The sequence below is a fragment of the Sciurus carolinensis genome, chromosome 7 (assembly GCF_902686445.1).
Source record: "Sciurus carolinensis chromosome 7, mSciCar1.2, whole genome shotgun sequence".
NCBI classification, from domain to species: Eukaryota; Metazoa; Chordata; class Mammalia; order Rodentia; family Sciuridae; genus Sciurus; species Sciurus carolinensis.
The window spans coordinates 153,313,773-153,456,711 of NC_062219.1; the positions used below are offsets into that span (position 1 = coordinate 153,313,773).

At 48.6% G+C, this 142,939-nt stretch overlaps 3 protein-coding genes across 4 annotated transcripts; 1 reads left to right on the forward strand and 2 right to left on the reverse strand.

Annotated features, from left to right (window-relative positions):
- The first annotated feature begins 4,635 nt into the window (after positions 1–4,635).
- Positions 4,636–29,265, forward strand: Aldh5a1 (aldehyde dehydrogenase 5 family member A1). The gene is made up of 10 exons (XM_047557630.1): positions 4,636–5,143; positions 9,987–10,070; positions 10,739–10,909; positions 12,259–12,375; positions 14,430–14,573; positions 17,779–17,922; positions 19,454–19,612; positions 22,515–22,684; positions 24,915–24,973; positions 26,160–29,265. Exons 1-10 carry the CDS (start codon positions 4,808–4,810, stop codon positions 26,363–26,365), a joined length of 1,590 nt encoding a protein of 529 aa, XP_047413586.1. The 5' UTR covers positions 4,636–4,807; the 3' UTR covers positions 26,366–29,265.
- Positions 29,266–33,118: 3,853 nt separating this feature from the next.
- On the reverse strand, positions 33,119–86,079 carry Kiaa0319 (KIAA0319 ortholog). Its single transcript, XM_047559294.1, is given in 25 exon segments — positions 33,119–34,124; positions 36,553–36,659; positions 38,632–38,692; positions 39,726–39,847; positions 41,673–41,815; positions 45,245–45,326; positions 45,329–45,402; positions 46,033–46,172; positions 48,054–48,127; positions 48,130–48,204; positions 51,644–51,799; positions 51,802–51,826; positions 54,006–54,034; positions 56,932–56,998; positions 58,287–58,357; positions 58,360–58,490; positions 62,513–62,595; positions 65,125–65,207; positions 65,716–65,832; positions 66,126–66,251; positions 67,547–67,608; positions 67,786–67,816; positions 81,847–82,192; positions 82,194–82,462; positions 86,013–86,079. Coding segments are annotated over 25 exon segments (2,913 nt in total). The 3' UTR covers positions 33,119–33,752.
- Positions 86,080–120,786: 34,707 nt separating this feature from the next.
- Tdp2 (tyrosyl-DNA phosphodiesterase 2) lies at positions 120,787–131,857 on the reverse strand. Of its 2 annotated transcripts, XM_047558253.1 has the most exons (8): positions 131,447–131,855; positions 131,288–131,370; positions 130,805–130,858; positions 129,530–129,703; positions 128,314–128,405; positions 125,907–126,025; positions 123,912–124,082; positions 120,787–121,918 (listed from the first exon to the last, which is right to left on the reverse strand). In XM_047558253.1, exons 1-8 carry the CDS (start codon positions 131,597–131,599, stop codon positions 121,637–121,639), a joined length of 1,128 nt encoding a protein of 375 aa, XP_047414209.1. In that variant the 5' UTR covers positions 131,600–131,855; the 3' UTR covers positions 120,787–121,636. The 2 variants fall into 2 exon arrangements, with proteins under 2 accessions (XP_047414209.1, XP_047414210.1); XM_047558254.1 differs by lacking the exon at positions 130,805–130,858 and having other exon boundaries at positions 131,447–131,857.
- Positions 131,858–142,939: the final 11,082 nt, after the last annotated feature.

Genomic DNA, 142,939 nt, shown 5'->3' on the forward strand with positions numbered 1-142,939 from the left:
TTGACAAACTAAAAAATATTTTCATAAAATAAAGGCTTAAAAAAAAAAGTCAAGTTATGCCTCTTGTGCATTAAAAGCAGGGGAGGAGCTTCTAAAAGAGTGGGAGGGAATGACATTCACTCTACTCACGCTGGGACTAGCGGAATCAAAAGCTGGATGAGCCCAAGGTGGGACTGGAGACGGCGACTTGCAAATCGCTTGCTGCACAATCTCAACTCAGCCAGATGAAAAGGCCCCAGGAAATGAGCACTGTACCCCAGGGGGAGCCGGGCATTGGGCTGATGTTTATAACTACTTTTAGGCCATAAACAGATGTGTGTTGTTTTCCTAATGGAGTGTTTCCTAAATCTAAACCAACATTTTTAAAATGAGAAAATTCACAGACAAAAGTGATTTCTAGCACTCTTGAAAAAGAACCGGCTTCCTGAACTGACACCCGGATGTGCTGGGACAATCCGCAGAGCTGAGAAGACAGCTGGTGTCCTCCGGCCCCCGTCCCCACCCACGGTTGCATGCAGATCCCATGCCCTCTGGACCACAGGGGCCTTTGGAGCACCCCTCTCACGCCTGGCCTCCTGCAGCCTGCGGGTGATGGTGATTACAACGTGGGGCTTTGGTAAACTCAGCACCCAATGGCAGCCAATCATGGTAACAGTAGGCAGCTGCACAGAGTGGCCAGGGAAGGGAGTATTGCTGCCCAGACAGCAAATCTACGCAGACGAGACAGAACCATCCAGAAGGCACCAGAAAAGAAATGGGGTTCAGTTATGAAGAAATACTAATCCCAAACTTCCCATTACATACTATATGTATTTAGGGCTCCCTATGACTGAATTAATACATGCATTAAAGTGGGAGGAGCCACCCAGTCAGCGCAGCGCCATGGTTACAAGTGTGGGTGCTCCAGCCAGGCCGGCGCTCTACCACAGAGCGGTCCCAGCCCTTCTATCAGTCTTTATGTTTTGAGACAAGCTCCCCCTAAGTTACCCAGGCTGGCCTCAAACTCGCCATCCCAGTCTTGATCAGCCTTCCCAGTCGCTGGGAAGTAGCTGGGATTACAGGGCGTGTGCCACCTCACTGGTCTCTAAATTTTTTAAATACATAAATTTAATGTCTATTATAGTTCTCAGATCACAAGCTTTCTGAAGCCAAATTTTATATATACTTGACTAAATGTGTATGTGCATGCGTGTGTGTGTGTGTGTGTGTGTGTGTGTGTGTGTGTGTTGATGCTGAGGACTGCTCTACACACTGAGTTACATCCCAGCCCTTTTTGTTTCTGATTTTGAGACAGGGCCTCACTAAATTGCTGACGCTGGTCTGGAACTTGCAATCCTCCTGCCTCAGCCTCCAGAGTCGCTGGGATTACAGGCCCACATCCCCTTTCCTAAGTCTGGTGACTTTGCTATCCGTAGACAGCACGACTCTGCCACTCAGACACCAGCTGAAGACCAGCAGGCAGTTGCAGGAGGAGGGGCAGTGGACACAGTTTCATCTGGATCCCACTCTGCTGCCTTCTCTTTATCGGGGTGGCCCTGTGCAGGTCACCAAAACTCTCTGAGCCTCCATTTCCTCAGCTTAGATGGAGTTAATGATAGGACCACCTCTGGGTTGTGGAGAAGATCACAGGATTAACTTGTAAAGTGGTTAAACGGAGCCTGAAATCACCTCCCTGTTGATTTTTTTTCTTTCTTTTTTTTTTTTTTTGTTTACTGCAGTGTTGGGGATGGAACCCAGGGCCTCATGCATGCCGGGCAGGTGCTCTACGGCTTAGCTACACCCCAACCCATTTGTTGAATTTTTTTTTTTTAATCAAGAAAAAATATTTCACATGCAGATATTCAGCATAATATGTTTATAAAAATTTAGATATGATTATAAAGAAAAATTGGGCTAATATTTTGAAGTGAAGGTGAATCTCCCTGTGCAGATAAATGGGATATAGTTTTAATGTCCAGAAAGAAACCTTTTGAGACAAAGCAGAAAATCCCAGCTCACTTCTACACTAGTCTAATAAGCTGCTGTCATCACAGGGCCATCGGAGCACCTGGGGAAGAGGCTGGTAGAGGCAGGAAGGAGAAAGGGTGGTGCCCAGCTCAAGGGCAGGCTGAGAAAGAGGAAGGACAAGGTCCCTGCCATCCAGGGATCTTGTGCTATCGGCCCTGGAGGTCACATCCAGTCTGGGGCACCAGGGCCCCCAGAGATAAGCCAGGAGGAAATTTTCCCCATTCTGAATGGGGACTTGTAGGGGACACCAAATAGTGGGGGAGTAGGGGAGGGCCACGTGGGGAATTTCCCAGGCCGTGGGCACTTTGCCTTTGAGGGCTCCTTCCTTTATACATAAATAAATAGGAAAAAACATATTGCATATTTGCATTGGCATAAAGATTAATGTATTAATATTCTACCCAAGTTCATTTTTCCCATTCAGATTTTTAAATTTTTTTTAAAAATTCTAGTTGTAGATGGACACAGTACCTTTATTTTGTTTATTTAGTGTTTTTATGTGCTGCTGGGGATCGAATGCAGGGCCTCACACATGCTAGGCAAGTGCTCTACCACTGAGCAACAACTCCAGCCCCAAAACTTAATTTTTCTCTCCTTTTTTTTTTTGGTACTGGGGATTGAACCCAGGGCCTTGTGCATGTGAGGCAAACATGCTACCAACTGAGCTATCTCCCCAGCCCCTCCTTTGACTTTTAAAAGGAATTAAACATTTGGTGGGCCTCAAAACTCTTAGGGGAAGTAGGTGTCGTACCTATTGTGCCTAATGGTAAAGTCGGTTGGGAAGGGGAGCCAGCTCCGTTTGAAACAGAACCTTGAAAAGATAGGCATAGAGCCAGGTGCGGTGGTGCACACCTGTAATCCCAGCTAGTCAGGAGGCTGAGTAGGAGGCTGGCAAGTGTGACACCAGCCTGAGCAACTGAGACGCTGTCTCAAAAGAAAATTTTATAAAGGGCTAGGGATGCAACGCTGTGGTACAGCAACCCTGGCTTCAATCCCCAGTACCAAAATAAAACAAGCAAGCAAGCCGGCTAATATTGGAATGGGAGACTCAAAATTGACCAATTGACTTCACTCTCTGGGTTTCAGGTGACTGACGTCTGAAAGTGAATGATTTCCCCCAGTGGAAACTGACTGTCCGTAGTGCGCCCTCTGCAGGCAGAACATGCGAACTACCAGCTCCCAGACCCGACTGAGACAGCCGCTGGAGGCTATCCCTACCAGGACCCCACTCCCCAGTTCCTTCAGGGAAATGCAGAGAAATGGTGAGCGCACGCCCACAATTAAACTACGCTGTTATCACTTTTTCCAGATGTGCCCAGCACAAAACTGAGTGGCTCTGACCCAGCACAAAGTCAACAGTTAAAGTATTGTCTCGGCATCTTACAAACAAAAATACAATATCCTAGAAATAGGTGAAGAGTACGCATACTCGGGAGGAGCCAGCAAGACACCGGCAACTCTGTAGTAGGTGAGCGCAGGAGACTTGCTGAGACAAGCGACCATAAAATCAATGCCTAGGGCCGGGCTTCAATTGTACCCACAAATTCTGAGTATAGATTTGTATTTTTACTTTCATCCTCATTAAAGTTTAAGCCTCCTTTCTGCTTCCGGAGTTTTAGGCCCAAATCTAAGTTCTGAAAGGAAGGATACTGCTGTCTAACGATGACTAATATGCTCAATCATTAAAACCTTGGTCTATTCCCTTTTAAAATTATTATTATTTATTTATTTTGGTACTGGGGATTGAATCCAGGGGCTCTTTACCACTGAGCTACATCCCCAGACCTTTTTATTTTTTATTTTGAGACAGGGTCTCACTAAGTTGCTGAGGCTGGCCTTGAATTTGTAATCCTCCTACTTCAGCCTCCTGAGTCCCTGGGATTACAGGCGTGCCACTGGGCCCGGCTGGGTTGATTTCCTTTTGACAAATGGTTCCATTTACTATTTGGTGGCCTAGTTTTAATCTTACTAATGGGTTGACCTAGGGCAGCTAGTATGACTTTAAACACTACTGAATTTAATGGAGCAATTACTAAGCATTACACGCTAGTTCCTAACAAACATGTAGGGTGGGTATTGTTGCATTGGCAAGCAAGAGGACAGGTATTGCTTAATTAACCCAACGTAAGGCAACTCGTTGACGATAGATTCTGATTTTGGATCCATGTCTGTGTCCAAAGTGGATGTTGCTTATCAGGAGCATCCAGCTTCCAGTAAATGGACAGATTCCCTAGACACAACCAGAAAAGCAACCAAGCAAAGGAACGCTGAGCCGCGCTCGGCCCCTCGGAGAACCAGCTCCCCGATCCTACTTGCGCCTGAGCGTCCCGACCGAGAAACCGGATGGTGGCCTGGCAGCTGAGACCGGCACCGGCTCATCTAGGAGCCGAGCCCAGGTCCCAGGGCAGGGGTACCGGACTTAGGGCGCAGGGGGAAGAGGCGGTTCTGCGGCTGCAGCTGAGAACTGAGATCTACATACAAATGAGCACCCGACCCGAGGAGACAGCCGTCCGCGAGAGCATATCGCTGCGGGCCTTTCCCGCTCCGCCCCAACCTTCCGGAGAAGACGCGCAGGGAGCGAAGCCTCGCGGCGATCAGGGCAAGGTCCAGCCTCTGGCGCTGCAGTCAGAGCCAAGAGCACAGAGACGGCGCTGCTCTGAACTCGGCCACCTGCCGCCTGGCGCTCCGCAGCCCGCGCGTCCCCGCCGCCCGCTCGCTCCGCCCGCTTCCCGCGACCCTGCGCTCCCGTGCGCGCGCGCGCTTGCCTGTTCCTGCAACTGTCGCCGCTGCAGCCTGGGCCATGGCGACCTGCTTTCGGCTGCGGAGCTGCGGGGCCTCGGGCCTCGCGCTGGCGCCTCTGGGCTGCCGCCTCCGCCCCCGCGCCGGCTGCTCGGCGCCCGGCCGGGCCCAGCTCCGCAGCTACGCTGGCGGCCCCGCGGGCCTCTCCGCAGCGCTGCTGCGCACCGACAGCTTCGTGGGCGGCCGCTGGCTCCCGGCCGCCGCCGCCTTCCCAGTGTACGACCCGGCCAGCGGCGCCACGCTGGGCATGGTGGCTGACTGCGGGGTGCCGGAGGCCCGCGCCGCTGTACGCGCCGCCCACGAGGCTTTCTGCAGCTGGAGGGGGGTCTCGGTCAAGGTGAGAGCGCGTCGGATGCAGGGAGAGAGCGCCGGCCCCGGGCCGGAGCAGAGGGCCTTGGCACAAAAGCGAAAGCAGCTGCGACATCTCCCTCCTGCCCTCAGTTTCCCGGGGTACACACTACAGAAAACCAGAGCAACAAGAAAGGACACAAACAAGAAATAAGTTTGGAGCATCAGTGCCGGGCGGTAGAGAATGGCCACTGCTCTGAGTCTCAAGGAGCGTGCAGTCCAGTAGGGGGGTGCAGAGCACCGGCGTACAACGCCAGGACCAGTTGCAGTGGAGTGTGGTCCGATGAAGTAGTCCGCTCGCGCTGCCTACAGCACCGCGGACTGGGAGACAGAAACAGCAGAAACTTTCTCACAATTCTGGAGGTTGAAAGTCCAAGGTCAAGGGGTCAGCGGGTTGGTTTCTTCTGAGGCTTTGCTGCCTGGCTTGCATCCTAATGTGACCGCATCCTAATCTATTCTTATAAGAACACCAACCATATTGAACTGGGGCCCACCCAGTAACCTCATCTTAACTGTTATCACCTCTTTAGAGACCTTATCTCCACTTGCAGTCACATTATGATTAGCACTTCAACCTAGCACTTTTAGGAGCAGACCCTTTGGGCCTGTAGCATCAAGGTAGACCTCACCAGGGTATAAGACCTGAAGAACAGAGGAGGTGAGGGAATCTGGAAGAAGCAAGTCAGGAATGTGGCTGCCCTGTTTGCAGAACAGAAGGAGGCACTTTGGCCAGAGAGGACTGAGCAAAGGCGAAGAGACCAGGAAAGAGTCAGAGAGAGCCAGCGGAGGGTACTGGATAGTTGGGGATGCATGGCCCATTCTCAGGACTTGGGGCTTTACTCTGGGTGAGGTGGGGCTATGGCAGGGTTGTAAGCAGAGAGATGATCTGATGTACATTCTGGAAGACACTCTCCCAGTGCTGAGGTACTGAAGGAGGGCAGTGGAGGAAGCAGAGGCCTGTTGGGAGGACGTGCTGGTCCCTTCTGCATTAATAATGACATTCTTGAGGCAGGCTAACTTTATAAAGAAAAGAGGTTTATTAGTTCACAGTGTTGGAGGCTCAAAGTTCAAGATTAGGCGGCCCCCATCAGCTTGGCCTCTGGTGAGGTGCTGATGGCAGATGGCAGTGTCATGGTGGGAGCGACTGATCCCACGTGGGGACGGGAAGGCAGAGCCCCCCGTCTGGCTCTCTCTAAGCCCTCTCCTTTTTAAGAAGTAACTCAAGCTCCCTGGAAATGGCCTTGATCCCTTCCAGGGGCATGCCCCCCCCCCCCCCCCCCCCCCCGTGATCTGGACCTTCATTAGGGCCCACCCTCCAAGGTCACCACGCTGAGGACCCGGCCTCCAGCACATGGCCCACTGGGGGACAAGACACTTGCCAACTAATGGGTGTTGCTGTGGTTTAGGCGGCAGGTGGTGACGGGCCTAGCCAAAGCCAGGGAGTGGTGGCAAGTGGCGCCAACGTGGATGTTTTTGGAAGGTAGAGCCAGCTGTGTTTTCCAACGGCGCGTTCTGGGGTGTGAGGGAGAGGGGAGGCAGAACTGGACCCAGGTCTTCGGGCCGAGTGGGAGGATGGAGGAACCGCCATCTGAGATGGTTCCAGTATGAGATACACATGGCCTGAGAGATCCGTGGGATCGCGGATGAGGATGTGCGCAGGCCATAGGACATATAAGTTGGAGTTGACACTCGAGCCCCGGCTGGAGATGCATGTGTGGAAGTCACACGTGTGTGTGCACTGCGCATGCCCTCAGCTGGTCCCTCGTGTGTGCACTACGCATGCCCTCAGCTGGTCCCTCATGTATGCACTGCGCATGTCCGCGGCTCCTCACATGTGTGTGCACTGCGCATGCCCTCAGCTGGTCCCTCGTGTGTGCACTGCGCATGTCCGCAACTGCTCACACGTGTGTGTACTGCGCATGTGCACGGCTGGCGGTCTCCGCAGGGTGGTGGGTCAGGCCTTAGACCTGCGCCCTCAAGCATTATTTGGGGCCTCACAAGGGCTCTGGTGTCACCCTGTGTTCCATCACTCCACCAATCCACTGTCTGTGCCCCTTGTTAGCTCCATCCACAGGGGCCCGGGACTTCTCAGGGAAATATCTGTCTAGTTAGCAGGGGTTCTCAGAGAACGTGGTGGTTCCCAGAGGCCCGGCTGCGGGAGGTGGGCAGCAGATGCTATAGGGAGAGCTGCTGTGAGCCCCCTCCCTTGCCTCCTAGCCACTGTGGTCTTTCTCCCTGGGTCTGTTCCCCTCCCTGATCCAGGCCCAGTCACCTCCCCCCTTCTTGAACTGATTCTTATTGACGGGCTTGTAAGACAATGCATGGGTTTCCTATGACTGCTCTGACAAATTTCCATAAATTTTAGAAGCTTGACAAAATGCAAAATATTTCTCACAGTTTTGAAAGTTACAGGTCCAAAATGCTCGGCAAGGCTTTGCTGCTCCTGGAGGTTCCCAGGGACAATCCTTTCCCAGGTTTTTCCAGCATCTAGAAGCTGCTGGTGCACCTCGGCCCACGACCTTCATCCCTCCAGCCTGTTTCTCTTGTCACATAGCGCTCCAACATTGACATTGACATTGACCCTCCTGCCTCCCATGATTCTTGTGACCTCAGTGCATCCACCCAGATGGTCCAGGATAATCTCCCCACTTCAGCGTCCTTGATCACATCTGCAAAGTCCCTTTTATCATGTTAGGCAACAGTCACAGGTTCCAGGGACCAGGGCATGGACATCTTTGAAGGTCATTATTATAACTCACCACAGTTAAGCACTGTTCTTGGTGCTTTGCATGTGTTGGATTTAGTCCTCTCAGCGGCCCCTGCAGTAGCCTGTGATTCAGGACATGAAGAGGAGACTGACTGAGAGAAGCCCATAGGCCACCAGTCCTCACCTCCCTGCTAGTCCAGAGGGGAGCTGGAGTTGGGACCCCATTTGCCTGTCCATTGTTCCACCTCTCAGGAGCCCTGAATCTTGTGCATCCACACAGCCCCTCGCCCAGATCGTGCAGATAACCCCCAATTTAGGATGGTTTTAAGTTGGGAATTTTCAATTTCTCACTGGTGTGCAAGTGATATCACCAGTGGACACTGTCCTTGGAATTCTGAAGTGGGATCTTCTCCCAGGTGGCTGCATGCAGTGGGATATTGTCCTTCCTGACTCTGGGCAGCGGCAGTGGGTCACAGCTCCCAGGACAGCCATGGTGCCTCCAGTGCACTGCGTGGCTAAGTGAGGATGCTCCACAGCACTTCCAGCTGATGCTCTTTTCACCTTCCAATGGGTTTATGAGTAGAAAGCACCATTGTAAATTGAGGAGCATGTGTATCAGTTTTCTACAGCTGCTGTAACAAAAGGCTGCCAACTGGGAGCTTGAGCAACAGAGACTCAGGTCTCAGGTCTGGAGGCAGGAAGTATGAAATCAAAGTGTCGGCAGAGCTGTTCCATCCCAAGGCTGTGAGGGAAGGACTGTCCAGGCCTTTCTGCTGGGCCCAGAGGTGGCCCTTTCCTGGTGTCTCTTCACACCTTTCCTGTAGGTGTCCTTCCGTGTTTGTGGCCAGACTTCTTTCTGTAGGGACTCCAATCATATCGGATGGCCTCATTTTACCTTGATTACCTCTCATGAGACCAGCTCTCCAATAAGATCACAATCTGAGGTGTTGGGGGTTAGGACTCCACCACCCCTGTTTGGGGCACAGTTATATGTGGCATGCCAAGGGTTTCGCCCACAGAGGGTGGTTCCTGCCTCCACGGGTTCATATGTTCCGCCTGCAGGTCACTGGCTTTTCTTCTTGTCCTGTCTTCTGAGACTCAGCATGGTGCCTAGTCCCAGCAGTTTGTTTAATTCACTTCTGTGAGCCAGGCCTTGGGATTTTAGTACTCCATCTCTCACCCAGAGTGACCCCTGGTAGCAGGCCTGTGGTCGTCGGATTCCTAACTGGTGCTCCATGGCATGAGGAGACAAGTCGCATGTATTACAGAACAGACACAGCCGGAGAGCTATCAGCGCCTCCTCTCCAGGGGTTGTGTGTCTGTTACCACCGTCTGAATTTTTTCTCTCCTAAGATGGGGGTCGCCCAGACTAGCTGGTCTGAAATACCTGAGCTCCATCGATCCTCCCACCTTGACCTCCCACGTGGCTGGGACACCTGGCCTGCCTGAAGAAAAATAATAATTTTTAAAAGTAGGAAACTATTCCTTCGTGTGGTGAAATTAATCTTGTTTACCATAAACGATACCAGCTATTTCCACAACACTTTTATAGTTTATGACTCAGTGCACATTGGATGCAATTTGATATTGGTCTGTGTTAACACCTATCAAAGAGGGTCAATATATGTCTCCCCAAGTGTGGGGCTCTCCAGAGAAACAGAAGCAACAGGACGTCTATGGAGACGCACGGAAGAGAGTTACCATGAAAATCGACTCACATGATAATGGAGACCCAGGGACCCTGGGGTGAGATTCCAGTCTGAGTCTGAGGGCCAGCAAACCGGGTGCACCAGTGCCCAAGGGCAGATGGTGATGTTCAAGCAGAGCGTCAGTGGCTCTCCTTCCCCTTCTCTTCTGCTCAGGTCCTCAGTGGGTGGCCCCGGTGCCTTGGTGAGGGCCAACTGCCTTTAGTGTCACCAATTCCAATGCTAATCTCTTCTGGATAAAAGGCAATTATATTGAGGCACCCAGAGAATGTTTTTCCAGCTATCTGGGCATCCCATAGCCCAGCGACACTGGCACCTACTACCCACCCCACACTGCCAGTGTTTGAGGAAACAGGCTGACGGCCAGTCCATCCTGCATGCCACACTTCATTACTTCCCTGCCTCCTTATTTGTTTCAGGAGAGGAGTTTCTTACTTCGGAAGTGGTACGATTTAATGATCCAAAACAAGGACGACCTGGCCAAGCTAATCACGGCCGAGAGCGTAAGTTCGGGGTCCTGCCATGGCACCCTGAGAAACTGCCCTGGAGCATTCAGACGCAGGCTTGCAAGAGCCTCTGTCTTCCCCCAGTGCTGCTCTGGGGCTGGAGACTAAGTGATTCCTTGTCTGCTGCCAGAGCCCCGTCCAGACCCTGCCTGGCGGTCATGTCGGTAAAGCGAAATTTATGCATTCTAGTTCACTCTTTGCTGGTCTGCAGAAATCCATGCTGTTCGGAGCTACATGAATACTCCTTTTCCACCATCCCGGGTTTTTCCCAAGCGACTATTTGGTTTTTCATAGGTGGGGTGTATTTCTAAAGGCACGACAGTTCCTCCCTAGCTGTGATGAATGATTTTACACTGGGTTTCAACATCGGAGATCTTGGAAGGAAGACGAAAAGAGAAGGCGCAGTGCTAGGTGTCTCTTCCTAACTTGGAAGCACGTTCAGAACACAGATGCTCGGGTGGCTTAGGGTAGGCGAGGCACTGGGCACACTCTGCCACTGCGGGTGACCCTGCTTTCTAAGACTCACACAGTTAGGAATTTCCCATCGACCCTGCATCTGTTGTCCTGGGCTTCTCTACTTCTCCCGCCCCTTGAGGGAGTTAGAAACACCGCCATGCACTTCTTATCAGGAGGTAATGACCGTGGCCTGCTCTGATCCGACCTAGGGGAAGCCGCTGAAGGAGGCCCAGGCAGAAGTCCTGTACTCTGCCCTCTTCCTGGAGTGGTTTTCAGAGGAAGCACGCCGCATTTACGGGGACATTATCCACACCAGTGCCAAGGGGAAGCGGGCCCTGGTCCTCAAGCAGCCCTTGGGTGTGGCAGCAGTCATCACGCCGGTGAGTGAGTGGCAGGAGGGGCAGCCAGGGGCTGGAGGGACAGACCTGGGGCAGGAGGAGCAGGCCTGGGGAGGAGCGGCAGGCCCAGGGCAGGAGGCTGGGGGCCTGGGAAGCCGTTGTTCTTCCTCCTGCACAGGTGAGCTCGTCCTGGGTGGGTTCCTGTTTCCTTTGTGGGATGTGGAGGTGCTTCGGGTCCTCTATGATAAGGCCTCTGGGGTGGCAGGAGTGGGAGGATGTGTTTGGCAGTGCCCGTGGGGGTGGGACAGCCTGCGGGAGGAGCCGGGCTTTGTGACTCAGCGCGAAGGCTTCCTCCCAGCCTGGCCTAGTGCCTCTGAAGAGATCCAGAATTCATCATTTTGTAAAAGACTTGAGATGGGGGCGGTTTTTAATGTGCCTTCATGTGGAAGACTTTTCTTGTTTAACTTGGGGTTCTCGGTAGCAGAGCATCCGTGCACGTGCCAGCAGGCACAGGGCCTGGCTCTGGAGGGCAGAGGTCAGAAGTAAGGTGCAGCGTCTGCCTGGCCGGCACCGCCTCCCGCCTCCCGCCTCCCTCACCGGGCAGCCCTTCCCACCCCACCCGCTGAGGTCCAGTGGCCTTCCCTCCAGCACCTGCCCCTGGTCTCAAGACCACTGTCTCTCCCTGCTCAGCACAGGTGCAGGTGGGACCCTCTTCCTGCTGGGACTGACCAGGTTTGACCTGAAGGTTACTGTTTACCAGTCATGTGACCGTGGGCAATGACACTGACCTCACTGAGATGCGATAAGGATTTAATTATTGTTTTGAAGTGCTTAGAATAATAACCGGCAGAGAATAAGCACTATACAAGTGTTTGTCAAAGTAAACTGGCTTTATAGATAGGCAGATGCATACCCTCAATACCATAGAGATCTAGATATGTATGTAGATGTCCACAATATTTTCTCCCAAGGACCTCAGGACAAACCCAGGCTACTGCTTATGTTTGTAAATAAAGTTTTATTGGGACACATCATGTCCATTTGTGCACATCTTATCTTCGGTGACTATGCTGATGCAGCTGCAGAACAGAGTAGTTGTGAAAGAAGCTACATCCCACAAAGCCTAAGAGCCTTAATCTCTGACCCTTGACAGGAAACACTGGTCTAGATAGTTTTGTGCCGTGTCAAATTCGAAAATTGTTTCCTGTCTTTATGAGCCTTTGTCTCCTGGGTCCCTCAGTTTGGCAGGGCCAGGTGTTCTGAGGTCACCTGGGCAGCCGGAGAACAGGTTTGCCTGTCGGTTGTGCAAGGAGGTCTGTTGAGTGACTTCCCACCTCTGGATATCCAGGCATTCCTGGCTCTTACTATGCGCTCTGCTCTTCTGATCCCAGTGGAATTTCCCCAGCGCCATGATCACCCGGAAGGTGGGGGCCGCCCTGGCAGCCGGCTGCACCGTGGTAGTGAAGCCTGCCGAGGACACGCCCTTCTCCGCCCTGGCCCTGGCCCAGGTGAGCCTCTGCTGTGCTGAGCCCACAGAGTCCAGAGGGGATTTTATCAGGGGCAGAAAGAAGCAGTTCTGGAGCCTCCTTTACCTGCATCTTCTGCCGTGAGGGGTGTGTTAGTCTACTGGAAGTTAAGTCAGATATTCCTTTTCCAAATAATAATAGTAATAATAGTAATAATAATACATGGGGGATTTTCTTATACCTGCGGACCCTAAAAATGACAGTTATCCATCATTGTCATTAAATGGGCACTAAAATGCAGGCATTTCTCACATTTAGAAACACACACCGGGCGTGCTCCCCCCTTTCGTTGTTGTTATTGGGGATGGACCCCAGGGCTGCTGTACCACTGAGCCACATACCCAACCCTTTTTATTTTTTATTGTGAGATGGGATATCGCTAAGTCCTAGGCTGGCCTTGAACTTGCGGTCCTCCTGCCTCAGCCTCCCTGGTGCGGGGGTCACAGGCGTGCCATGCCTGCAGGCCTGTGTTACTTACGCTCTCCCCCGCACAGGCCAGCCCGCTTTAGCCAGAGCTCATCTTCTGTTTGAAACCCTGAATGTCTTCTCCTGTCACTCAGGGTCGTCCCCTTCCAGCCGCCAGTGCCCTTCTGACTTGTCTGTCACTCATCTGCTTGGCCCACTCTGGCCCCCGCTGCTCCTTGGACTCCCCCAGCCTTGCCCTGACTCTGGCGTTACGCTTGCTTTTTCCCGGCGCGCTCTCCCCTCAGATGCACCCGACTTGCTCCTTCGGGTCCTGGTGCTTTGCGTGTCAAGGAGGATGGCCGAGAAAGGGGATGGAGCCCGTACCCCGCACTCCGCTTCCCCTGCTGTTGTGAGGGTGCCAGTCAAGGACGTGCCCTCTCAAAGATGCTGAGTGGCATCTTGACCATTTCCAGCTGCAAGCACCTGAGGCCTGTAGCTTCCACAAGGGCCCTTCGGCCTGACTTTCCTGCGTGCAGCAAGCTGCGAAGTGACTGTCCTTCCTGCACAAGACTGGAAAGAGCCCTGAGGGCCAGAGGCTGGTTTGGGGCCACAGCAGACCTGAACAGACTCTGCGAAGCAACCCCTCGTCCGGCTGGCCCTCACACCCCACCCCGTGTCTCCTCATCGGAGACCCCGTGACTCCTTCGCAGACGCATCACTCACTGTCTGAGAAGTATCATGCTCTGTCACTGTTTCACATCTCGCCACCTTGCACCTCTGTGCATACAAACGTGCACCAGCCTGTGTGCTTTCCTCCTGTTGATCAGCTCTTGTGTTAACTGGGCTCCCAGATCCAGCCCGAGCTCACTGAGCCGTGGGCGGTAGAGGCCCTCTCCTCTGGGCACCTGTGGGCGGTAGAGGCCTGACCTGGGCACCTGTGTGCAACCGTCTCACTTAACGAGCCACTAGTGCTTCGTCATTAACACTCAGATCTTCTTAGTTTTTACTTCCTGCTCTTCTCCTGTTCGGGGATTCCCTCCAGGTCACCACATGGCATTTGGACATCACGTCTCCTCAGTCCCCTCTGGGCCATGCCAGTCACACTGCCTGCGTCTACTCCGTCAGGCTGTGCCTGTGACCTGCTCCAGCCTCTCCACGGCTTTGCCTGCCGCGTGCAGGGTTGGGGCTCACGGGTGCCCCTTTCCACTCTCCTGCCCTTGGCGCTACAGGTCAACCGAAGATGCTTATCACTCTCTCCTCTGCATTTTCTTTCTTGGGGAAGAAATCCAAGCTTGTAAACAGAAGGTGGCACTGAAATTCCTTCCCTAAGAAGTTTTATTTTAATGATTCTTGACATCGCATTGATGCTGGCATCACCTTAGCATCATAAGAATCTTATTTCAGTTCCAAATATATATAATTTGGGGGGGGTCCAGAGATAGAACCCAGGGCTTCTCTCATCTTAAGCATGTGCTGTACCACTGAATTACACTCTGATCCCCCCAAATATATTGTTTTTCTGTCCCCAAGATCGGTTTGATTTTTCACAGTTCCTTTTAGATTAGACTTCTATTGCTTTCTGGTTTTTTCTGTTTGGTGATTTGCGGCCATGTGTTTCTGTCTCTCTGTAGCTTGCAAACCAGGCGGGGATCCCCCCAGGAGTGTACAACGTGGTCCCTTGCTCAAGGTCCAAGGCCAAGGAGGTGGGAGAAGCACTCTGTACTGACCCGCTGGTGTCCAAGATCTCCTTCACAGGGTCCACGGCCACGGGAAAGGTATGTGATTGGAGCCCAAAGAAAATAAGGTCATCTAGTGTTTTCTCTTTAGTGTAAAACAGCGCTTTATGAGATAAGCCAATCCCAAAAAACCAAAGGCCAAATGTTTTCTCTGATAAGTGGATGCTGATACATAATGGGGGTGGGAGGTGGGTAAGGAAGAATGGAGGAACTTTGCATTGGGCAGAGGGGAGTGAGGGGAGGGGAGGGGGAAGGAAGGTGGGAAAGATGGTGGAATGAGATGGACATCACCCTGTGCACACATATGATTGCAGAAATGGTGTGACTGCCTCATGTACAACCAGAGAAATGGAAAGTTGTGCTCCATTTGTGTACAAGGAATCGAAATGCATTCTGCTGTTGTGAATAAGTAAATAGAGCAAATAAAAATCAAAAACAGTGCTTTGCCCTGAGCACTGTGTTTAGAGGGATCCCAACTCCAGTGCAGTTGGGTCTGAGTGCCCTCTGGGGATGGTTGCATGGTCCCCCCTGTGGGGACACGTGTGGGCTCCTGTTCCAGAGGAGCGAAGGAACTGGGCAGCAAGCTTCCCACCACGTCCCCAGGACGCGCTGCTTGCTCTCCGCTGTGTTCCTTCCAATTCTGCAATGCTCGCTTCTTTCACAGTCTTGAATTGGAGATTCCAGAAACACATGACTAATGGGTGAGAGGGTGTCTTAGAACTGAACAGAGATGTGCGCAGCACAAGGGAGCTTACAGACATGGAAAGGTCCTTTAACAGTTCACTTCTTCCCCTGAATGTTGAAAAGGTCTCTCCTCAAGACACCACCTGTGTTCCTGTGAATACATTTTTATTTTTCCTTTTATGTGTTCGAAAGAGAAAACTGTCAGGGTGGAACCGCAGTTTTTGTGGGTGTTGTTTCCAGATGATGTACTGTTCTGCTGGTCCGTGTGTCCACAAATGTGCATACGCTCATGCCACAAGTACACGTAAGCACACAGCAGATAAACCACCTGACCCTAATCTGAGAGTTTTTATGAAACCGGTCACTTTTAGAAAGCATGAGAAGCAGGTGGGAATGATGCAGGTGCCAGTCAGCTTTGGCACCCCATAAGCTCACACTCAGGGGTGGCATCTTGGAATTCCACCATTCCTATCAAAACAGGAACTTTCAGGTCCATAACTGCCTGTGGACGTGTGTGCAGAGAACGCAGGCATCACATGAGGCGGCTGGAGGGCCCAGGAGGAGGGGTTGCAAACCTCTGCCATCACGCCACAGAGCCCGGAGCTGCGCGGCCACACCCGCCCTCTGCTGCTTCTCTGCAGCTCCCTCAGCAACACCACCGCCTGGCCCGGCTCCTGGACACCTCCAGTCATGTTCCTGCCAAGCCCGGCTCTGCTTCTGTTTTCCCAGGAAGCGATCTGCCTCTAGCGACTCAGAGGGAAAAGTGACAATGTGGCCAAAGAATGGTCAGGGCTGGAGGTTGCCCAGTGGTCCAGCACGTGATCTGCAGTCCAATGTCTCCTCCAAAGTGAGCTCGCAGACCACCAGCACTGGCTCCTGGTCCTCAGGCGCAGTCCACTCTCCGCTGAGGCCCAGGGCGACCTCTGCTGGACGAGCCTGTGCCGCTCTCACCCCTTCTCAGGCGGCCGCCCTCCCGCCCCGCTGAGTGGCCGCCCACCGCACAGGCCTCTGCCCCACGGAGAATGAACCACGAGCAGCCATTTGAGGGAAGCACAACTCCAGGCTGGCCGGTGACCCAGGCAGGGAAGGTGAGCTGGACTGGTCACATCCCTCCCGAGGAGGTCGGCGCTGGGAACCGGGGCCACAGGACTCAGCAGGAGGGGACGGGAGTTCATACAGTCCTCCAGCGCCAGCCAGAGCAGGCCACCGCCGCAGCTCTGGGGAAGCACAGCAGAGTGGGGGGAAGAGGCCGTCAGAGGACACGGAGCAAGTGCAGGTGGCGGGACAGGTACCAGGGGACAGGGCCTGTGCCAGGGCTGGTGCAGGTGACTCGGTGGCCCGACGGTGACCCAGCAGTGAGGATCTTTATCGCAGATTCAGGAAACGTCCGTGGCCCGGCAGAGAGCATTGCTTAAAAATTCCAAGTGGAGGTAGTGGAGCTGCGTCCCCGAAGGTCTGCTCAGTCCTTGAACTCTGCTCCTGTGTTGGATGCTAACTCTCCCGTGGGACGTCTGATGGCTAGAGCGGCACAGAGCAGACCCAGGGCAGGCGCGGCTGTCCAGCCGCGCTCCTCTACCCCGGACCCTGTCACAGACCCGGGGCCTCAGCCTGCACGTCACCTGGCCCGTGCTCAGGGCAGCCTGGGCCCGGGAACCCCGTCCTTGAATCCTCTGGAGCGGTTTTCCTTCTCAGTCTTGACTGGATTGAGACCTATGTCTCGTCATAAAGAATTTAAACATCCCGAGCAGCTTTCCCAGACCCTAAAACCTGTTACTGGGTATTAGTCTACTGGTTTGTATCCACCAAAAGCCTGACCCTCATGCATTGAGCTGACAGTTCTCCAAATCCGTCCTGAGGGATCAATCACGGTGTTCATTAGTAGCAAGGAATTGGAAATAACCCGGATGTCCAGCAGATGGAGGCGTATAAATGCATTGCAGAACAACCATGCAGTGGAATACCAGGCAGCTATTTAAAGGAACATTCCAGAACATTCCAGAACAGGCCTGCTGGCATGAGAAGATTTGCATGGGAAGATATTCCATTAAAGCAGCAAGGTGCACAGGGTTGTGAACAAGTTAAGAAGTTCCTTAGGTTCATGGGGAGATAAAGCAGGTTGGAAAACTATGATTTTTTTTTTAACCACATTTCTTTCTGTTGTTAAAAAAGTACGTGTGCGTGAGTCTGAATATGGAATACATGCCTTGGACTGTTACCAGTGGTAGTCCATAAGCGGCGGCGTTCCTGTGTTGGGGTTCATGAGATGCAGTCTTCTGAGTGGGTAGCACAGCTGTGCGGTTCAGACATCGAGAGGTTAGCACTGGGCCTCGGGAGCCTCGCGCTCACCCCATAAGTCATCACTTTTGCTGCTTCTCGTCCCCAGTACTCTTCATCGAGCCAAGCAAATATGAATGTGCACTCTTGTTTCTCCCTCTCCTTGTGGAGGTGGTCTTTCCAGACACCGCGTGTGCCTTGTTTTCTTCCTGCTTGGGTGGCTTCGTGGACAAAGGCTGAGCACCTGGTAACTGACTGGCGCTCACTGCCTTCCCCGTGCCTGCAGATCCTGTTGCATTATGCAGCGAACTCTGTGAAGAGGGTCTCCATGGAGCTGGGCGGCCTCGCCCCCTTCATCGTCTTCGACAGTGCCAATGTGGACCAGGCTGTGGAAGGGGCCCTGGCATCAAAATTCAGGAACGCTGGGCAGGTGAGTCCTGTGGAGGTGTCAGGGCTTGGAGTGTAGATGGCCCGTCCTGCAAAGATCCTGCCACCTCTGCTGCCTTGCCTGCTCCTAATCCCTTCCCGTTCGATTATTCAGTCAACATTTAGGAGGCGCCTTCCTTTCACTAGGGACTGTGCCAGCTGTAGACGTCCAAAGAGAAGGGAGGGAGGCTCCAGCTTCAGCAGCTGCCTGGACTGCACGTGGTTCTCCATTCTCTGTCCTGCCCTTTAACTCTGGTTGCTTCATAGATTTCTGTCCAGTGAGGGATCTTCTTCACTTAACTGATGCAACCATGTCAGATATGAAACAGCCTTCAAGAGCCAAGGTCTGAGGCCCAAAGTCCCTTTTTTTTTTTTTTTAAACTGGAAATTGAACCCAGTGGTGCTTAACCATTGAGCCACATCCCCATTCTTTTTTTTGAGATGGTGTCTCCAAATAAGTTGTTGAGACTGGCCCTGAACTTGTGATCCTCCTGCCTCAGCCTCCCAAGTTGCTGGGATTCTAGGAATGTACCAGTGGCACTCAGTTAGTCCCTCAGTCGTAAAGGAAAGAAGATAGAAAAGTGTTCAGGACAAATCCTGGGGGAAATCACAGTCCTGCAGTCTCCAAAGACCTGAGATGGGGGCATCAGGAGCAGCAGGTACAGGGCACAGGGGCCCGGCATGGCACCTGGTGTGTCTTGGGAGAGTGGAGGCTGAGCCGCGTCTGCACAGGAAACCCTGCGGTCAGAGCTGGCAGGGACCTCTCAAGTGCCGATACAGATCTCGCATTTTCTGGATGAGAGGCTAAAACTGTAAAAAGACTAGGTGACTGAAGGGTGGCAGAGCCTCTGGTCCTGTCCTGCTTCCTGCTTCTACCCCCACGGCTGCCAGGACTCTGGCTTCTTAAGAAATACTCTTAAGCATTTGGCCTTAAAAGTACCATCAATAGACCAGGTGTAATGGTGCACATCTATAATCCCAGTGGCTCAGGAGGCTAAGGCAAGAGGATCACAAGTTCAAGGCCAGCCTTGACTACTTAGTGAGACCCTGCTTCAAAAAATAAAAAGGGCTGGAGATGTGGCACAGTTGGTAGGGTACCCCTGAGTTCAACTGCTAGTATTTAACATAAATAAATTATATATATACATATACGTGTGTGTATACATATGTCACCAATAAGCAATTTTAAATATTTTTACAGAAGTAGAATAAATATACCAGAAAGGTTGTATCATGAAAAATGAAATTGTTGCTATTCCATATTAAATAGCTTCCGCCCTCATCTGGCCTTGAGCTCAGTTTCCCCTTCACACTTCACATGACGTGAACGCTCGATGCTTTCAGAATCAGGCCTCTTTCCTTTTGCACACACAGACAGCCGTGTGCCCGACCTTCAGAGCTGGACTGTGCGCGGTCTGGGCAGGGAGGCGGGCCCCTGGGAAGGGTCTTCATGGTCAGGCAGCTGCAGCCCTCTTTTCTGGGTTGGATGGACCACTGTCACGCTGACCCTGGGTTTGTTTTCGTCTTCTGTCTAGACCTGCGTTTGCTCCAACCGGTTCTTGGTGCAGAGGGGCATCCACGACGCCTTCGTAAGCAAGTTTGCTGAGGCGATGAAGAACAGCCTGCGTGTGGGCAACGGGTTTGAGGAGGGCACCACTCAGGGCCCGCTGATCAATGAGAAAGCAGTAGAGAAGGTGAGCTCCTCTTCCCATCTGCGGGAGTAAAGTCTGATTCCAAAATCGAAAGCCCAGCCCAGCAAGACACCTTCGTAAGGTTCCCAGAGAGGCTGTTTCAGGAACAGTGGGGAATTCTGAACATCCTGCCAGTTCCCATGGTGGGCGCATCCTCTGTCCAACTTCTCCAGCTCCCACTGGCGGGTCCTGTGAGGTCCACCAGGGTCCTCCCTGAGCTTCCAGCCACAGTAGGGTCAGCTTCCTGGATGATGAAATGCCCTTCCAGAAGCATCCTTGAGAAAGGCCCAGCAGGGATCTAGAACCACAGAGGCATGTTCGAGACCTAGAGACGGTGGAGCGAAACTACTTTTAGGAAGGATTTGTTGGAAAAAATCACAACCTAGGCAACCGCCTAGGGGAGCTTTCTCTCTATTCTCCTGCTTCAAAAAGTTGCATTTGGGAGTGAACAGGGAAGTCTGTTAGACTAGGAAACATCCAGTATGTTCCCCAGGTAAGTCTCTGCTACTCGAAAGGCAGACACTGGCAGCTAAGTGTGTGGGGAGAAGGCAGGAAGGGAGGCCGGGGACCCCAGGTGCAGGCCCTGCCCACCTGGGACTGGACTGAGGAACCAAGGTGAGGCATAGCCCGACGGCTGGTCCCTGCCTCCTGAGCACAACCCCAGCCTGGACAGCCAGGGGCAGCCACGTAGCAGGCCTGCCCACCGCCTTCCCTAGGGCGCCTGGAGGTCACGGCACTCTGGCGAGGGTCTGGTCACTGCCCTGGGTTGCTCTAGCCAGGGAGAATGCACCGCTTTCCGCCAGGTACCTACCACCTGCATCTCAGAGGTGACTTTGGATCCTGGGACAAACAGGGTTATTGCTTGTCTGGAGAAGACGATTTATCCTAGTTCAAATCCCCAAACTGGTAATTCTCAGCCCTTGCTGTGCCTTTAACGACCGTAGCTCCTTGGCCCCACCTGGGTACTGACGGCTGATTTGGCTACAGTAGGGCCTGGCATTGGTGTTTTGCTTGGTTTTGGTGGTGCTGGGATGGAACCCCAGGACTTGAACATGCTGGAAAGTGTGCTACCACTGAGCTAGACCCGAGCCTAGCACTGTGTGTGTGTGTTTCTAATCAGTTACACATGGCAGTAGAATGCATTTTGACACACTGTACATAAATGGAGTATGACTTCTCATTCTTCTGGTTGTGCATCATGTAGTTACACAAGTCATATAATCATATGTGCACATAGGGTAATAATGTCCAGTTCATTTACTATCATTCCTACCCCTATGGCCTCTTCCCTCCCTTCTCTCCCCTCTGTCTAACCAAAGTACCTCTATTCTCTCCACCCCTCATTGTGAGTTAGCATCTGCATATCAGAAAAAACATTCAGCCTTTAGTTCTTTGGGATTGGCTTATTTTGCTTAGCATGATATTCTCTAACTCCATCCATTTACCAGCATAGGCCATAATTTCATTCTCCTTTAAGGCTGAGTAATATTTCATTGTGTATATGTACCACAGTTTCTTTCTCCATTCATCTGCTCAAAGGCACCTTGTTGGTTCCATAGTTTAGCTATTGTGAGTTAAGCTGCTATAAACATTGATGTGGCTGCGTCACTGTGGTGTGTTGATTTTAAGTCCTTTGAGTATAAACTGAGGAGTGGGATAACCGGGTCAAATGGTGGTTCCATTCCAAGTTTTCTTAGGACTCTCCATACTGCTTTCCAGAGTGGCTGCACAATTTGCAGCCAGCAGCCAGCACTGGTGTTTTGAAGTGCCCCAGACGGTGCTGATCTCAGCCCTGGGGAGCCATCGAGGGAGTGTTTTAAGTGCCACTAGTGCCCACGATGGTATTGTGCACCGGGACTTCGGGGGACCACTGTTGGGGGATTTCTGGCTGAGTGGAAAGAAGCTCGGTAAACAGCACCTTGTTCACAAACAGTCTGTGAAGCTGGAATGTAGCTCTGGGACAGAGCACTTGCCTGGCGTGCAGGAGGCCCTGGGTCCCACCACCAGCGCCACAAAAAATAAGCAAAGATAAATGAAAACAATCTGCCTGGTCGGCTTTAATGTACATACCACGACCGAGTGGAATCCAAGGAAAAGACGCTTCAAATAACATTTGGTATGACGGGGAAAGAGCGGGAAAGGGGGTGGGCTCGGTTGAGAAGGTTAAATAGAATTGTTCTAGAAACCCAAACCCTGGGGGCAAGCCACCCAGGCCAACGGGGACGCCGTGCGGGCGCTGCAGGGGGCGCGTCCACCGAGGGCCAGTGCGGGCGCCAGCATGCGCCCAGGCCTGTGTCCATCGCCTCTGAAACCCGTGGAAACCTGAGCCGAAAGTGGAAGGACGCCAGGCAGCAGAGGCCGTGAAGACCCTCTGCAGACGAGGCTCACGCAGAGCAGGTGGGCAGCGCAGGCGCCTGGGGAAACCGAGCGAGCTGGGCGCGGCCTTTCTGGAACTGGCGTGCGGAGCGGAGGCCGCGGCTGGCGGGGAGGCCATGACGCCTCCCAAGGTCGTCCCACACCTGCGCTCCGCCGGCCAGGCCTCTGCATCTCCGAGGAATCCCGTGGTCTACTTGAGTGGCAGTGGCCACGCTTGAGGACGTGCGGGAACAAACCAGGGCGCTGTCCAGGAGGGACAGCGCGGACCCCCGAAACAGGGCTGCCCCGAGTGCAGCGAAAGCGGATCCCGGGGGCGGCTGGGCGGCAGGCGGAGGAGGAGCCGCAGAGCCCTGAACAGGTGGCAGGACCGAGCCGCGGGCCAGGCAGGGCAGGGTGAAGGTGCACGCTGCGGGCACGCGGACGGTCCCTCGGAAACGGTCCCTGTCCTCCGGCTTAAACGTCCTAAGAGGCGGCGTCACTCGGAAGGTGTCCCTCACCAGCCTTCCCCAGCCTCCTTTCCTCCTCACAGGTAGAGAAGCACGTGAGCGACGCGGTTTCCAAGGGGGCCACCGTTGTGATGGGCGGGAAGCGACACCAGTATGGGAGGAACTTCTTCGAGCCCACGCTGCTCAGCAACGTCACCCAGGACATGCTCTGCTCTCACCAGGAGACCTTTGGGCCTCTGGCACCAGTTATCAAGTAAGACCTAGCCGCAGGAAGCCGGCAGAAGGCAAAGGAAAACAGCCTGGGCGAGGTGGCTGCGCCCTTCTGAGGGCCGGTGGAGGGAGGGCGGCTGGGGAGGCAGAGGTCTGTGCTCAGCAGACCCAAGGGCAGGCTTCCTCCATTTTTGAATTTAGAAAACAGAATTTACCTACTTCTTGCTGAACTTCCTCCTCCTCCTCCTCCTCCTCCTCTTCCTTGGTGGTGGTGGTCCTGGGGACTTAATCAGGGGTACTTTATTCCTAAGCTATATCCCAGCCCTTTTTGTTTTTTATTTTGAGACAGGGTCTAACTAAGATGCTCAGGTCCTCACTAAATTGCTGAGGCTGGCCTAGAACTCGTGATCCTCCTGCCTCAGCCTCCTGAGCCACAGGGTTTACAGAGTGCACCACCACACCTGGCCTTCCTCCTCTTCTTAATGTCTTCCCGGGGCTCTTCCATGGCAATCTGTAGGGAACGAACCGGCTGTGCCCTTCTGTGATCTTCCATCTCATGCTCACACGTAAATAGTGATTTGCCTGGATTAAATTCTAGATTCAACACTGAACATGGCACTCCATGCCTACTGACCTCCAGAGCTATGGCTGAGAGATCCCATGTCTGCCTCTCCCTCCTCTGAAAGGGATCCATTCACCTTTTTCCTTGGGGACCTCTCGGATTTCTCTTGGCCGCTGATGCTCTTACTGTAATGACTGGTTTGGGACCTGGTGGGTTTTTTCAGGCTGAGGTTCTAAGGCCTTTCTATGGTATCTCAGGGTCTGTTTGGTCCTGGGAACTTCTTGGTCGCTGTCGTCCTGTCCCAGGTGTCTGCTGGAGAAGCCTCCCCTCAGCACTTCACTCTTCTCTCCATTCCTGCTCAGCCCTGCTGCCTCCCCTGGCTGCTCCCTCCCTCTGCTGCTGTTAGTTCAAGGACACCCTGGCTCTTCCCCAATTAGCCTTTCTCACTTCCTCCATCTCTCCAGTCGGTTCTTCCCGCACAGGTTCCTCCTGGTGCGCTGCTCTCTCTTACCTTGCTGGAGACACTGCCCTTTTCTGACGGTTTGGCTCTCTTCTGCCTCCTCTGGTGTAGGTCAGGCTGTGTGTTATCTTCTGGAGTCTTAATGTCTTGGGTGTTTCAGGACTTTCCGGTGAGCTCATCGGTAGCCCCTGGCTTGGGCTTGAGGTCAAAGCTTAGACCTCAGTTTGTGCTCAGGCCAAGGGAGGGAGGGGACATCCCTACTAAAACCCCTCCTCAACACACCTACCTGCCCCAGGTGTCCCCCCAGGATACTTTGTAGTTGTCTATAATAGACTAAGGGAAAGAGCCTCTGCCTCAGCCTCTGCCTGTTCTGCATTGGCTAGTGTGCCAGCTGGGCTTGGCCAGATGTCTTATCACCTCTCTGCCAGCCTGTTACCACCTTGCTTGTGAAGTGTCCCCATATTCCGCTATCCGAGAAAAGGCACACTTCTTTGTCTTAATGACAATCTTTTCCCCAGAATGTGAACTGGACGTTTTCTCACCAAGTCGGAAGGACGTGTTAGCTAGAAATGCAGGCTGTGCTGCGCCACCCCCTGCCCCCTGCCCGCACCCCCAAGTTAGCTCCTCTGAGCCAGCTCCGCCTAGCCGCCAGCCCTGCAGAGACAGCTGCCAGTCCCCTGCTGACAGACCTCTAGAATTAGAAATCGGATGCTTAGAAATTTGTGTCCCCGTTACAGTTCTGGAATGGCAGAAAAACACCACTCAGATCTCATTCCTGAAATAAAGGATATGCTGGAAGAGACCACAGAGGGCTTTGGCCAGCTCGTTTCAGAGAGGAAGGACCTCGGGCACAGCACCATGGCGAGCCCTGTGGTAGCACAGCAGAGCCGTCTCAGACCCTGGCCTTGGCCTCTGAACGGGCCTTTCTGCTGCCGCGGACTTGCCCCACAGCTGTGGCGGTCACCTCCTCAGGGCACCCAGGCAGGAATCCTCCTCTTCTGCGATGCTGTCGGGTGGCGTCCCTGCTTGCTGTCTATGTCCTTGTTCTCCTAGAAGAGACGAGGCCAGGTTCCATTAGAGGACGCTAGCCCTGAACGCCGCAGGGTCTCAGAGGTCGCTGCCGTTCATTGCGTACTCTGCTCCGGGGTCTCTCTGCTGAAGTCTGATTCGCCTCTTGCCATGATCTGGGAAGGAAATCAGCTTTCCTTATTCCTGTACCGAGTTTGCTCATGACCGACTTCCCTCTGGCAGGTTTGATACGGAGGAGGAGGCGATCGCCATCGCTAACGCCACTGAGGTTGGGCTGGCAGGTAGGTGTCGTCCCTGTTCAGCTGTGGTCCCGCCGTGGGCGCCGGCCCATGCCAGGCTTTGCCTTCAGACGCTTCCCTGGGCCTTGAGAGTGAGACTTCGGCAGGGTGCACTCTGTCGCTCTCCCGGAGGCACGGGCGGACTTGTGGGAGCCCCTGTCTTTGCTTTGTCCCAGTGGCACATTTGGGGGCGTTCCGGTGGGAGCTGGGGGAGCAGTGAAGAAGGAAGAGTGCAGGCGTTTCTGGGGGGAGAGTCACGCACCTCCGAGGTCTCACGTTCCCAGAGGCGTGATGCCCAGAAGCCCCAGGTTCAGCTTGCCTCACTCCTAACAGCCTGGGTGACCAGGCAGCCCTTCCCGGGGGCAGCCGCAGAGTGTGGAGGGAGGAAAGAGTGGGAGCGTCTGCCGCTGGGCCTCGTGAATGGCTGCCACTCCCAGTCTGGGGGTGGCCAGGTGGCCACGGCGTGTCCCCTGTAACCGGGTTGGCACCCACAGTGAGTGCAGTGCCTCGGAAGACGCAGAGGCCTGTGGGTGAGCGGTGGTGCTGGGAAGCCACCTCCGGGCGGGAGGGCTGCCCCCACAGGAGGAGGAACAGCACTCCGGAGGGTCCCGCCCCTGCTGCACACCCGGCTCAGCGTCCATCCGATAACGGAGCTTCGGAGCTTGGCTGCCCTGGGCTTCCCCTGGTGGGAGGGTGGGGGAAGCCACGCCCTGAACTGGGCAGTTTGGAGGAGGGAGAGCCTGGGCAGAGGGGGCCGGGAGTCCAGGCGCAGGTGAGAAAGGGTGCGGAGCGTAGGGCGGAGTCTGGAGACGCGGCTCCGGATGCTGGAGAGAGAGGCTGACGCCCACCGGGGAGTTCAGCCTGTTGCACAAGTGTCCCGGAGGGAGGGGGAGGTTTGGGAGGAAATGCCACGTGGTCGTCTCGCTGGTGTGCGGGACGGACTGAGGAGTAGAGTGGGAGCCGCGGGTGAGGTGAGGGGCCGGGCAGGAGAGTGGGCGCCCGGCCAGCCTGCAGCAGAAGCAGAAGGTGACCTCCCCGTCTCAGGATGAGGAAGGGTGCAGGACCCCCTCGGGGCTTCACTGGGGAGTGGGGAGGACTCCGGGCACACAGTCCCCCGTGGGCCTCAACCTCTGTGGCGTCTGTGATGGACATTCGCGTGTCCTGTGTGTGTCCTTTCTTCCCGCCACAGGCTACTTCTACTCCCAGGACCCTGCCCAGATCTGGAGGGTGGCAGAGCAACTGGAGGTGGGCATGGTTGGCGTGAACGAAGGGCTGATCTCCTCGGTGGAGTGCCCTTTCGGTGGGGTGAAGCAGTCTGGCCTGGGGCGAGAAGGCTCCAAGTACGGCATTGACGAGTACCTGGAAGTCAAGTACGTGTGCTACGGAGGCCTGTAGGAGCCTCGTGCCTGGAGAACAGTAAAGGACGCTTGCCGCACACGCGGGGACATGCCATCCATTGACTGAGTGACCAGGCCATTAGTTAGGACTTTTTACACATTCAGCCATCTGTGATCTTTAAATAGATGCAAACCCTACCCCTGCCGCTACCTAACAAGGGACCAACACAGCCACCTGCCTGGGGCTGCAGACTCCAGGGAGCCAGCACTGGCTGCAGAGTGAAGCACAGGACCCCACGTGACCCTCTGCCTCGGGGCCAGGCCAGTGAGACAGGCCCGCCCTTCAGGTCACCCTGCCTGGTCGCGGGCACGCCCAGCTCCCACCAGGCTACCAGGCCTCATTCGGCCCAGAGCACTTGCTCAGAGCCCCGAGTAGGACTGGCAGGTGGGTCAGACCCGGCACCCCGTCCCTGGCCAGCCGGGCCCTGCAGGCACTGTTAACAGCCGTTGGCAGCGGCACTAAGCGGCCTGCTCGCCAGGTGAAGGAGCGCTCTGTCTCCAGGTCCTCAATTAAATGGGAGCCCTCCTTGTCCCACCCAAGCTTCATGTTGCTCCTCTAGGAAATGAGCCCCTGCGGGACGCAGGATCAGGGGGCAGCCGTACAGTGGGGCCTCCCAATCTCCACCTGCTCCTGAGCCGGGAGCACACCTAAGTGTGTCCAGGTACGCCTGGCTCAGGTCACCGCCAGCCTGGGCAAAAGTGACTTGCAAGACAGGGAGCGTGCAGGGTAGGAACAGGAGCCACCTGTGAGCGCAGCACTGCCCCTGCGCTGGGCCCAGAGAGGCCTGCCACCTGCCCACCCGAGCCCAGCCTTTTCGTCCTGGTGAAGTTCGCTCTTTCACTTCCAGAGGGCAAAAGCGCCTTCACCACCGTAATCTGGAAGGGACGGAAGGTGCCAGTCCACAGAGAGGAGGAGGTCGAGGCCTCCTTTTACCTGGTAACAACACTTACAGACCGCGTCCCCCCCAGTCCCCCGTGACGGGTCGGTGCTCAGCCTGAAAGGAACACAGGCAGTTCCAGCTCCTCCCTCCCCTCTGTGCACGGAGGCCCCTCGGCTCACGCTGGGCAGTAGCGGGGAGACAGGAGGAAAGCCGTGCTGGAGGTAGCTGCTCGGGGCTCCCCAGCTCACCACACTGAGCCACGGCAGCTGCTGCTGAACGGCAGATGCACAACGGCCGTGCACGTGGGACGCCTGCAGTCCTGCCACTGCTGTGCATCTGGCTGGGACAATACCTGCCCTGTGCCCAACCCCAAAGGAGAATCAGAAATCGGCCTTCCCGACACTGCCCAGGCCTGTCAGGAGGCCCGCTCAGCACGTTGACAGCTGATTTCTGCTCCTCGTTTGTGAGCGTTCAGGTGGGTTCGTAGAATGTCCTCATTGCTTAAGATTCGTGTGCCTCCATCCTCTTTCTATTAAGAAAACAAATGCCCTGGCATTGACTTTTAGAAGTAGAATACCGAAGCAGAAATGTCCAGAGAAGCACCTTAGAATACACTTTTGACTCTGTAAGAAAGGGGGTTCCCTGGCCAGTGACAAATTTTTGAGTTTTCTTGCATATTTGGCCCACTAGATACATAAGTCAAGGGCCAGAGACCCATTGTAATCTCCATGATCAGTTCTGTAGTGAGCCGTGACTTAGGGGCAGAGCTCAGACCGACATGCTTAAGGCCCTGGGTTCAACGCCCAGCACCACCCAAAGAAAAAAATAACTTGGAAAAGAAATAACTTACTGTTCAGTAAAATGGTTCTGGGTTCTGGGGTAAAAGAGAAGTGTGGGCTTTATGGTTTTGTTTGTTTTGAGATGGGTTCTCACTCTGTTGCCCAGGCTAGCCTCAAACTGCAGGGCTCAAGTGAACCTCCAGCCTCAGCCTCCCAAGTAGCTTGGACCACAGGCTGGTGCCATCATGCCTATCTAAAAGCTATTTTAAGTGAATGCTTTGTTATTTTCAATAAGGTGGCCACATGTGGTATTTGGGAGATATATACACGTATAAGCATGAAATTGAAAAGGACCATCAGACCAGGGGTGGGAAAACCACGGCCCATTCTCAGATCTGACCCACCTGCTGCTTTTGTGCAGCCGTGAACTAAGAAGGTGTTTGTGCTTTCAAAAGACTGGGGAGAAAACCCACCAGCGGTGTCTCATGAGACTTGAAAACTCATGGAATTCGGATTTGAGTCCATCAGTAAAATCAGACAGAGCCCGGCCGCGCCCGTGGGTCTGTGATGTGCGCTGTGACTGCTGTGCTGAGGCAGGATGACCTGCAAAGCCTGGAACAGTTGCCGCCTAGCTCCTCTGAGGAGGGCCGCCAGCCCCAGCCAGCCCAGGCCGCCGAGCCTGCCTTCCTGAATTTTGGCGCCGTTTCAGCCTGGCAGTTTCTCCTGTGCAGAACGTGCTCTCCAGAGTCCTCAGCAGGAACTTGCCAGCAGTTATGTCCTCACTCCCATGACAACAGGAGTCTCACTGCTCGACTCACCTCCCCCGGCTGTGCAGGGCTGCTCTGTGAAGAGCAGGTCTGCGTCTGTGTCTTTGTCCTTAGAGAGGACTGTGAAAGTAAAGATCAGAAGCACAATGTCCACCATCCTATTTTACTGTGAACCGACACGTGAACTTGAATTTGAGCCGCGCGATTTTTCCCTCTAACGGCTAGGTGGCAGCCTTCTGATGGCCTGTGTGCAGCTAGTTCCAGCAGCACTTCACTTGAATAATACTCATGCTGTGATTGTTTCATGCTGTACTCTGTGGGCTGAAACTTGGAAGTATTAGTGGGAAATATGTAAACACTGTGGTTTTTAAACATGTGCACATAACTTATTTTTCTAGTTTTTGACGTATGTCTCACTCTCTGGTCAGGAAACTTGCGTGTGTGTAACTAATAAATGCTGAATGAACATGGCTTCCTTCTTCTGTGCTAAGGGATCTGGTTGTTCATTCTGTTCTTTACTTAGCAGGCCGTCGTTTGAGTTTTTACTGGACAGTATCAGATCAGCTGGGAGCCAGGACCGCACCTGAAGGAGGGCTCCCCCGGCTCTGTGCTCAGGGTGTGTTTGCTGACCTGGACTGAGAATCCCCCTGAGAAGGGGTGCACCCAGCTGCTTGGATTCCCCAGCCTGTCTTCCATACACTCCATTACTAAACACTTTGTCAAGGGTTGTTTCTGTTGTATGTTCAGAAAAGCATTAGGACCCCGAGGTGTCCAGATATAACACGGTGTGTAACAGTAACGACGGTCTTGGTCCATTTTCTGTTCTGGTTACACAGTAACACAGATGGGACAAACTGCAGAGTTCATCTGACTCACAGTCTGGTCCAAGGTCAAGGCTGCATTTGGCAATGACCTTGCATGCAGAGTTCCTGCAGCACAGGGATCACGTGGCAGGAGCCCTACCCAAGCTGGCTTTTATGGCAGACGCGCTCTAACTCGTCAGTCACATGAGCGGGCAGCGCACCCTCGGGCAGAGCCCTGGCCACCACTCTGGGCATGCAGGGCCGCCTCGCCCGTCCTCACAGTCTTCCCTATGTGCACGTGCACCTGCGTCTCTGCTGGTCCTCATCTCCCCCTGCGACACAGCGAGACTGGAGTGGGGCCCACCCGATGGCCGGGCTCTGACCTAACTGCCTGCCCAGGGCCTCGTGGAGCCCTGGGGGAGCTGGGAGGAAGCGCAGTCAGCCATGGCTCGGGCAGCCTGCTGCAGCACCCCTCAGTCCCGGGGACGGAAAGCCTGTCGATCCGCTTCCCATTGCAGAGGCAAAATACCGGAGAAAACCGGCAGGGAGGAAGGACTCGCTGTGGCTCACAGTTCAGAGGCTTCCCTCCGTCCACGGCCTGGGCCTGGGATGAGGCAGCTGTCCTGGCAGAAGTGCATGGTGGACGGAAGCTGTTCACCCACAGCAGCCAGGAGCTGAGAGAGGGGAAGGGGCTGCGTCCCAACACCCCCCTCAAGGCCTGCGACGTCCTCCCACCGGGCCCTGCCTCCTGAGGTCTGGCCACCTTGGGAGAGTGCCACAGGCTGGGCACCAAGCCTTCAGCACACGGGCTCCGGGGGACACACAGGGTCCAAACCATAGCAGAAGGTCATCGTGGTTGAGACTATGACCATTGGTTCATTTGCTTTCAGAAAGCAGTTTGGTCCCTAGGGAACTGTGCAGACCTCTGAGCAGGACCAACGGTGACCTCGGAGCCCTCTGCCCACCTGAGGTGGCCCAGCTTCGACTTCGACAATTATTTACTTCGCCAAAATTCCTCCCACTGGAGTTGACCTGGAAATGAGGGGCCTGCCTGAGGGGGTGGAAACTGGGCGCACAGTTGCTCTACCTGTGAGAAACTGGAACAGTCAGGCTCACCTGTAGTGATCTCTCAGGGAGGGTGGGATTGCAACGTCCACGAGGAAACTTCCGGGAGTCAGGACGTACCTGCTCGTTGACTGACGGTGGTGATGGATCCACAGGTGTGCACGTACGGCAAAGCCTGTCAAGTGGCAGGCCCTAAGGGTGCGTAGGTTGCTGCACATGCGTGAGACTCAACATGTCGTATTTAAAAGGCTGGCTTCGTTACTGATCCAAGCTCGATTAGGCGTGCAGCTCAGCTCCAGCGGCCTGATCTCACCACCACCCCACCGCACTGCCAGCCTTCGCCAGCAGGGGGCAGACGGCCATCCATGGCCACCTGTTCTGCCAAGATGGCTTACCTTGCCTGCAGCACGGAGCGGCAAGGTTCATGCCAGCAGATGCCAGCGGATGCCAGTGGGTTTGTTCCAACAAGGGTCTAAGGACACATCCAGCTTCATACAGTTTGCATGACGCAAAGTATTTTTTTCCAACTGTTTGAAAACACAAAGCCCATGCCCTTGGGCTCACAGGACATGCAGAAACAAGCTGCCTATCCAGTTTGCCGCCTGCCCTCTACACGGAAGCCCGAACGAAGCCTGAGGAAAACACATTTCCCCAAAAAATAAGCATTGCAGAAGACAGATACTTTTATTCAGATTAGCAATACCTTTAATAGTGTTACATTAGAAGGAATATTTTGTTAATACAAGGGGAGATAATACATTTTAAAAAGCAGAACAAAGACTTAAAACCATCCACCACAGCTCGATCGCATATGGAAGTGGGGCTCTTGCCCTGCCCAGCCACCAGGAGGCATGCGCATGTGCGGTGACAACCTGTCTGACTCTGCATGTTCTGTGCTAATAAACACACTCAGCCTCTGACTGCTGCGGGGTTGAATCCTCTTTCATGGATCTCGGTGGGGATTCTTTGTCTTCCTGTGTTGTTTTGCAGTGCTGGGGATTGAACCCAGGGTCCTGTGCTTGCTAGCCTGCGCTCTCCACTGAGCTACACCCCCCACCCTTCTCCTTATTGAATCCAATCTCGTCATCCTGGGAGCCCTGCAGATGCTTCTCCCCGCTCGCCCACAGCTGAATGCTCTGCCTCCGTAGACCCTCCACCATAAGTGGCCCAAGACAGTGCAGGTGGTCGTTCCACTTCACGCTCTGGTCCTCTGATGAGTGGGTGACAAGGAGACCTGCCTTCTGGTCACTACTGTGGTGTTTGCTTCTGGTTCCCCATCAAACCAAGAGGAAGGATCTGAGATGCCAGGCTGAGATGGCCGGGGACAGGAGGGCCCAAGCAGCACATTGCAGGCCTCGAGAGAGCGTTGGCCGTAATCCGGCGGGAGAGCTCAGTGGGCCATCTCTCTTAGTCTTTTGCCCTTGGACCTGTCAACAGGGCTTCCTATCAGTCCCAGGAGGAGGACTTTCAGAAAGTCCAAAAGGTTCCCAGAATTTGCCCTGCAAGACAGGAGTTTTCAGAGGAGTGGAAAGTGGGCCTTTGTGGTCAGTTCCCAGACCCACTGCTTTTGACTATGACCTTGGACCAGACACGGAAACGAACCTTTCTGGCCTTCAAAGGGCTATCTGGACATGAGAATAGCACTATCTCCTTTTCCGGGTTGACGGTAGGGGTCTTGTGCGCCAGAAATTTCCAAATTGTGCATAAAGCTATCGTGACCCCGGTCACTGGGTAGGGCAGGTCTCGGTTCATGAGGCTAGATACTGCTGGGAAAAGCACCCCGTCTGCCTTCTAACACGACAGATTGTATTGAACCTGCTAGCTATACAGAAAGTATAAACAAAAGAAATTATACACCAAGAAATTACATTCTGTACATTTTAGTTCTACTGTTCCAGGTAAGCGTGACTCAGGAGTCCTCCCTGACCCATGATTTTGCTTTCTGACATGTTACCTGTGGTCAACTGCAGTCTGAAAATATTGACGAAAATTTTCAGAAATAAGCGATTCGCACGTTCTGTGTGCTGTTTGAGTAGCAGTGATGGAGTGGCACTCTGTGGCACTCCAGCCAGCCTGGAAGCAAGTCGCCCTGGTCCACTCTGTCCACGCCAGAAGCCTGCCCACTAGTCACTGAGCATGGCCAGCACAGCCATCCAGTTGCCACAGATCATTGCATGTTCAAGTGACACCTAGTATAACTTAGCAGTGGCCCCAGAGCACAGGAAGAGTGAGACTGGCAATCTGTGTACGTCAAATAGGACTGCAAAATGCTTTCTTCAAGCAAAAAGGTGAATGTTCTCGACTTTGAAGGGAAAACAAAACCACATGCTGAGACCACCGAGAGCTATGGCAAGGACAGGTGTGTCCACAAAGCTGTGAAGAAGGGAAGAGAAACTTGTGCAGTTTTGCTGTTCCCCCCCAAACTGCAAAGCAATGGCCGCAGCATGTAAGTGCTCAGTCACGGTGGGAAAGGCCTCGGCTGTGGGTGCGCCTGTACAGGACAGAGCGGGACATGTGGGTTGGGCACTGTCTGTGGCTTCGAGCACCCCACATGCCCCACCTGACAGCTGGGCAGAGGCGTCCCCGCCTGCTCTGGGGGCTGCCCTGTGGGAGGAGAAGGCTGTTTAAATAGGGTTGACATGTCCAGTTGTTGTGGAAAGTGCCGCAGTGACCCAAAGCACCGGCACCACGCCGTCTCCATCGAGACGGACTGAATTTCAGGACTTTGGATGACCAGCCAGGGTGGTGACTGCCGTCTTGGCATGGCCTACGGGCATGCTCAGCACTGTTCAGAACTGGCAGTCCCACCATGGTTGACGTGAGCAGGTAAGACAGGCCTCAGGGTCGCTGCTTTTCCTTAGAGAAAGAAAGGGCGATGCTAAATGCCGCCTTCTTGGTCCCCCCGCCCTATCCACTGCTTTAGAACACAGTTCCTCCCCAGCCCCGTGCCTCTGCCATCCACAGAATGTTCTCTGAGGTTCTCTAGACACACAGGTGCTGAGCTCTGTCTTGACATGAGCGATATCACCGTGCCAGCTTTGAAACGTGGAACTCCTGCCAGAACATAGCTCAGGGGTTTTACCTGGGCTGTTAACCAGCTTCCCAGTCGGAGGAGCGGCATTTCAGTTCGCTTTGCCTCACGGTCCCAAGAAACTGGTCTTTTACTGCATGAAACAGCCAGTCCGCTGGAGAGGGCGTCGTGTGCAGGGCAAGGCGGGCTCTCTGCTCCATCCCACTGGTGGTCCTGCAGACAGGGGTCCTGTGGGCTCCGTCCATCTCACGGCTGCTCCACCATCTGTCCTTCAAGCAGTAACTGCAGGAAGCCCCATTCCTGACGGAGCCGTTCATGGAAACTCTGGGAAGCCCTCTCTCCATCCTTGGCCGGCTGAAGATGGTGTCCTGCTCACTGTCAAGCTCAGACTCGGACACCGTCAGGCTGCAGTTGTGCTCTGTGCTCCGGGGCTTGGTGCCGAGGGGGGAGCAGCAGAGCCTCAGGGAGGCAGCACTCTGCCCTGGGAGGGGCTCCCTTCTTCTCCTCCAGCTCCGGGATTCTGGTCACATGAGGAGCATGGACTGCCCCTGAACCTTCAGCAGAGCTAGCGGCTTAGGTTCCCAGTGAGCAGCAGCAGGGACTCGCTGTCACACCTGAGTTTGAGTCCAGCTTTGTCCTTCCCATGTGTGGCCCTGGGCAAGGTGCCCAACCCTGGGGGCCTTCCTCTCCTCCCGTTGGTTGGGTTCACAGTGAAGAGTAAGTGAGATAGTGACCATGAGGCCCTCGGCCCAGTGTTCCGCAGAGAGCACTCAATAAATGAGGCTCTTATGACTCTGCTGTTTAGTTCAAAAGATTTGCATCGTAGGGTTAACATAAGAGCAGTACAGGAATGGGACGTGAACCCTGCTTTCAGAGAACCAGCAGACATAGACAGAGGAGTCGTCGGCTGCATCAGGCAAGAAGTAAGACCTACCTGAACGCGGAGGAAGTAGCCCCGCTGTGGCCGGGACTGCTTCCAGGGTGCTCCACCTAGCACGGGAGTGCAGGGAAGGGAAGGCTCTGGACCGGAAGAGAGGGTAGGGGTGTGGACTGTGGGAAGCATCCAGAAAGACTCAGAGAAGACCAGACTGCTGCAAATGATTCCCGCGGGAAATAGTGAGTGAGAGGCCAGGACCTCCCGGAGAAGCCCTGAATCCTGGCAAGGCCTGAAGTGTGGGCTCTATCCCACAAGCAGAGGGATTCGTGACCACGATGCGGCTTGAAGACAGTAATACGACTGCGGTGTGCAAGACTGAAGGAGGGGCCCGGGAGCGGACCGCAGAACAGAGGTTGCTGGGATCTCAGTGCTGTGCCCCTCAAAATGCTCTGACCCCCAAGGAGAAGGCACTGAGAGGCGGGGCCTTCAGGAGGTGACAGAAGGTGACAGTCCCAATAGAGGAGGCGGTGGAGAGCCCTGCCCCTTCCTGCCCACGGGCCAGGCTGCAGGGAGAAGGTGCCATCCAGGAGGAGCTGGCCTCCTGCAGCGAGTCTGCTGCAGACTCCAGACCCAAGAGGAACTGTGGTCTGTAAGCCACCCCGTCTATGGGTGAGAAAGACCAGGGCAGGGCCAGGGCAGTGCAGAGGACTAGGGCCCCACTGCCAGACTTCCCTGGTCTCCGTTTCCTCTCCTCCAGAATGGGGCTGATCATAGTGCACACCTCAGACAACTTGGTGGATGAGAATTAAGCAGGTCGGGGCACTGCAAGCTCCTAGCATGGTCTCACTATGGTTACCGTGCAGCTCAGAGGTGCCATCACGAGGGTATGATGGAGGTGAGCAGGCGGCAGGAGACAGGCAAGACAGGTGGCTGGAGCTGGGGACCTGGTGGAGCTCCAACAACTGAGTCCTGCCTGGGCAAGAAGGGCTTCTAGGAGGGCGGGAATGCCAGGAGCGGGCGAGCGCGGGGGGGGGTGGGGGTGGGAGGTGGGCAAACAGCAGGAGGGAGGCGGGCGAACAGCAGGGGGAGGTGGGTGAGCACCAGGGGGAGGCGGGCGAGCTGATGCAGCCAGAGGACCTTGAGCTCTCGGGTGCAGTCCCTCGAAACACCTCTGACATCGGCTATGTCGTGCACATGGTAGGCACTCAATAAGTGCACACTCTTCTGTACCTGCACTGAAGCTTTTGCTGCCACAACCTCTAACTACAGTCCACACCAGGCAGTCCTGGCCTCTGTCCACAGGGTTACCTGGGGACTGTGCCTCGGGCAGCCGCTCAGTGCTGAGTGGGCAGTGTTTGGAGTATGACCGTGAGTAAGAATGGATTTAGCTGTAACGCTGACATCAAGGCAGACGCACAGAGCACTGCGGAGCAGCCCCAGCGGCCAGAGAGCTGGTGAAGTGTGCCTCAGTTAACACTTGAGATCCGAAGCCAACGGGAGCAGGCTGTCAGACTCCCCCTCCAGCCCGAGCTACTGCAGCTGCTGGGAAACGCTGGGTCTTAAAGTCCGGAGGGCCCTGTGCTGCATTTCTGGTCTGGCAGGCCTAGGGGGACCAGCAGTCAGACGTGAGCTGGGCACCGCACGGCCTGTCCTGCCACCCTGCATCCACCGAGCAGAGCCAGCACGGGGGCACCGCTGCCAAAGGAGCTTGGCCCTGGGGTCATCTGGCAGAGCTCAGTTGATGACAGGCACCTCACGTCCCTCACCCATCAGTGCCTGCAGCTCTTTGCCAAGACGTCACTACTTCTAAGACCAAGGGTTCCAGTTAGCAGGTGCCCAGGATGGAGGCAGCGGCCTTCATCCGGGTTCACGTCTCACTCCTCCTTCCTAATTCAAGCGCTGACTCAGCTTATTTCTCCCCTAGACCCAGTTTCATTCCCTGGCAAACACCTGGAGGAGACCGTATAGAGGCCCCGGGAAACCTTGGGGGTCGTCTTACCATATTTGGGCCTCAGCTCCATTCTCTTCTGTTCGTCCATGTTGTCCGGGACGGTGTACTTGGTTTTTTTCCTTTTTAGTCCTTTTTCATCTGAAAGGAACAATGAAGAGCTCAACTCGGATTGGTCACTGGGACCCAGGGTCTAAGCACGTGGAAGACCCTGAAGGAAGTGTTTTGCCGTCTGTGTGCGAAGGTTGACATTATAGCTCCTACGAGACCCCTGCAAGGCCGTCCAGAGTCCCAGAGTCTGACAGGGCTTCAGCACGGGTTGCAGAAGCAGCTTACAGAAAGCAACTGGCAGAACACACCGAGGGTGGAAAGAGCCACACCACTGCTGCTCCCCACGGGCCTCAGCGAGTCCTTGGCTGAGGGGCGGAGCCCCGAGAGCAGCCCAAAACCTGGGTGTCCAGGGAGCTTTTCCCTAAGAAGCCTGCTGAGTGGTTTTCCCCCAAAGCATTATCACCCTGGAATGTCAATGATGCAAGAATCAAACTAGCAATCAGAGAAGGAAAAACAGCAGAAGTGATAATACAGTAAGTTCCAGAATGATTTAGCAACAACCCAGACTTTCATTTTTTTATCACAGCACGTGAAAACTAGGCTGGCCCTATGGACCTCATCCCTCGCTGCAGAATAGGATTTGAAAACACATCAAGACCATGCTAAGGTAGGTAAAGACAAAGAGTAGCATGAGGTGAATAAGAGACAGGCCTCTCACCCTCAGGTTAGAACCTTTTAGCTTTGGCTTTGAAAATTCCCCAAGACCTCTGTGCCTCCATGTTCTCACCTATAAAATGGGGCAAGAACAGTCCCTTTCCCCTCTGGCTGCTGGGAGCACCACACAGTGTGACCCGGATGGAGCCCTCAGCCAGGGGTCACAGGGGCACAGCCTGGTGAGTGTGCTCAGTCATCAGGAGCACCACCGGCCCCCTGTGCTTGATATGCAGGACCCAAAGCTGCAGGATACTAAGGCCACACACAGCAGGAACCCCGTCCCAGGTGGTGCCGGGAAAACCTGATCAACCTAAGCTGCTTCCTGGTGCTTGTGCCCGGCTCTCCTCCACCAGCCTACCACGGGAACATGGGCACAATTAAAACTTAAGTAGAAGCGACTTCCGAAGAGTAACTGTTCGTTTTAGTACACCTACTTTTCTATGTGTGTGGTGCTGGGAATTGAACCCAGGGCCTGGTGCATGCAGGGCAAGTGCTCTACCAACTGAGCTACATCCCCAGTCCTGCATCTACTTTTTATTATGGAGTACATTTTCAGAGACTCATAGAAAGATAGACCCATGCTCGTGCCCGAGGACGAGGTAACCACTCCCCCACACTCTCCTCACAGAGGGCTGAGTGTGGGGCTCAAGAAGACTCAGACAACAAGGCGGCACTTGGGCTTCTCGGCACCCCATGGAGAGAAAAAAGAAAAAGAAACACGAAGTTCTTTTTGGTGGTATTGTTGCCTCACAATAATAGATTAAAGGAGATTCAGGCCTAACGTGGTGGCACACACCCATAATCCTAGCAACTCGGGAGGCTGAGACAGGAGGATGGCAAGTTCAAAGCCAGCCTCAGCAACTTAGCAAGGCCCTAAGCAACTTAGCAAGATCCTGTCTCAAAACAAAAAATAAACAGGGGTGGGGATGTGGTTCAGTGGTAAAGCACCCCTGGGTTCAATCTCTAATACCTAAAAATAAATAAAAGGGATTCAGACAGATCAGTTTGTTGTTTCATGCAATTAAAAACCAAAGTCTTCTTCAAGAAGTTTGTACTTTCCTCCACGGAGGCCACTGAGGTTCTGCTCTGGAGAGGTGACGGGACACTAGTGAGGATAACACTGGATTTCTGACCTCCTGGAAAGCCAGAGCCGCAGGAGGCCCAGGATCAACCCGTTTCTGCAGGCACCTGCACCTTGGCCTTGTTCTTGGACCAGCTTGTCTTCATAAAAGTGACAGTCGGACAGTTCAGCAGCTTCAGAAGCCCAGCAAGCCACGTCAGGGCAAGACATGGCATCCTGGGAGGCACTCTGGGTCCAGGTGAGCAAGCGGAAGCACGTACCTGCGTCACAACTCCCGCCAGCACCAGGAGAGCACGAGCCAGCCCTGGCACGTAGAATACACTCCACCCTGGAAAACGAGAGCTGGAGTAGGCGTGGGCGCGTGCTCTTGGCCAAACAGCCCTGTTGTGGTGACTCACTGAGATTCCTGAGGCAGCGCGCGTAGCAAGCGGATCACCATCAGTCCACAACCCAAAACTGCCCTGTGCCCACCGCTTGATTCAGGGCCTCCTGGCGCCCACAGTTCATGCCGCCTGGAGAGCTGAATGACCCAAAACGACCAACATCAACCATTGAGTAGCATAACGCCCCTCGTACGTACAGGCATGGCACCTCCGCCTAGTCCTTCGAGCCCCCAGATCACAACCCTCCCCAGAACGTGTTCTGGCTTGGTGTTAATAATGTGAAGTGCCGCAGCACAAAGACACTTCTCAGCCCAGCCTCCGTTCCTCCTGTGCCCTGGCAGAAATCCAGCATAAAGAGCTCTGCACAGCAATTCAGGACCAGAGAAGCTGAGGGAGCAGAAGCACGGGCTTGGCAGAGCTCTCATGGTAAATGTCACAGGTTCTCGGAATTGTGGCTGACCCTGGCTGTTCTAGACGCTTGTGCATATGAGCAGGAACATGATCTGGCCGCCAGCTCTTACCGTTCTTTCTGCCACTCATTCCCACCCGGATCCTCAAGACCACAAATCTACTCCTAGAAGAAGACATGTTCAGACACAGTTCTCTCCCGAGAGGAGACGGAGGGGAGCAGCCTGGCCTGCCGAGGCCCTGGCTCTGACTGTTGGTGCCTGCCTGGGAGGACAGGCCACAAGAGTGGGCTGAGTTTCTACACTGCTCCGACTCAGGCAGATCCCTGCCAGGGGACCTGTCACCAGGTCACCCTGAGCCAGATCCATGGCTGGTATACCCTGGAAATGTGGCCTGTGGCCACAGCAGCCCTTCCCAGAGCTGCCAGTCAGGGGTAAGCTGGCTCTGACGCAGAGAACTCCTCTTGGGGATGTTTAGGCCTAAGCCCAGAGGTGGCCATGGGGAGGAGCTCTGGGACAGGAGGACATGGCCTGCACTCGTGGGTATGGCCTTCTCGGCACCAGGACTCACCACAGTTGCTCTCCCATCCCGGACGTAGTGCTGGATCAGGTTCTCCATCCATGGCTGGGAGCAGATGCAGTGCTTGGTGATGGGGTCACAGTGGCCATAGCCAGAACACTCCAGAAGGCAGCCTGCAAGGGGCAGGGGAGCTGAGTGCCACAAGGAAGGGGGCCTGCTTCCCTACTCTGTACCCCAGCAGCGTAGGCCGTGGCCACATGTGTGTTATTGCATGAGGACCTGCTGTGGCATGGACATGGCCCCAGGGTTAGTCTCTCCCAGCCAACCACCTCAGCAGGAAGCCAAGGGCAGAGCAAAGAGCCACTCCATTCAAAAACGCCTCCAAAAGGCAAGCTCGCGGCCACTCTGGCCCAAGACCTCGAGCTCCCAGGATGCCTCCAGTGACAATAACTGGGAAAGTACACAGAGACTCGTCTGTATGGTCACATCATTAAGAGTGAAGCTCAAAGTCCATGAATGGAGGGCTGGTGTGTGGCTGCAGGCCACGTCCAGGAGGAGCTCCACACAGCCACCAGCACCTTGTGAGGGGACACTGAAAGGAGTGAGAGAGTGGTCGTATATGAAGTTAAAAGAAGCACCGTAAAAGCAGAAGTGAAGGCCTGGGGACGTGGCTCAGTGGTAGGGAGCTTGCCTGGCATTGGGGAGGCCCAGGTTCAAGGTCTGGCACTCAAACACACGCCCACACAGAACCAGACCTGGAAGGTTCAAGGTCCAGCACTCAAACACACGCCCACACAGAACCAGACTCCAAAGGTTCAACGTCCAGCACTCAAACACACGCCCACACAGAACCAGACTTGGAAGGTTCAAGGACCAGCACTCAAACACACGCCCACACAGAACCAGACTCTGAAGGTTCAAGGACCAGCACTCAAACACACGCCCACACAGAACCAGACTCCGAAGGTTCAATGTCCACTCAAACACACACCCACACAGAACCAGACTCCAAAGGTTCAATGTCCAGCACTCAAACACGCACCCACACAGAACCAGACTCCGAAGGTTCAAGGTCCAGCACTCAAACACGAGCCCACACAGAACCAGACTCTGAAGGTTCAAGGTCCAGCACTCAAACACGCGCCCACACAGAACCAGACTCCGAAGGTTCAAGGTTCAGCACTCAAACACGTGCCCACACAGAACCAGACTTGGAAGCATCCTGACAATTACATGTTCACAGAGATGGAGCAGCTGGAAAGAATACAGCCAAAGGCTACTGAAAGTCATCTTTGAGCGTGGGAACTCTAGACTCGATGATCTGGAGGGTTATCCCTTCTTTGTGCCTTTCTGGATAGTCTACATTTCCCATGGTTATAAATATTACTTTTGTGGCCAGAAAAAAAAAAAAAAGCTATTTTAAAAAATCAAGTTACTCTATATTATAATGGAGAAAGTCAATTTTAGGTTTATTGGAATATTTGTTGGAAATAAATTTTACTGCCCAAATATTACCATGTCTCTTGTGAGCCTTGCTGAAAATGACCACTTCAAAGTGATGCTTACTCATATTGCTCATGAGAAGAGGACAGGGACCATGGACTAGGAATCAGTGCAGTGCCCTGGAGGGGTGGCAAGCAAGGCACCCAGAGCAGAAGTCCACCCGGAAGGCACGTGCGGGCTTGTGGAGGGCGGGCACAGCACACACCTGCATCCCGATGCCTGGGAGATGGAAGCAGGGAGGTGGATTGAGCCCAGGAGTTTAAGACCAGCCAGGGCAACAGAGATCCTGGAGAGAGAGAGAGGGAGGGAGAGAGACACCCTGCCTGTGCTTGCTCTCCATTGCCCCCTAAGACGGGTCGTTGGAAAAGTGTGCTGCAGGAAACCCACCGGAGAAGTCAGTGCCAACAAGCCCTGGAGGTCCACGTCCCTCCCCCTCTGTGCCTGCGAGACGCACCCACCACTGTGACTTTTGGAATGTTCCTGAATGGGGCGAACCAGCTGTGTCGACCCTCAAGACCTTGAAAAGCAAGCAGCTGGGCTTCTCCTGTGACAGCTGCCTGCGCAGAGCTCGGGTCACGTCGGCAGCTCCAAGGACCTTGGGGGGAGGCCAGCTCTGCACATAGAACATGAGCAGCGCGCTGCAGAGGACTGGCCCCCGTCGCAGGGTAGGCAGGGCCAATGCACATGCCAGCCGGCTCCCGCCTGTGCTGCCAGGAGCTGGGCGGCCGCAGCTCTGGGCTGGGGAGGGAGGCCGGCCTGCCCGCGGGCCCTGGAACTGCTCCTCTTCACAAACAGGCCCTCTGATCTCACAGCACAGCGGCCTCAGAGGAGCAGCAGGGGCCTGCGAGTGAAGGGCCGGCCCTCCTCCCCCGCTTCTGCCTGTGTGCTGGGATCGAGCCCGGGGCCAGGCACATGCCAAGCACACGCTCTACCCCTGAGCTGTACCCCGGCCCGCTTTTTACCTTTTTTATCGAGATATGATTTACAAACCATAAAATCCAAGGCTCTGCAGTAAAAATCGCAATGGCCGTTAGTGCTTTCCCAGGATGGCACAGCCATCACCACTGTCTAAATCCAGAACAGTCCCGCGACCCCGGGGGTAACCCAGACCATGAGCAGCCATTTCCCATCCCTGCTCCCCACAGTCTCTGCAACCACCGATCCGCTCTTCTCTCCAGGGACTGGACGACTCTGGACCCTTGGTGTAAACGGAGTCACGCCGCGGTACAATCCTCTGCGCCTGGCTCCGTTAGCTTAGCAGAATGTCCCGCAGTCCACCGCACTGCGGCACCTGTCGTGTGGGTATCTCACTGCTTCTCTCCGTTCCTCGGCTGGTGGACATTCAGGCTGTTCCACCTGGCTATCGTGACAGGGGCTGTGGACAGCCACACAGGTCTGGCTCCTCTTGGTCAGCACCTCTGAGTGCAATCATGGCTGCTTAGTAGCTCTGTGCTGGGCATTCTTAGGACTGGCCAGACTCTTCCACAGTGCTGGGCCTTTCCACACCCGACCAGCGACTGCAGTGTCCAGGGTGCCCAGGTCCTGCCCAGCACTGCCCTGGTCGGTCTGGGACTGAGCCTTCCCAGCGGGTGCTGAGTGGTGTCTCCCTGTGGTTCTGATTTGCACTTCCTTTTCACCTGCTAATGGGCACTTGCACATCTTTGGAGAAAGAACTGTTCAGATCTGGGTTGGTTTTCTAGGGATGCTGTAAAAAAAAAATGAAAAAGTAACACAGATTTGTCCACATCTCTTGTCCTCTCCATCCCACAGTGTCCCTGTGTGTCCACATGTCCTGTCCTCTCTGTCCCATGGTGTCCCTGTGTCCACATGTCCTGTCCTCTCTGTCCCATGGTGTCCCTGTGTCCACATGCCCTGTCCTCTCTGTCCCATGGTGTCCCTCTGTGTCCACGTCTCCTGTCCTCTCCGTCTATGGTGTCCCTGTTGCCTGTGTCTCTTATCATCTGCCTCCCGTGGTGTCCCTGTGTGTCCCTCTGTGTCCATGTCTCCTGTCCTCTCCGTCTATGGCGTCCCTGTTGTCTGTGTCTCTTATCATCTGCCTCCCATGGTGTCCCTATGTGTCCATGCTCCCTCTCTTCTTACAAGGACACCAGGCTCAGGGACAAGAGGCACCCTGCCTGGCATGACTTAATCCTTACTACATACTTTTGAACAACTCCATCTCCAACTACGGCCACCTTCCAGGTACGAGGGTCAGCACTTGGCTAACCCGTGTTCATGTGGGGGCACCGGGCTCAGAGCCTGCTGCCGTTACTGCAGCTTCGCCCTCTGTGTGCCTGTGATCTTTCGTACACTGGCCCTAGTGGTAGGAGCCGCCAAGTGTCCCCGGACGAGGCCCCTGGTCTGGCATATCTTTTGACACAGGCTTGGGTTCAGCTTGACAGTACCTTGTCGTGAGTTTGTGCTTCTGCCCTTGGGATGGAGGTTAGTCCACATTTTCTTTCTGTGTGGTGTCTTTTTCTTACTTAGGCATCAGGGTAGAGCTGGCCTCGCAGCATGAGTTGGGAAATGTTCCCCAGCTTCTATTTTGGGGGAAATCTTGTGAAGTGCTGTGCTAACCATTTCAGCACTTTGCAGGGTTCGCTGGGAAAACCGTTTGGGGACTTTTGTTCCTTTTCCATGTTACACGTGGGTCAGAGCATCTCTGTTTAGTCCTTCCCACTCCATAAAGTTGCCCCCCCTTCATTCCTGACTTCAATAATTTGAGCCTTCTCTGGATTTTTCTTGGTTTTCCTTTATCAATTTCGTTCACCTGTCAAGGGAACAACTTTTGGTTTTGTTGATTTCCAAGCAAGTCTTTGATTCAGTATTTGGTCTTTTAAAAGTAAGAGAAGTGGATGCTGTGTTTTAGAAAGAGTTCTGTAAAAAATAACTAGAGGGCTGGGCATGATACCCCATGCCTGTAATCCCAGCGATGGGGAAGGCTACAGCAGGAGGATCCCAAATTCAAGGCCCACCTCATCAATTTAGCAAGGCCCTAAGCAAATCGTAATGCGATCCAGTCTCAAAATAAAATATTTTTTAAAAAGTGGAGGTGCTGAGGATGTGGCTTACTGGTAAAGTGTCCCTGGATTAAATTCCCAATGCCAAACATACATACAAGCATACATAAACACACATGCATGCATGCATACACGCATGCACACACACACATACATGCATACACATTCACACGCATGCACATATACCAATACACATACATATGCACATATACACATGCATGCACACATACATATGCATGCATACATACAAATACACATACATACAAATACACATACATATACCCATACATACATATACACACCAGCATACGTATAGACATACATGTAAACACATACATACACATATACATCCATACACACATATACACATACATACATGCATACACACATATACACATACATACACCCATACATACATATACTCACACACATACATACATGCACACACACATACACAAACACATACACATGCATACATATACACACGTGTGCGCATACATACACCTGTACATGCACATGCATATGTACAGAGACATGTATACACATATACGTACATGTATTCATATGTACACATATACACATGCATGCATACACACTCACACACATAACTGGAGGGCGGGGGAGGAGCTCAGGGTAGAGCCTGGCCTAGCCCTTAAGTCCTGCGACGATTCGCAGCTCGGCAACATCACCCCGACACCAACAGTGGTAACAATCAGGATGTGCCTCACTGGGCAATGAGTAAATATCAGGCCTGTGGAAAACTAGCCCCAGGGCAGAGCTGGTGGAACTTCCGTGGTTTTCATTCCCATGTTCTTCCTCTCTCCTCCACCGCGTTGGTTAAGCGTTTAAAAACAAGTCCCGGCGTAGCACAAAGGCCAGCGGCGCTGCTCACTGAGAAGCCCGGGCGCCACAGCTCGGGGCGCTGCGCAGGGTAAGCCTGGCCTGGCTGGCCTCGCCCCGCCGGCCCCAGCCTGCCCTCGGGAAAGGCCGGTGCCCTCTGGCATCCCCGGCTCCTGCACTCGGATATCCTCACCCACCAACAGGTACCTGAGGTCCAAGTGCGCCTGGATCCGCTGGACCTTGAGGTCCGAGTCCAGCACGTCCAGTAGCCCCGCCAGCCGCCTCACAGGGCGTCCTTCTGCTGCTCTGCCAGCTGCCTGACCCCAGCCTGCAGGACCAGCTCCACCAGGCCGCCCGTCTCGGGTCTGGAGCAGAAGACCCGGCCGGTTTCCACCTGGAGGGGGCAGGCGTGGCCTGCGTGCGCGTCCAGCGGACCCTGCGGGGTTTCCACATCTGGCTCCTAGGACAGATTCTTTCAAACACCACAGAGGCCGCTATCAGGAGTACTTTTTCCGTTTTCTCCCAGTTCGTTCTCCAATATATTCCCCCACCCCAACCAAGGTAACCAAGCATACCTAATGAGCCTCTGGGCTAATTTGAAATGTCAGCACCCCCACCCCCCACACTTGACCAGACCGAAAGAGAATTTTCACCCCCTGTGCCCTGAGCATGGTCCACCCGCAGTGGGGATCGGTGTGGCCACCTTGCTGAACTCTCCCCGACCGGGGCATCCCAGTATTGGTCACTGTGTCCACTACACTTTTAAGTCTTTGTTTCTTGACAGGAAAACAAAACTGAAAAGGTCTCACTGTCAGATCCAGTTCTCCTCAACAAGTTATGGGGCTGGATGGTGTGAGACTCTCGGGTGCAGGAAAACCCTCCAGGTGGCCCCAGGAGCTGACTCCAGTCACAGCAGGCCCCGCTCGCCCTGCACTGTTAAGAGTCCCGGTGCTGACTGGGGCCCAGGCCTGGGCAGCTCTGCAGTCAGGGAGCACACCTGGCTGCACCTCCAAGTGGCCGTGTCCATGTCCGAGGCCCCCTGGCTGTCCGTGACTCTCACGTGGGAAGCGTAGACAGCCTCCACCAGATTCGCCAGCTGCAGGGCCACACTGTGGTCAGAGCCCTCGATGACATCCTGGGAAGTAACACAGGACCGCTGTCAACCTGGGGTCCCAGTCTCTGGTCCCAAACTTCAGCACCCACGTTTGCTACACACTGACCAGGGAGCTGAGGCGGAGGAGGAGGTGAGCTGGGCTGGGGGTGCTCCTAGCCCTCCTCCCACTCAGCTGGAGCACCAACACTGTGCGGGCAGCCTTTCCAAGGCAAGTTGACCAAGCGCTCTCCAGGAATTAGCAAGCCATCAATTCTGTCCAAGGGAGGGAAAGACCTAAACTAGGCAAGGACCCCAGGGCGGGGCCTGGGTTCTGTGGGCCTCGTTGTAAATGTTGAGAGCAGGGTGGTATCTGTGCTGCTAACTGTCTCAAGGACAAACAGGACTGCTGGGCCCCTGTGCTTACCAAGGTTGTTAAGAGATATTTGTCCGAGGAAGGTGCGGTTGCCTGGAGACCTTATCCGTCAAGGACGGGAGCGGGGCTTAGCCCCGACTCATCTCCTGCAGAGTTCACCCCTTCCCTCCTCCCTTCTTCCACTAGGACCGTTCAGTTCTGGCGGGACCCAATGAGAATCAAATAGATTGGCCCGACCCAACCAGAGAGGACTAATGTTTAGCTGTTCAAATGTTAACCAATTAAAAGAACACTGTAAAACTGCTTGCCTTTCATTATAAAAACCCTGCTAACGAGGGTTCGGGACCTCTCTTAGCGTCACTGGTTAAGGACGCAGAGGACCAGGTTTGAATTTGCTAATAAATGACTCTTTGCTGCTTGCATTGATCGTGGTCTCTGGTGGTCCTTGTGGGGTCTCGAGCCTTTGGGCACAACAGTAAACATGCGTGCTCTATCATGCTCTCATCTCGCTTCCCTCACGTGCATCACGTGCTCCTCAGACCAAGAGCCTGGCAGAAGCATCACTGCTCTGTGGGCCTCAGGGCTCCAGAGAAGTGGAGGAGACTTTCCCAGACTCCCGGCTCTGAACTTGCTGAAGGGAAAGGATGCAAAAGAAGGTAGAGGCTCCCAGGAGAGGACGAGAGACCGGCGAGACCCACCACCAGCTGGGCAGAGGGCAGTTCAGAGGGGCTGGGGACATGAGGAGCACTCAGCCCCTCCCTGTGGCCAGGCCTTCGGTACCCCTTGAGGGCTTGCAGGTCACTCGCCCGGGAAGGGCTGGCAGGATGAGGCTGGGTAGGCAGACCTGGCCAAGTCACTTCCTGCCTCTGCATTCCACTCTCTGCCCTGTGGGGGGTCAGCAACCCCTGACTTTTGGCATGTCTGATGTGACATGAGGAAGAGGAAAGAATCTACTTGGACAAAAGAGAGATTCCCTCGAGAGACCGGCTTCAAAGTCCCGCCAGGCTCTGCTCTGCTACCAGCCAGAGTGTGGTCAGGGAAAGTCAGAATGGACTTCAGCTTTAGTTTTATCTAACAGCAGCTGTGCCCTCCAGACCCTGGAACATCCGAATTTAGAATAAGCCCCTTACGGGGGAGCCGAGGTCAGGATATGAACGCTGCTGCAGACTGAATGTGGCCCTCCAAACCTCACCTGCGGAAGCCCTAACCACCAGCGTGACCGTGCCCAAGGACAGGCCCTGTACGGAGGTGATCAGGGTGGTGGGTCCTGGGCTGGCCCTGTTTAGATGTGATCAGTGTCCTTCTAAGAAGAGATCCGGGGCTGGCGCCTCCCCTCCTCCCTGAGGACACAGGGAGAAGGCGGCCATGCACCGGCCAGCCAGCGGCCTCAGCAGAACTGAACTGGCAGGCGCCTCAGTCTCGTCTTCCCACGCTCCAGAGCGCTAGGAAATGGAGTCCCGTTGGCCGAGCCGCCAGGCCCTTGGCGTGCGGCTGCAGCAGCCCTAGTGACTGTCACAGACACGTCACAAGCCAGCACACAAGGTACTCGCTCCAGCGGCTGGACTCCGGCCATCCTGCACCCACAGATAGGACACGATGCCTTGGTCGTCGGGAGACCTTGAACATCCACAGTAATGGAATTATTGGGAAGCACAAGAACATGTCTGCCACCAGCCCCGGCTCTGGGAGGACTATGACTTTCTATGTCAAATACAGCAAAAAATAAGCAAAGATGTCGACTTAAAATGCTGGTGATAGAAGAAAGCATGTCATAAAATACCCACAACTGTTCCCTCTAGGGGAGATGCAGATTTTTAAATACCTAAAGACATTATTGTCTGCCCCAAACACCTGTAAGACAACATACAGACTTTCTTACAGCTCCGTGCTTAGCTGGTTAAGATTCGGGGTGAACAATCAACAAATGGGCTAAGGATATGAACAGACGCTTCACAGAAGAAGATCTACAAGCAATCAACAAACATATGAAAAAATATTCACCATCTTTAGTTATAAGAGAAATGCAAATCAAAACCACCCTAAGATTCCATCTCACCCCAATTAGAATGGCGATTATCAAGAATACAAGCAACAAAAGGTGTTGGCGAGGATGTGGGGAAAAAGGTACACTCATACATTGCTGGTGGGGCTGCAAATTAGTGCAGCCACTCTGGAAAGCAGTGTGGAGATTCCTTAGAAAACTTGAAATGGACCCACCATTTGACCCAGCTATCCCACTCCTCGGCCTATACCCAAAGGACTTAAAATCAGCATACTACAGAGATACAGCCACATCAATGTTCATAGCTGCTCAATTCACAATAGCCAGATTGTGGAACCAACCTAGATGTCCTTCAATGGATGAATGGATAAAGAAACTATGGTATATATATACAATGGAATATTACTCAGCTATAAAGAATAATAAAATTATGGCATTTGCAGGCAAATGGATGAAATTGGAGAATATCATGCTAAGTGAGATAAGCCAATCTCAAAAAACCAAAGGACAAATGATCTCGCTGATAAATGGATGATGACACATAATGGGGGGTGGGAGGGGGGCAAGAAAGGAAGAAGGAGGGACTGTATAGAGGAAAAGGAGGGGTGGGAGGGGTGGGGGGGGAGGAAAAAATAACAGAATGAATTAAACCTCATTACCCTATGTAAATGTATGATTACACAAATGGTATGCTGTTACTCCACGTACAAACAGAAACAACATGTATCCCATTTGTTTACAATAAAAATAAATTAAAATAAAAAAAAAGATTTGGGGTGAAAAAGGTAAGGCAGTGGCAGCACGGACACTGAGGGCTTTTCTGATATATATAACAGCCTGTCATCGCCCTCCTTAAACAAGAGAAACATACACCTGTAGCCCCAGCGGCTCGGGAGGCTGAGGCAGGAGGATCTTGAGTTCTAAGCCAGTCTCAGCAAAAGTGAGGCCCTAAGCAACTCAGTGAGACCCGGTCTCTAAATTAAATATAAAATAGGCTGTCCGTGACTCCTATCACGGATGTGGGGATGTGGCTCTGTGGTCAAGTGCCCCTGAGCTCAATCCGCAGCACCTCTCCCCCCCAAAAAAGGGAAACATTGATCTTACTTATGTTCAGGGCCCAGAAAGTGAAAATATTTTGATTTAAAACACACGCTAGGGCTGGAGTATAGGTCCGTGGTAGAGCTCTTGCCTACTATATGCAAGGCACTGTCAAGAAATAAAAATGAAAGCAAAATAAATACACTCTGAGTCATTTTTTACTGGTCCACACCATCTGGCTGCAGAAATATTTGGATTTTTTAGTATGGCCAAACTGGTATGAGATGATCGGCCCCTGGCTCCTTTGACTGGGTGTCAGATATAAACGAGACAACGTAAGAGCCGCTTCTGACCTAACGCCCCAGGAAGGAGGGCCCCGGGCACCCGCAGGTGCCATCAGGAGGGTCACACTAAGACCCCGCCCCGTCTGGAGAGGAGGCTGCTGCGGGGCAAGTCCAGCGAGCTCGGGGGGCTTCTGAGTCTCCTGACCAACAGGCAGAAACAGAAAGCAGGTGAAGAAGGCCCAGTGTGGACCCAAGGGGGACATTGCCCATGGTCTCCAGAGGTTCCCATCCTGAGGGAAGCCCGGAGCCTGGAGCAGAGACCACTGGTCCACGCCCGGGCCTCCCGCCGCCATGGCTGAGGGGGTCGGTGGTAGAGTGCTTGAAAAGAGAGTCTCACATGAAGGAAGCTCATGCCAGGCCAGATGTGGCTCAGAGGTGGACACTTGCCCTGCAGGCACAAGGCCCGGGTTCAATCCCCAGCACCGCCAAAAGACCCTGTGAAAAGGGGAAGGTGCTGAGGAACAGAAACAGAGGGGCACGCTGAGCCCCGCGGCCGTGACACGACCCCGCGCAGGTCGCTGCTGGCCCGGCCGGCGTCCTCTTGGTCCGTGCTCTTGAACTCCAGCTTTGTGCCCCCGGCCCCGCCCAGGCACCTGGCTGTCAGCAGCTCAGAACGTCCACATCTGAACCTGATCCCCAGAGCTGCCGCTGCTGGCGTGAGTGCTCCCGTCGTCCTGCACGCCCTGCGTGGCAGGTGCCACCCTCCCCCAGGAGGCCGCCCTCCACCCTCGGCTGCTCTGCGTCTCCTCCCTTCTGGGCCTCAGAGAGCCCCTCGCCTCCTGCCCAGACGATGCCGGTGCCCCTGCTCTCCCCCTTCCCAGCGACTCCTCCTCTTCTTTTCTCTCCTTTCTTGACGGTGCTGGGATGGAGCCCAAGGCCGCGTGCGCAGGCTCCACCGCTGAGCCGCACCCCCGTCCTGTCATCTTCCTAGAAATCCCCCTCTTACCGTTGAAGATGACCTGCTGCTACGTTTTGCTTTCACATACTCCAATCAGAACAAATAAACTACAAATGGATCAATGAAGCGAGACCGGCAAAATAGTGCTGGCCGAGAAGGTGGGCACGGCACGTGACGATCTTTAGGACGGGTCTACTTCTGTGTGTGGCTAGAAATATCTACAAGAAAAAGGTTGTTTTTAATCCACCTCCATCTCACTTTGCTGATAAAACTGCTTCGGCCTCACCTACCTGCCCAACTCCTAGGCACGACAGGAGGCAGGTGCCCCTGCGTGGCCGAGCCTTTGCCTCGGGCTCGGGCGGCTGTCCCCACGGCCCGGCTCTCTGGCCCTTCCCGTTCCACAGGTGTGTCTTTCCCTCCCGCCATGCTCTCTCCCTCCTCTGTGCTCAGACGCGTCATGATCGTCCATGGTAATCTATCCAGCCAACCAACATTGGAGACCTGCCATGAGTCTAGCCCTGCTTTATAGAGGGTAAGGAGATACCTGAAGCCAAGGACCTTGAGCAGCTCCTGGCCACGGGGGAGACAGACAAGGAGGAAAGTGCCCACAGCAGTACTCAGGGTCTGAACCCCAAATACCAGTGAGAACCAAGAGCATCCAGCTCCTGAGCTCCAAGAGAAAGCAGAGGGTAGCAGCACTTCAGGCCCCGGTCCTCGGACCCCAGGGTCTCCAAAGGAGAGTGGAGCTGTTACAAGACACATTCCAGGAAAAGGAAACGTGCTCCCCTGCACAGGGCTTAGGAAGAGCTGTGTGGCCCCCCGGGGCTCCGCCAGGAAGGAGGGAGTGAGCACCTCTACCAGGTGGGGCCCAGGGCCCTGCGGGACGCGAAGGCAGGCCCCGGTCACTGACAGTCAGGGTGGAGGTGCTGCTCAGCCCCTGCTGGTCTGTCACTGTTAGGCAGAAGAGATGGGCACCCACCTGTAGCCCGGTGATGGTGGCCACAGGCCTGTCACGTTCTCCATCTCCACAGCACTGGGGCTCTGTAAAACAAGACCATGGAGAGCACAGGGAGGGCGGGGGCTGACAGGCCAGCCTGCGGCCGTGCCCCCAGCGCCACCTCTTCAGCGGTAACGCACACACCTGGAGAATCCTAGAGTGACCCGGGTCCCTGGCACTTTCCAGTGCAGCCTAATGATCAGAAGTCAAAGCCTATTTCCGATGGTCAGCGGCACTCCTGGAAGAGGATACCTGTTCTTGGCTTTTTATTTTAAATGCAGCCAGTGAAATGATCTAGGCTAGGAAATGGAACCTTAGAAACTACCCCTTTCTGTTCATAATAAAACTTGGTCAGAATCCTTGCCCGTGTTTTTGGAGTGCATGGAAGAGGGACGAGCCTGAGGAGGGGTCTCCGATGAGAGGAATCCTGCTGCAGTTAGGATGCAGGTGTGGTCCTCAGAAGCCCTAGCTCCTTCTCTTCCTGCCTTGGCTACCTGAGCCCACGTGATCTTAGCAGTCTTTATGAGTCCTAGGTTTTTAGCTTCAAAATGTGAATGATTTTGACCCAGCTATCCCACTCCTTGGCCTATACCCAAAGGACTTACAATCAGCATACTACAGAGATACAGCCACATCAATGTTCATAGCTGCTCAATTCACAATAGCCAGATTGTGGAACCAACTGAGATGCCCCTCAGTGGATGAATGGATAAAGAAACTGTGGTATATATATAAAATGGAATATTACTCAGCCATAAAGAATGATAAAATTATGGCATTTGCAGGCAAATGGATGAAATTGGAGAATATCATGCTAAGTGAGCTAAGCCAATCTCAAAAAACCAAAGGACAAATGATCTCGCTGATAAGTGGATGATGACACATAATGGGGGGTGGGAGGGGGGCAAGAATGGAGGAAGGAAGCACTGTATAGAGGGAAAAGAGGGGTGGGAGGGGTGGGGAGTAGGAAAAAATAACAGAATGAATCAAAAACTAGTACCCTACGTAAATGTATGATTACAAAAGCAGTATGCCTCTATTTCATGTATAGAGAAACAAGATGTATCCCATTTGTTTACAATAAAAATGAATAAAAAATGTGAGTAAGGGGCTGGGGAGATAGCTCAGTTGGTAGAGTGCTTGCCTTGTAAGCACAAGGCCCTGGGTTCGATCCCCAGCACCCAAAAAAAAAAAAAAAAAAAATTAAAAAAAAATGTGAGTAATACTCATATCTGGCCTCTTAAAAGTTCATGTAGACTTCTGTGAGGTCAGCATGTGAAGGTCAGGAAATACTGGGTCGTACTGAACTCTGCCCTTCCCTTGTGTCCAGTCCCCGCAGGGCGGTGGGTGCAGACAGGCCTCCCACAGGCCTCCCGGAGCGTCTTCCATGGGGAAACTCACCTGATACCAGGACAGCCCTGTCCCCTGCCCTGGGCCCCGCCTCCTGCACGGCCAGTCTCCGTCCATCTCCTCTGTCTGCCCTTGGTATTCTGTTTGTCCAAAGATGCCCAGTGATTTCTAGAAGGCCGCCCGGGTGCTGACGGCTCAGGTGGGTCGTCTGGTGCTGCTCCTCCGGGAGGGCCTCTCTTTCAGGAGGCCGTGCCCCTGGGAGTGGCGGCTTGGCGCCCACCAAGCTACTCCAGCAGTAGAGGACGATGCTGCGGTCACCGCACTCCCGCCAGGCGGCACTGTGAGCCTGTCAGGGCCAGCCACGCCACGGGAGGCCTGTCGTCTCCTAGGATCGCTGACAGGGTGAGAAGGCCCGGCCCTTTGCCTCAAGTCTGCCATCCTCTGCTTTATTTTTTAAATATTCATCTGACGCATGAAAACGTACAGCCGGACATGTCAACGGGGTACCACAGAAGACTCCAATCAGACAGAGCTCCACGGCCACCAATTCCCCGGGTGAGACCCTCTGCAGACGCCGCTCCCCACGGTGCCCTTCCTGTGGGCTCCTGCAGGGCCCTGTCGTCTCCTGCTAAAGCCCCGGTCATGTCGTACCAAGGTCCAGAGGCACAATCAAGACAAGATTCAGAACCTCAGAAGAAAACCGGTTCCCTGTGCAGCGTCAGCACCCACAGTCCGACCTCCTGACAGCGGCCAGCTTTGGAGACGCGCCCACCCAGCTGGACACAGCCCAAGCCCAGAAGCCTAGTTACCATTTCTGCTTCCATCCCGAGGCCAGATCTCGATTCCATCTCCCCTCCCCGGCTGGACAGTCACGGCGACCACAGCAGTGGACTGCTCCCGAGGAACCTGCCACGGCCAGCGGGAAGGCGTGTCTCCCTCCTGCAGAGATGAGTGAAGGCACGGTCCGTGCCCCTCAGCAACAGCAACGGGAAAACGAGAACCAAGAGAAGGACGGGTTAAGAAGCACAGTAAACCGCGTGACACGCACACGCATGACTCACCTAACACAGAGACGCTGCTCGAAAACACAGGACACATGAGCCCAGGAGAATGTAACGTGCAGCCCACCGGGTTAGGAGCTCTGGGGGAGCGCGGAGGAGACCAGCCCAAGATGGCAGCGTCCACCGAGATGCACGGCCCACACCGTTCGTCTGCCCAGAGAAATGAGGGAGGCGGGCCCCAGGGGTGACCGAGCACGGGGCGACAGCAAAACAGGGCCCCAGGGGTGACCGAGCACAGGGCGACAGCAGAACGGGGACCCAGGGGTGACCGAGCACGGGGCGACAGCAGAACGGGGACCCAGGGGTGACCGAGCACGGGGCGACAGCAAAAGGGGGCCCCAGGGGTGACTGAGCACGGGGCGACAGCAAAACAGGGCCCCAGGGGTGACCGAGCACGGGGTGACAGCAAAACAGGCCCCAGGGGTGACCGAGCACGGGGCGACAGCAAAACAGGGACCCAGGGGTGACTGAGCACGGGGCGACAGCAGAACGGGGACCCAGGGGTGACCGAGCACGGGGCGACAGCAAAAGGGGGCCCCAGGGGTGACTGAGCATGGGGTGACAGCAAAACAGGCCCCAGGGGTGACCGAGCACGGGGCGACAGCAAAACAGGGCCCCAGGGGTGACCGAGCACGGGGCGACAGCAAAACAGGGCCCCGGGGGTGACCAAGTACGGGGTGACAGCAAAAGGGGGCCCCAGGGGTGACCGAGCATGAGGCGACAGCAAAACAGGGAAGCAGTCCCGGTGCCCATCAAGAGTGGCGTGGCCTTGGCCGCCGCGTGCACCATGGACTGCGAGTTTAGAAGCTGCTCAGGGCTGTCCAGGGCTCAGTGGTAGAGCAGGCTGAGCCTGTGTGGGGCCCTGGGTTCCATCCCTGCCAACGGGTAAGAGAACAGAAGACGTTGAAAGGAATGAGCAAGCTTTATAAATTTCAAAATGAAAAACGTAAAGACATATTGAGCAAAAAAAGACACGGCATACGCTGTGATAGTAATCGCTACACAAACAAACACACACACAGACACATAGAGAAGATTCTGGAAGTGCACACGCTAAACTGATTGAAGGAATGGCCTCCAGTAGGGGACCCGGAGGAGGGTGGGAGTCGTGTATATTTTCACCTTATCAGAGTTTATTGGAATCGGTTTTTATTTTTAACTACAAGAAGCAATTCGCATATTACTTTTGCAATCAAAAATAAATCTTAACGTTAAGGAAAAAAACTAAAACACACAAACCGAAGCAACAGGGTTTTCCTGGAGGCACGCTCTCAGTGGCACTCGAGGCCTCCAGGGGACCGTCCCTTCTAGCGGAGCACGTGCGTAGCATGTGCGTGCTGCTGTGCTCTCGCTGGCAATAGTGCCAGCTATCCTGACATCTGCAGTTCGTGGCATCAGAAAAGGACTTTAATTTTAATCCCATGGCAGTTTAATTCTACAGATCCCAGAATTGCCTAAATATAAATGCATCTGCCTGTGTTTCTTAAGGTTTCAGTGGAAAAATGATAAAGAAAGTCAATACAAAATCAATTCTGTTTTCGCAAGGGGAACTTCTGAAATGCGAAATGCACTCCTAAGGATTTTAAAAGAAAATGCTTTCTCCACTTCCCCCTCCCCAGTGGTAGGGATCAAACCCAGGGCCTAGCACGTGCCAAGGCTCCGCTCTGCCTCTGGGCTCCCCCACAGTCCTTCACGTTGACTAAACAGGCAAAGCACATTTCTCTGAAAATTTCAACAAAAAAAACATGAGTTCTAGTACTTGCCTCAGAGTCTGTACGGTCAGAGGGGTGCTCGTGCACATGGGGACTGAGCAGCCCGCGGGCCTGCCCAGCGCCCCCAGAGCATCTACGAAGGAAACTGCACAGCCCACTCCTCCCCCAACCCACCACACAGCCCCAGGGCTGCCGGGCCTGGTTTTCAGGCCAATGTAAGAGGGGTTCACAGAACTGGCCTTTCTGATGGCCCCGGGGGTACAGGGCATAGTGCCTTTGGACGTCCTAATCACCATATGGCAATAACACGCTTACTGTGGATAGTCTCAGGGCAAGGAGAGAGGGGTGTGCAGCCCCTGGGCTGGTATGGGAGCAGGGCTCGCTCTGGGCCTCAGCCCTCGGGAATGTCCTCCCACTACGTGGCCAGTGTGCAGGGATGAGTTCTGAGGGGTTAGCTCTGGCACATAAGGCTCAATACTTACGTAAAAGAAAATTCGGAAGAATTTTTTAACCAAGTAAATACAAATAGCAAAAGAGCCCACACTTCCTTTGTTTTTGTTTTTGTTTTCTTCAGCCAGTACTGGGGATTGAACCCAGGGCCCGTGCATGCTGCCAGGTGTCTGGCCCCTCTTCCTGTTTCTGCCACAGTTCTTGACACAACAGAAGCAAACGTGGCACCTGCTTCAACCCGAGGTGGAGCCCGACCCCAGCACAAGGCTCCCGAGGACCTGGAGGAGGCAGCCCCTTCCAGCTCCCTGGCCCCAGCCCTTCCTTCCTTGGCCAGGTCATGCACAGCACATTCCAGAAACACCAGAAGGTGAAGCAGGTGAGTTTCAACGGGACGTCTGCTTCATCTTCAATGCTAATGGGAAATTCATCCAGGGCTGCAAGATGGAGTTGGAAGAAGAAAAGGAAGTGGGCAAAGTAAAACACATTTTTGAAATCAAACTTTCAAAAACAAGACAATCTTAAAACTTCCAAGGTGATTAGCTACAAAAAAAAACAAATGACTTTGGTCACCACAAAAAGAATTCCTAGCTTGGATCTGGAATGTCAACCACAGGCCCTTGTCCAAAGCCTTGGTCCCCTGGAGCTAGGACAGGAGGCACCTTAAGAAGGGGCGCGGGCGGCAGGTCTGCAGGTCATGGGGACGTGCTCCAGGGGAAGGTGAGCCCTACCTCTTTCTCTTCCCCCCCAACTGCTGTGAAGCAAGTGGTGTTGGACCCACCATGATGGGCAGCCCCCTCCTGGGCCCAAGAGCTGCAGAGCGGGCAACCATGAACTCCAGCCTCTGCACCTGTGAGCCCAGCAAACTGTCTCAGAGATTGATCGTCTCAGCTCTTTGGTAGACAGACAGCTGGTAACACTGATAAGCACACAGCTCACACACCCGCACACGGGAGTGCCAAGGCCCAGTTATCACATCTAAGACACACTTAAAAGATTCGAGCAAATGAAAAGACAGATACAAAGGAGCTCTCACGGAAGCTCTGAAAAGAAACCAGTGGCTGGGTGGGGTGGCACACCCTGGTAATCCAGCAACTCAGGAGGCTGAGGCAGGAGGAACACAAATTCAAGGCCAGCCTCAGCACTTCAGTTAGACCCTCAGTAACTCAGCGAGACCCTGCCTTGAAATTAAAAATTTAAAGAGGGCCAGGATTTGGGTTATCCGGTAAAGCACCCCAGTTCAATCCCCAGTACCAAATAATTCAATAAATAAAATTAAAAGGGCTAGAGATGTGACTCAGTGGTTAAGTGCCCCTGGGTTCAATCCTTGGTACCAAAACAAAACAAAAGAAACCAGTGGATAGATTCAAGATAGATTGGGATCTCTATAAACAGGAGAAACAAAAAATAAATAATTTTCTGATGATGAGGTTTAGGTTAGATTATTTCTAAGGTCTTCCCCAATATCAAAATATTTCTCTAGTAAATTTTGAGTCAGACTTTCTCCAAATTAACCTTAAGTTCTAGTCATCAGCACAGGACGGCTTCGTCGAGGGGAAAGATGTGCACCTGGAAGGTTTGGGAGTGTAGGTGCTCTGCCAACCGTGCAGTGGACTAACAGACAGACTTACAGAGACAGACTTCCTGGATCTCACTGTCCCTGCCCCAAACCACATCAACTGATAGGAACAAAAACGGACAGCAGGTTGAGTAAGATGACTGATGGGTAGGTAGGTAGGTAGGTATAGAGGTCGCTTAGATGACAGGGACGGACAGACGAGAGATGACAGGGACAGGTGCCGTAGACAGGCTAGGTGGACGAGGGATAGACGGTATAGATGATAGCAATAGACAAGAGAGGAGGAGCCAGTTAACAGATGGGTGACTCAGACAGACAGACAACTGCAGGGCGGGGAACTCCCCTGCACGGCCACCTCTGTGCCCCCACTGCTGGGGTCCAGGGACCACTCACAGAGGACGATCTGGCCATCGTCACTGCTCTGGTGACGGAGTTTCGGGGCTCGGTAATGGTCTGGTTTAGGCCTGCATTGGCCACAGGTGGGTGATCTGCAGCCCTGCTGATGACCAAGGTGGCCGTGGTGGGGTCGGTGGCTCCCTCCAAGTCCGTGACGGTCAACCTAGAGACAGGAGAGGGGGCTGTGATCCTGCAAGAGCCCGGCAAGCCTCGAGGCGAGTGGACGCTGTGGCCTGCTCGGGTGGCCCTCTCCAGGACCGCTCAGAACAGGCAAATGACTCTGGGTGTTCCTGCCTGCGCTCGTTGCTGGTGACTTATTTCTATTTATCTTCTCATGCTAAAGTTTACGGATTTCCGCTCGGCCTCCGGGATGCTGGGTGGGGAGACCCTCAGCCAGAGGGCTGCTCTCCAACAGCTGAGCCTGAGAACGGCCCGGGGAAGTTCTGCTTCAGGCCGGAACCCTGGGGACTGTGACTCGCCGGTGGATTCTCAGCCGGGAAGCCCTTTCCTTTCCCCGTCCTTTTCTGGAGGACCCAGGGTGAAGACGTGTTCAGGACGCTCTGCAGGGTAATGTTGGGATTCAATACAGTGATGCTCAACCCGCGGAAAGAAACCGGCGCTGACACTCCTGCTCTGGTTCCAACAGCGGAGATGAGAACGGTGACGTCACAGACGGGCCGCTCCGTCCTCGGGGCCACGGTGGCAGCTGAGCCAGTGGTAAGTGCTCCGTGGCGTGAGCAGGAATGTGGGGCGAAGGCCAGAAGCAGCTTCAGGGGAGACGCACCCGGCGGTGCATCCTGAGCCCCCTTCACGCCACCCGCCCGCTCCCCCCACCCAGGTCCAAACCCCCATTTCCTTAGGTATAAGTTTCACACCTATAAATAATTAAAGTGATAGAGAAATATTTCAATAATGACTCTTTTGAAGCTCTTTAGGCTTTTATGTCAGAAAGTTTCCTCAAGTCCACATTAGCAAAATCCTCCCAAAGCAGACAATAATCTATATAATGTTTCAAACACCTCTAGACACACACAAGCCTGACCCAGAAATTTCACCCCTATCCAAACAGTTAGCCGTAAAGATGTTCACTCAAACATGGAACAACGGGGCTGGCTTGATAAACTACTTGATAAGCCACAATGCAGCACCCCAGCAGCCGGCAGGTAGAGAAGCTGGATATTCATGGTATCCGTGATCCGTGATGAGGCCCAAACCAGACCCGCCCAGGAGGACGTCTGCTGGAGGAGAGATGTGCACTGCGGACGGCAAGGGACAGATGGACAGCAAGGGACAGATGGACAGCAAACGGTACCCACAAGTGTTGGCCCAGGTGGGGAAAAACAAAGTCACCCCAAACCACAATCAAGATACAATTCATCCCAGACAGGTAAAAACTTGAACATGAAAGATTCAAACTGCTAAGCTGTTAGAAGGAAACAGAGGCAGCTTGCAGAACACCCGTATGTTTTGATCCAGGTAAGGAGACGACACTGTTATTTGTGAATAGAAAAGAGACTTTGAACTCAAATGCCCAGCCAGGAGGCGGTCCACCTCAGGCAGGGGAGCACAGGCGTATCTGCCGCAGGCACGTGGACTCCATCAGTCCCGTCCTCTGTGTCCTTGTGTCTGGCTTATTTCCCTTGGCATAATGTTCTTGACGTCTATCTATGTTGTACCATCTAGCAAATTTCATTCCTGGGTTTTGTGTTTGTTCGTTTGTGTCTTTTAATTATTTATTTATTTATTGGTACTAGGTATTGAACCCAGGGGCACTTTTCCACTGAGCCACATCCCCAGTCCTTTTAATTTTATTTGGAGACAGGGTCTCACTGAGTTGCATAGGCCTCTCTAAATTGCTGAGGCTGCTTTGAACTCATGATCCTCCTGCCTCAGCCTCCCAAACTGCCGGGATTACAGGCATGCGCCACTGTGCCAGGCTCATTCCCGTTTCTTACATTTCATCCCCTTCGAAAGCTAAATATCGCTGTCGCATGTGTATATTCCATATTTTGCTTGTCGGTTCATCTGTTGATGGACAGCCATGCCCTCACTGCCTTCCGGCTGTTGTGGAAAACACTGTTATGGACACTGGTGCAAGGTCCCTGCTGGACTCCTGCTGTCAGATCCTTGGGTGCGGAGCTGCTGGGTCATGTGTGATCCTGTTTCAGTTTCAGAGGGGCTGCCAGTGTCCTCAGCGGCTGCCAGCCGGCGTGCTCACACTGCCCTGGAGCCTTCCGATCCTCCACATGGCCCGGTGCTCACTACTGCCTCGCTTCTCTTTTTCTTTTTCTTCTCTTCTCTTCCTTTCCTCCTTCCTACCGTTCCTTCCTTCCTTCTTCCTTTTTAGCAATCCAAATGTGAAATGGGATAGATCATTTCTAAGCTGATGTTTCAAATGAACTAAAACAGAAACTATTACAACTAAGTGCAAACATAGAAGACTCCGGATCACCAGAGTCAAAGATAAAACCCGGCAGGTTCTTGAGGACCCCAAACCAAGGCAGACCTCATAGCTGCAGAGACGTGGGTGTGGCGGCACTTAGCGGAAAGCTCAGTAGTAGCAGAAGGGAGACCTAATGCAGCGACCTGAGATTCTGCTCCACTCAAGAAAAGAAGAGCTGAGTGAGCAAAAGGTCAATAGGATCCAAGGAATAACAAGGAGCAGAGTCGCCGGGTTAGAAGGGAACGGGCCACACGTGCTGTTAAGAGTGTGGAGACGGGACTCCAGGGCACAGCAGGAGAGGATGGCGGGGACAGAGCCGCGTGGGGAAGCATAACCTCCACATGCGCCCGCCTTCCACTCGCCAGATTTGTCTCCCCAAAATGCAAACCCGTGTCCTCACAGAGACTCACACACAAATGCTCATGGCGGCCTTGTGTGCAACTGTTCTAAGCCACAGAGAACCCAACTTTCAGGGTTGCAGTGCGGTGCCCTGCATCCCAACTATGAGGGAGGCTGAGGCAGGAGGATGGCTTGAGCCCTAGGGTTCAAGATCAGCCTGGGCAACATAGTGATTCCCCCTCAAAAAAGACCCCAAATGTCCACTGTAGATGAAGGAATAAAAGAAATAATGTCATATCTATTGGGGCTCAGAAGATAATACCCAAAATATGTGGCTTTTTTTTTTTTTTTTTTTTTTTTGGCATGCTAAGCAATTTAATGGAAAGGGAAAGACTTTCTCTGGAATTCCCTGCCTTTGCACTGAGGCTGGACCTACCGCTAGGAACGCACCTGCCTGCCCTCCCCACTGTGATAGCCCATTGTCCACAGCAGAAAAGAAGGCTGAGGAGTGAGCCCAGACGGATGGCCTTCCACTGAGAGAGTCCCCACATCACTCATTCCCCTAAGAATCGCCCAGGAGCCTCAAGTTGTCCAGTTCCCTTCGGGAAAGGGGGCCAGTGCTTGACCAGTGTTGATGGGCAATGTCACCTCCTCCCTGCCCCAATCTCCGTCCCCTGCACATTAGCGCTCCCACGCCTCTCCTCCTGTCTAATCTGTCAGTCGATCACAGCGCACCTCGGGAAGGTGCTCCTTCCTCCTGCACCACACTCTCAGATGGAGCTCAACAAGGAACAACGGGGGTCAACCTCAGTGCAGTGAAGAGCTGCTACGGTGCCCTCCATGGACACAAAGACGCAGAAAGTGCCAGACGGCCAACGGGGGCAGGAGGCAGGCCAGTGGCTGGCCAGGGGCAAGAGGGAGCTTCGGGGACGACAGGAAGGCTCACTGTCTCAATGGGGTGGTGGCTTCACAGGTGTACACATGTGCCAAGATTCACCACGTGTCATGGTTTGAACACATGCAGTTCACTTTACTTCAGTGACACCCTAGAAAGTTGGGGAAAGGAAAGATTGGAATCGCCATACAACTAACAGACGACCTATAACTTGACCTCCCTTTGAAAATGCAAACTTTGTTTTTTGTAACTTAACAGAGCAAAAAAAGGGCTCTGTTTTAGTCCCACACAGTTGCTGGCAACCAGACCAAATGCTTCCAGGGAAGAGGCGCAGTCATGGGATCGGGGAAAATCAGCCTGCCGTGCGCCAACCAGAACACCAAGAAAACCAATCCACCTCACCTCTTGACCAGAAGAAGACACGAAGCGTTTTCAGGCTTCGATTTAAGGAAGCAGTCAAGACATAAGTACCGAAAGGCAATGAACAGAGAAAGTGGGACTCACTTGCCTGAAAGTGTAGTTGCCGGGAGCAAGGCGAGCCGAGCGCAGGACCGGGTGGCGGCCACGCGCTCCCGGGGCGCCCGCTGACCTCTTTCAGCGTTAGCTCACTATCTCAGTATCATCTGTGCTCCCTGAAAGGTCAGAACGGAAACTAGAACGAGACCCAGGAAGAGTAGAACATGAACTACGTGATGTGTGTAATCCCAACTTTGAATATATATTTTTAGTTGTCGGTGGACACAATGCCTTTATTTTATTTTTCTGTGGGGTTGAGGATCGACCCAGAGCCTCACACGTGCTAGGCGAGCGCACTACCACTGAGCCCCAACCCCAGCCTGTGATCCCAAATTCAAACTCATTTTGCAGGAGACTTGCGTGGAGCTCCATGGCACATACCACATATCAGAAAGGACCATCTCCCACTCCCTAAATCACCACCAGTTTTCCTGCTGGGTTTGGCAGATCTGAGCGAGGATGTTCCCACCAGGTTGGATATTTAAGAAGCACAGTGACAGTGCTGCTTTTTGAGAAGACAGGCGTGAACGGAGGCAGCACATGCAGAGGCACTTCCGCTGGCCTGGGCTGCAGCAGGGAACTCCCACCCACGATTCCAGCAGGATCCGAACCCTCGGACTCTCGTCTGTAATTTATAAAACAGCCCTTACCGACCCCGCGTGAGGAGTTCCCGCGTGGAACACAGCAAGATGTTTCATGTAGAATCACAGAAAGTGAGGCCTGGAAGGGGGCCCGCTTCGTCAAGTTCACTAAGTCACAGGTTCCCGTGGCAGAGGGATTCCAAGTCCTTGTAACTAAGCCGCTGAATCCGAGGAACCAAGATGTGAGGCGTCTTCTCAGGTGAACACTCCCGCAGCAAACGTGCCTCGTCTTCATTTGCTAAGGGGAAACCTGGACAGGCCCCTCGGAACAGACGAGGGTCGCGTGGGTGTGACCTCTGCACCCCTGCAGGCCAGCAGGAGGGAGCGGCCAGGACGGCTCTCCACGGGAGGTGCACTAGCTCTGTGATCAATGCCACGAAATGCAGTCACCGAGCACTGATGTTGCGGAAGCAAGGGGACACGCTCGCCACGCTCTTCTTATTTGCATGGTCACCTGAGGCACCCTGGGCCCCATGAGCTCCACCAGAGGAGAGGAGCCCTGGTCACATCAGCCAGGGACGCTCTCGCTCACGCTACGCAGAGTGATTTCTAGCTGCTCCTGACATATGTCACAGGCGTCCACAGAAGCCTCTTGAGAGGCTGCGTTAGTTCCAGATCAAACAGAGGGGCCCTGAGAACCTCCTTACAGACCCAGGCCACAGCCAAAGGGCACGTGAGCTCAAGACAGGGATGCGGTGAGGGGAGAGCTGAGGGGTTTTAACAGAAGGTAGAGGAAATTGAAAATGTCCGGGCCACATCTTTGAGGCACTAAAACCAAGACAACCCACAGAGCAGCCGACTGTCCCCACATACCTACCTGTGCTGGCTAAGTCCCCAGGCCTGCTGCAGGGACATCAGATCCTGGGGAGTGCATCAGAGGACACAGGGACACACAGCACTGCCATTGCCCTTGATGAGCACTGCTGCCTCAGGTTGACTCTTCAGAGCCTCTGAGCCCAGGCTGTGCCCGGGACCACCCAACACGGCAGCTTTTCAGACAGATCTGAAACGCCCTGCCAAGAGGGTGTCCACCCTGTGGGCCTCGACATGAAGATGCTTGTGAAGTTTTAGAATTCTCCACGAACGTCAGGAGCCTGTCTGCAAGCTCACGTTGTTGTCTGTAAGCCCAGGTCCAGCAGACAGGGAATGATCACGTGGGGTCAGTCCCACGGCAGAGAAGGAACACAGATCAGAGCTTCGGCTGCTGTGAGTGGCTGGGTCTTGGACCTCTGAATGATGGTGCCCAGCGCCACCACCAAGTTCCCGGTATGAAAACAACCAGCAGAATGTGCAGCACGCGAGCTGCTGGCCCCGGGAAAGAGGACCACCTGTCTGTATTTCACATGAAAGTGGGAATGGACACAAAGCCCATGGCAGACGTTTCCCCTGACTGGGACCACGTACAGGTGACTGAACATGTTCAGGTGGCTCCAGAGAATATGTCTGAAATACCCCTGCAGCCAAGTCCAAGCTGCGTCCAGAGGGCAGGAGGGAACAGGAAGAAGGATGGAGCTCCAGACAGAGGAGGCTCAGGGCCATCCAGGAGGAGCAGGAGGAGGGATGGAGCTCCAGACAGAGGAGGCTCAGGGCCATCCAGGAGGAGCAGGAGGAGGGATGGAGCTACAGACAGAGGAGGCTCAGGGTCATCCAGGAGGAGCAGGAGGAGGGATGGAGCTCCAGACAGAGGAGGCTCAGGGCCATCCAGGAGGAGCAGGAGGAGGGATGGAGCTCCAGACAGAGAAGGCTCAGGGTCAACTTGTCACTTCTCAAGAAATGAGTGTACTGTTCAGCGAGTCCTGCCCGCAGTGAGCGTCACACAGATGTTGAGAAACCACCAACCCTTAATCCTTGCATGCTTTTAGTCCTGGAGCTGAAGGTAACAATTGAAAATGTCCGGGCCACATCTTCCAGGCACTGAAACCAAGACAACCCACAGAGCAGCCGACTGTCCCCACACACCTACCTGACTCACAGTGACAGTGAGGATGCCCTGTCCAGAGGCCTCACCAGAAAGGGCCACCTTGAAGGGCACAGTCCTGCTGACAGCTGCAACACAAAGTCACACAGGACAGGGGGGGGTCCCCTAGAAAGGCTGGAGTATCCCTGGGGTTCAGAGGGGGCTCAGGAGGAAGCCGTTCCGAGACTGCCCTCTGTTTGAGGCCGGCCCTCTGGAGCACTGAAGTCCACCCGGATGGTCCTTTCGCTTAGTACAGGCCTTACAGAGGTCCTCGTTTAGAGATGCCCCGTCGCGGGCAGCAGCGCTCAGAGGCATGGAAGTTATGTGCTTTTTGCTTTTTATTTCTATTTCCCCAGAGCTGGGGATGGAACCCAGCCACGGCTCCAGTAAACCAGACGCCCGGCCTGGACCACAGGTGGTGTGGAGCACGCCGAGGCCTGGAGCTCAGAGACAGGGTGGCAGGGCGTGGCCACCTCAGCTGCGCGGTCTTGGGAGGTGGAGACAACACCGTCCCTGGGAAGCCAGGCCTCTCCCAGCAAGGCCAGTCTGTCCCCTGACAGGCCGGGAAGAAGACAGCTTCCTCCCGTGGGGACTTACCTCTCAGAGCAACATCTGACAGGTAACGCGACTTGAGGGCTGGAATGGAGTGACTGGCAGCTCTGAGGATGCACCTGCCTGAGAGCTCAGAGGAGTGGAGGCCTTCACACTCGCAGCCTGCAGGAGTGGGCCGCGGGCTTTGACCCTGCCACGGAGGGCGCGGGCCCACCTGTCCCCTGAGCAGATAGGCCAGGTGACTCCAGGGAAGAAAAGTTGTGTGAAGGCCTTTGCTTAACCACCGGCCCGGTCTGCCTCCGTGGCTGAAGCTTTGCATCCGTCTTCTGAATTTGTTCTGGTCGTTTCTGGATGGCCCTGAACCCCCGGAGGCCCGAACTGCAGGCCTGCACCCTGCACCCAGCTTCCTCCACGGACCTGACTCTTAGGAGTGTTCTGGGGTCAACAGCTAAGACGTGCCACCTGGTCCCCTGGCGTGCTGTGCTTGGGAGAGGAGAAGAGTCGCCTGTGCCCTTGCTTGATTTCACCCTGGTAGTCTGCTGGGTGGCTTAGTAGGCTCCATTCACACTTGTAGGTTGTTTCTGGGAGAAAATTGGAAATACAAGCAATTAAGGGATTGGGGCAGTCACTTCATAACCTGGGTTGAGGGGAAGGAGACAGCCGCCAGCCCAGCAGTGTGGACCACCTCACACCCTGACCCCCTTACCCCTCTTCACCTTCCATCCCAACAAAGAGGAGCAACGCTTCTCTCTCTCTCTCTCTCTCTCTCTCTCTCTCTCTTTCTCTCTTCTTTTTCTTTCTTTTTTTTTTTTTTGTACCAGGGATTGAACTCAGAGGTGCTCAACCACTGAGCCACATCCCCAGCCCTTTTTAATATTTTATTTAGAAACAGGGTCTCCCTGAGTTGCTTAGAGCCTGGTTAAGTTGCTGAGGCTGCCTTTGAACTTGCCATCCTCCTGCCTCAGCCTCCTGAGCCGCTGGGATTACAGGTGTGTGCCACGGTTCCTCGTAGTTTATCTTTCTAATGGAAAATATTTTTTATAAAAACATAACTTACAGAAAGTTTAGAAAATAGAAAACAAAGAACCACAAGAATCAAACAAACAAAATACCCTCCCCGTCTCACAGTTAGCCTTTGAAGCCTTTGCTTCCAGGGTGCTACATCTGATTTTCAGAGGCTAATCCACTGTACTTTTTCTGTCTGTAAGGCTTATACAAGGATATAAAGATGAATCAAACACCTCTAGGTTAAGCTAAAGCCATGTCCTACCTTCAGATATAGTAAAGTACTGGGTCCCTCCTCTCGGGATTAAAATGCAAACGTCAGGAAGTATCTGCTCTGCTCATGAAATTTCAACCCACATGTGATGGGGGAGAATGAACTGAAGGAACTCAATGAGAAATGACCAGCGTCCTTAAGAATGAGTTCCCTCAGGGAAAAGTACATCTGGCCAGCCGTGGGGACAGGTCAAGTGCCCACCGACTGCAGAGCTCTGGACACTGCGGAAAGCACTCTGGCCCTTCTTTGAGCAGCTGGCAGGAGGTGTCTGCAGACCAGCCTTTGGGCAGGGGGTCTCCCAGGCCTGTGGGTCCCCTCTGCTCAAGCCCTGCTACCTGAGCACCTGCTCGCACAGCATTCTGCTCTGCATGGCGGAATCGGGGTTCTCCATCCTGAGCTGCACCAGGTGTGATCGCCCAAACTCCTACTCCATTAAAAACTGTGTGAACAGATTTCCTTGCTCTGATCCTCAGAGCCTAGCCTTCCCTCAGAGCCCTCCTCGGTGATGTCGCCCAGAGCGGCGAAAACAGCTACGAAGACCTGCTCTGGCACCCACCCTGCCCTTCCCGGGAGGGCTCAGAGGAAAGTCCGACTCACCTGCAGGCGGCGCCGGCACCACGGAGGCCATCGACTCCGCCTGGCCACCCCAAGTTCTTCCCCTGAGAGGTAACCAGGAGCCGGGCATGCCCTCCCTCCACTACCCCACAACAGTTTGATTTCAGATTCCATAAAACAAAATAACATGGTTTTGTGATGGTTCTTCATAACGTCATCGAAGTTGCTTTTTCCCTCTGGTTAGTGACTGAGCGGAGCCCTTGCTGTGCTGCGGGACAGACCGTGAATCCAGAGCCATCTGCGTGAGCCGCACTGGGAGGAGGAGGAGGCTGAAGGCGAGTGAGTCTGGAGACTGCTCAGGCTGCGGATGGGTGTCTCCCTCCCGCCCCAGCCTTCCTGGGCTCCTGGCTGGGTCAAATGGTGGTTCCATTCCAAGTTTTCTAAGGAGTCTCCACACTGCTTTCCAGAGTGGCTGCACTAATTTGCAGCCCCACCAGCAATGTACGAGTGTACCTTTCTCCCCACATCCTCACCAACACCTGTTGTTGCTTGTATTCTTGATAATCGCCATTCTAATTGGGGTAAGATGGAATCTTAGGGTGGTTGATTTGCATTGCTCTTATTACTAGAGATGTTGAACATTTTTCCATATGTTTGTTGATTGCTTGTAGATCTTCTGTGAAGTGTCTATTCATTTCCTTAGCCCATTTGTCGATTGGATTATTTGCATTCTTGTGTAGAGTTTTTTGAGTTCTTTATAGATTCTGGAGATTAGTGCTCTATCTGAAGTATGAGTGGCAAAGATTTTCTCCCACTCTGTAGGCTCTTTCTTCGCATTGCTGATAGTTTCCTTTGCTGAGAGAAAGCTTTTTAGTTTGAATCTATCCCAGTTATTGATTCTTGCTTTTATTTCTTGTGCTATGGGAGTCCTGTTGAGGAAGTCTGGTCCTAAGCCGACATGTTGAAGCTCTGGACCTACTTTTTCTTCTATAAGATGCACGGTCTCTGGTCCGACTCCGAGGTCCTTAATCCATTTTGAGTTTAGTTTCGTGCATGGTGAGAGATATGGGTTTAGTTTCATTCTGTTGCATATGGATTTCCAATTCTCCCAGCACCATTTGTTGAAGAGGCTATCTTTTCTCCATTGCATATTTTTGGCCCCTTTGTCTAGTATGAGAAAATTGCATTTATTTGGGTTTGTGTCCCTGTCCTCTATTCTGAACCATTGATCCACCTTTCTATTTTGGTACCAATACCATGCCGTTTTTGTTACTATTGCTTTGTAGTAGAGTTGAAGATCTGGTATTGCGATACCCCCTGCTTCACTCTTTCTACTGAGGATTGCTTTAGCTATTCTGGGTTTTTTATTCTTCCAGATGAATTTCATAATTTCTTGCTCTATTTCTGTAAGGTACATCATTGGGATTTTAATTGGAATTGCATTGAATCTGTATAGCACTTTTCGTAGTATGGCCATTTTGACAATATTAATTCTTCCTATCCAAGAACATGGGAGATCTTTCCATCTTCTAAGGTTTTCTTGAATTTCTTTCTTTAGTGTTCTGTAGTTCTCACTGTAGAGGTCTTTCACCTCTTTTGTGAGATTGATTCCCAAGTATTTTATTTTTTTCGATGCTATTGTGAATGGGGTAGTTTTCCTAATTTCTCTTTCTGAAGATTCATCACTTATGTATAAAAATGCCTTAGATTTATGTGCATTGATCTTATATCCCGCTACTTTACTGAATTCACTTATGAGATCTAAAAGTTTTCTGGTGGAATTTCCTGGTTCCTCTAAGTATATAATCATATCATCAGCAAGTAGGGATAGTTTGATTTCTTCTTTTCCTATTCGTATCCCTTTAATTTCTTTGGTCTGTCTAATTGCTCTGGCTAGAGTTTCAAGGACGATATTGAAAAGAAGTGGTGAAAGAGGGCATCCCTGCCTTGTTCCAGTTTTAAGGTGGAATGCTTTCAGTTTTTCACCATTTAGAATGATATTAGCCATGGGCTTAGCATAGATGGCCTTTACAATGTTAAGGAATGTTCCCACTATCCCTATTTTTTCTAGTGTTTTGAGCATGAAGGGGTGCTGTATTTTATCAAATGCTTTTTCTACATCTATCGAAATAATCATGTGATTCTTGACTTTAAGTCTATTGATATGGTGAATTACATTTATTGATTTCCTGATGTTGAACCAACCTTGCATCCCTGGGATGAAACCCACTTGATCATGCTGCACTAGCTTTTTAATATGTTTTTGTATGCGATTTGCTAAAATTTTATTGAGAATTTTTGCATCGATGTTCATTAAGGATATTGGTCTGAAATTTTCTTTCCTTGATGTGTCTCTGTCTGGTTTAGGTATCAGGGTGATATTGGCTTCATAGAACGAGTTTGGGAGGGTTCCCTCCTCTTCTATTTTATGGAATACTTTGAGAAGTATTGGAATGAGCTCTTCTTTAAAGGTTTTGTAGAACTCGGCTGAAAACCCATCTGGTCCTGGACTTTTCTTTGTTGGTAGGCTTTTGATGACTTCTTCTATTTCATTACTTGAAATTGGTCTATTTAAATTGTGTATGTCCTCCTCGTTCAGTTTAGGCAATTCATATGTCTCTAGAAACCTGTTGATGTCTTCGAAATTTTCTATTTTGTTGGAGTATAGATTTTCAAAATAGCTTCTAATTATGTTTTGTATTTCAGTCATGTCTGTTGTGATATTTCCTTGTTCATTCCGAATTGTAGTGATTTGGGTTTTCTCTTGTCTTCTCTTGGTTAGTGTGGCTAAAGGTTTATCAATTTTGTTTATTTTTTCGAAGAACCAACTATTTATTTTGTCAATTTTTTGTATTGTTTCTTTTGTTTCAATTTCGTTGATTTCAGCTCTGAGTTTAACTATTTCCTGTCTTCTACTACTTTTGGTGTTGGTCTGTTCTTTTTCTAGGGCTTTGAGCTTTAGTGTTAGATTGTTTATTTGTTGAGTTTTACTTCTTTTATTAAATGCGCTCCATGAAATAAATTTTCCTCTAAGTACTGCTTTCATAGTGTCCCAGAGATTTTGATATGATGTTTCTTTGTTCTCGTTTACCTCTAAGAATTTTTAATTTCCTTCCTAATATCTTCTGTTATCCATTCATCATATAATAGCATATTGTTTAATCTCCAGGTGTTGGAGTAGTTTCTGTTTTTTACTCTTTCATTTATTTCTAACTTCAATCCATTATGATCTGATAGAATACAAGGTAGTGTCTCCATCTTCTTGTATTTGCTAACATTAGCTTTGTGGCATAATATATGGTCTATTTTAGAGAAGGATCCATGTGCTGCTGAGAAGAAAGTGTATTCGCTCTTGTTTGGATGGTATATTCTATAAATGTCTGTTAAGTCTAAATTATTGATTGTGTTATTGAGATCTATGGTTTCTTTGTTCAGTTTTTGTTTGAAAGATCTGTCCAGTGGTGAGAGAGGCGTGTTAAAATCACCTAGTATTATTGTGTTATGGTCTATTTGGTTTCTAAAATTGAGAAGGGTTTGTTTGACATACATGGATGAACCACTGTTTGGGACATAGATGTTTATGATTGTTATATCTTGCTGATTTATGCTTCCCTTAAGCAGTATGAAATGTCCTTCTTTATCCCTTCTGACTAACTTTGGCTTGAAGTCCACATTATCTGAAATGAGGATGGATACTCCAGCTTTTTTTGCTGAGTCCATGTGCATGGTATGTTTTTCCCCATCCTTTCACCTTTAGTCTATGGGTATCTCTTTCTATGAGGTGAGTGTCTTGCAGGCAACATATTGTTGGATCTTTCTTTTTACTCCAATCTGCCAGTCTATGTCTTTTGATTGATGAATTCAGGCCATTAGCATTCAGGGTTATTATTGAGATATGATTTGTATTCCCAGTCATTTGGTTCATTTTTAAAATTTTATTTATTTATTTATTTTTTTGACACAACTTGGTTCCTCCTTTATTTGACAGTTCCTTTAGGATAATTCCTCCCTTTGCTGATTTGCTTCTTTGTGTTTTATCTCTTCCTCATGGAATATTTTGCTGAGAATGTTCTGTAATGCTGGCTTTCTTTTTGTAAATTCTTTTAGCTTTTGTTTATCATGGAATGATTTTATTTCATCATCAAATTTGAAGGTAAGTTTTGCTGGGTATAAGATTCTTGGTTGGCATCCATTTTCTTTCAGAGCTTGAAAAATGTTGTTCCAGGCCCTTCTAGCTTTTAGGGTCTGGATTGAAAAATCTGCTGATATCCGTATTGGTTTCCCCCTGAATGTAATTTGGTTCTTTTCTCTCACAGCCTTTACAATTCTGTCTTTATTTTGTATGTTCGGTATTTTCATTATAATGTGCCTTGGTGTGGGTCTGTTGTAATTTTGTGTATTTGGAGTCCTATAAGCCTCTTGAACTTGATTTTCCATTTCATTCTTCAGATTTGGGAAATTTCTGATAGTATTTCATTGAATAGATTGTTCATTCCTTTGGTTTGTTTCTCTAAGCCTTCCTCAATCCCAATAATTCTCAAATTTGGCCTTTTCATGATATCCCATAGTTCTTGGAGATTCTGTTCATAATTTCTTACCATCTTCTCTGTTTGTTCAACTTTGTTTTCAAGGTTAAATATTTTGTCTTCAATATCTGAGGTTCTGTCTTCCAGGTGTTCTATCCTATTGGTTGTGCTTTCTATGGAGTTCTTAATTTGGTTTATTGTTTCCTTCATTTCAAGGATTTCTGTTTGGTTTTTTTTCAATATCTCTAACTCTTTATTGAAATGATCTTTTGCTTCCTGTATTTGCTCTTTAACTGTCAATTGGTGCGATCATTTAATGCCTGCATTTGCTCTTTCATCTCATCATTCAATGCCTGCATTTGCTCTTTCATCTCATCATTCAATGCCTGCATTTGCTCTTTCATCTCATCATTTGCTTCCCTGATCATTTTAATTATGTACATTCTGAACTCCCTTTCTGTCATTTCTTCTGCCATGCTGTCGTTGGATTTTATTGATGTAACATCTAGATTTGTTTGGGGCATTTTCTTCCCTTGTTTTCTCATATTGTTCAGGAATCAGTGAGTCATTAAGATATTGCAGATTTCCTCTATTGACTTATAATGTCCCTGAAGATTGCTAGTATATCCCCTCTTATCCTTCAGTAGCCTGCAGTCTTGGAGGAAGTTGATAATGTGGTGCTCCACAAGGAAGCTGCCTCTCTAGGGATGGTGACCCTCAGGTGGGGTATATTCCCTGATAGTGGGCAGAGGTGCCTCCACTTGTTGACCAATGGTCATCCAAAGGGGAACTAGGCTGCGGGCTGAGGCATGGCCTGTTTGTTCCTGTATCTCTGGTTTTACCGACCTTGTGGGAAAACCTCACCCGGCGGGGAAGACTCACCTGGTGGGGAGGTCTCGCTGGTCAGTTCCCTTCCTAGACGTTCCCCTCAATCTACAACTACCGCCTGGGCTGGGCTGTCTTCCTCTGCAATGTTCCCAGGTGCCTGGACGTACCTCCTGGGCCTGGGAGCCTCACCCTTCACAGACGAGTCTCCTTAGGCTGCCTCTCCTCAGAGAATCTGCCCGCACTCCTGGAAACTTCGCTCCACCCCTAGGTGTGTCTCTATGCGGCTCTTCCAGCAAGAAAGCGGTCCTGGGACCCTCCTCTGCACCTAATCGCCTGGCTATGCGGCCCCTCCTCTGAGCCACCACCTGGAGCCCCGTACAATAGCTCCGAGACCCAGAGACCCGCCACATACCTCCTCCTCCGGACAGCGGCCCGGTTTCCGCGCAGTCACTAGGAGTTCAAGCAACTCACTTCGCGTCTCCTCCTCCTGCCAACCGCCTGTAACCCTAGGCAGTCACTCCGAGTCCAAGTGACCCACCTGTTCCTCCTCCTCCTCGGGGTAGCCCCCCGGGTGTTCAGGAGCGGTCGCTTTGAGTCCAAACAACTCACCACTCGCCTCCTCCTCTGGCAACCGCCTGTGGCTCTGATGCAGTCACTCCTAGACCAAGCAACCCGCTGCGCTTCTCCTCTTCCTTCGGGCAGCCCCCCGGTGTTCGGAAGCGGTCGTTCTGAGTCCAAACAACTCGCCACGCAGCTCCTCCTCTGGCAACCACCTGTAGCTCTGATGCAGTCACTCCTAGACCAAGCAACCCGCTGCGCTTCTCCTCTTCCTCCCAGCAACTCCCCGTGTTCAGAAGCGATTACTCTGAGTCTAAACAGCTCACCACGCAGCTCCTCCTCAGGCAGCCGCCCGGAGCCCCAGTGGTTGCTCCGAGTCCAAGCGCTGTGCTGAGCCACCTCCTCTACGATGATCCCAGTTGTCCGTGTTTACCGCTCCAGCGGGGGGAGGGGCGTCTCACTGAGCAACTCTACTTCACAAAGTTCCCTGCGTTCTGGGGCTACCGCCCCATCCGGGACGCCTCCCCAATGGGAGAGACTCACCCGGCGGCTTTGAGTTGGTCCCAAGTCTCTCACTATCTCCTCTTTTGAATCCTTTGTCCTGGAGCAATGTGAAATGCAGCCGCCCTCTAGTCTGCCATCTTGAAATCCCCGTAATCCACGTTTTCATGTGTCAAAATGTGATGTGGAGGAAAACAGTGAAAATAAAATCTGAGCACTCTCTAGAGGTCTCAGCCACTGAGACGCTGGAGGGACCAGTGGCCCATGCAGGCCCCTGCTGGCCCTCACCCCAGGCCCCGGGGGCCCCGAGCCACCCGAGGTCTGGAGCACCCTCAGTTCCTCCCTCCCGTCACTCTCACCGTCCAGCTCCTTGCTCCCCAGACGGGGAGACCGAGCCCAGAGAGTAGAACAGGCTGCACTGGGCCCCATGGACAATTAGCCAGTGCTCCACTGGGTCACCAGGTCTAATTGAATATATTTATTTCTATATACCAGATTGCTCCAAAGGCTTTGGAAGAATCACTTAGTCCTCCTAACCTTACATGGTAGTGCGATGCCACAGGTCTCTGAAGGCCTCTGAATAAAGATCCTGCAGACAGCCCGGCCTTGGCCCAGCGTCACTGTGACCGTGCAGACATGGAAGGTCGCAGGTGGGCTACAGTCATCCTGTGTTGTAGGCCCTTTAGAAATACAGGTGTTTACTTCCGACCTTTGTGTCCAACCAAACATTCTCCTGACTAATAAACTAATAAACTTCTCAGAATGGTTTTACAGACCTCTAGCCTCCACCAACGCTAAACTACTCCTAGATAATATCTGGAACCTGTAAGAAAGACTGTAACAAGGACTTCCAGGCTGCTTTTGCTAGCCCTGACTCTCTTTGGGCCTGCAGATGTGTGCAGATGCCTGATGGGTCACTCAAAGCAGGATGAAAACTCAGCATCTCTCCTTCCATTTTAGGGAGAGGAATACTGGGATGGAACCCAGAGCACCCTAGCTGTGAGCCACATCCCCAGCCCTTTTTATGTTTGATTTAGACAGGATCTTTCTGAATTACAGAGCCTGGTCTTGAACTTGGAACCCTCCTGTCTCAGCCTTCCAAGTAGCTGGGATTACAGGTGGGTGCCCATGCCTGGATCTTAACCCACTTTGAATCTGTCCCTTTTGCTTTGAATCCTTCTCTCCTACAGTCACCTTGGATTCCACAACAACAGGTCAAATGAATAAACATCTTCCACTGATCAGGCAACAACCACCCTCTCCCCACCAACCCTGGGATAAGGATCAACCAGAACAGTTTTGTAACAGGGGTCACTTTATGCTTTGAGTTAACCCTTGCTGCTCTGCCACTGTGACTTAATTTTAAAATGGACGTGTTTCTTTCTCTTCCTCTCTTCCAGCTCCTTCCTAATCTCTTCCCCTCCCTAATCTCAGGGGTAACAGGATTACCTTTCCCATGCTAGGCAGATTTATCTGTCCCTGAGCACACACCCACCATAGGAAGTAATCCAGACTTTGGAGATGGCACCAGAAGATGTCAGAAATGACTATCTCCCAAATTAACACGTGAATTACAACTCCAAAGAGAACACATGAAATGCAGCCTTTGAGTTACCTCTTTAAAAGCCCCCTGTTCCCCAGCTGGGCAGAGTCACAGCCTCTGGGACAGGAGCCCCCTGTGCTTCTCCTTGCCTGCAAAGCAATAAAATTCCTCTCTCCTTTTTCTCAAAACCCTGTGCTCATTACTGAATTGGCACTGGGGACAAGGACCGAGCTCTCGGCTGGAGAGCGGCTGCCTCATGCTCCCGTCAGTGTTTGCTGCACATGTGGATTCATGATTTTCTTTGCACTTTGGCTATGAAAGCTAACCTCTCCCATGGAGGAGCATGTCATTCAGGGCGAGCCAAGTCTGTGCTCCTGGGTCATGGCCACTAATATTGGACTCAAAATAAACTGTTTTCTTATTTCCGGAGGGCAGAGTTGTCCTTTTCTGTGGACAGGACTATTAGAGCCCATGGATCCTATAAGCCAGCGTGCTTTTCCACACTCCGTGGCTTCTCTTCCACCGTTATCCTTTGCTTGACTGAAGTTCAGGTTCAAAGTAAATAAAAAAGGTAAAGAGGTGTCAAGAAACAAATATCAAAGTTGCGTAGCTGGCTCAGGGCACTGAAATGGAGTCAGGCGGGCCTTGCTAGTCAGATCTAACACACGCCTGCCTTGAACCTTGGCGGGGCCGCAGCCCCTGTGTCCGCGTCCGTGCCGTCCACCTCTGAAACATGAGCACTGCTGACCCTGGACCAGAGCCCGCCCTCCCCGCTACCAGAGACTGAGACCACACCACCACTTTCTTACAGGACTGCTTGCCTTCTGCCAGCACCAACCAATTCCTGACCAGCCCTGACGTAATGACCAGGCCCCTCTTGTGGTTTAAAACTTGAAATACAGCCTCCATCTTAAAACCCTGGAACACATCCTCAAGACCGCGTGGATCTGCATTTTCTCAGGTTGCAATCCTAATTAGCCCCATATAAATGTAGTCTTCTTTGTTCTCGACTAGGTTGATTTTATTCTTGCTCAACAGACCATAATCCTCAAAATCCATCAGAAAAGCTCAGGAAACACCACACTTAGTCTTCCATGTTCTGAAACTTCTTTATTAGACAATCTAATAAAAGCTTTTTCTGAGGCCTCTGCAACACCTGGCCCATGATTGCTTCCTCCTTTCTGGGATGGAGGAAGAACGTGCCACCCCAAACATGACGGCAGGAGACTCATTGACACTGTTTTGTCTTTTGTAAGACCAGAGTTCAGGGACTCCAAAATGGCAGAGGCTGGGCACCAGAAGGGTGCCACGGGAGGACGGGAGAGGAATCGCCTCCCTCTACATTAAGTCCATCACCATGACAACTCCCGCCACAGGTTCAGTATTTTAAAATGACCAAGTGGGTAAGGTGGGCAGTGTTGCTGCCCACAGCAACAATCCCGGGGGAATTTATCAGAGGCGGACTGGGAATGAACTACTTTTGCTTGCTTGCTTGGTCGCTAGTTTATAGAGGAAGAGAGGCTTGTTTAGAGGAAGAGAGGCTTGCTTGCTTTTAGAGAGGCTACGCTTTCAGAGACCTGCTGCTTCTTAGAGGTGCGTCCTAGAGGTGCGGCCTGCGTACTGCATCCTTCATTCTGCGATCTCTCTTCCAGGTAAAGAGAATGTCTTATATATATTAAGGCAGCCAATCAGCTTAGGATTAAGTAGCACGATTGGAGCACGCGCCATGGTACTAATCAAGAAAAAATGAGGAACATCTGTTGACCACCAGCGCAGAAGAGACATTAACCAATCAGGCAAAAGGTCATGAGAGATCACGCCGTGTTAACGCTAATTATGCACTGCCTCTTGGCCCAACGCCAGTCACCATCTTAGGGCTACTTAAACATGTCTCTACAGGGCAGTATTCTAATTAGGTTTCCAAAAGTAACCAAATGGGATCGTTTCCTAATCAGGTATCATAAGGTAACCGAGGGGCGCAGACAGTAAGGTCTTGGATCAGGTCAGCACAGGGAAGAGGGCCTCGCAGCCCAGTATACAGAACCCTAATTTCCAGGGTCAGGGCCTCGAGTGCCTCTCTGCTATGCAGCGCTACTTCCACCTCCATGGTCAGCAGACCTGTGCTTGGCCGGCTACTTGTGTATGTCTAGCTCAATTCTTTGTTCGAGATGCCAAGGATCTGATCCCCAACTGGACACCCTGAAATAACATTTTGGCATAAGGATTACTTTGAGCTGATTCCCTTGAGAAACAGCACACCCAGGAGAAGCTCTGGAACAGTAGACATGACCCTTGTGTAAGGGGCCATTTTTATCTACATAGGAAATTTCTGTCTATAAGGGTGCCTCCCTTTCCAACCAGGAGCAGGCTGGCCTAACCACAAGGCTCCTGTCCAGGAAACACCACACTTAGTCTTCCATGTTCTGAAACTTCTTTATTAGACAATCTAATAAAGGCTTTTTCTGAGGCCTCTGCAACACCTGGCCCATGATTGCTTCCTCCTTTCTGGGACTATGGAGGAAGAATGTGCCACCCCAAAGGGTGTCTCCCTTTCCACGGAGAGCCTCAGTGTACACAGTGAGCCTAACCCTGTCACTGCTTTTCCGTCACCTTCCGCCATTACCCCCCACCTCATTTCTTTGTTTTAGATGCTACCTATGTAGGCCACGCCATCACCTGAAGTTACTCATTTGCCTGGGTCTCTTCCTCCTATAAAGTCATTCCTTGGAGCATCCACAGGGCATTGGTCCCAGGACCTCATGGATACCAAAATCTGAGGTTGCACCAATCCTCAGAGTAAATGGCAAGTGATTTGCATACAACCCATGCACCTCCTTCTAGATTACTTATAATGCCTATTACAATGTAAATGCTATAAAAAAGGTGTTACATTCATGTAATAATAAGGAACAAAGTCTGTGCTACAAAGGTGATTTCTTTCCAAATATTTTCAATCATGGTTGGTTGAATCTGCAGGGGCAGAACCTGAAGATATGGAGGACTGACTGGGTATGAGATAAATGTATCAATAAACTTCTATTTGTTCTTTTGTTATTTGTTTTTGGTTCTGGATTCCCAGCTTCGGACTTGGAAGTGGGGGACGCTCTCTGCCCTGGAGAACTTGCTTCCCTTGCCTCCCTCATCCAGAGCTTTCCATTTCCTACCTCTCTGGCCCTCCTGCAGTGATGTCCAGTCTCTGCTCCGCTGGCCCCGCACTCTCCCTGGATGACCTCACAGCCCCATGTCTGCACAGTCACTCCACAGACTCCTCCCCACCCCGGCCCCACAGTTGTCCAATCTAAGTTCCATGTGTTCCCATTTAGAGTCCTTTATAAAACCCTTGATAAAACCCTTCATCCTGACATCCAGTCACTCATCAGATCTAGATCCTTCTCTGCATGCCTGCAACCCACTCCCTACGGATCTTCTCACCTCTGGTTAATTTGGGGAGTACTGGGGATGGAACCAAGGGGTGTTTATCACTAGGTCACCCTGTCATCCTTTTCTTTCTTTTTTTAATACAGGGTCTCACTAAGTTGTCAAGGCTGGCCTTGAACTTGCAATCCCTCATTCTCCTGAGTCTCTGGGATTACAGGTGTGTGTCCCCAACCATAGTATATTCTTAATATGAATCAGTCGTTTTGTTTTCCTGCTTAAAACCACTCAGGTATTCTTTATGCCTGTCCAATAAGCGCCAATTTCATAGCACAGAATACACCGTGTTCCAAAGTCTGGCCTTGCCTGCCAGCCTGGGCTCGTCTCCTGCCGTTCCTTTTCCACTCACATGGTTGGCTCGAGACACACGCACCTCTCTGCTGTTCGTCCACGATGTCACATCAGCTCTTGTCCTTCCTTTTTTCTTGCACAGCAATGAATGAGATGGTGGACGGTGGTGTTGAGAGGCCTTAGCGGCTGCCTCAGACTAAAAGTCCCTCTGGCCTTGTTTCCACTCCCAGTGGAGGGACGGGCTTTCTGCAAAGTCCTCTTTTCTACCTGATTGGGTCGGCCAAACTGGAACACAACTGCATGTCTTCTTAGAACCAAAATCTCATGAACCAGATGTGATTAAACTCATACCACAGGAAGAAGACTTGAGAAGGACAGATGAGGGACCCTTGTCCCAGGTTCCACCCATCTCTATTAGCAGAGGTGACTGAGGTTAAGGACCTTCCTTTGATTCTGCCCTGTTATGGTATCAGAGAAGCTAACTTCCCCTGAAGAATAAACAAGATCCTGTTTTCCATAAGATTGCCCAACCATCCCAAGGAGCATCTGCAGAGACCCAAATCTGACCTAGAGTAAGCAAGCAAGGGAAAGTCCCCGTGTAAGACCTCATACATATTACTTGCATCTCATGAATCCAGTGTCAAGCCGGGAATAAGCATTTGGCACATGCGCAGTATGCATAACGGGCAAGGCACAGCAGTCTGTCAATCACTCCTTGCTTAGCATAAGCCACTCCTGGCAAAGCGCCCGCCAAAGGTGGAAAACCCAGAAGTGCTTGTAAGCCCAGACCCCCTCTGATTCTGCACAGACCCCTTTGTCCTGTTCCTACTGTGCTCCCCCAGTGCGTGCTCCCCCAGTAAACGCTCTTAAGGCTTCTCTTTGTCTTGGTGAATTCTTCTCACTGCCCACACACTGGCCATCACCCAAAATCGCATCACAGGACTAAAACTCAAACATCGCATCTGGAGCCCACATTTCCATGCCCTGTTCCCATGAAAAGGGCACTGAAGCCTCAGTCATTTGGCCTTTATTTCAGTCTCATATTTTGTGTATGACTTCTGTTTCTCCATGTTAATAAGTTTTTTTGTTCTTTTTCCTGTTAATCTATTGTAGGCTTCATTTCATAGACCAGCACTATTGAGACTTGCGGGGGAAAGTCCAAACTCCCTGCAGTGGAAGTGCTGAGCTCGGTCCCTGGCTCCTGCAAGCGCTCAGGAAGTTCCACCATCACTACTGACCCTACAAGTGCTGCTCTCTTGACTTGAACAACAGACCAAACCCTGTTGTGCACTCGATCCCAGAGCGACCTCCTCCAGAAAGACTGCTCCGGCAGCCTCTCCGCGGGGACATATTATATCGAGCCCAACTACACACCCGGCCGCCTCCTCTTTTGCACTACAGGGCCCCGGGGGAGATCACAGTGTCCATCCGCCTCCTCTCCTGGACTGCCGGGCCCCGGGGGAGAGATCACAGTGTCCATCCGCCTCCTCCCCTGCACTGCAGGGCCCCGGGGGAGATCAGTGTCCATCCGCCTCCTCTCCTGGACTGCCGGGCCCCGGGGGAGAGATCACAGTGTCCGTCCGCCTCCTCTCCTGGACTGCAGGGCCCCGGGGGAGATCAGTGTCCATCCGCCTCCTCCCCTGCACTGCAGGGCCCCGGGGGAGATCAGTGTCCATCCGCCTCCTCTCCTGCACTGCAGGGCCCCGGGGGAGAGATCACAGTGTCCGTCCGCCTCCTCCCCTGCACTGCAGGGCCCCGGGGGAGATCAGTGTCCATCCGCCTCCTCTCCTGGACTGCAGGACCCCGGGGGAGAGATCACAGTGTCCGTCCGCCTCCTCCCCTGCACTGCAGGGCCCTGGGGGAGAGATCACAGTGTCCATCCGCCTCCTCTTTTGCACTACAGGGCCCCGGGGGAGATCACAGTGTCCATCCGCCTCCTCCCCTGCACTGCAGGGCCCCGGGGGAGATCAGTGTCCATCCGCCTCCTCTCCTGCACTGCAGGGCCCCGGGGGAGAGATCACAGTGTCCACCCGCCTCCTCTCCTGGACTGCAGGGCCCCGGGGGAGATCAGTGTCCATCCGCCTCCTCTCCTGGACTGCAGGGCCCCGGGGGAGATCACAGTGTCCACCCGCCTCCTCTCCTGCACTGCAGGGCCCCGGGGGAGATCACAGTGTCTTGCTGGCCCTTTACTGCCAGTACACGGCAGGTAGTCAACGCCCAGCCTGACGAAAGGGGTAAACTTTGAAACGGTACTGCTGGACTCTAGGGCGTGTGTTCCCTCAGTGCTTTCCTCATAATTTTAGAAGTTACCTGTCCTGGGAGCAGCGGGAGGTGGCTCAGAAGGCGTGGGCCCAGGGGCACAGCAGCCACGGGGAGGGTTGGGATAGGGTGACTGCGGGAACCCAGCTCTTCTCCGGGCGGGTGGGCCCAACTCGGGCTGGCGGGAGGGTTCTGGGGGGGCACTGGAACCCACGAGATCATTAACAATATAGCCATGAGAACAGTGAGCCCTTCAAGCGGCACACGCCACCAGCGTTCTTTTCCATCTCTTCTGGAAGCACCGCGAAGGCACGAGGGCCTGTTCTCTGAACAGCTGGGAGACGGCACCTCTCCTGGCCCCGCAGCCGCCGCGGGCGAGAAGCCCGTGCCTGGCCCCGCACCTCGCCCGGAGGCGGCAGCGTGGCGGCCTCGCTGCTGTCGGGGCTGCGCCCGGGGCGCTCGGGTCGCTCGGGTCGCTCTCCGCAGCCTCTGGGCTGTGGCCATCGACGCCGGGCTGCAGGCTCCAGGTCGTGGGCGCAGCGCTCTCGCCCGGGCCCTGCTTGGGGCCGGACTGCAGGAGGCTGGGCTCCGGCTCCCTGGGTCCTCGGAGGGCGCGGCCATCCCTGCCTCGCCCGGGTCTTGGCCGGGAAGGGGCAAGTACTCCCTGGCGTCCTCAGGCGGGTTCCCCCAGGGCCCCGAGGCGGCAGCCCTGCTGGGCATCCTCTCCCCGTAGTCCAGAGGCCGGGCCTCCGTGCGGGCCTCCGTGCGGGCCTGAGCAGAGCACGAGGTACAACCTGCCAGGGCCCATCTTCTGGGGCGCACAGCTCTCCTCCTGCGGGCAGCTCACCAGGAAGCAGCGACCCTCAAGCCACCAGGCCAGGTCGCAGCTGGACAGGTTGCAGCACGCGGCCATGCAGGCCCCTGCCAAGAAGGCGAAGGCGTGAGGCACTGGCACGATTCTGATGGTTTCCAGGTGGGCGAGAAGGACGGCGGCCAGTCGGGCCTCCCCTGGCTGCACTGCTGACAGGCGCCATCTCAAAGAAGCAGTCTGCAGTGAGGAAGGGCCCTGCAGGGATGCCTCTCTAGGACTCTTCAGCCCTGCCAGTCTGGAGCCAATGAACTATCCCCACCTGCTGTAGAAAGACCTTTGTCACAGTCCCCGCTTCAGGCTGGCTACCGTCCACCCGGATCATCTTCCGCGCACCCACCATCCACCCCGCCTTCCATCGTCCATCCACACTCTCCACCTGTCCACACACCATAGTCTGCCATGGCTTCATGACTCACAGCTGTTCACTTAACAGACATGGTCTTCTCCATGTGCATATCGTTTTACATCATTCACAGTGCTTAACTCCTCACATAAAATTAAGTTACCCAGGTTTACTTCTGGGAACAGCATCACACCTTTGGGGTTTTGGTTGCTGTTGGTAATTAAGTTTTCCTTTTTTTTTAATCTCACAGGTTCTTCTGATGACAGATAAGTCGACAGAGAAATATCCAAGATTAAGAAAAGGTTGTTCTCAGTACCTATCTAGAACCAAGTAGTCCTAACCAGACTCTAAATAATGAACCAGGACTGTTTTCAGGCACTAACTACAGCAGGCTACGTCTCTACTGAAGTGTGGTCTACTATTGAAGCCAGAATTAAGGACAGGTAGTTAGTGTGGAAATAGGGGATCGGGCCAGTTCGAGGAAATGAAGCCATGAAGCCATCTGCCTCTGGAAGTTGGAGACTGCCCCTGGAAGAATGGAATGTCAAGGATCTCCGGAGCCCATTGATTACCAAATTTACCTGCCTTTATCAAGGACTGCAAGCATGGAGCTGCTAATTAATGTCCCCTGGACCCTTATCTGCCTGAATCACTTTGGCCCTCCCCCTGCTGTGGCTTCTCACTTAATGCAAAACCAGGCCTAGTCATGTAGGCAGGAAGGAGAGATAAGGGGGGAGAGAACTGGAGAACAAAAGAGACTTTAACCTATAAAAGATATAGGGTGTGCTCACTTCTGGGGACTTTAGAACATCAGCCATGATCCCCTTCTTCCTGCCCGGAGAAGTCTGTATTATTACCTTTTAATAAAACCTGCTTGATATGCTTGCCTTGGTTGCTTCTCTAGTGCTCAATCTTCAACATTAGAAGGAGCAGAACTCGTCACTGGTAAACGGCGGTATCACTATGACTCATTCCCACCAACTCCATGGTCAGACCAGCTTTTAGGATCTTCTATAGTAAGGTGTCATCTCCTGAAGTTTAAGGGCAAAATCACTGTTATATTCTTGTTTGTTTGGTATTTTACAAAAGAATCAGTCCATGACAGATTGGACACAAAAACAAACTGGCCTTCACCACATATAATTTCAAAAGCACTGTATTAAAATTTTGCTGCAGAACTTAAAATAACAAGGGATTTCTCTGCTAGTTAGTGCTCATCACTGATAATTCTTTTAATAAGTGGTTTTTTTTTTTTCATATGAGGGAATGTTAGAGGTTGTTCTAACTGGAAATATGTGAAAATGGCTGTACATAGCCTAGGAGTCATTTTTATGTTTCCCTGTATATACCTTAAATTTTAAAATAACACAAAGCCAAACATTGACTCTATGAAAATACTATTTAGTCCCATTTGTTTATTTATTGGCCTTGGAGATGGAACCCAGAGCTGTACCACTGAGCTACACCCCCATCCCTGTTTAGTTCAATTTATAAGAATTAGATATCCTAGACATGCATCTTTTACAGTGAATAAGATAGCAGCACATTAAACTGAAGTCGCATTTTCTCAAATGCAATTCTATTATTTAAAAATCATCCAAATAGTTTTTTCCTTTCATTTTCTAGAGAAGAGTTTCATCTGAGATAGTGAGAAAGTAGTAATATACTCCAGCTGAACATAACAAAATAGCATCTCTCATCAAGATCAAAGATGATGAGGGTTGTAGAATATATAGAGAGAATCTCCCACTCCCACTCCACTCTCAAAAACACTGTTTGTTTTTGCAGTGCTGGGGATCGAACCCAAGGCCTTGTGCTTACAAGGCAAGCACGCTACCGACTGAGCTATCTCCCCAGCCCAAAAACACTGTGTTTTTGCATCTCCGACTGGCGGTTAAGTGAAGACCCAAGCCAGACATTTATTTCACACGTGAATGCCATGATATGCTTTCATCCCCTTGAAAAACAGTTGGGTCATCTCCTTTGGACAAAACGAATCAGAGAAAGATCATGTTCATTTCTGGCCTTGGCCCCCAGAAAGCTCAAGAGTCAACTTTTAAAATTGTCATAGGAACCACTGCGTAGGGCAAGGCTGTGATGTTATAAGGGGCGAGGAGACCCTCCCGTGGAGGAAGTCTTCAGCTCAATCTTAGCCATTTCCCTTGGGCTGGAGGGGGCCTGGGCAAACCTCTGGGGCAGACCATTCCTGTTCTGCAAAACCTAGGCCGAGACATTAGGGCTAAATAAGGTGGCTAAAGGAAGGTGGCTCCCGACAACCAAATCCTTCTTTTGTCCAGGTTCCATATCACCTCACCATCTCTACCGTGCACTCTAGAAAGTTCTTAAATAACTGCCAAACTCCTGGAACCAAGGAACTGTCAATATGTATATGTTTTGAAATCCTGATCCCATCCATGAACATTGTAGACGCTTGACTGTGGACAAATCAACAGCCTTTAACAAAGGCGAATTGCAAATAACATTATTGGGGCTCAACCAGCTTAGGAATTGAATCTGTGAACCAATGGAAAGCACCTCGAAAGAAACGGATGTCTAACCATCGACGATATCATCTGGCATATTGGCGACAGTGTTCAGAGCACACTGAGCATGAGGTAAAGGCCATTTTGTCCTGCATACTAGCCTGACAAGGAGGGGATGAGGGTGTGAACCCAAGAGCACGCTGGGCAGAACTTCCTGAACTGGTCCTGGCGTCATCTAAAGAGGTGCTTCCCAAAACTTGGGTGCTTCTGAACCGTGGCCAGGAGCTAGCTGGAGACTCAGATCCCTGGACCATGCCCTAGGAGTCTGGACTGAGAGTGCGCTCCAAGGACGAGGTCTCTCAGCCTCTCCTCACCAGGCCTCACTCCCTTTGACGAACTCTGTAATGAACAGTTTTTCCAGTGTATGTCCACCCTCAACCCCCGTGCCGTCTCCCTGGCTCGGCTGGAGTCATCCATTATAAGCAAGTTAAGTATAATAAGAAAATAAAGATCTATGAGAAAATAGAGTCGGATGCTTTCAGAAATATATATGATGCAAGTCCTGTAATTATGCAAATACAATTTTTTCCTAAGATATATGAAATGTGATTTTATTTTCCCATCAAATAGTCATAAGAATCGAAAATTTAAATCCTGGTTTCTAGAAAACCAGGGATGTTGGCTGGTAGAATGTGTGCCTGGCATGCCCAAGAGAAAGAAATTCCTTCAGAAAACCACTCACACACGAGATCTGCCTTTTATGCAAAGGACAAATCTCCTGAAAGCAAACACAGCACCCTGGTGTTGGCTGGACCTGAGTCAGTTCAGCCAAGGCTCCGGTCTGACAAGCTCCCAGCCCTGGTTTCCTACCTGCCAGGGTCACCAGCAGGGTCACCAGCAGCAGCAGTGAAGTCAGGGCAGCTGCAGGGGATGCCATTCTGCCGCTCGCAGTGGGTGACGGTGGCCTTCAGAGACAGTTAGTTCTCCTACGGCCAGAGTTGGCCTCTAGGTCTTCAAAGGGAAAACAGAAAGAGACAGGAAGGAAGAACAGAGTGGGTAAGTGTGAAAGCATGCACAATCACTCCTCCCTTGTCACGTCAGTGGGAAAGCTGTCTTGTCCACCTCACGGTCACCTTCCAGGCAGACCTCCATTCGGAGAAGTTGGTTCAAAGAGCAAGTACCATTCCGAGAAGAGGCAAAGAGGGCATGCTAGCTTGTCTGGAAGGGCTGTGGAAATAAGCAGAGCTGCCAAGTGCAAGGAGCAAAGCAAAGGACTCGCAGCAAAGGACTCGACCACCATCACCGGTGCTTGGCACAGACTCAAAGGCAGGCAGAGAGTGGAGGCCATATAGCCCATATCGTAGAGTGCCTGCCTCTCATGCTGGAGGCCCGGGTTCGAGTCCCCAGCACTCTGTGATTGTGGAAATTACAAACAAAGGCAGGCAGAGGAGCGGGAAAGCTCTGCGGTGGGAAAGAGGAACAGCTTCAGGTGTGCGCTGCCTGGCAGCTGCTGCTGTCACACGCAGAGCGAGATTCAGCTACTCAGAAGCGTGGCCTCCTCGGTGCCGGGCAGGGAACATAGGTGGCTTTCTCAGGTTGGTCCTAAATTGGAAGAGGATATAAAACTCAGGGAAGCTGTGAGTCACTGGTGGAGTCCTGAGCTGCCAGCATTACTAGAGATCGCCATCTTGCTGATAGGAGGCCAGTGGCAGCTTGTTGGGCTGATCGCTGCAGGTCGTGGCTTAAAGTCCCACTTTATATATGGTCTGGCGTTATCCCCTTGGACATCCAGTATCTCAAAGCCCAAACCTGTGAGATGACGGCACTGCTGTATTTCCTCGGTTCTAGCAGAAAACACTTTCTCACTTTGCTACCTCTGACCTCGGGATGTCTTGCTATTGCTGTCGGGCTGTGACTGTGTGTGAACCCCAACCACGCAGAACTGCTGTCTGAGGCGTACAAGAACGTCCCCAAAACAACACGAAGGGACTGGAGATGTTGCTCGGTACAAGTTCTTAGCGAGTTCACCAGCCCGGGTTCCGTTCCCAGCCGCAGCAACAACGGAGGCAGAGTACTCCTAAACAACGCCGTGTCCTCCCAAGGCCCTGCTGCCACACAAGCAGCGCCGTGTGGACCGCCACAGAAACGGAGGTGGGACAGAAGAAATGAGGGATGGGCAGGAAGGACAAAGTGCAAAAAAGGCAGGAAACACAGTTTCAATGTGAAGTTCTGCCTGCCTTCCCAGCCTGTCCCCAAGTCAGTTCTTCCCAGGCCTGTCCCTCTCTGTAAACCTTAGAGTCAGTGGAAATTCACCCACTTACACAAATCACCTTGTGCACAGGTAATAAAGATTAAGCAAAGGGAGGATTTTTAAAGAAAACCGTCATCTAGGGTACTTCCAGTGTCACCTGCACTGACTGGTGCCTAGGAAGGCTTGCGTGAGAAAGGAGGGCCTCCAAGGAATGCGAGAGCAGAGAAAACGCAGTCGGCGTGGCTGGCCACGACCCTTATCTCCAGCCTCCTGGGGGAGGATTTGGACGCATGACCCTGCCCGCAAAGCAGAGGAGCGATCTCGCGGAACCAACCAGGCAGCCCCCGCGGTGGGCGAGGAGAGGCCCTCTGTGAGTCCCGCCTGCCGCTGCCCAGGACTGAGTGATAAAATGTCCACACCACTCCACTGAGTCCTGCAGGTGCTTCTTTGGGATGGGCAGACCGTATGCTGGGCCAGTCGCAGCCCTGGGGATGAACACGTACCGATCAGATAAGGAGCCTGAGAACAGAGGAGCGCCATCAGCCTCTGTGACCACCAGACCGAGGCCAGCCCCAGGCACCTTCATACCCTGGGCCCTGTCCAGTGTCCTTTAAAAGAAGAACCTGAGACTCCCAAGCGTCTGTCACTCTGGACAGGCCCAGACTCTCCCTCGAAGGTGTATTTCTGTTTTCCTAAATGAATCTCTGTCTCCGAGGCATTCCTAGATTCATTTCCCTGACACTTGTTCAGAACTACACTCGTTATGATTTGAGGTCCCCCCTGTGGAACTCCTTGGACTTCCTCCAGTGACAAAATCAGTAAATGAATTGACAAGCTGTTTGGCAGAAATTAAGAATGTGTGTGTGTGTGTATATACACACACACACACACATAAATATATATATATATATATATATATATATATTTTTTTTTTTTTTTCTATGAAGTGGAGTCTGGGCACATTTTCCAGGTGGACCTCAAACTCCTGAGCTCAAGCAATCCTCCTGCGTGCACCTCCTTAGCAGCCAGGACCACAGGTGCGTACCACTGTGCCTACCTGGGAATACATACGGTACATTCTGGGGATTGAACCAGGGGTGCCGTGCTTCACCGCTGAGTTAGAGCCTCAGTCCTTTTCAATTTTTGAGACAGGGTTGCTAAGTCACTGAGACTGGCCTTGAACTTGCCATCCTTCCGTCTCAGCCCCCAAGTTGCTGGGATTAAGACGTGTGCCTATACCCAGCTAGGAATATTTTAATTTATGTCATTTATATCTCCTTTTCACATGTGCACAAAAATGATTTATGATAAAAACGTTTCTAAATATACCCTCCTATAATCTCTTGATATATGTAAATATCCTAAAGAAAAAGATAGCAGTGTGTCCTGGTCGGACAGTGTCTTTTTTTTTCCTTAAGCTATTTCTTCTCCTTCACCTTCTTTTTTGGGGTAGAAGGTGTGAACCCAGGGTGCTTGGCCACTGTCGACACCCCAGCCTTTCATTTCCGTTTTGAGGTGGGTCTGGCTAAGCACCAGATGCCGCGCTCTTTCCGCCTGGCTCTGTTCTCAGCGAGATCTCCACCGCCCATATGATAACTATCTCCAGTGAAGGGATCTTCCCAGTGCAGGGGGTCCGGAGTGCATTCCCTGGACTGCTAGGGACTCCGGGTCCTTGCTAGGCTCTCAGAATGAAAGGCACAAGCTCCCGAGATCTAGAGAGAAGTTTCCAGATGCGTCGTCTGGACCCTGCTGTGAGGTGCAGGGTGGTGCTGATGTAAACCAGGTTCTGGTTCTGGCTCACCGGGTCTCACCCCACTCACCCTCCAGCCCCCTCCAGCCCCAGGTGTGCACCGTCAGAGGACAAGTCTCCTTGCCCGATTCCAGAAACACCACGTACACTTGAGAACTCTGAGGTGCACTGCTGGAGGAAAAGCGGTGGGCGGAGAGTCGGGAGGAGCCGGGAGCAGGGAGGCGCCAGGCCTGGCCAGGTGCTCACCACTCCCGCTTGCGCAGCCTCTGGAAGAGGGTGTTCAGAGCTGCTGCAGCTTGCTTCTGAGTTTTCACAAGAAGCAAAGCAGAGCATGTCCCCCTGGGGACAGTCTGGCCACTGACCACAGGGAGTGCAGCTGCCCAACTAGGGCCACTGCTGCCCAGGGCCTGAGGAACAGAGGGGTTCTGTGGGGCTTTGCTTCCGGAGCTGAGCCAGGCAAGAGGAAGGGGAGAGCCTAGGTGACCTCAGGTCTGCTGGGGAGGTGGTCCCACACTGCTCTGTGAGGGCGGCTCCAAGAAGGTAAAGCAAGAGCGTGAACAGTGAGGTTCATGCCTGAAGACCCCCCGGAAGAGCTGCCGGCAGCACAGCTGGCCACCAACAGCCTCCCTTCCTTCCAGAGAGATGGGAAGGGGACAGAAGGGGAGCTCAGCCATTACCCACTCCTAACCAAGACAGGGAGCCCCAGCTGGGCTGCAGATCAGACCCACACGCTGAGCAGGCGCTCCCCCCGCCCCCGCCCCCGAGCTGCACGCCAGCCCAGGAACTCCGCAGCCCAAGGAGGCACACAGCATGGCAAACGGACTCTGGCCGCATCTCCAGTGCCACAGCCTGTGAGGGACGCCCTGGGCCGGCGACCAGCTCCAGGACCACCCTGCACCTGCAGAGCAGCCTGCTCCGCCACCTCCTGCAAGCTTCCAGGCTCAGCAGCGGAAGCACTTCCACTCGGGACCAGATCCGAGGCTCCTTTACTTGGTGCACCAGCTCAAGCCAACATGGCTGTGGACTTGCTCTTAGCAGAGGGCACGGGACTACCTGCTGCGGACAGTCCCTTCACCAGGCTGGCAGCTCCTAATTAAGTATTCCCAAGCAGCCAGCAGACAGGAATTTAAACGTCCCAACACAGAGGAGTGAGGTGACGGGTGAGCCCGTTACCCTGATCCCGTCGTTACACATTGTATCCATTTATCAAAATGTCATACCCTATCCCATGAATATGCACAATTGTTATGTGTGGTTTAAATATAAAAACATACATTTTTAAAAAGCTCTTTATTTGTAAACTAATAGTTTACAAATTTTGCTTTTTTTTCCCCCAGTGGCACTGGGGATGGAACCAGGGCCTCCTGCAGGCTAAGCAAGCGCTCTACCCCTGAGCAGCACCCTCGGCCCCAGTTCTGCGTCTTAGATACATAGTTAGTACCTACGAGTAAATCAGACTTGGACGCAGGTCATCTGGCGTGGTCTGCTCATGACCTCTCTCCCTGAAGTGGGAGTCCTGTCATTATTCCCTTTGACCCTAGACGCCAAGTCTGGAGCTTGCCCCTAGCACCCGACCCTCCGAGGGCTCTGGAGACTCTGCCAGCAAAGCCACCTCACACCTGACCTAGAAGGCCTCCCTGCTCATGCCCCCGGGCCTGTTCTCAGAGAGCAGCTCTCCCGCTCCTCGCCCCGCCCATCACCCTGTAGTTCTTTGTCTTCCATAAAAGAGAAAAAATTTCAAAGAAATCACGTAGAAAGCCTGCCTTGCTTTTTGATAATTTCGATCAAAGGTTAATCTGAATCGGTGGTAAACAGGGCTTCCAGGATCAGTCTAGCTCCGAGGGTCCCTGTCCCTGCCCCTGTGTGCCTTCTGCAGAGTCCACCACGCGAAGGAAAGGAGCGAGGGAAATGCCGAGGGGAGACTCGGGAGGTTAGGGAATACGTTTTACTTTTCTTTTCCTCTCTCCATCTTATCTGAATTTTCTAGTTTTCTTATAAACCAAATGCATTTTTTCCTTTGTATATTAAAATATGATTTTCTTACTTAGGGAGGGTTTAGATATTCTCACAAGATCATTCTGACAGAACAGTTTTTTCAAAAAATTACTAAGCCTCGGGGGTATAGCTCAGTGAGATGTGTGAGGCCTAGGTTCAATTTTGGCACCAAATTTTTTTAAATAAAAATAATAATAAATTTTTAAAACTGCCAAAAGATATGTGAAGCAGAACTTTCTGGCTGATCTGCTCCTAACCTCACGCCCTCTGAGCTCCCTGCCTGGCACTGCCCCTGGGCCACTAAGGCAGCCCCATCCCAAACTCCTTCCCTTCCTTTGGGCGGGGGTGGGACCTCACTGACTCAGAGCTGCGGTGGGGCTCAGGGGTGGGGTCAGAGGATGAAAGAGAGGCAGCAGGAGGGGGTGCACCCAGAGGTGGGGTCAGAGATGCCCCCAGCACAGAGAGGGGAGGAAGGGTCTCCCGGGGCAGGATGCGGAAAGAGGCTCCAGGACGAGGCGAGGCGACTCCCCAGTGATGACATGCAATGATTTGGGGCACTAGGGTACCCAGCTGAAAGGCTGTTTCCCGACCTCCACCCCTCCCTGCAACTCAGAGTGACTCTCATTTACGCTCCAGGCAAAGAGATTCCGAAGGATGCTGGCAGGATTCCTGAGAAAAGCTTTTTGCTCTTCTTTTATTTCATTCATCCTGCCTCTGAGAACAGGATGCAAGGGCTAGCGCCCAGTGGCCATCTTGGACTATGCAGAGCCCGTGAGAATGAAGCCTGGGACCTGGGACTCCGCACCGGGGACTGCCCACCAGCCCGACTGCCCACCCATGCATTTGCTTAAGGTTGCAATGTACTGTATCTCATTTAAATCACAGTTCGTCTTGAACTTTCTAAGGTGCCCGGCCTTTTTAGCTAAGGGACACGACAGGGGCCTCACCTGTATTGCCAGGGTGTGCACAGGCTGCTCCTGCAGACGTCCCTGTTCCGATTCACACCAGGGCTCGAGTCCCTGCGGGTCTCTCTGTTGTTTTTTTTGCTTTTTAGTCTGTGGGTTGTAAACTTCTTGGGGTCAAGTAAGGTCACAGCAGACACATACTGGGGGTAACAGTTGCTTTACGGAAGTTTTGAACACTTTAAGCCCAAACTTGGTGACATCCTGCTGAATTTTTTTAAAGTAGCCATTTATAAGATAGAAAGCGTGTGCCTCCTTAATTATTATCGGTGAGTGGGTATTTTCTCTCCTACTAAATTGCAGACCTCCTGAGGAAAGGGATCAACTAAAAGACATGGTGATGTATTTTCACTTCTAGTTTATATTTTTTCATCTATTAATATGAGAAATTTTAGTTTTTTTTAAATAAAGTTAATATTTAATCCAAGTATGCATTTTTTTTTATTTTGATACTAGGAATTTAACCAGGGCAATTTGCTCTAAGCTGCATCCCAGCTCTTTTTAAGTTTCTATTTTGGGACAGGGTCTCCCTAAAGTGCTTAGGACCTCACCAAGTTGGTGACACCGGCCTTGAACTTTTGATCTTTCTATTTTGGCCTCCAAACCGCTGGGATTACAGGTTGGAATTACAGGTGTAAGCCACCATGCCTGGCCCAAGTATGCATTTTAAATAAAAATGTTTCTTTGGAACTGCAAATTGGTGCAACCAATATGGAGATTCCTACGAAAGCTTGGAAAGGAACCATCATTTGACCCAGCTATACTACTCCTCAGTTTACACCCAAAGCACTTAAAATCAGCATACTACAGTGATGCAGCCACATCAATGTTTATAGCAGCTTAATTCACAATAGCTAAACTATGGAACCAACCTAGATGCCCTTCAGCAGATGAATGGATAAAGAAAATGTGGTATATATACACAATGGAATATTATTCAACCTTAAAGAATGAAATGATGGCATCTGCCAGTAAATGGGTGGAGCTGGAGAATATCATGCTAAGTGAAATAAGCCAATCCCAAAAAACTAAAGGCCGGATGTTTTCTCTGATATGTGGATGCTAATTCACAATAAGGAGAGGGATGGCTAGGGAAGAACAGAGTTACTTTAGATTAGGTAGAGGGAGTGAAGGGAAGGGAGGGATATGAAGGTAAGGATAGTAGAGTGAATTATTACCCTATGTGTATATAGGACTACACAACCAGTGTGATTCTACATCATGTACTACCAGGAGAATGAGAAATTATATTCCATTTCATTTAGTATGATCTGTCAGAGTTCATTCTACTGTCATGTATAACTAATTAGAACAAATTTTTTAAAAAAGATAAATGTAAAAAAAAAGAAAAAATTAATGTTCAATAAATCATGGTTATTTAATGCTGTTTGCATCTGACAGTTTTAATTTAGCATTATATTGTGAATATTTCCCCATGCCACCAACTAGTCTTTTAAAATAAGGTTGGCAAATTATAAACTGCCACATAGCAATAAACCACACAAATGTGCCTTTAAAAAAACCATTTTTTAAAAATACAAAAGATTTCAAAATTGTGGCGTGCAAATTTGACTTTGCAATCCCCAACTATACCTAAACACCCATTTTAAATCTTGAGGAGCAAACAATTTTATGAGGGGCTGGGTTTGTGGCTCAATGGTAGAGCACTCGCCTAGCATGCGTGAGGCCCTGGGTTCAATCCTCAGCACCATATATATATATATATATATATATATATATATATATATATATATATATAAAACAGACTAGATTGTATCCAGTTTCTCTTAAATTCTTCCAGTTGGAAGGCCGGGTGAGGTGGTATACAACTGTAATTCCAGTGGCTCCGGAGGCTGCGGCAGGAGGATTGAATTCAAAGCCAGCCCCAGGTAGGAATGGGAAAGACAGTGGGAGTGAATCGGGCGTCACTTTTCCGTGTTCATATGTGAACACACTACTAGTGTGACTCCACACCTTGTTCAACCACAGGAATGGGAAGTCGTACTGTGTGTACGCATGGTATGTCAAAATGCATCCTACTGCCATGTATGACTAAAAGAACAAATTAAAAACAAAACAAAAGCCAGCCTCAGCAACTGAGCGAGGCCCTAAGCGATTCAGCGAGACCTGTCTTTAAATAAAATACAAAAAGGGGCTGGGATGTGGCTCAGTGGTCAGGTGCCCCTGGGTTCAATTCCTGGTTCAAAAAAACAAAAGGAAACAAACAAATAAACAACCAGTTGGAAACTATAATGGGAGAAAACAGCAGGAGAAAGGGAACACAGAGGGCACAGCAGAATGTTACAAGAGTAACAGGCAAGACTGGAGATGCAAGAGTGAGTTCAATGAGGGTCTGCATATCTACACGGAGGCGGCTTTAAAATGCTTCTGAGAAGCATAAAGAAACCTAAATGGAGAAAACTGTGAACAAATAGGTTCAAAATCAGAAAAATGCCAGTTTTTTTCTGAATTAACCTATAAATTTCTACATTTGCAGTAAAAATGAGGTTGGCAAATTTGTATTTGGGGGAAAAGGAGACAAGGCAACTGATTTTAAAGTTCACAAGGGAAAATGAATAGAAAGGAAGGGCAAGAAATATTTGAAGGGGAAGAGGATTGAGGGGAAATAGAACTACCCCCCACACTCTTACAGGGTGCTGGGAGAAGCCAGGTGCAGGGCGCACACCTGTAATTCCAGCAGCTCAGAGGCTGAGGCAGGAGGATCAAGAGTTCAAGCCAGCCTCAGCAACTCAGGGAGGCCTTAAGCAACTCAGCGAGAACCTGTGTCTAAATAAAATACAAAATAGGGCTGGGATGTGGTTCAATGGTCGAGCGTCCCCAGGTTCAATCCCTGGCACCCAAAACAACAACAGCAGCAAAGGCACCGTGAGAAAACGAGGGGCTGATTTTTGGGTGGGTGGGACAGTTCTCCCTGCCACCCTGCAGCCATCAGGAAGCAGATGCAGAAGAGCCACATCGACCCCCATGCACGCCAGGTGCAGAAATCAACTCGATATGGAGCCAAGAGCCAGGTGCAGGTAACTGAAGCCAGAAGAAGAAAATGTGTGTACATCCTCACGATCTTGCACTGGGTACAGGTCCCCGTGCCCACAGGGGTGCAGCCCAGCACCCTGCAGATAGCAAACCCATGGACACGCAAGTCCTTTATGTGAAATGGTGTAGTGTTTGCATATAACACACACACATCTGCCCACACACTTCGCCTCTACATTACTGATGAGACCTAATACGAGGGAGACGCAGGCTATAGTCATATATATGCTGAATTATTTAGGGAACAGTGACCAGAAAAGAACTCTGCACAGTTCAGTGCAGCTGCAATCCTTTTTTTCTCACATATTTTCAATATTTTTGGTTGAATCTGCAGATGTGGAATCTGAGCATATGGAGGGTCCACCACACTCACCACTTATGGAAAAAGAAATGGAGTGGAAAACATGTAAGTATGAATTTTCTTGAAAATGCATAAAATATCTCAGAATACACACAAAACCATTAACCTCTCTCATGACAAGGAGAGAGAGAGAGAGAGAGCTCAGAGAAGAGGCCTAAAGAGAGAGTCTTTTATACCTTGTGACTAATGTGAATGTCTTTAAGAGTTCTAAGATAAATAAATGGACTATTCCAGCCATTACATTTGGTTGCAGGAGGCTTAGAACTTCCTGTGCTAAGAGCTTTGAGTAGATAACACCAGAGATCATGGGAAGGGCGGGGGTTACTGCAGGAAGGGAACCCTCTGTACTGAACAGTGGGGCTGGGGGATGAACAGGGTGGGCTGATTTACCAGATAAAGCACAGGATTCCCCATTACATGTGAATGCCAGACAATAACGAAGATGCTTTCTAGTATGCACTATTGGGGACATTCACAGTGTGTATCTGGCCTGGCAACCCGGGTACAGGGAAACTTCCGCGCTACAGCTACTGTGGAATCACAGCAGGGCGTGTCTCCCAGAAGTTCTGCAGGCACACCCTGCATCCCCAGAGACTGAAGAAATACGTTCAGTGGAGCCATGAGCGACTTGTTCACAACAGAACAATTGGGCCTGCAATCACTCAGGCGAAAGAAGGGGCTGAGGTGAAGAAAGACCTAGAAAACAAACCACTCAGGAAAAAAGGCTCTTTGATGTTCATATTTTTGAGTGGATAATTTTTATTTCAAAGAGATGGTACTGCCATGCTGTTCGGACATGAAATATGTTTCAGAGCCAGCTAACGGCTGTCATTGCAGCTGGAACTGTGTATAAAAAAAACTCTGTACATGACGGGCGGGAGCCAGCAGGGCCGGAACCTGAAGAGCGTCTTGACGCTGCCTTGTTCCTGGGAAGGTCTGCTCAGCTCCTCTGTGGAGAGGGGAAGGATACATTACTCACAGTCTTCTCTTCCCACTGCACTGCCATTGAGCTCATTTTGTTCCCCTAGTACTGGGGAATAGAATCCAGGGGAGCTTTACTACTGAGCTATAACCTGGCCCTTTTTATTCATTTTGAGACAGGGTCTCACTATATTGCCTAGGTTGGCCTCAAATATATGATCCTCCTGGCTAAGCCTCCTGAGTTGCTGGGGTGATAGGTGTGCATCAGTTTATTTTGAGTATTTTGAGTTCTTTAAAAACTAAATCAATTCACATTATACATCTGTTTTGCCTTAATTATTTTTTATTTGCATGCATAGTAAATGTCATATGTACATGTAGCATTATGAAAAATACTGAAAGATTGGGTTGTGGTTGCTCATGTGTAAAACGATGCAAGAAAGTTTAGAGGTGAAAGGATTGGGTTAGGAGAGCCTTACCTAACAGCGTCTAATCCACTGCTAGTGATTAACTGGTAACTAGGCAGGTGGCGTGTGGCTGGAAGAGATGGTGGATGGGCTGCCCTGAGGGCGTCTGTTTTGTCAGGGGAGGGCAGTGCTGGCTCTTGCTCGCCCCCCACCCTCTCTCCTTGCTGGCACTGTGTACTGAGCTGCTTTCCTCCTCCACACCCCTCCACCATGCAGTTCTGCCTCACCCAGGGCCCAGAGCGATGGAGCCAGCTGCTGTGGACTGAGACCTCTAGAATCGCGTGCCAAATAAACTTCCCCTCTTCTGCAGTTGGCCTTGTCAGGTCTTTTGGTCACAGCAGTGAAAAAGCTGACTAAAACAGATTGGAAACAACCCAGACAGGAGACTGAGCCTACAAATGACAATGACGTTAGGTTGATGCATGTACACATTGGTCTCCGAAATCTTTGGAAATTAAGTGAAAAAGGCAAGTGATGTTGGTGACCAAGGAGAAGTAAAGCTCTGGTCCTGCTCAACATGCCTCTGGCCCTCTGTGCCACTGAGAAGGTGTGGTGGACCTGAGGACCTGGTGGCCCAAGCACCGGCTGCTGGGAGCAGGGCAGAGGCCAGCGGTGCACTGCCCCAGAGAGGCCCAGCCCACTGGTGTGTAGCACCATGGCAGTCAGGACAGAGCCAATGAGGAGAGACTAGCCTCCAGGGCTAACCAATAGCATCGGCACCTCCAAAACCTGATCAGCATAAGCTTGGACCAATAGCATTGGTGCCTCCAAAATCTGATTAGCATAAGCTTGGACCAATAGCATTGGTGCCTCCAAAATCTGATTAGCATAAGCTTGGACCAATAGCACTGATGCCTTTCCAAGACCTGATTAGCATAAATTTGGACTGATAGTGTAAACACAAGGACTGTATAAACCCCTAAACTAGCACACTCTAACTACAACTTGCTGTCAGTTTTGGGAGTTGTGTTTTTCTTTGCACTTTAATAAATTGTACTTTTACACCCACTATTTCTTCTGTGGATCTTGTTCTTTGAATCCCAGAGATGAGAACCCAGCAGAAGTTGGTGGTGAGCTGCTTCAACATGGGAGGACACAGCCACCAAGAGCTGCCATGCACTGCTGGGTAGTAATGGAGACAACCTGGCTTTGTGGGCCTCACCCACCGTGACCCCCTGAGCTGACCAGCAGGCCTGCCCCTGCCGGGATAAGCTAACACTAAAAGGGGCTTTCTCTCAGCCGCAGAGGCCTGCGGATTACACAGACTCCACCCGCCAGCAGAAGTGGAGAATCAAGATTGATTTCAAACTCTGATTTCAAAGGCATGCCCCCTTAGTGAGGAAGAGAGTGAGATGTTTATTTTCACATAACCCATTTGCTTATATTTGAAAAACCAAATTCATTGAAGAATACAAAAGTAAGAGAAATGGAGACAAGGTCACGGGGGGCCCCTGGCTGGGTGGGAGACAAGCAGGGGTCCCTTCCTGTGTTTGTGTGCACGCTGGACAATGTGGTGCTAACTCCTGGTGGTGTTAAGCTAGTTGCTTAAGAGCACACAGGGCTGGGAATCAGAAACTCGGGGTTTGCCTGAGGACTAGCCAACGGCTCCAGCTCCTCCTTCGTCCGTGCCTCCAGTTTTTAAGGCGTGGCATCTAGGCCACGTTTTCCTTGGACTTTCCATTTCACACATCTCCTTTCCGTGGTGCTTTGTGTTATGGCTTGGATCCTTAAAGTCCCCTGAGAATCTCACGTGCCAGGCGACGCGGGAAGGTCCAGACGTGAACAGCCTGGGCAGAGAGCTGCGACCTGTCGGGGTCGTCGATTGGATGGCTGAGTCCAGATGGACCCCTGGAGGGCCGGCTGGAGCAGGCAGGTCACTAGGGCGCGGCCTTGGGCTAATACCTGCCCCTGTCCTTCCTGGCTGCCAGGAGCTGAGCAGCCTTCCCCCGCCACACCTCTCACCGCTACTGCCAGCAGTGAAGTTGGCTGGCGGTGGGCTAGTCTGTGAGCCCAAATACCGTCCTGGGCTGCCTCGCCTTCTGCTCACAGTAGACGCAGGCAGACGCAGGCGCCTGGGCTCGGAAAGCATGGCCGCTGGCGCTTCTCCTATAGGCTCGAGGGGCATCAGGCGTCTAAGCCAGGAGGCAGGTCAGTCTGAGGACGCGGGGTCCCAGGGAGAGATTTTTTCCAGATTCTGTCACAGAAGACATTTTTTGTGGGCGTCATTTTTGTGCCTTTTGAATTGTCGCTCAGAGGCGAGTGTCGACGACACGCACTGGCACGAAAGGTGAGGGCGTGAGGAGGGCCCAGCGGACCTGGAGGGTTCCCGGGCCTGGAGCGGTTCCGAGACGTGGCGCAGCCAGAGGCCGCAGGTGGAGCACCGTGATGCTCTGCGGAGCACCCTGACGCTCTGCGGGAGAACCGTGATGCTCTGCTGGAGCACCCTGACGCTCTGCGGAGCACCGTAACACTTCGCGGAGCACCGTGACGCTGTGCGGGAGCACTCTCACGCTCTGCGGAGCACCGTGACGGTCTGTGGGAGCACCCTGACGCTGTGCGGGAGCACCCTGATGCTCTGCGGATGGATCCATGGATGGTTTCTTACTGTGTAGGATTCCTAGCAGGATTATTTATGACGGTGTATTGTTTTAAAACTCGAAAGTGCAACGCAGACTTGTAAGATGACTTGTATTTTCCACAGGGTTCACTGTACAATAACCAGTAAATGTTCTTTACTAATGAACTACACATAATCATACATGTTCCCTCAGAATCTTTCTTGTAACTAATACATTTCTTGTTTGGTTCCTTGTCTGGTTTTCTGTATATCTATCACTAGTCTTTCCTAAATATGATGACAAAACTATAAAATCCTTCTCATTAAACTCATTATAAAGAAATAATAGTGCCGAATTAAATTTAATAATAATGCTAAGTTAAAAAGGACCTTAAAATTTTGAGGATAGTAAAGGGCTGATCCAGTAAAGATATTTAAACAAAGCAAAACTAGACTGGGGGTCTAGCTCAGTAGTAGAGCGCTTGCCTCTTATGCACAAGACCCTGACTTTGATAACCAGCACACCACAGAAGAAATATAAAAATAATTTCAAGTGTGGTGGTGCACACCCATGATCCTAGGTACTCAGGAGGCTAAGGCAGGAGGATACAAGTTTGAGGCCAGCCTTGAAATTAATGAGACTCTTTCTCAAATAAAACAAAAAGGGACAGAATGTACACCAGTTCTATAGTACCGCTGAGTTCAATCCCTAGTACGGTAAGAAAATAACAATGAGCACAATTTAAAAATATCTATGTATGTATTACCATTATTTTATTAAAAAGTTGATTATCTTAATACCATATATGCCTGAAGGATATAATCTTATAATAATGGACAACTGTCTCAATTCACTAATTTTTCTAAATTTGTTGAACTTAGCCTTGTTAATAACTAATAAATTTATGCAATGAGTAAATATTTTGGTGTACCCCACAGCCATGAGATCCTTTGATTATGCGACTGATCTAGTAGCAGAACCCTTGACGTGCCACAAGGTCCATGATACAGGACTACCTGGAAAACAAAGATTATAAACTGAAGACACAGTAATATCTGTGAGTGGGAAACGTCCAGATTTCTGTATTAAAATAGTGACATGGCAAAACCTTGAGATTGCTGGGGAAACATAATGAACGATAAGGCGACTCCCTAAAGGCCAGAAACAGAGGGAGCTGGTCGCAGGTGGAGAGCTGGCAGAGGGAGCAGCCTCCAGAGTCGCACGGAACCGAGGCTCGGAGGACGGCAGTCAGGTGGGGAGCTGCTGTGGCGTGTCCCCGGGGCCAGGACCTTCACAGGCAGAACTGTGAGGAAGTGCAGGCTCCGAGAACGTCTGGCCACCAGGCTCGGTGTGGAGGGAAGTCCCGAGAGCTGGCAACTGCCACCGGCTTGCTTCATCTGGGGCGGCCAACTCCCCCAAGGGGAGAATGAACCTCCAAGGGTCCTGAGTTGTGAGGCCACAGGGACCTACATCCCTCCTCTACTTAGAAATTCCCTCCTTGACCCAGAAAGAACTGGACTAACCTCAAGTTTCAAATGAAATCACAAGACACTCAGGCACATGCGGAAAGGCAAGAAAAGAAGACAGGACAATTAGGTCCCAGGGCCTTTCGGATTTGGGGATTCTGGCACACAACAATGAAATAGAGAGCTGGACATGTTCAAGAAAGAAGCGAAGTTGTGAAGTACAAGACTTCTAAAAGAAAAAAGGAAAGATTCTAGCAGATTTGAAAAATAACTAAGTAAAACTGAAAATCAAAAAAACAAAGTTCTGCTCGCAAAGCTCCATGGATGGGTTAAACAGCGGACTAGACACACTGAAGAGAGAATTCATGAATTTAGAGGGTCACACTGAGCCAAGGCGTGGAAGAGAAGAGGGAGGGAGTCCCAGCAGGGCTGAGAGAAGAGAGCTGCAGGCCACAGGAGGCCAGCATGGCCACTAAGGGGCAGGTGGCTTTCCCCTGGGATGGGACAACTAGTGGTCATGAGAACAGGGCTGCATTGTCCAAAATGGAGAATAATGCCAGAGACACTCAAGCAGAGCTGCTGGCAGCACAGTGTACGTGCCTCTCAAGTTCAGGGGAGACCGGGCTGGAGACACAAACAGGGACAGTTGGTGTTCAAAGCCCCGAGACAGGTCAGTACCACCAAGAGAACGAGGCACGATGGAGAGGGGAGAAGGGATACCTGGGGTGGGAGACTGATGTGCTCGAGGCAGGACTGGTTCATCGTGGACACGTGCTGTGAACGACACTTTTCTGTGTGTCTGACTTGGCACCGACTGAAGGAAGAGAAGAAACCCATTTCCCAGACACAGGAAGCTCAGGACTTTGGGAGGCAGCGATGGAGAAGGCCAAGCCCTAAGCCAATGAATGCAGTCTCTAGAAGACAAAAAACTATGAGCGGGCATATTGAAAAATGCAAGGTGCAAACATTAAGGTGAAGCACTAAACGAAAAACAGACCGCAAGCTGAAGCCAGACAACTTCTCTCAAGAGAGAGAGGTACCTGCCTAAGGCCCCAGAAATAAAGAGGAGCCAGCGGAGGAGGACGCACAACTCTGCCCAGCAATGCAGACTCTGGTCTAACCCACCCGCCCCTAGAGCAGAGGTCTCCTTCCAGTGACCACGGGGATCCGGGCGCACGCCTTTAGGACTTCTGCCAAAGCACTTGTCAAGCTGTGCACGGTCACGCCAGCTCTTTCGCCCGTCGAGAGCGAAAAACCTGGCAGCTTTTAGCCCCATGATTCTCTGCTTTGACTTTCTCCACCGAAAGCTGGAGGAGGAAAGAGGTGGGCCTACTCGTGCCAGCCAACTCGGAGGACCGCTGGGACTTCACTGGCAGCAGACGATGCTTTACAATTAGAGGAAATAACTCCCGATTAGGAGCTGGAGCAGGACTCGGGGAACCATGGTCCACACTGCTTTTAAACACGGAAGGGCATTCTTGTGGAGTGGGGAGCAAGCAGGTGCTGGGAGCCCTAAAGGGAGGGCCGTGAAGCCGCGGGGAGAAAATCCAGGCAGGGACGGGGTCCAGGGCCTGCTCTCTAAGCTGGCAGGCAGGATGACCGGGCGGCGGTGCTGGCGCCGATTCCTCGGGGCTTCCTCATCCAACCCGACAGGCTCCGCGGAGCAGCACTGGATCAGCGCGGCAGGGCGGGCAGGGCTGGCCAGCGCTCAGAAGCCCCGAGCCTGCACGGGGGACAGGTACGGGCCCCAGGGCTCCCCCTGCCACTGGAGGTGGGTTCTGAGGCGACAGGGGTCTCTTCAATCCGGCTCTGAAGCTGCCCTCGGGGTGGCAGCGGGACAGGAAGGAACGGGCGGGAAGCCTTGTTCTCAACCCTGAGCGGCCTCGAATATTAAGGTTCCCAATGCCAGGCTAACGGAACAGGAGTGGGTCTGAACTCCACAGAACGCTTCCAAACCCTTAATAGAATGCACTTGAAAAATGAACAGAGCAAGACATGCAAGGACGTTTGCGAAATAAAAGTCCGTGGGAGATTCAGATGCTTGTTATAAAACAAAAATCAACTAACATAAAAGCAGGGTGCTGGGGGTGCAGCTCAGTGGGGGAGTTTGCCCAGCATCAGTGAGGCGGTGGGCTTGCCTCCCCAGCACCACGAATACATGAATACATAATGCAAAATGCCTCCAAGGGACTTGCGGTGGGAATACTATTTAAACGCCTTCATGACAAGTTTAGGTTACCAGTCAGGAAAATTTACTTCAACATTCAAAAGTCGAGCAAAATAATGTGAATAGTAAAGAAAAGAAGAGAAATACAATATTAGTCGTAAATGCAGGGACAAAATCAATTTGGATCTCTTAGGGAATTAGATAATAGAGACAAGATAAATAAACACAAAAATAGCCAAGTTCCAAAGAAATGAAAAATATGGTTCTCCAAAACCCACATATTTAATACGTACGGGTTGTGAGTCAACTCTGTGCCAAATGAAATGAACCCACCGTGAAAATACCAGGCTGTACGGGGCCTTCTCCTGGTCAGCAAACCCGCACCGCCCTCCTTCCCCTCCACACACTCCACCTGAGCCAGGCCCCCACTACCCCTCAGGTCTCAAGCTGCAGCCCCTTCCCCGTCATGAACTCTGTACCAGAGAACAGTCAGACCCCAGGAGGGTGGCACCAGATGTACAGGGAGCCGAGCCTGGCTGGGCACACGCAATCCCAGCTACTCTGCAAGCCCAGGCGGGAGGATGGGAAGTTCAAGGCCAGCCTGAGCCACTCAATGAACTGAGGGAGACCCTGCCTCTAAGTGGAAGATAAAAAGGGCTGGTGGTGTAGCTCAGTGGTAGAGCATGCTCAATCCCCAGCACAAGGAAGGAAGGAAGAAAAAAGATGCACAAGTAGTACTGCCAGAACCACAGAAAGAAAAAGCACCCCAGAGAACATTAAAATGTACGTTTTACTGCAGTTCAAGGTGCAGACACTTGAAAATGGTCAGGGGACAGTAAATAGCTGGTGTGCTGATGTCTGTCCACCTCGTCCCCACTCCCCTGCTGACCTCTGGTACGTGGCAAAAGGGTTTTGTAGATATGATTAAAGTGACTGATCAGCTGGATGAAGACAGGAGACTCAACAGTTCTGACCTATCAGATGCGCAGAGACTTGTCTCACCTGGCGAGTGAGAGAGAGGGTAATTGTCAGGAAAGAAACGCACTCAGCTGAGTGGGAACCTGGGAGCTGCCTAAGGGGCTGAGCGCAGCCCTGCTCCAGGCATAGGCTGGTCAGACACAGGAGCATTTGGCACCTAGAATTTGGATATTTGGTAGATTTAAGATGGGGTAGAAGATACTGATTAAACAAGATATTTTAGTTTCCTGGTAAGTATATACTAAAAAAGATGATAAAGATGACTTATATGGAAAATAAGTTATCTTAATTTACTCTGGAAAAATTTTGAAGAGACCATGCAAGTTGACAGGATAGAGCAGCTATACATCCTATACTTTATCTTACTGATGGAAGCAAAAATATGGTAAGGTATGCTGATATAATCACGATCCTGAAACAACAGGATCATTTTCCTAGAAGGGGGAGCCTGTTCTGTACTAAAAACATACTCTAAACTCTAATGCTTAAAATCTGTGATGGCACCGGTGGTGGTGGCACATGCCTGTGGCTTAGGAGGCTGAGACAGGAGGACTGCAAGTTCAAAGCCAGCCTCAGTAAAAGCGAGGTGCTAAGCAACTCAGTGAGACCCTGTCTCTAAAAAAATACAAAATAGGGCTGGGGACGTGGCTCAGTGGTTGAGTGCCCCTGAGTTCAATCCTTAGTACCTCCCCCCCAAAATAATTGTGGTGGCAACACTGGAATTCATTTATCCCTCATACTCAGTATTCTCGCATTTTATACTGTAGAATTACCACAATTTTGAAAATTTATTTTGAAATCTGAGATACCCTCTTATTCTAGCTACACTACTGAAATTAAATAGATGTTTACTGGAATTCCTTGCTCTTTTGAACTTAAGGAATGTCCACTGAGTTCAAATTACTGAAACTTTTGTGAGAATCCAAGATGGTGGACTAGAGAGATGCTGTGTTCCTTGTCGCTCCATAACTCAGGATTCAAGCAGAGGAAAATCTGTTTCTCTGTGAGGCAGTCTTTGCTACTCATCGATCCCCTGCTGTTTACCCCATTTGTCCACTGTGATCACCAGCCATCTACAAGCACATTGCCTACTTTTTGAGTGCAGATTGCTCACTGACTGCTGCCTATCATCGCCAGTTGCCCATTTGCCTGCCCCATCACCTGCCTTTCACCTACCCATCTCCCACTGCCTGCGGTCCACCTGCCCATGGTCCATTGTTAGCCTACAGACTACCCACAGATCACCAGCAGATCGCCTGCTGCCCATTGTTGTCTGGAAGTCCATTGTCACAAGACAAGCAGGTTTGACTGCACGTGACTGCCGCCATTTGGGGACAACAGCCAGGACCTGCAGATGAAGTATTAGAAGCTTTCCGGGACACTAAAAGACTACAGAGCAGAATCTGTGCTGCCTCAGCTCCATACCACTAGATGAGAAGACACACAAACAATATGAATAACAAGGAAACCAAGTGCCTCAAACAAACAGAGATGCTCCAACAATAGACTCCAAAGACAACACAGTAGAACTGTCAGAGATGGCGTTTCGAAGGCATATAGTTAGACTGACCTTCAAAATAAAGGATGGCATTGGAGAGAAAGTACAGAAAGTGAAAGATCACTTCAATAAGAGACAGATTCTAAAAAGGAATCAATAAATCCTCGGAATGAAGGAAACAATAAAAATTAAAAATTCAATGGAAAATATCACCAACAGACTGGACCACAGGGAAGACAGAACCTCAGGAAATGAAGACAAATTATATACTCTTGAAAATAAAGTTGACTGCACAGAGAAGATAGTAAGAAACCATGAACAGAACTTCTAAGAAATAGGGGATAACATGAAAAGATCAAATTTAAGATTTACTGGAATAGACAAAGGTGTAGAGATAAAAAACAAAGGAATGCACAACCTTTTCAATGACATAATATCAGAAAACTTCCCAAATCTAAAGAACGAAATAGAAAATCAACTACAAGAAGCTAACAGGACCGCAAATGTACAAAATTATAGCAGACCCACACCGAGGCACATTATAATGAGAATGACTAACATACAGAATAAGGATAGAATTTTAAAGGCTGCGAGAGAAAAAAAAAACAAAAAAACAAATTACACACAGGGGGAACCAATTTGGATCTCAGCTGATTTCTCAACCCAGACCTTCAAAGCCAAGAGGTCCTGGAATAACATAGATCAAGATCTGAAAGAAAATGGATGCCAACCAAGAATTTTATATCCAGAGAAATTAAGCTTCAGATTTGAAGATGAAATAAAAACCTTCCATGATAAACAAAACTTAAAAGAATTCACAACTAGAAGGCTGCACTACAGAACATTAGAGCAAAATATTCCATGAGGAGGAAATGAACAAAAAACAATGAAAACCAGCAAAGGGAGAAACAAAACTAAAGGAAAAGTCAATCAAAGGAGAAATTAAGTCAAGTTAAAAACCAAAATGGCTGGGAACACAAATCATATCTCAGTAATAACCCTGAATGTTAATGGCCTAAACTCATCAATCAAAAGACACAGTCTGGCAGATTGAATTAAAAAAAAAAAAAATCCAACAATATGCTGCCTTCAAGAGACTCAGCTCTTAGGAAAAGACATCCACAGACTAAAGGTGAAAGGTTGGAAAAGATCATATCACTCACATGGACTGTGTAAATAAGCGGGGGGTTTCCAGCCTCATATCAGATAAAGTAGACTTCAAACCAAAGTTAGTCAGAAGGGATAAAGAAGGACATTTCATACTGCTTAAGGGAATCATACACCAACAAGACATAACAATCATAAATATATATGCCACAAACCCTTCTCAATTTCAAGAATCAAACAGACCACAACACAGTAATACTGGGTGACTTTAACACACCTCTTTCACCACTGGACAGATCTTCAAAACAAAAGCTAAACAAGGAAACTATAGAATAAATGATTAAATCGATGATTTAGACTTAACAGACATATATAGAGTATTTCATCCATTATCAAATGAATATACTTTCTTCTCAGCAGCACATGGATCCTTCTCTAAAATAGACCATATGTTATGCCACAAAGCAACTCTCAGCAAATACAAAAATATAGAAATCCTACCCTGCATTCTATCAGATCATAATGGAATGAAGCTAGAAATCAATGATAAAATAAATAACAGAAGCTACTGCAACACCTGGAGACTTAATAGCATGCTACTGAACGATGAATGGATAAAAGAAGAATTCAGGGAGGAAATAAAAAAATACTTAAAGGTAAATGAGAACACCAATACAACATACCAAAATCTCTGGGACACTATGAAGGTAGTGCTAAGAGGAAAGTTCATTGCATCAAGCTCATACATTAAAAGAATAAAAAGTCAATGAATAAACAACCTAACACTACATCTCAAAATCGTAAAAAAAGAAGAACAAATAGACACCAAAAGCAGCAGAAGACAGGAAATAATTAAAATCAGAGCTGAAATCAATGAAATTGAAACAAAAGAAACAATTCAAAAAATTGACAAAACAAAAAGCTGGTTCTAAGAAAAAATAAATAGAATTGATAAACCCTTAGCCACACTAATAAAGAGAAAGAGAAAACTCAAATGACTAAAATCCAAGCTGAAAAATGAAATATCACAAAGGATACTACTGAAATACAGAAGATAATTAGAAACTATTTTGAAAATTTATACTCAAATAAAATAGAAAAACTTGAAGACATCATCAAATTTCTAGAGACATATGATCTACTCAAACTGATGCAGAAGGAAATACACAATTTAAACCGATCAATTACAAGCAATGAAATAGAAGAAAATGGTCATACTACCCAAAGCGTTATACAGATTTAATGCAATTCCTATTAAAATCCCAATGACATTTTTTCATAGAACTAGAAAAGCCTGGGACCAGATGGAGTCTCAGCTGAGTTCTATAAGACTTTCAAAAAATTAACACCAATACTCCTGAAATTATTCCATGAAATATAAAAGGAGGGAAACCTTCCAAACTCATTCTCTGAGGCTAGTATCACCCTTATACCAAAACCAAAGACACATCAAGGAAAGAAAACTTCAGACCAATAACCCTCATGAACATAGACAAAAATTCTCAATAAAATTCTGGCAAATTGCATACAAAAACATATTTAAAAAGATAGTGCACCATGATCATGTGGGGTTCATTCCACAGCACAGTAATACTGGGTGACCCTAACATATCTCTCTCACCACTGGATAGATCTTCTAAACAAAAACTAAACAAAGAAACTATAGAATTAAAAAATATAATCAAAGATTTAGACTTAATGAATGTACTTCATCCATCATCGAGCAAATACACTTTCTTCTCAGCAGCACATGGATCCTTCTCTAAAATAGACCATATGTTATGCCAATCTTGCATACCAAAGCAAGGTTGGTTCAACATATGGAAATCAATAAACATAATACATCACATCAATCGACTCAAAAAAAAAGAATCATATGATTATCTCAATAGATGCAGAGAAAGGAATTGACAAAATACAGCACCTCTTTAGGTACAAAACACTAGAAAAACTGGGGCTAGTAGGAACATACCTCAATGTTGTAAAGGCTATCTATGCTAAGCCTATGGCCAACATCATTCTAAATGGAGAAAAACTGAAAGCATTCCCCCTAAAAACGGAATAAGGCAGGGATGCCCTCTTTGACCACTTCTAATCAATTTCATCCTTGAAACCCTCACCAGAGCAATTAGGAGAAAGAAATTAAGGGGATACGAACAGGAAAAGAAGATCTCAAACTATTTGCGGATGATATGATTCTATGTTTAGAAGATCAAAAAAATTCCACCAGAAAAATTCCACCAGAAGGATATAAAATCAATACCCATAAATCAAATGCATTTCTATATATAAGCAACAAATCCACTGCAACAGAAATTAGGAAAACTACCCCATTCACAATAGCCTCAACAAAAATAAAATACTTGGGAATCGATCTAACAAAAGAGGTGAAAGACCTCTTCAATGAAAACTACAGAACACTAAAGAAAGAAATTGAAGAAGACTTTAGAAGATGGAAAGATGTCCCACACTCTTGGATAGGCAGAATTAATATTGTCAAAATGGTCATACTACCAAAAGCATTATACAGATTTAATGCAATTCCTATTAAAATCACAATAACATTTTTCATAGAACTAGAAAAAGCAATCATGAAATTCATTTGGAAAAATAACAGACCTGGAATAGCCACAGCAATTCTTAGCAGGAAGTGTGAAATAGGAGGCATCATAATACTAGACCTTAAACTACATTACAGAGCAATAGTAACAAAAACAGCATGGTATTGGCACCAAAATAGACATGTAGATGAATGGTACAAAATAGAAGACACAGAGACAAACCCACAAAAATACAGTTATCTCATACTAGATAAAGGTGCCAAAAACATACATTGGAGAAAAGATAGCCTATTCAACAAATGGTGCTGGGAAAACTGGAAATCCATATGTAAAAAAAAAAAAAAAATTAAATTAAACCTCTATCTCTCACCCTGCACAAAAATCAACTCAAAGTGCATCAAAGACTTAGGCACTAAAACAGAGACCCTGCACCTAATAGAAGAAAAAGTAGGTCCAAATCTTCATCATGTCAGCTTAGGACCTGACGTCCTTAACAAGACTCCTAACGTGCAAGAAGTAAAATTAAGAATCAATAAATGAGATGAATTCAAACTAAAAAGCTTCTTCTCAGCAAAGGAAACAATCAAAAATGTTAAGAGAGAGCCTACAGACTGGGAGAAAATCTTTACTACACGCACCTCAGATAGAGCACTAATCTCCAAGATATATAAAGAACTCAAAAAAATTAACACCAAAGAAACAAATAACCCAATCAATAAATGGGCTAAGGAACTGAACAGACACTTTACAGAAGAGATACAACTGGATCAACAAACATATGAAAAAATGTTCATGATCTCTTGTAATTAGAGAAATGCAAATCAAAACCAATTTAAGATTTCATCTCACTCCAGTCAGAATGGCAACTATTAAGAATACAAACAATAATAATAGTAATAAGGATGTGGGGAAAAAGGTACTCTCATACATTGTTGGTAGGCCTGCAGATTAGTGAACCACTTTGGAAAGCAGTATGGAGATTCCTACGGAAACGTAGAATGAAACCACCATTTGACCCAGCTATCCCACTCCTCAGTTTATAACCAAGGACTTAAAATCAGCATATTACATTGACAAGCAACATCAATGTTTATAGCAGCTCAATTCACAATAGCTGAACTATGGAGCCAGCCTAGGTGCCCTTCAACAGATGTATGGATAAAGAAAATGTGGTACATAAACACAATGGAATATTACTCAGCTTTAAAGAAGAATGAAATTATACATTAGAAGGTAAATGAATGGAACTGGGGAGTATCGTGCTATGTGAAATAAGCCAATTCCAAAAAATCAAAGGCCAAATGTTTTCTCTGATAAGTGGATGCTGATCCATAGTGGGGGGTGGGTAGGGAAGAATGAAGGAACTTTAGATTGTACAGAGAGGAGTGAGGGGAGGGATTAAATGGGTGGGGAGAGGGAGGCCGGTAGATGGTAAGACAGACATTATTACCCTATACACACGTATGAAAAGAATTTTTAAAAAATAATATCACTATCAAAAAGTTAATGAAAATAAATAATAAAGTTTTTAAAAAAGAAGTACAGAAACTTTCCTACAGGAAAAATAGCTCTGCAGTATTATCTGAAAAAAAAAAAAAAAAAAAAACAGAACTAAAACTCCAATATCCGACCTCTGTTGTCTAAAGCCTTACTCTGAAACTCACTTACTGTTAAGAGACTATAAGATAATACAAAACCAGACATTATTTTGGCTCAACCAAAATCATTGCTTAATAGAAATAAAAGAGAAAATAATTTCTCATCATTAAGTCTACAGATTTAAAAAAATAAACAGAATAATAATCTACCCATTATTCCAGGTAGGCAAGCTAAGCAAAACTCTTTCTTTGGAGTATTAAATATGGTTACCTGGATGTCAAATTGCCACGCCTTTATGAAAGTCATGATTGTTAAAAAGATGTTAGGAGGGAAGTTATATAATTATTCAATTCTTATAGGAATTCCACTGAGTAGATCTTGTTATTTTCTCTGCTTATACAGGTTGTGGAATTCCGATATATATATATATAGATCTGTGTATGTGTGACACATGAATGTGTGTGAGTGTATCTGAATTGTATTTGTCATCCTGAAGGAGGTTAAGTCCCTGCCTCTGCATTTTACATGACAAAGGTGCGATGAGTCAGTCTATCAGCTGTTGTTCTAAAATGTCTTCATATATATTTACATTTCTTTTTTTCAATTTATAGGGGAATTGGCTTTCTCTATGACTCTGAAGTCTATAACTGAATTGATAACTCTTCCTCATTTGCAATAAAAATAAGGTAAAATCATAAGCATAAAACAAAATTTTACATTTGGCCTAACTTCGGTAGTATCCATGACTTTAAATAAATTGAAGCATGTGGACAGTAAGCATGCTTTCCAGAAATAAACAGACACTGACAGTAACTTCAAAAAATTCATGTTTTCTTCTGGGTTGTCTACAATTTCTTTTATTATTATTATTATTATCAAAATCATCACCCCAAAAGCACAAGAAATAAAACCAAGTATCAGTGGGATGCCATAAAACTAAAACACTTCTGCACAGCAAAGGAAATAATCAAGAGCGTGACGAGAGAGCCAACAGAATGGGGGAGAACCTTGGCCAGCTACTCCTCCCATAGGGGATGAATATCCAGAATGGACAAGGTCTCAAAAAACTTAACACCAAAAAACAACTAAATGAATAAATAACCCAATCATAAGTGGGCAAAAGAACTAAGTAGAAACTTCACAAAATAATAAACACAAATGGCCAACAAATACATGAAAAATATGCTCAACATTTCTAGCAACTAGGGAAATTGAAATCAAAAGTACACTAAGAGTTCAACTTATTCTAGTCAGGATGGCAATGATCGAGAAAAAAGTGAGTCTCTCGTTGGGCAGCCCTCCTCTGCTACATCCCTGGGGCCTGGAACTACCGCCCTGTCCTGGGATCCTCGCCCTGTGCCAAAGCCTCTTGCTGGGCGGCCCCTCCTCTACAATGCTCCCGGTTGTCCGGGTTCACAGCTCCAGCGGGGGAGTCTCCCTGGGTAACTCTACTTCACAAAGTTCCCTGCCTTCTGGGACTACTGCCCCATCCGGGGAGCCTCGCCCAGTGGGAGAGACTCACCCGGCAGCTCTGAGTTGGTCCCAAGTCTCTCAATACCTCCTATGCTTGAATCCTGAGTCCTGGAGCAATATGAAATGCAGTCACCTGCTGGTCCGCCATCTTGAAAACCCCATATTATTATTCATTTTGGCTGAATAATATTCCATTTGTATGTATACTGGACAGACGCTTTACAGAAGAAGACATACAGGCAATTAAAAAATATATGACAAACAGAAACAACATGTATCTCATTTGTTTACAATAAAAATAAATTTAAAAAATATGAAAAAGTATTCAACATCTCTAGTAGTCTGAGAAATGCAAATTAAAACAACTCTAAAGATTTCATCTTACTCCAATTAGAATGTCTATTATCAAGAACACAAACAGGGACTGGGGAGAAAGCCCAGTTGGTAGGGTGCTTGCCTTGTAAGCACAAGGCCCTGGGTTCGATCCCCAGCACCCCCCCCCCCAAAAAAAAAAAACAACACAAACAATAATAGATGTTGGTGTGGATGTGGGGAAAAAGGCACACTTTTACATTGTTGGTGGAGTTGCAAATTGGTGCAGCCAGTCTGGAAAGCAGTGTGGAGAATCCTCCCACTGGTCGAGGCTCCCCAGATGGGGCAGTAGTCCCAGAACACAGGGAACTTTGTGGAGTAGAGTTGCCCAGCGAGACTCCCCCAATGGAGCTGTGAACCCAGAAAACCGGGAGCATTGTAGAGGAGCGGCCTCTCAGCGAGAGGCTTCGGAGCAGAGCGAGGGTCCCAGGACTGGGTGGTAGTTCTGGACCCCTGGGAACTTCACAGAGGAGGGCTGCCCAGCAAGGGACTCACTCACCAGTGAGGCTCCCTGGCCCAGGAGGTAGGTCCCGGACCCCTGGGAACCTTGCAGAGGAGGGCTGCCCAGCCCAGGTGTTAGTTTTGAACCGAAGGGAACTTCTCGGAGGAGAGCTGCCTAGTGAAACTTCCCCCCGGGGTGAGTCTTCCCCGCTGGGCGAGGCTTTCCCACCAGGGCAGTAGAACCAGAGACACAGGCCCAGACCATCCATGCCCCAGCCCGCAGGCTAGTCCCTCTTTTGGTTGACGATCAGTCAACAAGTGCAGGCGCCTCTGCCCACTAGCAGGGAATATACCCCACCTGAAGGCCACCACCCTAGAGGGGCAGCTTCCTAGTGGAGCACTGCATTATCAAGTTCCTCCAGGACTTCAGGCTACTGAAGGCTAGGAGGTGAGTTACTGGAAATCTACAGGGACACTGTAAGTCAATAGAGGAAATCTGCACTATCTCAGAGTTTCACTACTAGAGGGGTAGATACCTGACCAATATGAGAAAAGAAGGGAAGAAAATGTGCCAAACAAACCTAGATGCTACATCAATAAAATCCAATGACAGCATGGCAGAGGAAATGTCAGAAAGGGAGTTCAGAATGTACATAATTAAAATACTCAGAGAAGCAAATGATGAGATGAAAGAGCAAATGCAGGCTTTGAATGATCGTACCAATCAACAGTTAAAAGAGCAAATGTGGGAAGCAAAAGATCATGTCAATAAAGAGTTAGAGATACTGAAAAAAAAAAACAAACAAATCCTTGAAATGAAGGAAACAATAAACCAAATTAAAAACTCCATAGAAAGCATAACCAATAGGATAGAATACCTGGAAGACAGAACCTCAGACATTAAAGACAAAATATTTAATCTTGAAAATAAAGTTGACCAAACAGAGAAGATGGTAAGAAATCATGAACAGAATCTACAAGAATTATGGTATATCATGAAAAGGCCAAATTTAAGAATTATTGGGATTGAGGAAGGCTTAGAGGAACAAACCAAAGGAATGAACAATCTATTCAATGAAATAATATCAGAAAATTTCCCAAATCTGAAGAATAAAATGGAAAATCAAGTATAAGAGGCTTACAGGACTCCAAATATACAAAATTACAACAGACCCACACCAAGGCACATTATAATGAAAATACCTAACACACAAAATAAAGACAGAATGTTAAAGGCTGTGAGAGGAAAGAATCAAATTACATTCAGGGGGAAACCAATATGGATATCAGCAGATTTTTCAATCCAGACCCTAAAAGCTAGAAGGGCCTGGAACAACATTTTTCAAGCTCTGAAAGAAAATGGATGCCAACCAAGAATCTTATACCCAGCAAAACTTACCTTCAGATTTGACGACAAAATAAAATCCTTCCGTGATAAACAAAAGGTAAAAGAATTTACAAAGAGAAAGCCTGCACTTCAGAACATTCTGAATATTCCATGAAGAAGAGATGAAAACAACGATGTAAATCAACAAAGGGAGGAACTACCCTAAAGGAATAATGAAATAAAGGAGAAACCAAGTCGTGTCCAAAACAAAAATGAGCCAAATTACCGGGAATACAAATCATATTTCAATAATAACCCTGAATGTTAATGGCCTGAACTCATCAATCAAAAGACATAGACTGGCAGATTTGATTAAAACGAAAGATCCAACAGTTTGCTGCCTGCAAGAGACTCATCTCATAGAAAGAGACACCCCCAGACTAAAGGTGAAAGGAAGGGAAAAAAACATACCATGCACATGGACTCAGCAAAAGAGCTGGAGTATCCATCCTCATATCAGATAATGTGGACTTCAAGCCAAAGTTAGTCAGAAGGGATAAAGAAGGACATTTCATACTGCTTAAGGGAATCATACTCCAACAAGACATAACAATCATAAATATCTATGCCCCAAACAGTGGCTCATCCATGTACATCAAACAAATCCTTCTCAATTGCAGAAACCAAATAGACCACAACACAATAATACTAAGTGACTTTAACACACCTCTCTCCCCACTGGACAGATCTTCCAAACAAAAATTGAACAAAGAAACCATAGATCTCAATAGACTAAATGGACATTTGTAGAATATACCATCCAACAAAGAGTGAATACACTTTCTTCTCAGCAGCACATGAATCCTTTTCTAAAATAGACCATATTTTATGCCACAAAGCTACTGTTAGCAAATACAAGAAGACAGAGATACTACCTTGTATTCTATCAGATCATAATGGATTGAAATTAGAAATATATGACAGAATAAAAAAACAGCAAGTACTCCAACACCTGGAGATTAAATAATATGCTATTGAATCATGAATGGATAATAGAAGACATTGGGGGGAAATAAAAAAATTCTTAGAGGTAAACGAGAACAAAGATACATCAAAATCTCTGGGACACTATGAAATCAGTTCTTAGAGGAAAATTTAGATCATGGAACGCATTCAATAAAAGAAGAAAAAAATCAACAAATAAACGACCTAACACTACAGCTCAAAGTCCTAGAGAAAGAAGAACAGAGCAACACCAAAAGTAGTAGAAGACAGGAAATAGTTAAAAATCTGAGCTGAAATCAATGAAATTGAAACAAAAGAAATAATTGAAAAAACTGACAAAATAAAAGTTGGTTCTTTGAAAAAATGAACAAAATTGATAAACCCTTAGCCACACTAACAAAGAGAAGGAGAGAAAACTCAAATTACAAAAATTCGGAATGAACAAGGAAACATCATGACAGACACGAGTGAAATACAAAACATAATTAGAAGCTATTTTGAAAATCTATACTCCAACAAAACAGAAAATCTCGAAGACATCTAGAGACATATGAATTACCTAAACTGAACCAGGAGGACATACACAATTTAAGTAGATCAATTTCAAGTAATGAAATAGAAGAAGTCATCAAAAGCCTACCAACAAAGAAAAGTCCAGGACCAGATGGGATCTCAGCTGAGTTCTACAAAACCTTTTTTTGTTTTTTTTTTCGGTGCTGGGGATTTGAACTCAGGGCCGTGTGCTTGCAATGCAAGCACTCTACCAACTGAGCTATATCCCCAGCCCTTCTACAAAACCTTTAAAGAGTTCATTCCAATACTCCTCAAAGTATTCCATGAAATAGAAGAGGAGGGAATCCTTCCAAACTCATTCTGTGAAGCCAATATCACCCTGATACCTAAGCCACATAGACACATCGAGGAAAGGAAATTTCAGACCAATATTCTTAATGAATATCGACACAAAAATTCTCAACAAAATGTTAGCAAATTATAAACAAAAATATATTAAAAAGATAGTGCACCACGATCAAGTGGGTTTCATCCCAGGGATGCAAGGTTGGTTCAACATCCAGAAATCAATAAATATAATTCACCATATCAAAAGACTTAAAGTCAAGAATCACATGATTATTTCAATAGATGCAGAAAAAGCATTTGATAAAATACAGCTCATGCTCAAAACACTAGAAAAAATAGGGACAGTAGGAACATTCCTTAACATTGTAAAGGCCATCTGTGCTAAGCCCATGGCCAATATTATTCTAAACGGTGAAAAACTGAAAGTATTCCCCCTAAAAACTGGAACAAGGTAGGGATGCCCTCTTTCACCACTTCTATTCAACATTGTCCTTGAAACTCTAGCCAGAGCAATTAGACAGACCAAAGAAATTAAAGGGATACGAATAGGAAAAGAACTCAAACTATTCCTATTTGCTGATGACATCATTATCTAGTTAGAGGAACCGGGAAATTCCACCAGAAAACTTTTAGAACTATAAGTCAATTCAGTAAAGTAGCAGGATGTAAGATCAATGCTCATAAATCTAATGCATTTTTATTCATAAGTGATGAATCTTCAGAAAGAGAAGTTAGGAAAACTACCCCATTCACAATAGCCTTGAAAAAAATAAAATACTTGGGAATCAATCTCACAAAAGAGGTGAAAGACCTCTACAGTGAGAACTACAGAACACTAAAGAAAGAAATTAAAGAAAATCTTAGAAGATGGAAAGATCTCCCATGTTCTTGGATAGGAAGAATTAATATTGTCAAAATGGCCATACTACCAAAAGTGCTATACAGATTCAATGCAATTTCAATTAAAATCCCAATGACGTACCTCACAGAAATAGAGCATGCAATCATGAAACTCATCTGGAAGAATAAGAAACCCAGAATAGCTAAAGCAATCCTTAGCAGGAAGAGTGAAGCAGGGGGTATCACAATACCAGAACTTCAACTATACTACAAAGCTATAGTAACAAAACAGCATGGTATTGGCACCAAAATAGACAGGTAGATCAATGGTACAGAATAGAGGACACGGACACAAACCCAAATAAATACAATTTTCTCATTCTAGACAAAGGAGCCAAAAATATGCAATGGAGAAAAGACAGCCTGTTCAACAAATGGTGCTGGGAAAACTGGAAATCCATATGCAGCAGAATGAAACTAAACCCCTATCTCTCACCCTGCACAAAAATCAACTCACAATGGATCAAGGACCCTGAAATCAGACCAGAGACCCTGCATTTTATAGAGGAAAAAGTAGGTCCAAATCTTCACCTTGTTGGCTTAGGATCAGACTTCCTTAACAGGACTCCCATAGCACAAGAAATAAAAGCAAGAATCAATAACTGGGATAGATTTAAATTAAACAGCTTTCTCTCAGCAAAGGAAACTATCAGCAATGTGAAGAGAGCCTACAGAGTGGGAGAAAATCTCTGCCACTCATATTTCAGATAGAGCACTAATTTCCAGAATATATAAAGAACTCAAAAAACTACACCAAGAATACAAACAAACCAATCAACAAATGGGCTAAGGAAATGAACAGACACTTCACAGAAGAAGATGTACAAGCAATCAACAGATATATGAAAAAATGTTCAATATCTCTAGTAGTAAGAGAAATGCAAATCAAAACTACACTAAGATTCCATCTTACCCCAATTAGAATGGTGATTATCAAGAATACAAAGCAACAATAGGTGTTGGTGAGGATATGGGGAAAAAGGTACACTCATACATTGCTGGTGGGACTGCAAATTAGTGCAGCCACTCTGGAAAGCAGTGTGGAGATTTCTTAGAAAACTTGGAATGGAATCACCATTTGACCCAACTATCCCACTCCTTGGCCTATACCTAAAGGACTTAAAATCAGCATACTACAGTGATGCAGCCACATCAATGTTCATAGCTGCCCAATTCACAATAGCCAGATTGTGGAACCAACCTAGATGCTCCTCAACTGATGAATGGATAAAGAAACTGTGGTATATGTATATACAATGGATTGTTACTCAGCCATAAATAATAATAAAATTACGGCATTTGCAGGCAAATGGATGGAGTTGGATATCATGCTAAGTGAGATAAACCAATCTCAAAAAGTCAAAGGACAAATGATCTCGCTGATAAGCAGATGATGATACATAATGGGGGGTGGGAGGGAGGCAAGAATGGAGGAAGAAGGGACTGTATTGAGGGAAAAGAGGGATGGGAGGGGTGGGGGAGAAGGAAAAAAATAACAGAATGAATCAAACACCATTACCCTATGTAAATGTATGATTACACAAATGGTATGCCTCTACTTCATGTACAAACAGAAACAAGATGTACCCCAGTAGTTTACAATAAAAATACATTAAAAAAAAAGATGCCATATTTCCCTCAATGGCAGTTGATACAGCTATGCACTTGTTAAAAAAATAATAATTCTGCTGTTACAAATAAAAAAAAAAGAATAATAATATTATGGCATTTGCAAATAAATGGATGGAATTGCAGAATATCATGCTAAGTGAAATAAGCCAATCCCAAAAAACCAAAGGCCAAATGTTTACCCTGATAAGTGGAGAATGATATAATGGGGGTGGGAGCGTGGGGAGTGAGAGAAGAATGGAGGAACTTTAGATTATGTAGAAGGAAATGAGAGGGAGGAGGGTATAAGAGATGGTGGAATGAGACAGACATCATCACCCTATGTACATGTATGATTACACAAATGGTATGAATCCACATCATGTACAACCATAGAAACGAAATGATGTACCCCATTTGTGTATAATGAATCAAAATGCAGTCTGTAAAAATAAAAAAATAAATAACTTAAAAAAATAATTGAAGAGATGGAACAGTTTATTACTTTGTTACACATTGTATACATGAACCGATTTACCATTAGGTATTGTTGCCGCCCGCCTGCAGCAACAACCCCACAGTAATTTATCTGAGGTGGACTGGAACTGAACTACTTCTATTATCTTTATCTGGGCTACTTCCTTGCTTATTAGTTTATAGAGGAAAAGAGGCTTTGCTTACTTTTAGTTTTAGAGGAAGAGAGGCTTTGAGAGGAAGAGAGACTTTGCTTAATTTTAGAGGTGCTACTTCTTAAAGGTCTGCTGCTTCTTCTTAGAGGTGCGTCCTGCATCCTGCATCCTAAAGGTGCGTGCTATCAGAGGTGCTTCTTTTTTTTTTTTTTTTTTTTTTTTTTTTTTTTTGTAGTGCTGGGGATTGAACCCAGGGTCTTACGCTTGCAAGGCAAGCACTCTACCAACTGAGCTATATCCCCAGCCCTCAGAGGTGCTTCTTAGTGGTGCGTCCTGTGACCTGCAACCTTCATTCTGTGATCTAGAGTTGTCTGCTTGGTCCTGCCAATCCTTCATTCTGAAATCTCCTCCCAGGTGAAGAGAATGTCTTATATACACTAAGGCAGCCAATCAGCTTAGGATTGAGTAGCACGGTTGGAGCATGCGCCAGGTACCAATTAAGGATAAGGAACATCTGTTGACCACTAGGGCAGAGGAGACATTAACTAATCAGGCAAAAGTAGATCACGCCGTGTTAACACTAATTATGCGCCACCTCTTGGCTCAACGCCAGTCACCATCCTAGGGCTCTCTGCAAGGTATCCCATAAAGATATACTGTCTCACTTAAAAAATTTAAAAACGTGATTTGTTTTTTCCTATTTACCTCACAACTTTTTAAATTTGTTCATTATGAGCAGTGAACCGGTATTTCATGTGGATGCCGTGTGTTATATAAAGGAAATGATACTTGCATGGTTTTAAAACAATCTGATCAGTCTTTAATATGCCACACTAAATTTCTTACTTTTCTATTTAGACATTTGCCCATTTAAAAAAAATGTTGTAATGTGATATTGGGATTTTTCTAATTTTGCCAAATGAATAAGAAATTTATCTCAGATTTATCCTTTTTCCACAGCAATGAACTATTAGCTCCATAATATATGCTACTAAAGTATTACATCAACTTTCACTTTTTTATTTTTAATGATTAAAACTATTGTAATATATAAAACTCCTTTTCATAGTCACTCAGAGGTAACATCACACCAATTCAAATTGCTGTTTTAGGTGATTTTGGCACTACTGATGGAAAGGTTCTGTCACTGCCACTTCTCCTGATTTTTCCACAGGCTTTCTTCTTTGTATGTTAAGGAAGAAAATCACTCTTGGTGATTCCTTGAAGGGTGAGAAAACACAGAAAGCTGTTTCTTTTCATACAAGGGGGAAGCAGGAGCAGTGGAGCCAGAAACAGGTAAAACCCCCTCATGGACACAAAAACATACTTGACCTATAAACAAATAAAATTCTTTATTTACAGTACATTTCTCTTGGGGTTATCCACTCCCCCACACACTTTAAAGCACATTTAAACTACTCTTTAAGAAAACAGTACTTTTATTCACTTCTTGTAAAATAGTTCCATCTTACAAGTAGCAAAACTAAAAGGTTATTCCTCTTTATGTATTTATTTTTCTCTTAGGAAAAAAGACCCAGGCTGCTATAAAACTGATTTCAATGATTATCAAGTCTAACTTTGCCTCTGTTAGCAACATACAACTACACCACTAATCTGAAAAGAGTTAAGGGATTTTAAATCAGAAGGTTTCATTTACAGCTTACAAATTATGTAGTATTAAATCTGATGCAGGACAGCTGTCACCTTCCTAACAGCACATGATCATGGCTTTTTCCTTTGAGATTATCTGGATTTGTGAAATATGGTAAGAGATTCAGACCCAAAAACTCAGTAACTTTTTTTTTCTTTTGATGACTTTTTAAAATCATTGCTATTTTGGTGCTTGACTGAAAAGCACTACAAAGGTCAGCAGTCCTGGGACCAAGTGGCCCCTGGTGGGAATGCAGCTGAAGCTATGAACCCTGACAGAGCTGGCAGGATCTGGGCCCTCCCCTAAACGGCCTCACAGATGAACACACGCATGCTTTCAACAGACATTAATATTTAACTTGGAATCCTGAAAACATAATCTATATGATAAAATCCTTTTTTTTTCCCCCTGAAACCATTTTCCAGTATATTAATTCCTCTATATGAAACCTACCTTTCCAGATAGGTGGAAATGGAACCTGCAAAAATTCAGAAGACTGCTCAAAACATTTACATCCGCATTTGAAAACATCTCACAAGATCACATCTAAGTTGCACAGAAGACCCCAGTGATCACTAGGAAATCTACCACAGTCCAGCTTCTCCAACCCAAGGAGGTCCAGACTTCGGGGAACAATGTGGCCTTCTTCTGCTGCTGCTCTGAAAAATATCCGATCAAAACGAAGCTTACAAGTGGCAGATATTCCAAGATTAGAGTTCATCTGTGTGTCCCATGTGTACTGGCAATGCTTAGGTTTGCCCAAAAACTCCCAGACATCCAAGATGTTGTCAGGTAACCCGCCACATTTAGTAACCTGAAAAGCAGAAAACCGTAAGATTTACATTATCTTTTTCTTATTATTTAAAAAAGTGTGTCTGCTATTATCATATCTATGTGAAGCATTTTAAACCAGAATGCCCTCAAAAATGATTTATTAATGCTTAAATGTGATATAACTAGAAACACTATAAGCAGCATAATGTTGCATGGTAACACACAGATAATATAAAAATATTGAGAGAGCTACAGAGGTTTGAAGTTTGTCCCTTCTCTTCTGCCACGAACAGGTACCTAGTTCTGGGTGTCAGATAAAACTCAGAAGGCTGAACACTTATGGTTTCAGTTATTACTGTTCGTTTTTAAAAACTGAACTCACATGAAAAGAAGGAAAAAACTGTAAATTTAGAAGTAGAGCATTTATATGTTTTAAGTATATTAACAAAATTGAGCTTTCTCCCATTGAAATCCAGGATTTAAAATTTTTTTGTGGCCTGGGCAAAGATCAGTAAGAGTACATATGCACCAAACGAATAACTGAAAGTAAAATTTTGTCTGTGTGGGATAAAACAGACTATGTAACGTTTATCAGTGTAGCTGTTTTCAAGGGCACAATTCTTTGTGATTAAGTATATTCACACTGTTGTACAATCATCAGCAGCATCTACCTCCAGAACCTCCTCATCCATATGGAATTCTATTTCCATTAATAACACTAACTGCAAGTTTCTTTATCCTCCCAATCCTTGGCAACTATCATTCTACTTTTTTTCTCTATGACTTTGACTAATTTAGGAAATTCATATAAAAGAATAACACAATAGTTTTAACTTTGTTGACTGGCTTCATTCACTTAACATAATGTTTTTAAGATTCATTTGGGTTGTGGCATGTGTCAAACTTCCCTTTTTTTTAATCTTTTTATGGCACTGGGGACTGAACCTGAGCTACCACTGAGCTACATCTGGAGCATCCCCAACCCCTTTCTAAGACAGGGTTTTGCCAAGCTGCCAAGGCTGACCTTGAATTTGCAATCTCCTACCTCAGATTCCTGAGTCACTTGAGATTACAAGCACACACTGCTGCAACTGGCTAAAATTTCCTTCCTTCTTAAGGCTCAATAATATTCCACTGTATGTATATACTGCATACAATTACACTTGGGTTGCTTGTACCTTTTAGCTATTTTGAATAACTTTGCTATGAACATGGATATACAATATCTGTATAAGTCCTTCCTTTCATTTCTTCTAGGTAAATATCTAGAAGCACAATTCTAGATCATATAGTAATTCTACATTTAATTTTTTGAGGTCCTAAAAAATTGTCTCAACTAGTAAGGGGAAAGAAACTTTTAGTCCTGGCCACAGTGATGGCAGGAAAAGGGGGTTGGTAATTATGATGACACATCAATTTAAGATTTCTGTGTAGAAATACACCAACACATTCTGTTGTTAGTCATTAGTGTGACTGAATATCTTTCATAGTTATTAAACCTCAAATTTCTAAGTGTGCAGAATATAATGTGAAAAACTTGGGGGACTGCCTTTAGCTCAGTGGTAGAAAGCATTTGCCTTGCATGTGTGAGGCCCTGGGTTCAATTCCCAGAACCACTAAAAAATCAAAATCAAAACAGAACTTCAGAAGACAGAGGACTAGGGACAACTAATATGGTCAAATCTGTTCTTTTCACCATGCAACAAGGGATGATGCAAATAAACTCAACCTTTTCTAAATTCTTCTAAACATTATTTTCTCTATACACCTCTTGTTAAATTCCACATATATATAGTTTTATGTTATCTATTTCACATGCAGTATTTGTTTTCTTCACTAATGAGAGTATCTCCTACCCCTAGGTCTGTATATATTTGGCAAACTCTAAAAAAGTATTTGCTGCCTTGCATTTACAAGGTGATGTACACATTTTGAGTGACTAAAGGTACTAGTTTTAACAGCTTTGATCAAAGGAACCTAAGTTAGTTTCCACAGCAATCTCTTCACAAACACTGAACTGACTTGTTACTCACTTCTTGATCCCGTAAATTTGTATCTCCTGCAAATATAACCGTGGCTGACTCTGGAGCCTCTTGCATTTTCTTTAAAACCATTTTTAACTGACTTATTCGTTCCTTGGCATGCCCTCTGGTGCTCTCCAAATGGGAAGTCATAAGATAAAGGTCATTTCCAGACAAACTCACCTGCAACAGGACACACAATTATCATTAAAATGACCAATGATCACTAATGCTGAACCATGGTAGCAAAATTGCAGACTACTCAATCAACTGGTAAATATTTTCTAGATAAACTGTGTAGTCAAAACTATCCCTCTAGATCAAGAAGTGCACGGTAGCAAGAAGGCTGTCTAGCGAGTGCAGACCCTGCCCAGGGCGCCTCCACTCAGCCCTCCCAGCCTCCAGGCCGTCTGTAGTGCACACCTCTAGATTCCCTGCACTCAGGACAGACTGCTGCTACTAAAGCCGCCAGACTGAATTACTGAATTAAAACAGCTATTTCTCTCTGAAGCCATAAGTTATTTTCAAGCACGGATGATCCTTATTTATAGGTACTCAAAAAACGTCATGTAAGTTGGGTGTGGTGGTGCACACCTACAATTCCAGTAATTTGGGAGACTAAGACAGGAGGATCACAAATTCAGGGCCAGCCTGGAGAACTTGTCTAGAAAATTGGAAAGAAAAAAAAGAAGGGTATGTGAGTGTGTGTCACGCACGCACTGGGGATGTACCTCAGTGCTAGAGCATTCCTGGGTTCAATCACCATTATTGAAAATAAATAAAAAGTCACTTAACTGAATGAGAACTGTAAGGGAGTGAAGGGAGTGGCCAGCACCCTGACAGAACAGGTTCCTGCTCAGAAGGTATGAGCCGCCTACGAAAATAAAAAGTCTGAAATAATCATTAGAAGATTAAAGATGAAGCCAAAGATTAGATATAAAAAGTGGAGCAACTGATGGGTATTCCAGTACTGATAGGAACTGGAACTGAACAACTGAAAAAGGGCCCAATTATTTATTTAATGGGGAGCACATCAAAGGCAGGGATAAAGCTTCAGTGGGAGGAGTTTTGTTTTGGTGCTTGTTTCCCAGTGTGGAAGGGGTCCTGCAGTAAACAGGGTGGCTATAGTCACGTTGGCAGGCTACACCCATGTGCTTGAACTTGAGTGGTGAGCTAAGACAGGGTGCCACTTGAATCAGGCATTCTCAAACCAGTGGGTTCCGAAAGGGAGTTCCTAAGACCAGGCTTTCCTTGTTTACGGTTCCAACATCACTCAGTTCACACAGACAGCTCTCAGCAGAGAACCATTACCTTTTGCACTTAAGATACTGACAACATGGATCTGTCATTACCCTAAGGTTTGCAGAACCAAGTACAGTTCTTTCATGTAGGATTCATGCCCTTCTACAATCTGGACCACACCTACTTCTCCGCCTCCTGTACACTACCCACTTGTGCCCTCGCACCAGCTGAACAGCAGGCTTGTCCACGCCTGTACACACACCTCCCGTAACCCCCAATGTGAGTGCCTGGTGATTTAGTCATTTCTTCTTTCTCTAAACTTACACACAACACCACTTACAGCTCTTCCGGGGCAAATATGCCTTTCTTGTATTTTAATTACTATATATACAATCTTTCCCTTACTAATCTATAAACTGTATGAGTGCAAGACCTATTTGGTTCACTTTTGCAAGCCTCACAGAGAACAACAGAGTAGAGTGGAAATACACAAGTAAAAACATTCCTTAAGAAGCAAACGTGCAATGTTGGCAAACTCTAATATTTTCAGAAAAACATCTAGGAGGTTAAGAATTCTATTTTTACAAGTCTGTCTATATTTAAAATTTATGCAGAAATCTAACAAAGCTCTTTAATACTAAAAGACTATACAGAACAAATTTTTCTGTAGTGTTTTTAAAACATGTTTTCTAAAAAAAGACAACATCATGGGACTTTTAAAAAGTCTTTTCTTTAAAAAAAAAAACTCAAACTTAAATGACTTACATGCACACACAAAAGGTTTCTCATCATTTTGGTACTTGGAAAAGGAACAATCTCTTGGCTTTTTAATTTCACTCTTGATTTCTTCAACATTATAGCTGTGAAATATCCTTCTTCATGACCTTCAAATGTGTGGGGGGAAAGATTTTAGTTTACCACAAGTTTCTCTACTTAAGATTTATAACAAAAAGGTAATTATATTTAAATGGATCTAAATCTTTAAACTATATCAAATCTACCTATCTATCTGTCTACCTATCCCATTCCAATGTTTAATCAGAAGCATGGAAGAAATATAAAAATAAAAATAAATAGGCCTGGGGGTGTAGTTCAGAGGCAGAATATCTGTTTAGCAAGTGCAAGACCCTGGGTTCAATCCCCAGCAAAAAAAAAAAAAAGATAGAGAAAGAAATGCCCTTAAGTGTCACAGGTGGTTAACTTGATGCCAATATCAAATAAGATTATTTGAAAAATTTCTGACACAGAGTAGATGAAACTAGAAACAAGGATTAAGTGAAAGTGCGCCTACTCAGGAGAGGGCACCTCAGCTGCCCCCTTCCACTGGCCTCCTTCTAGCAAGAAGGCAAAACGAGCACACCCAGAAGTCAGAGTTAAAGAATTCACTCTTCTTATTTTGTTTTTCTTGAGATGAGGTCTCAGGTTGAGCTATGTTGACCAGCCTAATCTTGAATTCCTGACCCCAGTTATCCTCCTGCCTTAGCTGGAACTACAGGCATGCACTACATACCTGGTTTAAGAAGAATTTTTTTTAAGGCAACTGAACGGTCTCAGGTTAAAGGCTCCTATACAGTGACACACTGACAATTGGGGATCCCCCCCCCCCTACACAACAAGCAATTGGCTCCAAATGAATCTTTCCCTCATCTCTGGTGAGGTGTGCTGTCCAAACTTGCCCAGGGATATTAAGCTGCAATTAGTTCTTTAGTACCTGGCATTTAACTGAATCAAGAGCCAAGGATACTCAGACATTTAAGTATCAGGTCTAAGAGGATATAACTGACACCAAAACAGATCACCAAAATAGATAAGAAGGAAGGCAAGGCACACAGATTAAAACCTAAAACAAACAACAAAAAGAAAGATATTCTCAGAAATAAGCTACTGTATTTATTAACCAAGAAGGTTCATAATAAAGATAGACATTCAGTGAAATTAAAATAAACACACCCCAAGTTAAGACAGTTGGATTGCCTCCACTGTAAACTAGAAGACACTAAGGCAATGCCTTCAAAGTTCAAGGGGAAATGACTGCCTACCCAGAAATCTACATCCATCCTATCTGTCAATCAACTGTATGAGACTGGAACATAGGCATTTACAAATATTCTAGGATTTTAAAACGTGAATACTACTTCTTAGAAAGTAATTCAAGGAACTGGCTCCAAAAAGATGAGGAAGTAAACTGAGGAATAGCGAAGCATGAGATTCAGAAAAGAAGAAATCCAAAATAAGAGAGACAAAAAGAACCCTCCATAACATGAAAAAAAAGAGTTCCACAAACAGAGGGACATACAGAGATTGAGAGAGATTCTTTTCCTTTACAATTATGGATTCAAGAGTAAATCAGAATTAAATACCACATACTAGGTGAAAGCAAAATTTTAAAAAACCCAGAAAACACTGAATATGAAAACCAGGAGAAGTGTCCAAGTGCTACTTCAAACATTTAGCAAAAACAAAATAAATGGGAAATTTTAAAAAATCAAATAATTCAGGGCAAAATACTAGAAAAAGAAAAAAATAAAAAGGAATAAAGACTTTGAAAAAGCATAACCACAATGTGATTATCACACTTAAAATTTTTAATCATTGTGCTTAGGGTGTGGCTCAATAGGAGAGCATGTGCGCAGCAAGCATGAGGCCCTGGTGATATCCCCAGAGCACATAAACATATTTAACTGAATTCCCCCCCAAAAACAGCCAGTGTCTCAAATTGCAGTATTTTACATTTTTCAAAAAAAATCATCCATTTCAACTACTTTTTCACATTTGACCTTAAGCTTTATACAATATTCTCCTATAATTCTTTGAATGATCCTGTACCTTATTTTTCTAAAACTTACTTGTGTTTTTTCTTCTCTATACTTCATTAGGTTAACTTTAACTTTGCTCTATCTCTTTGATCTATTTTTTTTTTTTTGGTATCAGGATTGAACCCAGGGGCACCTAACCACTAGGCCACATCCCAGCCCTTTTCATTTTTTTATTTTGAGACAGGGTCTCAATGAGTTGCTTAGGACCTTGCTAAATTGCTGAGGCTGGCCCAAACTTTCCATTTTCCTGCCTCGGCCTCCAGAGTCGCGGGGATCATAAGTGTGTGCCACCCTGCCTGGCTCTTTCATCTGTTTTTCAAAGGAAAAGACAAATTAAACAACAGGAAAAGTGTTACCTGTAATAATCTCGTAATTCCTTGTTCTCTTCTTTAGATAGCTATAATATGGGGGAATGACCTCCTGTAGAAATATTACATCTGGGTTGTACCTAATTAGAAACATCAATTGAATGTAAACACTAGGCATACCACTCATTTTTAGCTACCTCAAGGAAGGAAATTCCACAATGTAAGAAACATAAAACGCTACCCTCCAGGTCACTTAATATCCAACATTTATGCTGACCTTTGAGTCACGATAAAATGAGAAAGATCTGTGCTACTTAACACATAGTGCTATTATGATCAGATTAAAAAGAACAAGGGCCAGGGATGTGGCTCAGAGGCAGAGCACTTGCCTAGTATGTATGAGGGTCTGGGTGTGATCCCCAGCACTACAAAAAAAAAACCACACCAAAAAGCATGGAATGACTGAAAAGAGAAACCACCATATTGAGAGCCTATCGTGATCCTATGCTTTAATAGATGCTTTCAATGTTTCTCTGTCAATTCTCTTAAAACAGTGGGAAAATTAAGCTCCAGAGAACTTAACTGGTTTGTCCAGGTCACAAAACTGGTACAGAGTAAAAACAGATCCTTGAAGTTTTAATTTCATAGCAGTAATTACACACAAAAGTTCACTGTGTAACATAATTCTAGAAGGCTTCTAATAAAGATTGGTATTGTAATGTACAAAGCTGCTCTCTCCCGATTCTATCCGGTGCAGTCATTTCCCTGCCTCCCAACTACTGTCCGTCTGTGAACATCCTAGCTAGCTACTGGTTCATCAGTCAGCTTGCAAGTATCCTTCTCTGTTATTGGTCCCCTGTTAGCCCAGGGGGATTCTTAAAGATAGCTTCACTGCCGTCTTCTTTCTTGCTTTTCTTTCCTACTCACTTGCTTTCTTTCTCCTCCTCGCTTTCCACTCTCTCTAGCACGCGCCCTTTCTCTTTCCCTTTCTTTTCCTCTCAATTTCTCTCTTACCCTGCAGGGAGACACTCTGTTTGCTTAATAAACTCCCTTATGTGATTTCCCGTGTCTGGCATGGTTTTGTGGAATATCTTACAGGTATTCCCTCTCTAACCCAACTCAAGATGCTGTTCTTGGAGACACTCACCTCAGAACTAGACTTTGACCTTAAGCCTAATTCTAAAGTTCACAACCCTCAGCTGTCATTCCATAACTATATAAGACACATTATCACAGTAAAAAATCAAGCATAAATGATACTTACAAAGTTAAGTAGGAACACACCCCACGAGCCCTCTCCTGCAGGCTGTTCAGATCCAACCCATCAATATTCCAGGTAATGAGAGAGAACATGCTGCCATCTTCTTGCTGAGTATTTTCAGACGGGTTGATTTTTGAACTCGTGGAATCAGTTGTTTCTTCACTGGTTAGGTCAACGCTAGCAAGATCAGAATACAGAACGTTGCAAATAATCTATAAATTAAATTATTTTGTATTTGTAGCCCTTATTTTGCAGATATACACTGAGAATCCCTAATTAGATAATTCAAAATTCTGCCCCCAGACTGAAACAATTTTGGTTCCAAGCATTTCAGATAAAGGATATTCAACCTGAAAATTAATTAATTTCTTATTTATTTGTAGAAAAAGGTTTTCTAGCTTTGCTAGCAAAGGAGCAGCACAGGGGACTCCTGTCACAGAGGCTGTGATTCTGCCCATCGGGGGTACAGGGTTTTTAAAGAGGTGACTCAAAGGCTACATTCCAGTGTTCTGTCTGGAGTTGTAACTCTCTTGCTAATTTGAGAGATATTTCTGAGGTCGTCTAGTACCATATCCAAAGTCTGAATTACTTTGTTCCTGTGGTGGATGTGTGCTCAGGGACAGTAACTCTACCTAGGATGGGGAAGAAAGGTAATCCTGTTTCCCCTGAGATTAGGGAGGGGGAGAGATTAGGGAGGGGCAGAGAAAGAGAAAAAGGAAGAAACCTGTCCATTTTAAAAATAAGTCAAATAACAGACAATGACTCAGAAAAGAGTTTCCACTATGAATAGTCAACAGTACAGATTATCTAGAGTTGGAAGAACCTCATACATGCTACATGCACTAGCTGAGAAACTATTACGCGCCAAATATTGTGTTAGACTTTGGGAAATCAATAATAAATAAAACAGATACTGTCTTTACCAAATGTGCAGTGCAGGAGAAGTATAAAATACTGAATGGCAATCAAGAGTATGGTCTGAGTTATGACACAAATCATCCAAGATGCTATACAGGAGTACCTAAAAGGGGAAGTGCATCCAGACTTGGAAGGTCAGGGAGTTTTCTTGGAGGTATCATGTGTAAACTGGGTCCTTAAAGAGAAATATTAGTAAGCAAAGGAGAAAGAGAAGGTCCCAAGCGGAGGTAATAAAGAAAAACAAAAAACGGCCCACTGGAATAAGTGAAAGGTAGAAGTCTGAAATTTTTCCTGCAGTAGGGAAAAGAGGGTGGCAGATGAACATCCTGGAATGATAGGGAGAGCGATAACAGGACTTACAAGGCAAATGGACTTGATTCCACGAGCAATAGAGCAGGAACTGGGGACAGAGCACTGAAATAAATGGAGAGAGTGGATTGAAACAACAACAAAAATCTGTTCTGGCTGGCCAGCGGAAATCAAATGAACGGAGCAAGGAGACTTCAAGTGCAGGGAGAAAAGCGGCAGGGACTGAACGCAGAGCCACGCCCTTGCCACTGTTATTCTGAGACAGGGCCTCGCTAGCTTGCTGAGGCTGGCTCTGAACCTCGGACCGCCTGGAGCTCGAGCTGCACCACCACGCCCGGCAAGTGGCCTCGCTGCTCCCAAAGCTCGCATCCATCACGCGGGCCTGCCGTCAGAGCCGGGCGCAGTGAGCAGGCCCGTCACCGCGGACACTGGGCAGCCTGGGTCACTGGCCACACACTCGGGCAGGGGCGTGGCTCGGCGGTGCCGGCCCGCGCAGCGGGTCCCGCCCCCCGGCCCGGCCGTCCGCCCGCTCACCAGGCCTGGGGCTCCGCGGCGACCCCAGGGCTGTCCTCGGCGCGGTCCTCCACCGGCGGCTCGAAGTAGGCGTTCAGCGCTCTCTGAAAGGCAAAGGCACAGGCTGGAGCGGGTGCGCGCGCGACGCGGCCCGGCGCGGGCGGGGGCGGCCTCGCGTACTTCCATCTCCCAGTCGTTCTCGGCCAGGTAGCACTGGGCCACGCCGGCGTCGCAGCGCGCCACCGACGCGAAGTCCTCGCACAGAAGCCGCCGCCGCTTCCCCTCCGGTTCGCCCTCGTCCCGCGCCGCTGCCAGGGAGCCCCCCGGCTCCATCGCCCGCGCCGCCCGCGGACCGTGCGCGCTCTGCGCAGGCGCCGCCGCGCCGGTGCTCACGGTCCGCCGCCCGGCCAGAAACGCGCCCAGCGCTCCGCGGCCCGCTGCGCAGCCAGCGGGTCTGCGAGCCAACGCGCCTGCGCGCTCGGTCACAAGTGGCTTCGGAACGTTGGTGCGTGCGTCGCCGGAGCGCGGTGGGCGGGGCCGGGCGCCTCCGTGTCCTTGGCCTCGGGACGCGTCCTACGAGTCAGTCCTCGCGTGGACCTGGAGCTCGCGGTCCATGCACCATGAGCCTGATGCAGAACGCGCGCGAAGTGATGAAGGCCGTGTTCAGGTCTCCGGGCTTCGATAGAGTTCTGGAAAAGGTACTGAGGCGGAGCGAGCAGCGGAGCGGAGCCGGGCGTGCGCGCGAGCCGGCGGCCTCCCCGGTCGGGTCAGCTCGGGCGCCCGGAGCCCGCCGCCGGGTCCCGAGGCGCGCGCTCGACGCCGGGCCCTGCGGGTGCGGCGGCGGAGCGGGTCGGACGCGGGCCGCGCCCGGCTCCCCAGGGGTCCCGCAGAGGCTGGGCGCAGGCGGAGGCTGCTGCTCCGCCGTGGGGTGGGAGACTTGGCCAGGCACCCCCGCAGGGGGAGCTTGCAGCCCGAGAAGGACGCCCTGCGGGACCAGCCTTGTAAGGTGCGGGTGAGGGCAGAGTCCTGCGGGAGCAGCGAGACAAGTGCTGTCCAGTTAGGCAGGCCGGCCTCTGTGCACCTGCCCTCGGACCAGCCCTGACCTGTCCATGCCCGGTCTGTGTAGAACATCGCCTTCCATAGAAGGCCTTGTGAATGAGCATGAATAACTAGCGCGTGGTGCTGTCACTTGGAAGACTCTTAACCTGAGAACTTCTTGAGTTTTCTTATATTAGATGCACAGATGTCTGTTTTTCTGGGTAGTAGAGAATACTGGGAAATTTGAAAATGATTTGACAGTGAAGGTTAAATACTTATCAGCCGCAGCGCCCATAGGTCTCCGGAACACAGTCCTCTAATTGTATTTAACAATGTAAATAATGACTGCACTTAACTCTCACTCGGGGCTTTTGTAAAAAACAGGGAGTAATACCGAGACAAATGCATTTGATGTTTTCAAGTAGAAAACGCTATAAAATTCAAGGACATATTATTTGACAGTAATTTTTGGAAAGATAGGTTATCTAAAAGATGATGTATTGGTTTAAAAGAAAATTTGAATTGCTTAAAAATCCGTAGCAGGACTGGGGATGTCGTGGTAGAGCACTTTCCCAACATCGTGAGAGCTTGGATTAGCTCTTCAGCACTGAAAAAAAAAACCAAAAAAAACAAAGAACTTGCTTTTTGGTGTGTCTGTTGAACTAGATGTTCCCAGAAGTTGGGTATGTCCAGTACACACTGTGTATAGACTAGCACTGTCCAATAGCAATGTGATGCAGGCCCCAAATGTGAGTTGCCTATGTAATTATAAGTTGTAAAATGGACACATCTTAAGAAGTTAAAAAAATAGGTAAAATTAATTTTACTGTTATAAGTAACTCAGAATTTCCAAGATACTATTTTAATAATTCATCAATATAAGTATTTAAGGGGGGTGTTTTTCTAAATCTTCAGTGGAGACACTGCCTGGTTCAGGAATCCTATTAAGTCAATTCAATTGTTTTTATCCTTTTTTTTTATTGTAAACAAATGGGATACATGTTGTTTCTGTTTGTACATGTGGTAACAGCATACCATTTGTGTAATCATACATCTACATAGGGTAATGGTATTTGACTCATTCTTTTATTTTTTCCTTCCCCCCCACCCCTCTTTTCCCTCTATACAGTCCCTCCTTCCTCCATTCTTGCCTCCCTCCCACGCCCCATTATGTGTCATCATCAACTTATGAACGAGATCATTTGTCCTTTGGTTTTTTGAGATTGGCTTATCTCACTTAGCATGATATTCTCCAGTTTCATCCATTTGCCTACAAATGCCATAATTTTATTATTCTTTATAGCTGAGTAATATTCCATTGTATATATATATACCACAGTTTCTTTATCCATTCATCAATTGAAGGACATCTAGGTTGGTTCCACAGTTTGGCTATTGTGAATTGAGCAGCTATGAACATTGATGTGGCTGTATCTCTGTAGTATGCTGATTTTAAGTCCTTTGGGTATAGGCCAAGGAGTGGGATAGCTGGGTCAAATGGTGGGTCCATTCCAAGTTTTCTAAGGAATCTCCACACTGCTTTCCAGAGTGGCTGCACTAATTTGCAGTCCCTCCAGCAATGTATGAGTGTACCTTGTTCCCCACATCCTCTCCAACACCTATTGTTGCTTGTATTCTTGATAATCTCCCTTCTAATTGGGGTGAGATGGAATCTTAGTGTAGTTTTGATTTGCATTTCTCTTATTACTAAAGATGGTGAACATTTTTTCATATGTTTGTTGCTTGATTGTAGATCTTCTGTGAAGCGTCTGTTCATATCCTTAGCCCATTTGTTGACTGGGTTATTTGTATTCTTTGTGTAGAGTTTTTTGAGTTCTTTATATATTCTGGAAATTAGTGCTCTATCTGAAGTATGAGTGGCAAAGATTTTCTCCCACTCTGTAGGCTCTCTCTTCACATTGCTGATAGTTTCCTTTGCTGAGAGAAAGCTGTTTAATTTGAATCTATCCCATTATTGATTCTTGCTTTTATTTCTTGTGCTATGGGAGTCCTGTTAAGGAAGTCTGATCCTAAGCCAACAAGTTGAAGATTTGGACCTACTTTTTCTACTATAAGATGTAGGGTCTCTGGTCTGATTTCAAGGTCCTTGATCCATTTTGAGTTGAGTTTTGTGCAGGGTGAGAGATAGGGATTTAGTTTCATTCTGCTGCATATGGATTTCCAGTTTTCCCAGCACCATATGTTGAAGAGGCTGTCTTTTCTCCATTGCATATTTTTGGCACCTTTGTCTAGTATGAGAAAATTGTATTTATTTGGGTTTGTGTCTGTGTCCTCTATTCTGTACCATTGATCTACCTGTCTATTTTGGTGCCAATACCATGCCTTTTTTGTTACTATAGCTTTGTAGTATAGTTGAAGTTCTGGTATTGTGATACCCCCTGTTTCATTCTTCCTGCTAAGGATTGCTTTAGCTATTCTGGGTTTCTTATTCTTCCAGATGAATTTCATGATTGATTGCTTGCTCTATTTCTGTAAGGTACATCATTGGGATTTTAATTGAAATTGCATTGAATCTGTATAGCACTTTTGGTAGTATGGCCATTTTGACAATATTAATTCTTCCTATCCAAGAACATGGGAGATCTTTCCATATTCTAAGGTCTTCCCCAATTTCTTTCTTCATTGTTTTGAAGTTTTCATTGTAGATATCTTTTACCTCTTTGGTTAGATTGATTCCCAAGTATTTTGTTTTTTTGTTTTTTTGGTTTTTTTTTTTGAGGCTATTGCAAATGGAGTTGTTTTCCTCATTTCCCTTTCAGCTGTTTCATCACTTGCATATAAAAATGCTTTAGATTTATGCGTGTTGATTTTAGAGCCTGCTATTTTGCTGAATTCATTGATGAGGTCTAGAAGTTTTCTGGAGGAGGATTTTGGATCCTCTAAATATAGAATCATGTCATCAGCAAATAGTGACAGTGTAAGTTCCTCTTTTCCTATTCATATCCCTTTAATTTCTTTAGTCTGCCTAATTGCTCTGGCTAGAGTTTCAAGGACAGTGTTGAATAGAAATGGTGAAAGAGGACATCCCTGTCTTGTTCCCGTTTTTAAAGGGAATGGTTTCAGTTTTTCTCCATTAAGAATGATGTTGGCCATGGGCTTAGCATAAATAGCCTTTACAATGTTCAGGTATGTTCCTACTATCCCTATTTTTTTCTAGTGTTTTGAGCATGAAGGGGTGTTGCATTTTGTCAAATGCTTTTTCTGCGTCAATTGAAATAACCATGTGATTCTTATCCTTAAGTCTGTTGACATGATGGATTACATTTATTGATTTACGGATGTTAAACCATCTTTGCATTCCAGGGATGAACCCCACTTGATTGTGGTGCACGGTTTTCTTAATATGTTTTTGGATACGGTTTTGTTAAGGATCTTTGCATCTATATTCATCAAGGATATTGGTCTAAAATTTTCTTTCCTTGATGTGTCTTTGCCTGGTTTGGGTATGAGGGTGATATTAGCTTCATAGAATGAGATTAGTAGGGTACCCTCCTTTTCTATTTCCTAGAATACTTTGAGAAGTATTGGAATGAGTTCTTCTTTGAAGGTCTTGTAGAACTCAACCGAGAATCCGTCTGGTCCTGGGCTTTTCTTGGATGGTAGGTTTTTAATGGCTTCTTCTATTTCATTGCTTGATATTGATCTGTTTAAATTGTGTATGTCCTCCTGGTTCAGTTTGGGAGGAGCATATGTCTCTAGAAATTAGTCAATATCTTCGGTAATTTCTATTTTGTTGGAATACAGATTTTCAAAGTAGCTTCTCATTATGTTATGTATCTCAGTGGTGTCTATTGTGATATTTCCTTTTTCATCACGAATTTTAGTAATTTGAGTTTTCTCTCTCCTTCTCTTTGTTAGTGTGGCTAAAGGTTTGTCTATTTTGTTTACTTTCTCAAAGAACCAACTTTTTGTTTTGTCAATTTTTTGAATTGTTTCTTTTGTCTCAATTTCATTGATTTCAGCTCTAATTTTAATTATTTCCTGTCTTCTACTACTTTTGCTATTATTCTGTTCTTCTTTTTCTAGGGCTTTGAGCTGTAATGTTAGGTCATTTAGTTGTTGACTTTTCATTCTTTTCTGGAATGCGCTCCATGCAATGAATTTTCCTCTTAGTACCGCTTTCATAGTGTCCCAGAGATTTTGATATGTTGTATCGTCGTTCTCATTGACCTCTAAGAATTTTTTTAGCTCCTCCCTGATGTTTTCTGTTATCCATGTTTCATTCAATAGCATATTATTTAGTCTCCAGGTGTTGGAGTAATTTCTGTTTTTTATTTTGTCATTGATTTCTACTCTCAGTCCATTATGATCTGATAGAACACAAGGCAGTATCTCTATTTTTTTGCATTTCCTACAAGCTGCTTTGTGGCATAACATACGGTCTGTTTTCGAGAAGGTTCCATGTGCTGCTGAGAAGAAAGTGAATCCGCTCGTTGATGGATGGAATATTCTATATATGTCTATAAAGTCTAGGTTATTGATTGTGTTATTGAGTTCTATGGTTTCTTTTTTGTTTGGAAGATCTATTTAGTGGTGACAGCGGTGTGTTAAAGTCACCCAGAATTATTGTGTTTTGGTCTATGTGATTCCTGAAATTGAGGATTTGTTTGATGTACAGGGATGCACCATTGTTAGGGGCATAAATATTTACTATCGTTATGTCTTCCTGATTTATGGTTCCCTTAAGCAGTATGAAGTGTCCTTCTTTATCCCTTCTGACTAACTTTGTCTTGAAGTCCACTTTATCTAATATAAGGATGGAAACTCTGCTTTTTTACTGAGTCCATGTGCATGGTAGGTTTTTTCCCATCCTTTCACCTTTAGTATGTGGATGTTACTTTCTATGAGATGAGTCTCTTGCAGGCAGCATATTGTAGGGTCTTTCTTTTTAATCCATTCTGCGAGTCTATGTCTTTTGATTGATGAGTTTAGGCCATTAACGTTCAGGGTTATTATTGAGATATGATTTGTATTCCCAGTCATTTGGCTTATTTTTGGTTTTTAATTTGGCTTGGTTTCTCCTTTGAGTGGTTTTTCTCTAAGGTAGTTCCTCCCTTTGCTGACCTACATTGTTGTTTTTCATTTCCTCCTCATGGAATATTTTGTTGAGAACATTCTGTAGTGCAGGCTTTCTATTTGTAAATCCTTTTAACTTTTGTTTATCATGGAAGGATTTTATTTCATCTTCAAATCTGAAGGTTAGTTTTGCTGGGTATAGGATTCTTGGTTGGCAACCATGTTCTTTCAGAGCTTGAAATATGTTGTTCCAGGCCCTTCTAGCTTTTAGAGTCTGGGTTGAGAAGTCGGCTGCTATCCGTATTGGTCTCCTCCTACATGTAATCTGATGCTTTTCTCTCACAGCCTACAAAATCCTATCTTTATTTTGAATGTTAGGTGCGGGGGCGTCCGGAATTCCATCCACTGCTTGACAAAGATCCTCTGGAGGATGATTGCAAAAGCTCATCCTAAAAGGAATTGCCGGATGTTTTGCTCTGGAGCATGGTGTTTTTTCTGCTGTGTTTTTCTGATAATATATTACTCATTTCAGTCTGAATGGATTGCTTAAGGGGACGAGGGGAATACAACAAAAATTCCAGAAAATATTACCTACAATCTGAAAAACAATGGGTCTTTACCACTAACAAAATTAAAAATAATTTTGCAACCATGCAATGAGTCCCTGAAAGCCTCTGGAGAAAATAGTTATAGATCTGCCTTTGTCTCCAACAGGCTGGTTAAAGTCTAACGATGGTGGTGGGGTAAAAGAATAAGGTTTCACAACATTCCTTCCTTCCTACAAAGAATAGGTGACCCCTGTAATGAACGTTGGTGCACAATGCCCTGTTCTGGAAAAAAAGAGCTACATAAGACAAGGTAATTTATTCAGTAAAAAAACTTGGCCACGAGAACCACTGCGACCGCTGCCCTCCTGTAGCCCTTAACTCAGCAATTTAGATATTAACCAGATGGACCTAGTAGAGATGGTCACATGAGATTACTTGTCTATCCTTTAACCGCGAGAATAATAAGAATAGTCTTAGGTCACATAGAGTTTAGATATTAAGGAAGTAAATATTGTATTAGCTCATCGATGTAGTTAGATATTCTTAAAACAATTGTGATTAGGTAAGGATAATCTGTAAGGTTGTTGTTTTCTACCTATGCTTTGGAAACTTCTTTAATATTAACCACAAGACTGCCATTATAGCCTTAAAAAAAAAAAAAAAAAAAAAAGTATATAAACCCAGCCTTCCCCAGAATAAAGTGGGATTGATTGCACCAGAACTAGAGTCTGTGTCTTTCATTCTCCACCCATCGCTGACGTGGTCTCCCCACGCCCCATTTACCAGTGTGGAACCCATGGACTCCTGCTAGGGCTGGACTCCGGCAGTTAGGCATTTTCATTATGGCCTTGGTGTGGATCTGTTGTGATTTTGTGCATTTGGTGTTCTGTAAGCCTCTTGTATTTGATTTTCCATTTCATTCTTCAGGTTTGGGAAATTTTCTGATATTATTTCATTGAATAGATTGTTCATTCCTTTGGTTTGTATCTCTGTGCCTTCCTCAATCCCAATAATTCTTAAATTTGGTCTTTTCGTGATGTCCCATAGTTCTTGGAGATTCTGTTCATGATTTCTTACCATCTTCTCTGTTTGGGCAACTTTATTTTCAAGATTAAATATTTTGTCTTCATTGTCTGAGATTCTGTCTTCCAAGTGGTCTAGTCTTTTGGTGATGCTTTCCATTGAGTTTTTTGTTTGGTTTATTGTTTCCTTCATTTCAAGCATTTCCGTTTGGTTTTTTTTTTTGTTTTTTGTTTTGTTTTGTTTTTTTTTTTTTTGAGAATCTCTATCTCTTTGTTGAAATGATCTTTTGCTTCCTGCAGGTGCTCTTTCAGCTTATTGGTGTTATCATTCATTGCTTGCATTTGCTCTCTTATCTCATCCTTTGCTTCGCGAATCATCTTAATCATGTATAATCTGAAGTCCTTTTCTGACATTTCTTCTAACGTACTGTCATTGGATTCTATTAATATAGAATCTAGATTTGTTTGGATCATTTTCTTCCCTTGTTTTTTCATGTTGTTCATGTATCTTCCCCTTTAGCAGTGCAGATCTGGGGTGTTGCAGATTTCCCCCTATAGGCTTATAGTGCCCCCATAGGTTTCCAAAACCCTTTCTTTAAGGGGAGATCAATATTAGCAGTGCCCAATTCAGACACTCTGCAATCCTCGACCAATAGCCCCTATGAGGACAATAACAAAATTGTCATAATAAACAGAATGAGTTCAAATATTATCTTCAGTAAAACAGATTTGCAATAAGGTCTGCAATTTCTAATGGAGGACAAAGAGGATGCAGAGGGATGTAGAATGTGGCTGTTAATGGGATAAGAAAAGAATATACAGAAGTCCTAGATAATAGAAAGGGTGAGAGTGTAATCAAAAGAAATTGGATGTTAGCATGCAAAAAAGGGAGAAAGAGACTCTGAGGGAACAGGTAAACAAAAGGAAAAGAGAGGAAGAAAAGTAAAGAAATAAAAACTTAAATTTTTTCAATAAGGAGAACAAAGAAAATCTACAGTATAACAGTCATATAGTAATGAAACCTCCCAGTCTTCAGTAGCCTGATGCATGAGAGATACCTGACAATGAGCTTCAAGTCTCCAGCAGGCGTCTCAGGATGGGATTTGCCCCACCTAAAGATCGGCGCTCAGGCCTCCAGGATTATCCAAGATGGCTGCTCTGGCTTCGAAATGAGTTGGCAAATGGGGAGCTGCAGCTCAGGGTGTGGACGTGGTCAGCTGGAGGTCCTAGAGGCAGGATGTGGTTGGTCAGGCAGGGGTCCTGGAGGTTGGGTGTGTTTGGTGTGGTTGTGGTGTTAGGGTCCGATATCGACTGATCCCCAGAGAGTCAAAGTGCACACATGGTAATGCAATACACACAACGAGGTTTTATTGCAAGCTTGAGCCTGAACCGCAACCAGCCTCTCAGACCATTGCAATGACTGAGTCAGAAGCAGCCCCGAGGGGCAAGAAAGCCCTCTGTTTAAGAGATTTCTAAGCATTCACACACAAAGACCTGTATGTTATTGGTTAACATTTGAACAGCTAAACATTAGTCCTCTCTGGTTGGGTCCTGCCAATCTATTTAATTCTCATTGGGTCCTACCAGAACTGAACGGTCCTAGTGGAAGAAGGGAGGAGGGAAGGGGTAAACTATGCAGGAGATGAGTCGGGGCTAGACCCCCCCCTATCCTTGATAGATAAGGTTTCCAGGCAGCTGCACATTCCTCAGACAAATATCTCTTAACAACCTCGATAAGCACGGGGGCCCAGCAGTCCTGTTTGTCTTGTATTGGCTTTTGAGGGTGCAGTCACAACTGCCTGCATCCTGGTGACTAAGACAGTTAGCTGCACAGATATCACATTGTTCTCAACAGAGGGATCCTGGAGGCCGGGTGCAATCAGTTGGTCTGGGGTCCCGGTGATAGGGCGCAGTAAGTTGGTCTAGAGGTCCTGGCGGCAGGGAGCAGTCAGTCGATGTGAGGGTCCCAGAAGCAAGGAGTGATCGGTCGGGCTGAGGGATCCTGGAGACGGGGCTCAGTCAGTCTGGCCATGGGTCCTACGGGGCCTGGCTATTGTCTCAAAATGGCAGCAGCCACGTGTAACCAAACCTGCAGGTACTGTAACAGTGAACTTCCAAGCAACAGCAGGCAGCTGGTGCTCCACTGGCTGTCTGCGATCAGTTTGCTGACTGTTGTCCGATGATCGGGAGGTGAACCTCGTGTGCATTGGGTGATGGATAGGTGTAAGGCAGGCGATGGACAGGCGAGAGGCAGGCAAATGGCAGACGATAGGCGCCTGACAGTGAGCAATCTGCACTCAAAAAAGGCGTCGATATGCTGGCAGACAGTAGGTGATCACAGCAGACAAATGGGGTAAACAGTAGGGGATTGATAAGCAGCAAAAACTGCCTCACCAAGAAACAAATATCCTCTGCTTGAAACTGGAGTTAAGGAGCAACAAGGAATGCAGCCTCCCTCTAATCCGCCATCTTGGATCTCCCAATTTTTTTTTTTTTTAAGTATTGAATTTTTCGTATGTAACCTTTGAAATTCAATATGAACTTTACACTTAAGAGAATTTCTAATTCAGACTGGATACATTGCATAGTCAGTACTGATTTGTGGCGAGTGGCTATTAAACCACACAAGTACTGTAACAGCTGCTCTGTGTTTGCTAATTTGTTCTAAAAAAGGATTTGTAGTTGTTTATATTTCATGTGGGCGGAGTTGCTAGGGTTAAAGTGTAGATTTATGCATAGTAAATCATAAATCTAGTTGTGGACATGGTCCCTTTCCTTTTATGGTAAAATTTAAGATATTACCAGGACAAGTACTTCTTACCGGGGGATGATTTTGCTCCCCAGTGTACATTTACAATGTTTAAAGATATTTTTGATCAATACAGTTTGGAGTGGGAGAGGTACTACTGGCCTCTAATGGATAGAGGTCCAGGATGCTGGTAAATATTATATTCCAAAATAAAGAATTGCTCAGTCCAAATGTCCATAGTACAATGTTGAGAAATTTTGACTTAGAACATTCTCCTGGGACAACCCTAAATAAACTGCTAGTCCGTTCTTTCTAAATATGTACTGTGTCTTTGCAGTGAATTTTTGAGTTTGTTCAGACCATGGTATTCATGCATATCTTGGCATGGAACAGAATGTGATCTTTCTCAATCTCTGGTTAAGGATTTTCTTTATGTTAGGGTTTGGGGTATAACTCAGTGGCAGAATGTGCAAGACCCTGCATTCAATCCCCAGCATACACACCCCTGCACTCCCCCCCACAAAATAAAGAAAAACTTGGTATTAAATTCTCCTTGTTAACTATTATGGTTTTCATCACTTCACTAGACCCTTGTTATTTTATGAAAAATAGTGTCTTTCTGGTTATTTAAATATGACCAGAGGTTTTCCTGGCAAGAAATGCTCACTTTTAAATGCAGGGCTTTTAAAATATGAATTGTTAAAACTAAGTTGATGTAAGGATATACATGATTCTCCCAGAAATGTGTTCTTCTGCATTGCTTTTGCAAAGATGAGACAGGATGATGTTTCTGAGATGAAGGAACTAGTGAGATGAAGCACTGTGACTCTGGCTTCCTGCCCTCCACGCCCACTGGTGTGCTCCATGGTTGACTAAATACCCCATAGGCCACATCTACCGACTCATCCAGATAAAACCGGATTTTCTTCACGGTTGTCTGAGACAGTTCTATCCTGAGTGCTAACTTCTGGCAGACTCTTTTAATGACTTTTTTTTTTTTCCATTCCTGGGGATTGAACTCCAGGGCACTTTACCACTGAACTACATTCCTGTCTCTTTAATTTTTGAGACAGGGTCTCTAAATTACCCAGACCGTCCTGCCTCCTTCTCCTGAGCAGCTGGGATCACAGGTGCACCCACCCACTATGCCTGGCTCTTAATGACTTTTTTGTCAATGAATCAAGTAGCATAACATTTTAAAAGTCGATAATATTCCAAGGGGAGTTTTGTTCTTTGGTCAGATGTTTTTGCCCAGCATATGGAAGCCAGTAAACGATGG

Bases quoted from the DNA above. Each gene is read 5' to 3' on its own strand.
- Tdp2 (XM_047558253.1), bottom strand. From the start codon at position 131,599: ATGGAGCCGGGGGGCTCCCTGGCAGCGGCGCGGGACGAGGGCGAACCG. The intron at 128,406-129,529 runs GTAAGTATCATT...GTTTCTAATTAG, and splicing joins GTGTGTTCCTACTTAACTTT to GTACAACCCAGATGTAATAT. The intron at 126,026-128,313 runs GTAACACTTTTC...ACACATTTGAAG, and splicing joins GAATTACGAGATTATTACAG to GTCATGAAGAAGGATATTTC.
- Aldh5a1 (XM_047557630.1), top strand. From the start codon at position 4,808: ATGGCGACCTGCTTTCGGCTGCGGAGCTGCGGGGCCTCGGGCCTCGCG. The intron at 5,144-9,986 runs GTGAGAGCGCGT...TATTTGTTTCAG, and splicing joins GGAGGGGGGTCTCGGTCAAG to GAGAGGAGTTTCTTACTTCG. The intron at 10,071-10,738 runs GTAAGTTCGGGG...GATCCGACCTAG, and splicing joins AGCTAATCACGGCCGAGAGC to GGGAAGCCGCTGAAGGAGGC.